Source organism: Notolepis coatsorum, assembly GCF_963971535.1.
Source record: "Notolepis coatsorum genome assembly, chromosome: 19".
NCBI lineage: Eukaryota > Metazoa > Chordata > Actinopteri > Aulopiformes > Paralepididae > Notolepis > Notolepis coatsorum.
Genome location: NC_140183.1, coordinates 35,341,989 through 35,481,745, shown reverse-complemented (window position 1 = coordinate 35,481,745; position 139,757 = coordinate 35,341,989). Strand labels below are relative to the sequence as shown.

At 45.2% G+C, this 139,757-nt stretch overlaps 1 protein-coding gene across 1 annotated transcript; it reads left to right on the top strand.

Moving 5' to 3' along the window:
- Positions 1 to 22,511: 22,511 nt before the first annotated feature.
- On the top strand, positions 22,512 to 83,623 carry kcnv1 (potassium voltage-gated channel modifier subfamily V member 1; the record flags this gene model as incomplete). Its single annotated transcript, XM_084336609.1, has 4 exons — positions 22,512 to 22,902; positions 44,562 to 44,904; positions 49,092 to 49,759; positions 83,091 to 83,623. The coding sequence occupies 4 exons, from the start codon at positions 22,512 to 22,514 to the stop codon at positions 83,621 to 83,623; spliced, it is 1,935 nt and encodes a 644-aa protein (XP_084192735.1).
- Positions 83,624 to 139,757: the final 56,134 nt, after the last annotated feature.

The following is a 139,757-nucleotide window of genomic DNA, read 5'->3' as shown; positions in this document are numbered from 1 at the left end:
TCCATGATTCTAGCATAACAACTTCACTCTGCTACACATAGTCGTAGTACCCTTGAATGAGTGCTCCTGCCAGAGTCTTCAGGGTATTCTTGTTTACCAGAGAGGAGATCCGGTACAAGAATCTAGTTTGTTGGTTGACTTTTTTTTATTGTACCTCTATGTAAGGTAATCTACTAGTAACTAACTAGTAACCCAGGTATCAGGCTCCTCATTCCATTAATTTGGGGGACTGAGTCTAAATATCATAATTCTGAAGTATAAACAAACTATACAGAAATATAATTATCTGTATATATGTTTGAGCTAATGTTGCCATTTTCAAATGATCAGTAAAGGAACTATTTCTCACTTGAGGTGTAGTTTGACCAACTGTCAACTTTTCACAGAATGTTGACAATCTTTCATCCAGCAATGCAACAAGTAACCACCGGGGGGTAACAACTCCCCAATATTATAATGCAGGCTATACATTGACTGGATCTGCTTTTCAAAGGTAATAAATATGTAACACCAAAACAAACACTCTGACTCAGAATTGTCTGTTTTATTGAAATATGTACAGCAGCAGTTTTGTTTATAAGTCAGAAGTATAATATTTAGACTAGATCCCCAAAATGAATGGAAGTGAATCAGGAGCCTGGCACCTGGCATAATATTAATGGTGTTGACGGCAGACAACAGGGACAGCAGTGCTCACTAGCTTAATTGTAGATGACCCTACATAGAGGTAAGGCTGTTGAAACTAAAGTGAAAATATCCCTTTAAAAACCTAATCCGTGTTTTTTTTTTGTTTTTTTTACCACATAATGTAAATGTATCCCTTACAAAAAGTATCATGGTCGTTTGTAGTTTTACCATGGTACTGACCATTGTATAAATCATTTATATAAAATGTCATATATCACCATGGTGCCAATTTTGTACATAAATTACACCATACACCAATCAAATTTATGGTCACTACCAAAAATTATGGAAATACCATAATACTTATTTTGTACATGCCATGATATTTTACTTGTGAATTTTACTGAGGTAACAGTAGCCTACTTCCACTTGAGTAATATGCTAATTCAGTACTCTATCCACCTCTGTTATATATATTTTAGACTTTTGTATTTTGTTAGATTTTTACTGTAGACGGCATTGCTATAATAATGTATACATTATTATTTAACAATGTGACATTTGTATGATATAGCTTTTGTAATACAATATTCTATTTCATATTGTGTTAACTAGCTTAACTAAAGGTAAATTCAGAATTCTGGACCCCTGGCTCTCTTTCCTATATATTTACCAATGATGTTTTTAATTGGTAGAGTCCTTTCTCAGCACAACCCATGCTATTCTTCATACTGGATATCCACAGCTCTGGCTAGTTAGCAACACACAACTAATGTAAAATAATGGGGCCACTCTTCAGTCTACAAGCCCTGAAGTAAACGTTGAAACCTACTCCACAGTGAACACAAAGTAAGCAGTTTAGTGATTTTTAAAACGGCCCCTTTACCTTTCCATTAGTTTTGTGGTTAACCAAGGAGGAGCTGGGTGTCCACTATGAAGCACAGCATGACTTGTGTTGACCCTTTGTCAACATCAACCATGAATATACGGTAGGTGAATTTAGGAAATAGGGTTGAGAGGGTTGGAATCCAAAATGCTAACCCTTTAATTTAACTTAACTCAAGGAGAGGAGTCAAGATGTTAAAGAGGGTAAAGTTAGGTCACAGCCGGTCAGACCCAGACAGGAAGCCTCCTCCACAGCCTCCTCCAGGATCTCTGCAATCAGAGAACAGATTGGCTAACTTGAGTCGTAAATGACACATTTCAAATCAGTAGCAAAGACAGCGTTAAAATAGTACTGGTTTCTCCTCACAGACCGGTAGCCGGCCGTTAGTGTTATTTGTTAATGAGTCTGACTGCCTGGGGGAAAACTGTCCTGGAGTCTGCTGGTCCGGGCCTTGAGGCTGCTGTACCACTTGTTGGACGGCAGCAGCTGAAACAGTTTGTGGTTGGGATGGCTGGGGTCCTTAATAATCCTGCAGGCTTTCCTGAAATTCGTTGTATATACTAGATGTAGGGGAGCTCACAACGTCCGGCTACTACAGTATGTAGCCTCTGTTCCCTAAAGAAGTTGAATGAGACACAGCTCTCTCTATGGTTGTTTTATACACGCCCAAAAGCAGAACCCAGATACTCATCATGAGAGCCCATCTGATCAACTCTATAGCTCCTCCATCCCCTAAACCTAACCCCTAGGTCATGAGGACACTATGACCTATAGCTCCTCCATCCCCTAAACCTAAAGGCCTGAATATACTTCCCGCGTCCGTAGATGCGCGTTGGTACGTGTGACGTAAATTGCGTAATTTTCGTCAACGCTCTTGTCCGCACCGTATACGTGTGCCTGTTAGATTTTCTGCCCGCGCGGATATGTGCACCGACTTCTCGAGTATATTCGGGGCTTAACCCCTAGGGCATGAGGACACTATGGGCTGTACAGATTCACCTCCAGAACTGCATGACCTAAACTAGAGGCAGTTACATAAAGATGATAATACTTAATACAAGTGTGGGGAGACACCCAAGTGGCCTCTGCACAAATTTCACTCACAGGGAAACCTAAATAGAACCCATGAAGTAGTCATACCTCTAATAGAATGAGCCCATACACCCAGAGGGGGGCTCTACCTGTTAGGATAGGGGTTTGGCGGAGCCCAATTGCAGAACACAGGAGGAGAGAGAATGGAGCGGTTTAGGTGGGTTTTAATTATGGTTCCCCAAGCAGACAGTTTCACAACAGGAATGTGCGACAGGTACAAGAATGTTCTTCGGATGAGGAATGGTGCGTTCCATGTGCCGCACGGGGCGTCCAGGTGAGCGGAGTACCGGGGCGGTGGTCCTGGGGCACAGAGAGAACAGGATTAGCGACAAGGCAATTCAACAAGGTTTGAGTAGCAAGGCTAGAGCTAGTCGTCGTACCTAGAAAGTAAGGTTAACACTCTGGTAGAACAGGATCTGCGGGCTGAAGTATCCTCACGCTGATGAGGGAATCCGTAACAGCCGTGTTGATTGATGGGCTGGCAGCATGGGAAACCGGGGAACGGATGCTGCCCATATAAGGGTGTGAGAGGATAAGGGGTGAGGGAGGCTTCCGCCGTGATGGTGATGGTGAGGAAGGAAGAGGGGTGAGGAAGGCTCTCGCCGTGATTACAACACTACCCTTACATGTGTAGGCTATGCCATGGCAGTAGCCTTCACTATGCAGTGAGAAAGCCACCCTTAGGAGTCAACAGGGCTTATTGCTCCCGTGGGCGGAGAACAAAAGAATTAGAATCTCTCACAAATGCTCAGGAAGTCCCGTTTTTCAGAAATCTGTAAAAATAGAACAAAGACAATTTCGAGTGCATATAGTGTAATCTATATGTATCCTTACTTGCTAAACATAATACGACTTGTAAATATGTTTAATTCTTGCTAAATTGTATAGTTCTAAATATCCCTGTATTCCCCGAAACTACAACGCGTCACGTACATGCACGCGCGCACACACAAACAGCGCATAGGTGTTAATCACTGAGTGATCTAATATGCATATTCTTCAGCGCGAGGGGGGGGGGGGGGGGGGGGTTGTGTTTCTCACTGTCTGTCGTTGATAATATAATCTGAATAGGTCCTGCATTATTATTATCATTCTCGAGAATACACGCGGACCCGACCAAACGTTAATTTATGAATTAAAAGTAGTCTAACATGCTTAAGCTTTTCATCCTCGCCCGTGTATATACCCACGTCGCGCTAAAACAACATAACTACTGTATGGCAGAGACAGAGTGCGTGTGTGTATGAGTTATGAGTTATCTCGCAGTTCATTCAAGCGCGCATCACGGTGATGACAGCTCTCTAGTCTAGAGTAGAGAGGTGCGCTCACACTGAGTGATCTAATATGCATATTCTTCAGCGCGAGAGGGGGGGGGGTTGTGTTTCTCACTGTCTGTCGTTGATAATATAATCTGAATAGGTCCTGCATTATTATTATCATTCTCGAGAATACACGCGGACCCGACCGAACGTTAATTTATGAATTAAAAGTAGTCTAACATGCTTAAGCTTTTCATCCTCGCCCGTGTATATACCCACGTCGCGCTAAAACAACATAACTACTGTATGGCAGAGACAGAGTGCGTGTGTGTACGAGTTATGAGTTATCTCGCAGTTCATTCAAGCGCGCATCACGGTGATGACAGCTCTCTAGTCTAGAGTAGAGAGGTGCGCTCACACTGAGTGATCTAATATGCATATTCTTCAGCGCGAGAGGGGGGGGGGGGGTTGTGTTTCTCACTGTCTGTCGTTGATAATATAATCTGAATAGGTCCTGCATTATTATTATCATTCTCGAGAATACACGCGGACCCGACCGAACGTTAATTTATGAATTAAAAGTAGTCTAACATGCTTAAGCTTTTCATCCTCGCCCGTGTATATACCCACGTCGCGCTAAAACAACATAACTACTGTATGGCAGAGACAGAGTGCGTGTGTGTACGAGTTATGAGTTATCTCGCAGTTCATTCAAGCGCGCATCACGGTGATGACAGCTCTCTAGTCTAGAGTAGAGAGGTGCGCTCACAGGGGCGTAGCTGGAGATTCTGGGCCCCATGAAAGAATCAATTTGTGGGCCCCCAATCTATTAAAAAAATGTGGGGCCCCCAATCTATAAAAAAATTTGGGGCATTTGCTGGGCCCTTGGAATCATCCTAACCCCCCCCCCCCCCAGCTACTCCCCTGCACACACACACACACACACACACACACACACACACACACACACACTCTCTCTCTCTCTCTCTCTCTCTCTCTCAAACAGAGAAATCAAAAGAAATCAGTACATTACATCAGGGTCAAACCAGTCTGGATTGATGTTGTAGTCTGAAAAAATGCCAGGAAATGCTCAGAGAATTGTTGCATATATAGAACACAAATGTTCTAGAATGTTCGATTATGACATCATACTGTGACATACTCCTCCTGTAGTGTGAAAAAACATGCATTCTCATAAATATTACGATCAAATCTATTTTGTACTTGATGATACATTTGAAATTGGTTTGGTTATGATCATGATCTTTAGTAGTGGCGCCGAGGAGAGTGGCAGCCTTTTCATAGCAGCTCCCACCCCCTTTACTTCTTATCCCGTTTACTACTTTCTTACTTATTCTTTTTGTGATTATACTTACTTAATAGGTGTATAAGTGACTGTGCGTTGCTTTAGACCAAGTTAAGGCATTTGTAACAACTTCTGTGAAGTTAGCTGAGTTAGGCAAGTTCGGTCGAGCACAGCTCTGAACAATGGACACTCAAATTCGGCTGGTTTACCCGCGGCAGGACAACAACAACAACAACAACAACAGCAACAACGGCGGGCTGGTTTACCCGAGGGAGGCTCTCCTCTGCTTTCGAAACAGAGTTGCAGAACCACCGAGGAATCTACCAGCCGAAATAAGGATTCGCAGACGGGGAAATCGAGCTGGCACGAGCGTGAAGGACAGGATAAAGGACAGCAGGAGATTCAAGCCTTACCTGCCCGCTGTCGTCATGGGGAACGTGCGATCGCTGGCCAACAAGACCGACGAGCTCTCAGCCCTGATGATCAACCAGCGTGAGTACAAGGAGGCAAGCCTACTGTGCTTCACCGAATCCTGGCTGAACGAGAACATCCCGGACAGTGCAATAGAACAGGAGGGCTTCACGGTGGTGCGCGCCGACCGGAGTGAACAGAGCGGCAAGCGGAGAGGCGGAGGGCTTGTTGTCTTTGTTAACTCCAAATGGTGCCACCCGGGGCACATCACCATTAAGGAACGTATCTGTTCCCCCGACATTGAACTATTGGCACTGAGTCTGCGGCCATACTATTTACCGCGAGAAATAACACACGTTCTGGCTCTCACTGTTTACATCCCACCCAGCGCGGCGGCGGCGCAGGCGAGTGACGTCATACACTCCACCGTCGCGGCGCTTCAGACAAAACACCCGGATGCATTTATTTTTATCAATGGGGACTTCAACCATGTCAGACTGAACAAGACCCTGACAAACTTCACCCAGTATGTCACCTGCAAAACCAGGGGAGACAAAACTCTGGACCTCCTGTATGCTAACGTGAAGGAGGCTTTCAGTGCGACTTCCCTGCCCCCCCTCGGCCAGTCAGACCACAACCTTGTGAGGCTTGTATCCACATACACGCCTCTCATTAAGAGACAGCCTCCGACCACCATGTCTGTCCCACAGTGGTCTGACGACGTCGAGGAGGAGCTACAGGAGTGTTTCAGGTCGACAGACTGGGATATGTTTGAGAGGGCCCACGGTGATGACATTGACGGACTATCCCACTGCATCACAGACTACATCAGGTTCTGTGAGGAGAGCATCGTACCCACAAAGAGGGTACGCTGCTTCTCAAACAATAAACCCTGGATTAGCAAGGACATTAAACACCTGCTAAACAGGAAAAAGAGGGCCTTCATGGCAGGGGACACTGAGCAGGCCAGGGCTGTCCAAAGGGAGCTCAAAAAAGAGCTAAGGGCAGCCAAGGTCAGCTACAAGGACAGGCTGGAGGGCAGACTACAGGCCAACAACACCAGGGAGGTGTGGGCGGGGGTCAGGAAGATCACTGGTTTCAAACAGCAGGGCACAGCTGTGGAGGGCCCTCCAGAGCGTGCAAACGAGTTCAACTCGTTTTTCAACCGCTTTGACCAGAGTGGCCTCCCCACACCCCTCCCCCCACCCATCGACACCAACACCAGATCACACCTGCAAAGCAGCCCCCCCACCCCCCACCCACCCACACCCATCAGCAACGGCACCCCACCCCCAACACCAGCAGACTGCCCACCACCCCCAACCCTGACGATCACAACCAGTCAGGTCAGTAGGCAGCTGTCCAGAATTAACGTAAACAAGGCCAGAGGACCGGACAACACCAATCCCAGGGTGCTCAAGGTATGTGCAGAGCAGCTGGCAGCACCGCTCCAGCATCTTTTCAACCTCTCCCTGAGGCTGGAGAGGGTGCCCCAGCTCTGGAAGACCTCCTGCATTGTCCCGGTGCCCAAGAAGGGACGTCCCAGCACCCCCAACGACTACAGGCCAGTCGCTCTGACGTCACACGTCATGAAGACGTTTGAGAGACTGGTCCTGCAACACCTCAAGCCCCTGGTGCGTGACTCCCTCGACCCCCTGCAGTTTGCATACCAGGCAAACATCGGGGTGGAGGATGCCATCATCTACATGCTCCACAGAGCGTACACGCACCTGGAGAAGCCGCGCAGCTCAGTGAGGATTATGTTCTTTGATTTCTCCAGCGCCTTCAACACCATCCAGCCGTCACTGCTAGCGGAGAAGCTCTCTGCGATGCAGCTGGAGCACGGCTTGGTGGCCTGGATCAAGGACTACCTCACTGAGAGGCCACAGTACGTCAGACTAAAGGACAGTCAGTCTGACGTACTGGTGAGCAACACCGGCGCCCCCCAGGGAACTGTGCTGTCACCCTTCCTCTTCACCCTCTACACCTCAGACTTCTGCCGCAACTCCAGCGGGTGCCACCTGCAGAAGTTCTCAGACGACTCCTCCATCGTAAGCTACATCACCGACGATGATGAGGAGGAGTACAGAGCCCTGGTGGAGAGCTTCGTGGGGTGGAGCGACAGCAACCACCTCCAACTCAACACCAGTAAGACCAAGGAGCTGGTGGTGGACTTCCGGAGGGGCAAGAAGAGGCCCCCCCCGATTCCCATCTCCATCCGAGGGGTGGATGTGGAGATGGTGGACTCATACAAGTTCCTTGGGGTACACCTGAACAATAAACTGGACTGGTCGGACAACACAGAGGCCCTCTACAGGAAGGGACAGAGCAGGCTGTTCTTCCTGAGGAGACTCAGGTCCTTCAATGTGTGCAACAAACTGCTGCAGTCTTTTTACCAGTCTGTTGTGGCCAGCATCCTCTTCTATGCTGTGGCATGCTGGGGAGGCTACATCAACTCAAGGGACACCAACAAGCTCAACAAGCTGGTGAGGAAGGCTAGCTCCGTGGTGGGAGTCGAGCTACCTAGACTTGAGGTGATGGTAGAGAGGGGGATGATAAGGAAGCTGGATGCCATCATGGAGAACCCCTACCACCCCCTCTACGACGAGCTAGTCAAGATGAGAAGCTCGTTCAGCCACAGACTCATCCCCCCCCGACACTCAACTAACCGCCTCGGACAGTCCTTCATACCAGCGGCCATCAGGCTCCACAACAGTGGGCAGCGACTAGCAGCCTCCAGGCCCCACAACAGGGGGCAGCGACAGCGACTGCTACCAGACATTGACCTGGGACTTATAGGAACCCAAGGGGGACAAAGTAGACTACCCTGGTACTTTGATTAATGTATACTCAGTAGATAGTAAATTATAACACTACCTCATGCATACTGCACCTTATGTGACACTGTGAATAATGTGAATATTCCTCAGCTAGTCAGATAGTAAATTATATTGACCATATTGATCAAATTGTTTACACTGCCTGTGTTGTCTTTTACTACCTGTATACTGTGTTGTTTTACTACCTGTACCCCTCCCCCCCCTCCCCCCCATGCTGCTATGATGCCTGAATTTCCCCAAGGGGATCAATAAAGGAATATCTTATCTTATCTTATCTTATGTTATTAGTGTGTGTGTGTGTGTGTGTGTGTGTGTGTGTGTGTGTGTGTGTAAAAAACTAATTAATAATATAATTATTATAAATGTCTCTCTCTGTATATATCTCTGTATCTCTTTCTTTCTTTCTTTCTTTCTCTCTCTCTCTCTCTCTCTCTCTCTCTCTCTCTCTCTCTCTCTATTACTATACTATTATATATCTATATATATATATCTAAATGTCTAAACCTCTGTCTATCTAGTGTGTGTATACACCAGTATCACTGACTACCACGGCAAGCCTATATAAAATGATTCTATTTAATAATAATAATAATTATTATTATTATAAATGTCTCTCTCTCTGTATCTTTCTTTCTTTCTTTCTTTCTTTCTTTCTTTCTTTCTTTCTTTCTTTCTTTCTTTCTTTCTTTCTTTCTTTCTTTCTTTCTTTCTTTCTTTCTTTCTTTCTTTCTTTCTTTCTTTCTTTCTTTCTTTCTTTCTTTCTTTCTTTCTTTCTTTCTTTCTTTCTTTCTTTCTTTCTTTCTTTCTTTCTTTCTTTCTTTCTTTCTTTCTCTCTCTTTCTATTATATTACTATTATATATCTATCTAAATATCTAAACCTCTGTCTATCTAGTGTGTGTATATGCATGGCATCAAATCAAAGTGTGTGTTGCCTGTATTGATCAGTCACATTATACCCCCATTCAGCTGTAATTGTTCCCTGCTGGGCCTTTGTTTCATGGTGTGAATTAGTCATTGAAATTAACATTGACATCACATTGCATTCTGGGAAGGAGTGTAGTTCCCTTATCATTAGCTGAATTCACTGAATTCTCTTCAGAGGCTCCTGCTGCAAATTGGTAATGACTGTACCAGAATGTTTGATAGGACATTGATTGAAAACTATCGTCTCAAATTTGACAATTGATGGCTTATTTTGAAGGTATGAATCTGTAATTTTATATTATGTAACAAAAAAAAGGGGGAAATTCTCAGGAGGAGGAGCTCTTTAGGTTAGACTCCTAAGGGTTTTAAGAGAGCACTCCTCCTCTATCTGGATTAGCAAAGCACAAAAGAAACAATACTGATGGAGGCTGATGAAAAACAGAGATATCCATAGGCGGGCAACAATAATCATTGAGCACCTTAGGCATGATGGCTGCCTTGGGCCTGAGGAAAACCCTTGAGCCCTTCTGAGCAAACTGCATACATGACGGGTGAACTGATAACATGAAGCTCACCCACACGCTTAGCTGAGCCAAGCCTGAGCTGCAGGGATGTTAGTAAGACAACACCTTAAGCTCTACCTCTTACAAAGGTCCAAATGGAACATCACATCCAGCCTCTAACACCAGGGCCAGGTCCCATGAGGAACATCACATCCAGCCTCTAACACCAGGGCCAGGTCCCATGAGGAACATCACATCCAGCCTCTAACACCAGGTCCCATGAGGAACATCACATCCAGCCTCTAACACCAGGGCCAGGTCTCATGATGTACAAAGTAGGCTCATCCAACACGCACCTTTAAGAACCAACAGGCCAAAGGTTGCACTCCTGCTGTGATATTCCTAAAACCCACATGGCTGCCAGATAGAATTAAAGGTCGATTAGGCCATACCTTGCTCATCCTTATATTCAGATCTAATTTCATTGCCTATATTCATAGCCTTTCCACTATTACCATGCCCATACCTGTACCCCCTCCCCCATGCTACTATGACGCTCACATTTCCCCAAGGGGATCAATAAAGGAATATCTTATCTTAAGCTCTCTTTGTATGTAGACAAGGGGAGAGAGATGAGTCCGTTTGTATGTAGACAGGGGGAGAGAGACGAGTCTGTTTGTATGTATTGTAGACAGGGGGAGAGAGATGAGTCTGTTTGTATGTAGACATGGGGAGAGATGAGTCTGTTTGTATGTAGACATTGGGGTTGATTGATTGATTGATTGATTGAAAATTGTATTAACAGATTGCAGAATGGGTACAATACAGTACAGCTCAATACACACACTTGTTAAGGGGATACAGACCAGAGAAAGACTTTCGTCTTGTTTACATCAGGGTCCCCCATTTTCAATTCATCATAACATATATGACATACATGACATACAGATAGACAATACTGCTACATCTATACATTCATGACATACCAGATTTACAAATACAGTATTGTTTGTGATACAAAAAGAGTCTAAGAAAGAGAGTATACATTTGATGAAGAAACTGTACATTGGAGGAGGTTGGGTAGGTGGGGTGGATGGGGGGGGGAAACTGTACATTGGAGGTGGTTGGGTAGGTGGGGTGGGGGGTAACTGTATATTGGATTATCGACGAAACCTTACTTGGTCCCAAGAAGAGGGTCTGGTGTATTATTGGGTTAGGACATTTACTGTACATTGGAGGGGGTTGGGTTAGGACATTTACAGGGGCCAGTTTTCGAATTGCAGTCTCCCGTAGGTGCTCTTTGAGAGTGGTTTTGAAAGTGGGTAGTGATTTACATTCCTTTACAGCTGTGGGTAGGGCGTTCCACATTGATGTGGCATAATTGCGAAACGTGTTTAGTCCCTTGTTTGAGCCGAATCTGGGTTTAACATGATTTGTGGAGCTCCCTCTGGTGTTGTGGTCGTGGTATTCACTGACCTTTGGGAAGTATTTTGACATGTACATGGGTACCTTAGTCGTGTAGTGTATCTTGTAGACCAGGCCCATTGCAAGTTGCTGTACTCTGTCGTCTACTCTAAGCCATCCTAGGTTGTCAAAGTGGGCAGGGGTGAGGTGGGTTCAGGGGTAAGGTCAAGTAGAAGTCTGACCAGTTTGTTTTGTGATGTTTGTAATTTTGTTTTTAGCGCCTTTGAGGTGCTTTGGTACCATGAGGTGCAAGCATAGTCGTAGTACCCTTGAATGAGTGCTCCTGCCAGAGTCTTCAGGGTATTCTTGTTTTCCAGAGAGGAGATCCGGTACAAGAATCGAGTTCGTTGGTTGACTTTTTTTATTACATTGGATGCCATTTTGTCACAGGAAAGATTTGCCTCTAGGATGGAACCTAGGTATGTAATTTCATCTTTCCTTGTGACAATATTGTCACCCACTGTAACTGAGAAGCCGTCGGTCTTGCTGAGTTTGTTATTTGAACCGAAAAGAATGGACTCTGTTTTACCCAGGTGTAATGATAGTTTGTTATCAGCGAGCCAGGTGCAGATTTTGCCTAGTTCAGAGCTGAGGGTATTTTCAACCTGTAACTTGTTCTTGTCAGAGACCAGCAGGGCTGAGTCGTCCGCGAACAGGAACAAGTTGCAGTCACAAGCTGACGACATGTCATTTGCATAAATTAGGAACAGTAGCGGTCCTAGTATGCTTCCTTATGGAACACCACAGCTCACTGGGAGGGGGGGGGGGGATAGGGTACCGTTTACCTCCACCATCTGTTCTCTCCCCTCCAGATAGGATTGCATCCAGCTCACTGATAGACTATCAAAACCAGTTGGGAGAGAGATGAGTCTGTTTGTATGTAGACAGGGGGAGAGAGATGAGTCTGTTTAGACTGAGGGGGAGAGAGATGAGTCTGTTTGTATGTACTGTAGACAGGGGGAGAAAGATGAGTCTGTTTGTATGTGGACATGGGGAGAGAGATGAGTCTGTTTGTATGTAGACATGGGGAGAGAGATGAGTCTGTTTGTTTGTTTGTAGACAGGGGAAGAGAGATGAGGGTATTTGTATGTAGACAGGGGGAGAGAGATGAGGGTATTTGTATGTAGACAGGGGGAGAGAGATGAGGGTATTTGTATGTAGACAGGGGGAGAGAGATGAGGGTATGTATATATTGGATTGCCAATTTAGAAGTTACAACACTATGCAGTCCCTCCTTTGCATGCCATGACTTCATGATGTCTGTGAACCATCAACATCACCAGACTCTTGATATCTTATTTTCAGGTACACTTAAAGGCAATTAAAAAACACATTGCTTTTCAATGTGTCTCTATGTGTGCGTGCATGTTGACAGGCGATAAGTCTAAATTATTATTACTATCAGTTTGGAAAAATAATGTAAACCCGAAGATTTTATAAATTCTCAATAATGTAATAAGGTATTACATTATCAGTAAAACTGTTATTACAATCAGTCAGAACATTTTATTACATTATAGGTTAAGTTAAGTGCCAAATGTTCAGGAGTTTTTACATTGTCGGATGCTACAGGGCTCAACACTGCAAGTCAAGTTGCAAAGGAGAGCGAGACTGAGGGTGCTTTCTCACTAGCCAATGCGGGGTCGAATCAGCTCCGCTCCGTCCTTGGGTGCGAACTTCCCCCCTCCCTCTCCCCCCTCTAGTTTGCGTACACACTGCAGTCTTGGTGCACTCCGGGTTTTGTTTACGGTTTGCGTTTTGAGCTGCCGTAGGCGATGATGTCACGCTCTAACGTCAACACAGGAAGAGTTTAACACACGGTGGTGGAAACTGGATGCTGATATAAAGAAACAAATAACCAATAAATATGAAGTTATATTTGAACCTCTGTTATATATAACCCACCCCCTTTTCTCACAAATGGAATTGGTGTCGTGGAGTCCGCTTTGAGCGTTTTCCAGGGTTAACGCTAATGCTAAGCTAACGCTAGTTAGCTTAGCCTATTTATTACTAGTTAGCAGCTAACATTAGCCCATTGCTCGCGTCAATTATATTGCATGTCATTGATATACCGGTCGATCACGGCCGACTGGTTGGGCACCACTGGTCTATAGAAATAAATGCATTCGAACAAGAAACCAATGTATAGTAGACATAGCAATGGCAAAAAAATTGCCAGGCCTAATGCGAGCCAGGGAAGTCTTGTGCTTGTAACGTGGCTTCATCTCGAAGTTTTCATCCACTGAGCCGTGATGCTCAACATGCTTGTTTGGTTGAGGTCTGAACTCGCCAAATTGCCCATAAATATAGTTTTTGTGGGTATTGTCCAGTTGTTGCTGTATGTTTTTATCTGCCCAAAATTCAAGCAAGCATGAACGCATTACAGTAAGCTTGTACACCACGCCCCCCGCTCCCACCCGAATCAGCGTCCCCGGTGACGGGGGGGAGCGTTCTGATTAGGACGATCACACCCTATTTTGGTGCGATCACGCTGTGATTCGACCCCGAATGGCTAGTGAGAAAGCCCCCTGATTAAGAGGTAAAGGGCCAGACAGCACAGCAAAACACACACCAAAAACAATTCTGCATGTGCACCTTTCTTACTGGTTGAGCCCCTGCCCCCCAAAGTGTCTGTGCACATGCCTGGAAGTGAGAATGCACAACAGCAATATTAATTACACAAAATCTTAATATATGTTTTTATTCATGATTTTATTCCCTGAAATGACACACAGGGAATCAAGATGCCTACAAAGAGACCTGGAGAGTGAGGATTTGGTGTCCTTTGATACATTTTAATTATGACAACTGATTTTGACACACCTTGCTTATTACAAGACATAAACAAACACCACAATGACATGGGACCCAAGAAGCTAATGCCTGTTCACTTTCTTAATCAGCAATATAAAAATGCCGTTTTTGACCCATAATGGCCCATAATGCATTTCAGCCCACAGCCCTCCATGTCTAAAGGACACTCCTGGTTCACAGCCTTGAAATGTTTTGGGCTGCAACCCTGCAAGTCATGTGCCCATCTACTCTAACCCCTCCCCATGTTGGATGGACATATGAGTCCATTGTAAAACAAAGACCATTGAAGATTGCTTTCAGAAGAGCCAGTAATCTTTAAGGATGTTCATTCCACGAGTCCCAAACCAAACACCAGGACAACAAATAAAGTTATATATAAGTTTATAGAAGGGGGTCAAGCTGCTGCCCTGAACTTTTTTTTTAAACTACAAATTCGTTTTATTTCTGTCCACCAGAGGGCAACAGTTGCTATGCAAAAGTTCACCAAAGGACTTCACCATTCTAATCTCAACAGGCAGTCTCTGGGCTGTAACTATGGTTATTACAGAGTCTCAAATGAACCCTGGTGTTGATCAGAGTCTCAGACTAACCCTGGTGTTGATCAGAGTCTCAGACGAACCCTAGTGTTGATCAGAGTCTCAGACGAACCCTGGTGTTGATCAGAGTCTCAGACTAACCCTGGTGTTGATCAGAGTCTCAGACGAACCCTGGTGTTGATCAGAGTCTCAGACGAACCATGGTGTTGATCAGAGTCTCAGACGAACCCTGGTGTTGATCAGAGTCTCAGACGAACCCTGGTGTTGATCAGAGTCTCAGACGAACCATGGTGTTGATCAGAGTCTCAGACGAACCCTGGTGTTGATCAGAGTCTCAGACGAACCATGGTGTTGATCAGAGTCTCAGACGAACCCTGGTGTTGATCAGAGTCTCAGACGAACCCTGGTGTTGATTAGAAGTTGTTGTCTTTCTGGTCATAGGCATTGCTTTCACGGCAGCATAAAGAAGACTTTACTATAACAGTTGAGGAACATTAAATGTGGGCCATGTTTCACTACTCACTGGCTGCATCCCAATTCCAACGTATGTTCTACTACAGTACATAGTATGTAGATCATACTATGGCATATTTGCTGTTGGAGGTTTGTTATATTACTTAAGATTGCATGGAGCATGGAGAATTTGGCAAGTAAAATATTCACATTCACACGTATTTGTGCAACACATTTCATGCACAAGGAAACTCAAAGTGCTTCACAAGAAAAAATACTGTAAAGACCACCCTTGACTTACCAACTGTCTGTCAGCAATAAACAAATGGATGAACGATAACTTTCTCAAATTGAATGAGGACAAAACTGAAGTCCTACTTGTTGGCCCTAAATCAAAAAGAGAGATGCTAACAAATAATCTAGGAATCTTAACCAATTGGATTAAACCGGAGGTGACAAGTCTCGTGTCATCCTGGACTCAGATTTGAACTTCAACGCCCATTTAAACAAAGTGACCAAAATAGCTTTCTTTCATCTCAGAAACATAGCGAAGGTATGACCATTCATAAATCAAAATGATGCAGAGAAGCTAATTCATGCTTTTATAACTAGCCGACTAGACTAGTGCAATGCACTATTCACTGGTCTCCCCAAGAAAATTACTGAAAGACTCCAATTCATTCAAAACTCTGCAGCTAGACTATACTAACTAATACCAAAAGGAGGGAAGTCATTAGTCCTGTCTTAGTATACTCTACACTGGCTTCCTGTAACTTTTAGAATTGATTTTAAGGTGCTTCTGTGGATACCAAACAGAAAGTAAAGATGACTTTGAACTGCAGTAATCCAGAACTATTTTACTGCACTGTGTAAAAAACTGTGATTTTATAGTCTGCACTTTATGTGCTCATTTCATCATTCAAGTATTTTCTATTCTACTAAAACTGAATCAAACCATAAACAAAGTGGCCTGTTGCTGTTAGATCCTAATGTGAAAAACTGTGATTTTATATGTCTGCTCATTTTACCCTTGCTATTATTTAACTTATTTTTACTTTTATTTCTATGCCCCGCTATTCGCTGGGTGCATACTATGACCTTTATCATGTTTTGTAACAAATTACCGAAATTCAAGAAGCCTATTGGAACGTGAGGTTCTGATAAGATTTGATTAATATATCTGCATTATTTTATCCCACTTTATGCTTTGCTCTTGCCGCTTGTTTTACACAGATTTTATGTCTTATTTATTACTGATGTAAAGCACTTTGAACTGCGATCCCCTGTATGAAAGGTGCTATACAAATAAAGTTATTATTATTATTGGTTGCACAACACAGACCCTGTCATGCAAAACAAGGATAGAGTCAAAACAAAGACACAACTGAATTAAATGCCAAGGACAAAAGTAGAGCTTTAAATGCATAGTTAAACAATTTTAATAAATAGTAGTACTTTCTGGCGATACAATTTAACACATTCACACCATTTTTCAAAATAGAGTTATATAGTTCAGTGCAACGGTTCAATTATTAGATCTATATGTTGTCCATGTTGGGCACACAGTGCTGGTTTAACACACACACAGCTATAGCAAAACGAATACGTTGGATCACTGACATACCGTATATACAGTATACACAGATATAATCTACACTGAACTTCAGAAAATCAACCAAATTACATACTATAAATACTACCGTAGTACTCCACCTTTTTCTTCAGAAAGCCAACTCAAAACACACATACTGCCTCATCATTGCTACTGGACTCCCAAGTTAAGCTAAACTTTGACATCCACTAAAGTAGAAAGGAGAATATTGGATTGGACATGCATGTTTCATGACTAGCAATACATTAATGATAACTGGGGAGGAAGCTAATGGTAAAGGGACTGTATTTATATAGAGCGTTTATCCAAAGTGCTTAACTACAATCAATATCATACAATCAATCAATAACTACAGACATTATTCCCATTGACAAATAACACTCTGCAATGAGACTACACCTTCATCCATACTGTAATGGAGATCAGGGACGTGCACAGGACTTTAGAGGGGCAGGTGCTCAAAGGCTGAAAAGGGCACTACACTTGTGTATATATAATAAGCGAGCGCGCGTAGCGCGCGAGCGGGATTTTTAAGGGCCCTTTTCGGGCGGGGGGCCCCCTTTTTATGCTTTTTGGGGGGTTTTGGTGATCAAATATTGAATATTGAACTACAATAATCAGTGCAGGAGCTCACTTATCCTTGAAAGACACTTTTATCACTGACTTAAAAGGCCCATACATCTCCATAAATGTTCAGGGGGGAGGGAATAAGTGCTTACCCTACAGACCCCAAGAAGTGCTGTATATTCTGTATTGTTTAATGCATTTTTTATTCCAATCCCGATTTGTATTTGAGATTCCCAAATCCCATCGGACTTGACTTCTTTGTGTCCCTCAATGAGTGTAATACCAGCATTCAACAGCGGTTTCTATCATGATCATCATCACCACCCACGCTATGCATAAAATATATAGGTCCGCGGAGAGGCATGCTGAGGAGGCCGTGCAAACTGCAATGGAATATGGGGCATCTCTCTCTCTTTACCTAATATTTTGATTCTATCCTGACATTTTTCAGTTGGAAGGGCAGTCTATATGCGTAACAGTAAAAAAAAAAAAAAAAAAAAAAAAAAATTATATTTTTTTTCAAAAAGGGCACTTTTTTGATGAGGCTCAAAAAGGCAGGTGCTCAGGCACCCCTTGGCCTCTATGTGTGCACGTGCCTGATGGAGATCACACTCCATTGCATGCGATACAACATTGTATCTGCTAAGGTACATTGTGTTTGTGCTTATGCAACTGATTGTTTGGCGGTCATGAGAAGCTGTCCTGCAAAGAGTAGAAGGTATAAGTAAGCAGTGGAGGGGCGATGCCACAAACAAGACATGCTGGTTGTCAATAATATGCCAAAATGTCTACTCAAAAGCCTTAAATAATACAAATGCAGATAAATAAACATAATAGTCATTTCAGGAGATTTAACATTTGTATTGTATGGTGACTGTCGTGCATTACATATAAGAGATACATGGAACGTAGAATGTGTGTATAATCATAGATATCTAGATATTTATGTGTATAATGACTATTCGTGATTGCAGTTCCTGGTGCAAGGGCAAAAGGAATCCCCAGCCAAAATGAACAGCCTACATAGTTCCGGAAGCTCCCATAGTTCATTGGAAGGGAGTTAGAATTAGCTATTTTGAAAATATACTATGTTCTTTGGATTGACCATGGACTAAAAGTGACTATTTACATTTATTTACATGTTATACTGTGTTAGAGATTAGATGAATAGGTGTAAATATAGATAGTGTAGTTTAATTTGTGTATATTGTGGAGCTCCTCCACTTGATTTGTCCTGTGTCAATTATGGCACATCATCATGTGTGCCTAAGACTTGGGGCCAGGTTCATTGATGTCTGTATTGCACTATTTGTGAATATATGCCCACACCTAGCAAAGCTTGGGTTGCCTCTGCATTCTAAACTCCATACTTGGTCAACATTACATTGATTAAGGTACAAGCCTATTCCCTTTAATTGGTTAAACACCCCTTTGTACTCCACTGCACTTGGTACACTCTGGGTCTCCCCCAATATAAAATGCCTTGGACTCTCTCAGTTCTTGTCTAGCTTCACTTCAACACATGTGTGTTATGTCCTGTTATGCTACGTATAGGTTGTGACATACTAGCAGTTACACTGTAGGCTACTGTGCCTTTAATAGACGGGCGTGGTTAGCGCTCGAGGTAGGGCTGGTGTTGTAACGTAACCGTCAGTCGAATAAAGTAATGAAACCACACGGTCGTGTGTTCATTGTCTCAACATAATAATTGGCGAACGAGGATGGCTGATTTCGTTTTACCACCGCCACCACCGTTTCTACCTGTTCCCGGTGACCCAGCGGTTCCATGGGTTAGATGGCTAACGTCATTGGAGGACTATTTATTGGCGTTGGGACTGGAGGATCTGGAAGAAGCTAGGAAGTGCGCACTTCTGCGACACTGCCTCGGACAGGAGGGGCAACAGATTTATGCTACGCTTACATTAGCCGACGATCAGTACTCTACTGCTACCGAGGCTCTGAAGTCGCATTTTAGCTCGGGAAGAAGCCGTCGGATGTACCGGTTTGAGTTCCGCCAGAGAGCACAGAGGTCTGGTGAGACTGTTTCGCAATATGTGTCTGCCTTGCGGGAGCTAGCCAAGCATTATGATTTTAGGAACTTGGAGGATGGACTCATAGTCGACCAGCTGATTGAAAGAACATTGTGTGCTCAACTGAGGGAGAGACTGTTATTAGAGCCGGACGCCATGACACTAGCTGATGCAGTAGTGATTGAAAAACAGTTGGAGACAGCTATCTCTGAGGCGCGCAAGTTTTCCCGCGCGGTGCATGAGCCTGTGACGTCACCTCCACCCGGAGTTCAGAACGTGGCCCAGGAGGCAGCTGGCGCAGACTGTGACAGCTTCGATGTGCAGAGAGTGGCAGACAGGGCGCCGAGGGAGAGGGAGAATGGACAAAGGCGTTGTGGTAACTGTGGCTCCCCTAAGCATGCAACCAGGGACCTGTCCTGCCCTGCTCTAGGCAAGCGCTGCCGTAACTGCAACAGGGTTAACCATTTTGCGCGCTGGTGTCGCTCTCCTCCTGATCACGCACAGACTGGGGCTGTTCCCATCAATACAGTACAAAGCCCACAGGCCTCATTCAGTCATTGCACATGTCGTGTGGGTGGGGCCTCCATACCACTCCTTGTGGACACAGGGGCTAAAGTGTCGCTCCTGAATAAGTCCACTTATGACCGGCTCTTCAGTCACGTGCCGTTGACTACAGCAGCAAACGCCCTGTCGGGGTATGGCCACGCCCCGATCACCACTTTAGGGGTAGCCTGCCTACCTGTGGAGTACAAAAAGAGACACATCCCTGACACCGAGTTCTACATCACGCGGAGAGGGGCTAACACCATGGGGCTAGACCTGTTTCATGCTCTGGACTTCACATTGACCGACGCTGGGGGTCTACGCGTCCTGCAGGTCACCGTGTCCTGGCCTGACCATCACCCGACACTGTTCGAAGGCCTGGGCTGTATGACTGGATTTGTGCACCAGCCCTCGGTGGACACGTCTGTCCGACCCGTCATTCAGCCGCTGCGGCGCATTCCCTTGGCCCTCCGTGATGCGGTGGAGGAGGAGATTCATCATCTGGTGAAGGAGGACGTCATAGAACCGATCAACGCCTCTCCCTGGGTGTCCAACCTGGTGATAGCCAAGAAACGGGGGGGGGCGTGGACTGCGTCTATGCGTCGATCTGACAGACGTAAACAAAGCCATCATCCCTGACAAGTATCCCCTCCCCACAGCGGAGGAGCTGACTAGCCATTTCCATGGCTCCACGATTTTCAGTAAAATTGATTTACGTCACGGCTACCTGCAGGTTCCCCTGGCACCGGGCAGTATGGACCTCACAGCGTTTGTCACACATGTGGGGGTTTTCAGGTACAAGCGCATGGCTTTTGGCCTGTCATCAGCCCCAAGCTGTTTTCAGAAAATAATGTCGCTCATTTTGGCTGGCATCCAGGGGGTCAGCATCTACTTGGATGATGTGGTGGTGCATGCGCCCACCGCTGCACTCCACGACGCTCGCCTGGAGCAGGTCTTCCAGCGCTTCAAGCAACACGGGGTCACACTCAACGCGGAGAAGTGTACATTTGGAGCTACTGAGGTCGAGTTCCTGGGGTTCAGGCTCTCCAGGGAGGGTATCACCCCGATCATGTCCCACACCGAAGCAATCCTGTCCCTGCCGGACCCGCAGTCGCCGTCCAAGCTGTCTTCTTTTCTGGGCATGGCTGCCTACTACCTCCGGTTCATGCCACACTATTCTGACTCGACGGCCCCTCTGCGCCAGCTGTTACGCAAGGATGCGGTATGGGACTGGACCCTGGCCTGCCGGGAGGCTGTGCGCGTCATCAAACGGCAGCTCACGTCCCCGCCAACACTGGCGCATTTCAGCCTGACCGCGCCCACCTTGGTCACCTGTGACGCCTCTGGGGTGGCGCTCGGCGCCGTGCTATCCCAGGTTCATGGAGGGGTAGAGCGTCCAGTGGCTTTTGCCTCTCGGGCCCTCACACCAGCCGAGCAGAAATACTCGGTGGGGGAAAGGGAGGCCCTCGCCTGTCTGTGGGCCTGCGAACGCTGGCATGTCTACCTGTATGGCAGGGCGTTCACCATTCGCACAGATCATCAGTCTCTGACAGCGCTGCATGGCGACCCGAGGGGCGGGGCACAAGCCTATGAGGCTACTGAGGTGGGCTCATAGGCTGAATCAGTACAACTTCGGACTCGAGTTTATGCCGGAGCGCTCTAACACGGTAGCTGACCTTCTTTCGAGAGCCGTCTCTACGACAAAAGAGGCGGGTGAGGCGAGTCCTGAACAGGAGGACGACGTGGACTGGGTCCACATGCTGCATGGACCGCTCAGCGCAGTAGTCACGCTGGCTGAGCTGCAGCAGGCTGCGGCTGAAGATGAGACATTTACAAATCTCCGTGCCTATATCCAGGACGGCTGGCCAGCCACGGTGGAGGACAGACTGCTCCCCTACCGCCTAGTCCGCGACGAGCTCTCCTGCTGGGGGGAGGTGTGCCTCGCCCGCGGTCACCGCGCTATTATACCAGAGGCGCTGAGGGCCAGGGTATTGCACATGGCGCACGACGGCCACCTGGGGGTGGTTAAGTTGAAACAACGCTGCAGAGACACAGTGTGGTGGCCTCACATAGACTGCGACTTAGAGGAGCTGGTGCGCAACTGTACCTGCTGCCTGCTGAGTGGGAAAACGGGCCAGCCGGCTACAGCACCCCTCACCCCGACCCCGTGGCCGTCCGCGCCGTGGGAGCACATTCAGGTTGACCTATGCGGAGAGCTTCATGGGGCCTCCGGCACATGCCCGCTACCTGATGGTCGTGCACGACCTACACTCAAAGTGGCCAGAAGCCATCGAACTCAGCTCCATCACCACACAGAGCATCACCGACAACCTCGTCAAGCTGTTTGGGCGCTGGGGCCTGCCCAGTGTCGTCACCACAGACAATGGGCCTCAATTCATTTCGGCAGAGTTCTCGGAGTTCCTGTCACTGAGGTCCATCAGGCACATCAGGACATCGGTCTACCATCCTGAAAGTAACGGCGGCGTTGAACGCCTAAACAAATCGCTGAAGAATGGAATCCGAGCCTGCCTGGAGGAGGGGAAAACCTTCAGCGCTGCACTCACCCAAACTCTCCTGACCATCCGGGCATCCAAGCACTCCACCACAGGGGTCTCTCCGGCTCTGCTCATGATTGGGCGAGAAATGAAACAACCACTAGACTGCTTGAGAGCTGAACCGGCCCCTGCATGCGAGAGCCCTGGGCTTGAGAAGGCCAGAGGTCAGGTCCAAAGCTCACAGGCTCAGATGAAACGGAGGTATGATGCCTCTCACAGAGTACAGACCCCCGCTATGTCAGCAGGGGATTGGGTCAGGATTAAACACGCCAACCGCAAGAACAAGCTGAGCTCATACTGGTCAGCACCCCTCCGAGTGACCCGTCAACTGGGTCCGGCCACCTACAGACTAGATGATGGTTCTCGCTGGCACTCAAACCGCCTGCATAAGGTCGGTGCCCCGACACTGCCCGCATCATCCCCGAGCCAAGCTGCAACCCGCAGTTGGCAGCCCCGCTTGGAAGCAACCAGGGTGGGAGGTAACCCACCACAACCACCAGACCCTGCTCCCCAGCCTGCTCGCCCTCAGAGGGTGAGGGTTCCACCCGCTTGGCATGGGGACTATGTTACTGGGTAAATGCCACGGGTTGGTGGACTGAAGTGTTCAGTTTCTGTTCATGGACTGGAATGTTCTATTGCTGTTGCAAAAGGGAAGGGGGGGGAAATGTTATGTCCTGTTATGCTACGTATAGGTTGTGACATACTAGCAGTTACACTGTAGGCTACTGTGCCTTTAATAGACGGGCGTGGTTAGCGCTCGAGGTAGGGCTGGTGTTGTAACGTAACCGTCAGTCGAATAAAGTAATGAAACCACACGGTTGTGTGTTCATTGTCTCAACATAATAATGTGAAGACCAGCTACAATAATTAATAACACTAATTCTGCATACCGACAAGATGTATTATACATATAATTACTGCAGGTGAGTGGGTCTACCTCTAGTCTACATGGTGTAGCACCGTGACATGGTCTTTTAAGTTAAGCACACAGTTTGGATCCAACCTCACTTCTCTGACAAAATGTGAAGGAGTGTGCAATGCTGTAAATTAGGTAACTTGGGTGTCCCTTGAAACCAGGGCCAATGCGAATACTTGTAGGCCAAGTGGTTCTTTCAATGCCCCTGCATGCACAACGTTTTCACCTACTGCTATTCAATTTTACATTTGTTTTTGATGATCAAATATATATATATTAGATATCAAACAAATACCTTATTTAGATTGTTTTATATACTGGCTAAAACGCGACCATGTTCTAATAAAACGATGCTATCACAGGTGGTAGACTTGTGGAATTTGTTTCCAATATTCAGTGTTCTGAGAAAAATCCACTTTGGGCCAGAGGCCTATGCAGTATCAACCCCATACTATATCAATTATAGTTGATTGTAATTGTATAGAGAGAGTATAGCCTATAGCAGGGGTCAGCAACCTTTTTGACATGGAGTGCCTGTTTGAAATATAGTTGTAACTAGTGTGCCTCAACAATATTCCATGCATCGTAATTTTTTTTTCTCATAATCAGGTATTTTTAATGATAATTTTTACATTATTACATCATTATTGTTATTGTTATTATTAACAATATTATTATGATGGTTGTATCAACCCTAAATCTGAGTTGGGGGGGGGGGGGGGGGGGGGGAATGCAATGCAAACAAACAGCTGCATACAGTGCGACCATTTCACTCACATTTGCCCATTCATTTTTGGACACATCACACACGGTGTGTGTACTGTACATGTGCTGTCATAGCTCCACCTACAGGCCTAATGGAGAACACCAGGAGAACACCAGGATGTGAATGGAGGGTGAATGTGAGGTATATCGTGTAAATAAGTTTTGATTGATCGCAAGACTACACTGTAAAAAAATAAATAATAATAAGTTACCAGAACTTAAAAATATTGAGTTCAGTTACTGTGCATTAAGGTTTTCGGTTTTCAATCCATAATAAGTTAACAGAAAAATAAGTACACAACCACATTATTTCAACCTAATAAAACTATGTTTATTGTCATTGTTTTAAGACCACAAGTTGACTTGGTAATACTCACATTTTGAGTAAAAAAAATTGCTTTTAACACTTTCAGTGCCACGAGGTGGCGCCAGAGTTACCGCTTGAATGCCACCATCCACTTTAATGTTATCGTTAATATCGCCTAATCTGTTTTAAATTATGACTATGTGTCTAATCTGCCCGTCGCTTATCAAAGAATCCTTTTCCAGTCAGTGCTGTCAAGGCAGATTGGTTTTTTATCGCTTCATTTCCGTTTGAGAGCATTTTGAAAAGCACCCGTTTTGAGGTAAAAAAACAGTCCATTCTGGGCCATTCTATGATAATCGTCTTTTACTGAAATATTCCAGAACGTTGATATTTGTCGGCCTATTTATGAATTGTTTTCAAATAAACGCTAGATGACCAATATTATACGTACTCGCACGCCCATTCGAGCCGCGCACGGATAATCGCCGTGTTCATTTCCTCTTGGATTTTTTCAGTGAAACCGATAGAGGACATTTCACAAAACAGCTTATATCTTCATCAAAATGAGTCTGATTATCCTAACACTGATAACATAGATTCCTTACCTGACATCAGATGGTATCCAACTGGTATATTCCAATTCCTGATCACCATTCAAAAAAATCGATAAGTCTATGGATCCAACGTGTGTACAGTAGGACACATGATTCCGCGGGGCTCAGATGCTCCAGAATGAACTCTGATAACCCCGGCTGCATCAGTGGACTGGAAAATGTGGAGTACAGGATTTTCTTCCCCATCCATTTTCATTGAGTCCATTCCAAAATCCCTTATGTCATCTGGGAGACGATAGGGGGCGCTTTTTTCCACATCTGATCACCGGCGGCTCTCGGGTAGACTAGGGTAGGCTCGCGTGATGCAATATGATTTCAGATAGCTAAAAAAAAAAAAAAATCAGAGAAATCTCGTGAGATATTTATAATTCCGAGAAAAATCGTGAGTGGCAGTGAAAGTGTTAACATGTGCAATGTTCAATGAAATAGAAAAATAAATAATAAAATGTGTTGATTAATCCCACTGGTCACAATGGTGACCGTAATAATGTTTTTGTTATAAGGCTCTGCAAATGTTACTGAATGATGTAGCAATGTATTTCCAGCTAAATTGAAATAATAAACAAATAAAGGGTCTCAATTAAATATGTGGTAGTAAAAATAACCTGTTGGAGGATTTCAACAAGATAAATGCGACAACAGTGCAAAATATTTCACTATAATATTTCAAAGCAAAAAAAAAATTAAAAAGATTTTATAAATTTTTTGCTGCCCCCTGTGCCTATGAAAATGCCCGTGCGTGCCTATGCAGGCACACGTGCCTAGGGTTGCCTACCCCTGGCCTATAGTCTGCATGTTCTTGTAAAAGTGTAAAAATATTCACTGGTTGTCCTCTGGGGCCAATATAGAAGGGAAATAATGTGCCAGTTAGACACTGAAAATTCATAAACCTGTTTTCAAAACCTACCTGCGCACACATATATTGGGGTATTTTTAGCTTATCTGGTCAACCCTAGGATTTTCTTTCTGGCATCTCAAGGCACAAGGCATTATAATTGGATATGTCTTTCATAGTTCTTTCTATGCATGCTTTCAGATGCCAATGAATGAGACTACAAAAGGTGTCCTCTATAGATGTATTAGTTCAGGCTATGACTGATTTGAAGATCTGCTTAGTGCAGCACCTTGTAAAGCAGACTATCTTATCGAAAAGTGCTGCAGAAATAAACATATTAGGCTATAATAATAATAATTAGTAGTAGTATGTTTAATGAATATTATTATAAACTGTTAATAATGTCCTAATAATACTATACTAATACCAACAACAACATCAACTGTAGTGTATGCTAATTAAATTTAGACACGTATTCACCAAATTTGCAAATTGCTATTTGCCCAAAGGACACGTGGCGGCGCCTCATGCCGTTTTGCGACCAGCTAAAGCGCTCTGTCTGATCGGTGTTTAATATGTGAATAATACAATTATACAAAAGTGGAACAGCTGTTAATTTCCACAAGGCTTGAAGTTGGGTGACGTTGGGTCAAAAACCGGAGTTTGTTGCCTAGCAGCGCCCCATCCTATGCATCTACAGATGATTCGCTCTTTCGTGTTGCCGCGTACAACCAGTCTCGTTTCGCTCCACAGTATTTTGTTCGTCTCGCTCCAGTGCTCCACAGTATTTTTAAACAGCAGCGCTAGCAGTGCACGGTGCACCTGAGTTGACACACTCTACTCTCTACTGTCGGACGACTCGGATCATGGCTACGGAGGCGCGCGCTCTCCTCATTCTTCTTTTGCATTCTTTTGTCGCTCTCGAAACTTTGCGACAAGATGATACGTTTCGATACGTTTTCGACGGAGTCACTGAATAATTGGTTTTATGCACTACAAGGAATGGACCAAATGTACTCACCTAAATAAAATGACAAGGATACACCCACCATATAGGCAAATTCAGGTAAGGCTATTTTACGTGCCATTAAATGCACATAAACCAGACGTGTACAGTACAGTATGTAGTCTGAACCACTGGCTTACAGTACATTATGTAATAAGAACCACTGGGTTACAGAGTACAGTATGTAGTCTGAACCACTGGCTTACAGTAATAAGAACCGCTGGCTTACAGTACAGTATGTAGTCAGAACCACTGAACCACTGGCTTACAGTACAGTATAGTCTGAACCACTGGCTTACAGTACAGTATCGTCTGAACCACTGGCTTACAGTACAGTATGCAGTCAGAACCACTGGCTTACAGTACAGTATGTATCTGAACCACTGGTTTACAGTACAGTATGTAGTCTGAACCACTGGGTTACAGTACAGTATGTAGTCACTGTCAGAACCACTGGCTTACAGTACAGTATGTAGTCAGAACCACTGAACCACTGGCTTACAGTACAGTATAGTCTGAACCACTGGGTTACAGTATGTAGTCAGAACCACTGAACCACTGGGTTACAGAATGTAGTCAGAACCACTGGCTTACAGTACAGTATGGTCAGAACCACTGGGTATATACATGTAGTCAGAACCACTGGGTTACAGAATGTAGTCAGAACCACTGAACCACTGGCTTACAGTACAGTATGGTCAGAACCACTGGGTATACAGTGTAGTCAGAACCACTGGCTTACAGTACAGTGTAGTCAGAACCACTGGCTTACAGTGTAATCGGAACCACTAAACCCCTGGGTTACAGAATGTATTCAGTACCACTGAACCACTGGCTTACAGTACAGTATGTAGTCAGATATCACTGGGCTACTGATTATGTAGTCAGTATGTCACACATTTAAGAGGTCTTTTGGTTTATAGCTTTAGGGGAGAATGGTGCATGTTCACAAATACTGACTGAACTGTTAAATGGGAAACATTCCATACCTGTTAAGCTTGTTAAGTTTAGTTGTGTTTGGGTCAGAAAATAAGCATCATGAATGCAATACACAGGGGCGGACCTTCCTACAGGCGATATAGGCGGTCGCCTAGAGCGCCACCCAGAGGGGGGCGCCAAAAAAAATATTTTTTTTTTTTATTTTTTTTTTTTTATTTTTATTTTTTTTTTTTTTTTAATTTTTTAATTTTTTTTGTGCAGTTTTGGCGCCCCCTCTATATCTGCAACCATTATTTTTACATTAAAAAAATTCTAACATAAGGGAAAATGAGCCAAACATCTAAAACGGTCGGTCGGTCTGAGCCTCAGCTTTAGGTGTTCACAGTCAGAACATGCTAGAGCGCTGTGCATTGATGGGTATCGGTCAAGTGGTTATAGAATTGAACGTTGAGGAAAGAAAGACTAACGTTAGAGAACTATGAAGAAAAAAATTGGGGGGGGGGGGGGGGGGCGCAGTGGTGAAGCTCGCCTAGGGCGCCAAATGGGCTAGGTCCGCCCCTGACAATACACACATCATGAAATATATATATATATTTGCCTTTATACCTTTTCTTCCATACCCCAATTCTGTAGTTAATATACCAATTCCCTCCTGCTCAACCATCATAAAGTTAAGACTACTTCTGTATTTATTATTTTTATTGTCTTGTCATTATTATTATTATTGTTGATGTCAATGTTGTGTTTGTTGTTGGGAATATATATATATATATTTTTTTAAAGTTAAGACTACTGAACCTACTTACTGAAAAGACCCTACTTCGGGGGGTTTCAGACACGGAAACCCGTGTGAGAGCGAGAGAGAGAAGCTTGATTGTGAGACGACATTAACAAGGCTGGTGGAGAGAGAGGGAGTGAAAGAGAAGCTTGATTGTGAGACGAGATTCACAAAGCTGGAGGAGAGAGGGAGTGAGAGACAAAAGCTTGATTGTGAGACGAGATTCACGAAAGCAGGTGGAGAGAGAGAGAGAGGGATAGAAACTAAACTGAAAGAGGGTTGAGTGTAGAGCTGCCACGATAACCGCATTACCGCGGTATCGCTGTTGCATCACGCTCACCGCAGAGTTAGGCTGAATACCGCGTCACCGCTGTTTTTTATCATAATAATAAAGTTGGCTTGCGGCTTGCGGCTCTGCAGATATACCCTACTCGGTTCCAAGCGACCCTATTGGGTAGAAGTGGTACCAGAAAAGTCATGTGAAACATTGCAGACCACTGACTGGTCAGAAGAGAGACGCGTCACACTTTGTAGCCTCAGTCTGAACAAAAACAGAACGCCGGCGCCGCCATCTTTACTGCCTCGCTAAGGATGCATTTCGTTCAGGATTTGTTTGCGACAGAACCAAGCAATAAACAAAAAAGAATGGATTCACTGTGTATTCTGCCTTATTTATTGATGAAACAAAACCGACATCAACCCAATTTACCACCGAGCGGAGAGTTTAGTGTCACAACAAGATCGCTGATGTGTTAAGTTTGTTGTTGTTAATACTACCGTCAGCCGATATACACGAGAGGTAACGTTAAACCCGGGTTTGCTTGGTAGAATACACAATGAGAGGTAATGTTAGCTTTGGCAGAATAGACGCAACGAGAGTCTGGTTAATGTTGTTATTGATTGATTGATTGATTGATTGAAACTGTGTTAAACTCTGGCTTGCTGCAAGCCCTCGGACATCTATGCCCACGGAGCTTTCAGTGTACACAAGCGAGCGGCCCCGCCTGCATCCCCATCCCCACACGGAGACAAACGGAGTAGTACCTGGCTGCAGTGGAAAAGGAACGAAGTACCAGGTGCCTAAAGCGGGTCGAGTCGAGTAGGTACTATGCAGTGGAAAAGCGCCATTAGACTAGAGGCAGGCTATAAGAGTAGACTACTAAAAAAAAAAAAAATGCATTCAAACTTTTTTTTTTGTGCGCACTGTAATAACCGCGGCGGTAGGAAATATTTCGCAAATTCGTGCGGTAAGGAAAATATCAATACTGCGGCAGCTCTAGTTGAGTGTGAGGTAGAGAGGTGGAAGAGCCTGAGGAGGGGTTTCAGATAAATAGGGCCAGAATCAGGCCATGGTTACACTGGGCTAAAACAGCAAAGTTTTGTTGCTGAATGATTACGTTTGCATGTCCAAGTTAAAAAGAAACGCAGTTTTGGCAGGAAAACGCGTTTCCCTAGCGGGAATGCTGAAAAGGTGTTTTCGTTTTGGAAACTCGCCGAAAATGGTGCCATGTAATTTGCACGAGCCGGATACGGAGCCGTTCTGCCCAATGCCCATGCGCAGTAGAGACCGACGCCAAATTCTCCCCCTCCCAGACCCATGTCATGTCAACAAACCCTTACCGGCGGTCAGGTGGCGTAGCGGAGATTGTGCTCGTCACCAATGCAAGAGGCTGCGGTCTTGACTCCCGGAGAGTCAGCATTGCCTTGGCTTGGGCTGATCGCTATACTAACTCGTTTGGCTGAGTTAGGGGGAGGGAAGCCGTGGGTGGGTCCTGGGCGTTGTGGACAGTGACCCCTACAGTTCGGTCGGGGCGCCTGCACAGCGAGGGTAGGATCTGGTGAGAGGTAGTGCGACCTTCCACACGTTACACTCTCCCAGTGAGAATCTGCGCTGCCAGGCTGGCTGCCGGCTGGCTGCACATGCGTCGGAGGAAAGCATGTGACAGTCTCCGGCCTCTCGGACCAACAGTAGGGGGGGGGGGTGCGCAACAACCAGGAAGGGGATTGGGAATTGGCATAACGACTAACAGTGGGATGGGAGAAAAATCGGAAAAAGGAGGGGGGAAAAGATAATAAAAAAAATAAAAATAAAACCTTACCACGCAAGAGTCGACTGCATGAGCACCTCAGAGCTCCTCTTTCAACATAACAAGCATTAAACAAAATGGCCCAGTCATCTATTCACTTTTGTTTAATACATGAGGCGTTGTGTAATGTTATCTAGCTACTGATAGCTCCTGATATCAACGTCTGATATCATCAGTTTGGCATTCGTTTTCGCAGGTGCTGGCTGGCTAGCGTCGCTCGTGAGCTAACGTTAGTTACCTAGCTAACGTTACTTTCAGACCCTGTTAGTCAAGTTGAACTATCGCTCTGGGAACGCTGATTAATATAACAAGCTACATCTGCATTCCCTTAACAATTGTTTGTATTGAGCCGTATTGTATTGTACCCAGTGTTGCGATGCTCATATCAACACTGGTTGCACGCACGCTAATGACGCCACATGCACGCGCGCTCCCAGGCGCGTGCGCATAAATGTTCCCTGGCATAATGACAGATTAAAAACAGTGCCTAATTGCCTCTACGAATGGAATGTAACACCTGACGACCGGCGCTATTGATATGCAAAGTAGCCAGATGGGTACTGCGCAGCAGTCGAGTGCAGCGCATTCCTGTGTGCACACGCATGCACATCCGTGCGTGTGCGTGCACACGCTTCTGCTCACAAAACTTTGGTTGCACGGAGTGCAACCTCGTCCCATGAGCAACGCATCACTGATTGTACCCATTCTGCAATCTGTTAAATAACGTTTACATCCATTCATTCTGCTAGCATTAACGTTACTTCGCTGCTAGCCACAATGCTATACTGTTATACTGGCATATCCCAATCACGTTAGCACGTAAGCTAACAAACTTCGTTGCTAGCCACAATGCTATACTGTTATACTGGCATATCCCAATCACGTTAGCACGTAAGCTAACAAAATCGGCGATATTTTTGTGAGACTAAACTCCGCTCTTGGTGGTCAATTGTGTTGATGTTAGTTTTGTTTCATCAACAGATCATCAACAAATGAGGCAGAACACACAGTGAATGTATCTGTTTTTGTTTATTGCACTTTATTTCTTGCTGAAAAATAAATGCTATGTGGCTAAATGGCTCATAGACCACCGCAACACTTCCGGGATTCTGAAATCGGGGAGGAGATTGCGGGGGGGGGGGGGGCAAATTAATGAATGTGGATGAGAGCCTTGACATTAAGTGATTGCAGATACGGCTGTAGGGGTGCTAGAGACATGATCGAATAGACTTGTATGCGCCTGAATCTCCTGAACACGGCGCGAGACATTCCTAATAGAGTTGTTCCGATACCAGTATCGGAAATGCCGCCGATACTGCCTAAAATGCTGGTATCGGTATCGGCGAGTACTCTCTAATGTTGCGCTCCGATACCATATGACGTAATTTGTGACAAGACTCATCATTGGCACCAAAACCACCCTCACCAGATCCGGACCCATCACACTCACCATCAACGACTCCACCATCACCCCCTCCCCCCTAGTCTGCAACCTTGGTGTCCTCCTTGACCCCACCCTCTCATTTGACCCCCACGTCCGCTCCATCGTAAAAATATCCTACTTTCACCTCCGCAACATCGCAAAAATCCGTCACTGCCTCCCCCCCCCCGCTGCTGAATCCCTCATTCACGCCTTCATCTCCTCCCGCCTGGACTACTGCAACTCCCTCCTCACTGGTATCACCTCCCGCTCCCTCCATAAACTACAAATGGTCCAAAATTCAGCCGCCCGCCTCCTCACTAACACCCGGTCCCGCGAACACATCACTCCTGTCCTCCACTCCCTCCACTGGCTCCCGATCAAACACTGCATTAACTTTAAAACACTCCTCCTCACTTTCAAAGCCCTCCACAGCCTGGCCCCCCCCTACCTGACTGATCTCCTTCTCCCCTACCGCCCCACCCGTTCCCTCCGGTCCTCCTCCACTGCCTCCCTCACTGTCCCGACATCCAAGCTTAAAAACTTCGGAGATCGGGCCTTCTCTCGTACTGCACCCCGACTCTGGAACTCCCTCCCCCAGTCCATCAGAGACTCCCCTACACTCTCCACCTTCAAAGCTCGCCTCAAAACCCACCTGTTCTCCCTTGCCTTCAACCCCCCCCACCCCTAAACCCCCCCCTCCCCTCCAACCTGATTGATGTCTGTCTCCAGTCTTTTTTGTGCTATCAGGCTGTCTCCCCTGTTCCCCCCTATGGTCTCATGTTCCCTTTGTTTTTGTTTCTTTGTTGTTTTTGTTTTTGTTTCTTTGCTTTCGTTTCTTTGTTTGTACTCCTGCTCCCGACTACTGTCAGCGACTTCGGGTTATTGAGAAGCGCTATATAAATTAAATGAATTATTATTATTATTATAATTTATCAACAACACTGCGGACGTTGGGCTCTGTAGATATACCCTACTCGCTGAGTGAGCATTATAAAACAAACGTGTGCTTAATCGACCGTGAATTAAAGTGTCAATTGCCATTTGTCATTTTAACAGCAGAGCAGATACTTTCTTAAAATGCCATCGTCCCGGCAGAGCGCTGTTGACGGGGAGCTCTGATGTTATTAGCATTAGCTGAACAGCTAACCGAAAGCTAGCATTAACTAACGTTAAAGGTTTAGCCATAACGTTACCTTGGCTAAAGTTGGGGCTATTCATAATCCAGCAATAATGTCTGCAGACCTGCAAGCAAAGTACAGCAAGTTGGCAAAGGAGTATTCCAAGTTAAATCACAATGTCACCACACCAGTAACGTTACAGTCTTTCCATATACCGGTAGCTCATGCTAGCTAGCCTAGCTCACGGTAACGTCGTCATTGCACAATTGCACGTCGCGTACACAATTAATGACATGTTGCGGACAGCCATATCGGCGACAATGTTTAGCTTTTAGTGCCAAATGATAAGAGTCTGAGGCGGAGTCTCAAAAGAGAATGTTGAATATTTATTGTGCAAAAATCACAACAACAGAGCCTCTGCTACTAAACGGAGCCTTCTTGTGGAAGCAAGTGCAGCAACGAATAATGTCTGTGTGGAACTAATGTGCCAACAACCTTTCTGTGGGTGAACTCATTGAGATATTTTTCAATTACTAATACTAATCTATACAATCACCTGTTGTTGAATAAATACCATTACTTTATAGTTATTACTAAAAAAACAGTATATATAATACAGTAGCTGTATTAAAAAAATTTTTTTTTTATAATTTATATAATATTTTTTTTAATTTTTTTAATGTATGCACTGGTATCGGATAAGTATCGGTATCGGCCGATACCCAAAGCTTAGGTATCGGAATCGGATCGGAAAGGAAAAAATGGTATCGGAACATCTCTAATTCCTAATCGATCAGAACTAAATCGGCGGCGAAAAAGACAGTTTTTAAGCATCGATTCCCCATGCACATGCGCAGATTGGCCACGGAGTGTGACGCAACGCACATCCACCCTGGAATGTTCCATTAGAGGGGGTGTTGTGTTGTGAGAATGTGAGCGGCAATCGGAGCATCAACTACTAACAACAGAACAACAAGCAGCCATGCCTAAAAGCAGCTGGCAAGGTACTCATATAGCTAGCCATTTTTTTAAATATCGTAACCTGCCGCTCACATTCTCACAACACAACACAACACCCCCTCTAATGGAACATTCCAGGGTGGATGTGCGTTGCGTCACACTCCGTGGCCAATCTGCGCATGTGCATGGGGAATCGATGCTTAAAAACGGTCTTTTTCGCCGCCGATTTAGTTCTGATCGATTAGGAATGTCTTGCGCCGTGTTCAGGAGATTCAGACGCATACAAGTCTATTCGATCATGTCTCTAGCACCCCCACAGCCGTATCTGCAATCACTTAATGTCAAGGCTCTCATCCACATTCATTAATTTGCCCCCCCCCGCAATCTCCTCCCCGATTTCAATGTAACGCGGAAGTGTAGTGGTCTATACGAGGTGTAAAGATGGTGGCTTTTGAGATTTTGAGCAGGATGTGGAGTGTCTCGTTCAACCTTTCTGATTGGTTGAAAATGGCCTTCATGTATGAACTACATCGCCACCTACTGCTTTGGCATTGTACTACATGTATATAGTAGACGAGACAAAACGACGTCTAACTTAACTCTTACTTGCCTGCCAATACGCAGCGAAATGAAAAGCGAAATGAAACTAAATGAAATGGCCCTAGTGTAATCGCAGCCTCAGAGAGAGAAAGGGGGCGGGGGGGGGGGGGCTCTAACCATGTCCTACTTCCTGGAAGCGCTCAGTGTGGATATTTAAAATTTTCAACTGGCTTACCTAATTAGATCTAATGCTCCTCTCCCTGTCATCATTAATTCTCTTTTGATGAGTGCCACTGTCTGACATAGTCATGGTGGTCATGTCTATATCCTGAATATGCATGAGAGACCATTTGAACTGATACTGAGGGAGTTCTCTACACTGTAAGAAAAAAAGCTGCAAGAAAACTGTAAATGTCTGGCATCAATGGTTGCCAAATACTGTTAAATTACAGTAAAATCAAATACATTTACAGATTACAACCTTTATTTAATGGTTAATATTTTGATAAAAGGTAATGTACTGTATATTTATGGCATTCACACTTAAAGTAGAAAAACAAAAGTAATCTGTTAAATAATACAGTGAAATGTCCCGTGAAAAAACATTCCTTTTTTACAGTTTATTTTAGTGATGGATGCACACCATTTAAAGTTGTTGCATAGGGTCTGACATTGGTACAGATGATTGGATATGAAGTAGGGATGCACAATATAGATTTTTTGACACCGATACCGATAACTTTATGCTCCTCAAGCCGATAACCGATATCGATAACCGATATTTATTGTATTATATATATTTTTTTAAATGTATATATATTAGAGCTGGGCTGTTAACGGCGTTAACGTGCTGCGTTAACGCTATACTAGTATCGCGCGATAATATAATTAACGCATTAATCTAATTTTTTCTTTTTTTTTATACGTTTTTTTTTTTTTTTACCTTTATTTACCCAGGGTAGGTTCGCTGAGCACAGATGCTCTTTTTCAGGAACGCCCTGCTTCACATTCACACAGTTCCATTCACACCTGGGAGCTGCCCAGTACAACCACAGTTGACACCATTGGCCACTGAGCAACTCCACTGGAGCAGTTGATTCAAGCCATGTCACATAGTTCAAGTTTGAAATGATTCTTTCTGTTTTGCTCCTGAGAGTGCTAGATACTGTACTGTACTGGTAATATTATTTATTTGTGTTAACTTCTGAATAAAACAACTTATTAAACACAAGTACATCTTATTGAACATTATTTTGATATTTCATTACCAATTATCATAGCAAAACAGCTTTTTCAAACAGTCTGTAATGCATTTTGGAAACGGGAGATGGGCTCATGGTGTAATGGGCCACCTGGCCTGAGAAACATAAGGAGGAAAGAAAAAGTAAGGACTTACTTCTGTTCATTATTTGGGTAGAACACACATATTTTGAATGCCTTCGGCAGGTTTTTATTTTTTTTGAGCCATTTTAATCTAGATTAATCTAGATTAAATCCAGGATTGCAGATAGATTAATCTAGATTAAACAAATTAATCTATGCCCACCTCTAATATATATATATTTTTTAATCAATTTTTTTTAGTATTTATAAGCTCCGACGTCATCGGTACTGCTGTGGCTAATGGGGATCCAAATAAACTTAAACTTAAACTGCTATCGAAAAAATTATGAAATTATGAAATCGAGAAATTATGGAGTTTTTTTTTGAGGAATTTAAACGTCGCAAATTAATCTTGTTGGCCGTTTTCTATATCTCTCTTGCCTCGGTGTCTCTGCCTGCGCGAGGAGCGGGCTGTGCTCACACACACACACACACACACACACACACACACACACACACACACACACACACACACACACACACACACACACACACACACACACAGGTGCTGCCGAGTACAGACAGCTCTGCTCTCATCATGGCGGACAGAACGAAATGTTCAAAAGTCTGGGTCTATTTTTACTAAAGTCGATGCTGACAACGCTCGTTGCCACAAGTGCAACAAGACATTTGCCAGTAATGTATAAGCGCTGGTACTTGTCAATGTGGCTGGCGGGGAGCTAATGTTATTAGCCTGAGCTCCGAGTAGAGTAATGGCTGACAATCCGGAGGTAAATAAACGAACAAGAGCTTCTGATTGGTGGTAAGAAGAAGAGGTGGGTGCAAGCGGTGGGACGTAATTGGCAGATCTACTGTCTGCCTCCGAATGTAACGTGACTACGTCACAGCCAAGAAAGGGAGCGCTGGATTTGAGAAAAACTCCCTGTTCCTAAACCACACGCTATCAGTGGTACCACAGTACTGGCAAAACGGGAGGAGGCTATAATAAAAACAAGCGCCCTTCATCCAAATGCACCCACACCGGATTTCTTTTAACCAAAACATTTATTATATATTATCGGAGCTATCAATAACGTTATCGGGTTTATCGGGATGACGTCATAATTGCTGTTATCGGCCCGATAATTATCGTGCATCCCTAATATGAAGTCGGGAAACTGAAATATAAAGTGATATTTCACCCATAAAACATCAAACAGAAAACACATTCTATTGTGTCCAATTCTGTTGTGACCTGCAATACTAGAATATAAAACCTAATTTGTCAGCTCACTTTTGTTGATATTCACATTTGCATCCAAATAGAAAGTGTTTTCTATTGTTATAGTCTACAGGGCTTTCCCCAGATGGTGAACAAGATGGTGCTGAATTGGAGGCAAAATAATTTGCAATAAAGAGTGAATACCCACCAGTTATATATCGTATAGCTTACGCTCTGCTCTTAGTGGAACTGTCCCTTTAAGTCTAATACTGAATAATTTTCTCCACATGCACACACCCGTCTGCCTGGCCACACCCACATCCGCTCCTCTACATAAGCGGGGTCGTGGCCACACCATCAGTTCCTTCCCTATTTTCACCACCAAAATGTGTCTGTACAACACCACTTTAAGTTTAGTGCCGAAATAGTTATTGGAGAAGAGGAGCTGCGTTGACATTGTATCTTTGTTTTCTCTCTCACTATTTTCGAGGAAATAAAGCGATAATGTCTTTGCCACCGGAGAGTCTAGAAGATGATGATCGTTCTGACCTCCACCGGCGCTTCGCATTAGGGGCGCGCGTCGCTGAGCAATCCCCGCCGGCATTGTCTCCGGCTCTGCAGCTGGATACTATGCTTCGGGAGGTGGTCGGCTGTGTGAGGGCTGACGGCCTCTCTGTGCGGGTGATGTTTTTTGCGACGCGAGCACCAGGTGTGTCGGTTGTGGGGGGACAACTGCACAGCTTGCAAAGGTCGGCTCCAGGCTAGAATCCTTTTTGCTGCCCCTTTGCGGCGTGGAGGGGGTTCTAGTCTGATGCCCCACGATAACATAGGCTCCTCCTCAGTGAAGTTGTAGCTTTGTTTTCCTGGGACAGTGATTCCGAATCTGCGGTTCAATTCCCTGGGTCCAGTGCACTAGGTTAGACTCGATGACTCACGTGCATCTCCGGGGGGAGATGACGGAGTAGATCATTACATTGGCGGAGGGGTCTCACGCCCATGAGGTGGGCCACCAGGAGCAGCGCATTCACGTACTGTCCATCTTGGTGGCGCCCTCTGTGATGATTTAGATCGACACGCGTACCTACCCCCCTCTTAGGACTGGGGATGGTGGCGTGACTAGGATGCGGGACTGGTTCTGGTCACGCCGGACCAGGTCAGTTAACCCGTTGTCCGCCGGGGCGCAGATCTGCTGTTCTGGTACCCCGAAGGACTTTGTGCCTTTCCGGGGGGGAAATGCCGGGTCGGTCCGGACTTCGCAGGGATTGATGTCGTGGATGTATGTGTCATATGTATGCCACTACGAGTTGCCCATAACAGTGACGTGTTTGGTCCATACTGTGTTGTACCTTGCGCTATGTTAGGGGGCCTGGTCCTAGAGCTGCCGCGGTATTGATTATTTCCTTACCGCACAAATTTGCAAAATATTTCCTACCGCCGCGGTTATTACCGCATGCACACAAAAAATTAAAAAAAAAAGTTTGAATGCATTTTTTTTTTTAGTAGTAGTCTACTCTTTATAGCATATAGCCTGCCTCTAGTCTAAATGTCTATTTTTAGAGGATGACTTTGCAGCATGAATATTGTTTGGGATTCGGCAAGCACGCATTAGTTATTGAAAGTGAAACACGGATTCGAAGTTTACCCTCTGGTCGTGCGCCGTTCACTCGGTGTCGCGGGCAGGGGTGGTTATCCCTAACCCCCCCGACCCTTTCTTCTTATTATTACTATAAAGTTACTACTTTATAATAAAGGCATTCGTTTTGTGGCATTAACATTATATAGTTATACGTTCAATAACATCAGCGTATTTACCGGACAATAGCAAGGCAAGCAATACTCTATTCATATCTCAGTTCCTTTCTTTGCTCAGAGCGTGCCGAGTTGTCCCATTCTGCGGTCTGTTAATAAAGTTTTCAATCAGACAAGTGTATAGAACGAAGGGCTTTTATTATAACATTCGTTGCAGACAGTAAAATCATTATGTCTCGTTTAGTACTCCTTAGGAGCGATCGTAGTCCACTCCGGCGGAGAGTTAAAGCTAACGTTATTAGCCGTGTTGTGATGATCTGACATTCAGGAAGTAAAAACCTAATACTCGCTTGCCGATTGGTGGTAACACACTGCATGACGCTACAACGTGTGACGCGACTCTCTTCTGACCAATCAGTGGTCTGCAATGTTTCACGTGACTTTTCTGGTACCCAATAGGGTCGCTTGGAACCTCGAGAGAGGAGTAGGGTATATCTGCAGAGCCGCAAGCCCAACGAGAGGAGGATAATTTATTATTATTATTATAAAAAACAGCGGTGACGCGGTATTCAGCCTACTCTGCGGTGGCCGTGATGTAACAGCGATACCGCGGTAATGCGGTAATCGCGGCAGCTCTACCTGGTCCTTCTCCATTGTTTCACCCCTCCCTCCCCCTGCTGGGCGGGGATGGGAGGGGGCTGTCGGGGTGGTTGCTGTCAGCCCCTCTAGGCATCCCTGTGTAGTCCCGGTCTGCCAGGCCCAGGTCCGGACTCGTTCTCGTCGACCTGTTGGCCTGGGTTAACCCTTTGAAAACTGAAACACTTGTACTGCTTGTATAGCCTGTGTATACGTGCAGTTATGTTTCTACGTTTTCTTGGTGGGTTAAGGGAACAACCGCCTCCTGTTAAACTAAATATAGGGAGGTGGTTGGTTTGACCCCGTCTGCCCGAGAGTATGCCCCTGCATCTTTCATGACGTCTGCCAATTTTGTCAGCCTCTCCTTTGTACCTCGACCCCGCTGGAGGGGTCGGGTTTGTGGAGGTCATGACATGGTGCACAGCATACCGAACACCCCTTCCGCCGGGTACTGTTCTCACAGTAGACCCTTTAGGTGCCTGTCTAGTCCGCATTGCTCCAGGCACAGGTCGAGTTCTGGCCTGTTGCCTGGATTGAGGGATCAACCCCCTTGGGGGTTGTCTCCCCGGCGCGCCGTCTGGCCCCACAGTATTGTGGGGGGGGGTAGCCTCTTGGGGCTTATGGCCATGCCAACCTGGACACGCCCGATATCGTCAGATCTCGGAAACTAAGCAGGTCTGGCCCTGGTTAGTTCTTGGATGGGATACCCCCTGGAAATACCAGGTGCAGTAAGCTAGAGTGCTTCAGAGCGGCGTGCCAGGGGGGAAGGGTCTCCTCTTGTTTGGGTCCTGTCCGATACGCTGGCGATGTGGGGGGTGATGTCACCAGTGACCGTCTGGTGGGGCCCAGATGCTGTGGCCTCGTTGGCCTCGCCAGGCCCTTTTTTTTTCGGGGGGTCCTGGCCCTCAGGTTGTCCTAGGGCTGGGACCTCCTCTGCGCTCCGCTGCTATGGCCTTGCCACGGGGTTGGGTTCTTGACCTTCGACCCCGTGATGTTGGGGGCTGTGATGGAGGTGTTTTTGCTTCCCGTCCGTTCCCTGGTGGCATGTGGGATGCGCGCCTGAGTGGTCGCGGGTCCTTCTGAGTGAAGGTAAGTCCCACGGTCTGCTCACCCTGTGCGTTTTTAGGTGCTAAACCCTCCTCGCACAGTCGGATCCGATTCCTCCGCTAGGGGGGTCCAGGGGGCTCGGGTCCTCCCCGGTTCTGATGGTTGTGGGGGGCCTCAGCGGGTGCATCTGTCGAGCTTCCGCTCTGCTCAGCTCCTGTATTCCACTCAGAGCAGAGAGTAAGCTATACGATATATAACGTACGGTTATTCTATAACCATATTTATATGAGTATAGCGAGCGCTCTGCTCTGACTCACTGAGGACCCCGTGGTCTTCGCCTTCGGTGGTGAAAGACTTGGGAAGGAGCTGATGGTGTGGCCACGACCCCGCTTATGTAGAGGAGCGGATGTGGGTGTGGCCAGGCAGATGGGTGTGTGCATGTGGAGAAAATTATTCAGTATTAGACTGGATAAAGGGACAGTTCCACTAAGAGCAGAGCGCTCGCTATACTCATAATAACTATGGTTGAATGAATGAATGAATGAAAACTTTATTTAACAGATTGCAGAATGGGTACAATTAGGGCTGGGCGATATGCCGATATTATATAAATATCGGGTACAGTTCATTAACGATACACTTTTTCAACGTATCGTGTCTCGTTCATATCTCAGCCCGTGCTGAGATATGCCCATTCCGCGGTCTGTTAATAAAGTTTTCAATCAGACAGATGTATGGAAAGGCTTTTATTATAACATTCGTTGTAGTAAAATCATTATGCCTCATTTAGTCATCCTGTGGAGCACTGGTCTCCTACTCGACGGCCGCGGGGAGCTAATGTTAGTAGCTTTGTTGTTGTTCAGCACACAGGACATTCAGGAAGTCAAAAACTAATAGCGCTTGCCGATTGGTGCTAAGAACAGCAGGGCGGGGGCAAGCGGTGTGACGTAATTGGCAGACTCGACTGTCAATCAAAATGATTATGTTTCCGTCAGAAGGATGAATGAAAACTTTATTAAAAGGTTGCAGAATGGGTACAATACAGTACAGGAGGATGAAGACCAGAAAAAGACTTTCGGCTTTTTTACATAAGGGTCCTCCATTTTCAATTCATCAAAACATTTAGAGACATACATATATACAGTAGTTTCATAAAAATGCTAAAATGCTATTGATTGATTGATTGATTTAAAACTTTATTAACATATTGCAGAATGGGTACAGTACAGCTCAATACATACAATTGTTAAGGGGATGCAGACCAGAGAAATACTTTAGTCTTGTTTACATCAGGGTCCCCCATTTTCAATTCATCATATTTCATATCTAAATCATATAATATCTCATTGCTAAATATATGCAATATATAATCTAATAATCTAAATCTAATATATAATATAAAAATGCTAAATGCATGGGTATTTTATTTTGTCTTTAATGTTAGCTTGCAAACTCAAATACTGTCTTGGTAAGCCTCATAATGAATTGTTTGGGGTAAAAAAGAAAAACATTGTGATGTGTATCGTGTATCGCCAAAAGGTCAGAAAATATCGTGATATCATATTTAGGCCATATCGCCCAGCCCTAAGTACAGCTCAATACACACAATTGTTAAGGGGATGCAGAACAGAGAAAGACTTTCGTCTTGTTTACATCAGGGTCCCCCATTTTCAATTCATCATAACATAATTATATGACATACAGATAGACAGTACTGTTACATCTAGACATTTATGACATACCAAATCTACAAATATACAGTACTGTTTATGAGTACAAAAACTGTACATTGGAGGTGGTTGGGGGGGGGGGGACTGTACATTTGAGGGGGTTGGGTTTGGACATTTACAGGGGCCAGTTTCGAATTGCAGTCTCCCGTAGGTGCTCTTTGAGAGTGGTTTTGAAAGTGGGTAGTGATTCACATTCCTTTACAGCTGTGGGTAGGGCGTTCCACATTGATGTGGCATAATTGCGAAACGTGTTTAGTCCCTTGTTTGAGCCGAATCTGGGTTTAACATGATTTGTGGAGCTCCCTCTGGTGTTGTGGTCGTGGTATTCACTGACCTTTGGAAAGTATTTTGACATGTACATGGGTACCTTAGTGGTGTAGTGTATCTTGTAGCCCAGGCCCATTGCAAGTTGCTGTACTCTGTCATCTACTCTAACAGACAATTGTACATCTCCGCTGAACCAAATGATCACACAGCTATTAACTCCATTTCTGCCTTAGTAATAAACAAATGGATGACGAACAACTTCCTAAAATCCTACTAGTCGGGCCTATAACAAAAAGAGAAATGTTACAGAGCAATATGGGGCAACTTACTCCTTGGATCAAACCCGAAGTTACAAGTCTTGGTGTTATAATAGACTCAGACATAAGCCTTAAATCACACATCAACAAGGTGACAAAAACATAATTTCTCCACCTTAGAAACATAGCTAAGGTATGGCCGTTTATAAATAAAAAATACGCTATCATGCCTTTATCTCAAGCCGACTTGACTACTGTAATGCACTCCTCACGGCATCCCAAAAAAAAACAGAACGACTCCAACTCATTCAAAACTCGGCAGCTAGGCTACTAACTATAAGAGGAGAGACCACATCAGTCCAGTATTAGCTAACCTACACTGGCTTCCGGTAACATTTAGAATTTATTTAAAGATCCTCCTTATATACAAAGCACTAAATGGAACAGGACCAATCGACATGGCAAATTCTCTAGTCAACTATGTGCCTCCTAGAACATTGCAATCATCTACTACTGGTCTATTGAAGGTTCCAAGCCACAGTAAGGGAAATCGGGGATGCAGCCTTTGCAAACTTTGCACCAAAGTTATGGAACACACTACCTATGGACATTAGGGAAGCTAGATCTCTTAATATAAAAAAAAATAGCTAAAAACGTGCCTCTTCACCATAGCATCCGCTGTTGATTGTACTGTATCATTATTTTACTCTGCCCATTTATTGTATTGCACTGCACTGTGCACATCATTTTACTATCTATTCTATTCTACTATTTTATTGCACAATATTATTTTACTCTGTCTATTACTTTTTATTACAGGTTCAAAACTGTCCCTGAGAGGGAGGTTTGCCCTGAGTGGGAGGTTCGAAGGGTCAAAGTGGGTATCAAACAGGAGGGAAGACTGTCAAGTTTTAAACTGTGGATACCAAACAAAGAAGGTAAAGACGACTTTCAACAGTAATCCAGAACAATTTTATTGCACTGTAAAAAAAATGATTTGATCTATTTTATTGCACTGCACTATTGCACTATTTTACCCTGTCTATTGTATCTTATTCTTTTTATTATTGTCTATTTAAAACAGAATCAAACCATAAACAATGTGGCCTGTTGGGATGTTAGATCCTAATGTGAAAAACTGATTTTATATGTCTGCACTTTATGTGCAACTTTTATGCCTGTATTTTTTCTGTTGTGAAGCTCTTTGAACTGCAGTTTCTGTATGAAAGGTGCTATACAAATAAAGTTTATTATTATTATTATTATTACAAATAAAATGTTATGTATTGATATGATATTGGCATGCAAAATATTGCTGTATTTTCCCCCACCCCTAGTTCCTCCTTAGTCTCTTGTGCTACCGGTACCTTTATTATGATAAATCTGAGGAAATCTTTTTTGTTAAGCACTGCTCATTGGATTCCATTTTTGTTGAAGTGTATTGTCCTCAGCCCTCCAGTAAAACGAATAAACATTTAAGTCAGAAGACGAAGAGTAAAACTAAATCTGTAACTGCTGTCAAAATGAACAGTGTACTCATGCTGGTATCTACCTATGCTGGTTTATACTGTACGTCTACCTGTTCATGGTAAACACAGTGTGACTCCACTGATGCCTAGGTTCTCCCTGCCTCCTCCATACGGCATATGCCATAATGAGCCAACCGTCCAGCCCGGTGGCAGCGGCCGACTTCTATGGCGACAGCGGTTCTCTTTTGTCCCTGGACTCCAGCGTCTTCTACGGCGAGACACCGGTGGATTGTGGCAGAGACCCCCTGGACTTCTTCATCATCAACGTCGGTGGAAGCCGCTATGTTCTGTCGCAGGAGCTGCTGACCTCCTACCCGGAGACGCGGCTGGGCAAGCTGGCCTGCTGCAGCCCCGCCTCGGCCCTGGAGCTGTGCGACGATGCCGACTTCCTGGAGAACGAGTTCTTCTTTGACCGCAGCTCACAGACCTTCCAGTATGTGATATTGTCAGAGTGTTTTTCTCATGGTAGCTAAATGGTACTGATATGCCGTATGGTGAAGGCTGAGAAGTGGCTAGAAAACTATTCTCGTTCCCACCTCGGCGGACTACACAATTTTCACTCTGGGTGAAAGATATATTGTGGTGTAGATTTAGGAACAAAAAGTTCTCCATTGACAAATTAGCCCGTTTTGCGCAATCATAATTTTAAAGTCGGGACTAGATCTTTCCTCGCGAACGGATACTTGGTCATCACAGAGTTTTATTTTACGCAATTGGTGCGAGTTCGGTCATGTATCTGGTGCTCGACCAATAGCAGCTCTCTTTGCTGCCAAGTTACAGACAACAAGAGATTTGTGTAAACAGTAGGAATGGAAGCAACGGAAAGGCAGTACACATCGACGAGTACAGAAGAGGACGAAAATGGAGAAAAACCACCTTCTAAAGTTCGCAAAAAGGTTTCTAAACAATGTTATATGCATCTTACGTCCGTTCAGAAAGAAAGTGTACAAGATTTTACACAGACACAGTGGGATAGATATAGAAACTCTGTCGAGCGGTGGCTTAAATTGCCAGGCGAGAATTGTATCATTGCAGATACATACAAACATTGTTTAGAGATCGAGTTTGCCAATGTTCCTGGAGATGCTGGTTTTCATGCTACTTGTGGGCAGGGACATCAGCTTGTACATAGCACATGGAAAGCTGTGTCACTGTGTGACTGTAACAAACGGTTCACAAACTCTGTGCTGTTGATGATCTAACATGTGACCACAAGGAATGTGACACCAGGGTGTTTATACACGCACAACATGCTGCACAGATCTATCAAACTAGTCATCAAGAGCCCTGATACAGATGTGGCAGTGATTGCTGCAAGTCTGCAGGCAGAACTGCCATGTAGATTGTATTTTTTCACAGGAGTTGGCAACAGACCAAGGATCATTGACATAGCTAAGGTGTCATCAGCCCTTGGCACCAATGTGTGTTCAGCACTTATTGGGATCCATACCTTCCCAGGTTGTGACTACTAGTGCCTTTCATGGCTGTGAAAAAAAGGACTACCTGACTGCATTTACAGAACTGGGTAGCAGTTTTACCCTAGACCAGTCTACCTTTGATGGTCTAGGGTAAAAATGCAAATATGTGTGCCACCTGTATGGCCAGCCATCAGCTAAGAATGTGAATGATGCAAGATATAAAGCATTCTACATGGCATCATCGGCTTTGCCAGAACTCTCTATGCCCCCGACAAGGGGGCATGTTATACAGTAGTAGTGTGATTTTTTGTTTGTATTTGTTGAGATCAGTTTGACACTGATCTCTCCACACACCTCACTGTTTACTCACTTTACTCTGTAGTGTATATTGTATATATGTATATTGAATATTCCTCTTTACTTTACTTTTTACTTACTTTTTTTTTACTGTATGAAGCACACTCTCAGGGGCTCTTACAGAAACAAGCATTTCATCGTAAACTACCTGTATTTTATTGTGATAAATAATAAACAAACTTGAAACTTGTGTATGTATGTGACGAATAAACCTCTTGAATCTATTTTTGTACCTGCATTCTATTTTGTAAAATAAAAAGGTTAATGAGTAACTTATTGATTTGTAAATTGTTTGACATTATTCCAAATTAAGGGGATGGTGGGTGGGTCTTATTTTTGTCATTATTTGATTTGATTTGATGTTTTTTATTTTCGTGTCTTACATACAGGTGTATGCCCAGCCCATATGGGCTTACAAGACACATAAACAATAAGTATATATAATAGTATACTTGACAAATTATGACATATAGACCAAGATGGCCACAAAAAAAAGAAAATACAATAAAACGTAATATAACACAAGCTGTAAGCAATGTATGTAAACAAAGAAACAAGAGGAATTCATATACAATTATATACGATATAGTGTGTTTTGTCTCAAGTGCCATGCTTTCTCCAAAAATCCTGCAAAACTGAAGATGTCCTCCACAAAAAAACAACATATTATTAATTATACTATCCACTGAACTGTTTTGTGTACGACCTCAATCTTTAGATAATTGTACCAGCATGTTTAATATTGCAGGTTGGGAAAAGGTAAAGTGTTTTTGATACAAATGTGCTGCATGCATCACGGATTGTGTGTTTATGGAGGTTTATCGAATAATTTCCCTGAGGACGTCATGCATCGGTGTGTGCAATGCTGTGTTGTTTGTGTAGATAGAAGGAGATATGATTTAAATGTACAGTATGGTTAATAACACATACGTTATGGCCCGTTTCACAGCTGTATTCAATCGCTTGCCTATAGCAAGTAGCGTATATGCATATAACATTGTTTAGAAGCCTATTTCGCGAATGTTAGAATGTGTTTTTTGTCCATTTTCGTCGAGATGTACTCCATGGATGACATGATAACATCACGTTACTGTTTACACAATGTCTTGTGGTCTGTAACTTGGCAACAAGGAGAGCTGCTATTGGTCGAGTGCAAGATATGTGACCGAACTCGCACCAATTATGTCAAATAAAACTCTGTGGTGACCAAGTATCCGTTCGCGATGAAAGATCTAGTCCTGACTTTAAAATTATGATTGCGCAAAACGGGCTAATTTGTCAGGAGAACTATTTGTTCCTAAATCTACACCAATATAACTTTCACCCAGAGTGAAAATTGTGTAGTCCGCCGAGGTGGGAACGGGATGAAACGATACAGCCTTCACCTTACGGCCTATAAGGAGGAATAGAGGAAGTAGTCTCACATTAGAGGATGACTTGTCTTTTTCTTTTCACTTTCCACTAGGCCATTTAAAATAGTCTCCCTGCAATCCCTCCTAAATACATGTACACATAGCTCCCCACACATATTCTGCGGAGAGGTCAGATGTCAGAGCATAGGGTTTCCAGTGGTGCCATGTCCTGGAAGCAGTTGATTTTTTGTGCCTTGCACACTTTGGCACTTTGGCAGAGATAACGGAGACCACTAGAGGTAATAGTGGCCACCCTCCTGTCGCCAGCTCATTGCTGGAATATAATCCTCTGTCATTGTCGGGGATCAAACTAGCAACCTTTCAGTTACTGATTGGCCTTTCCTTCTTTTGTCTATGTCTAGAAGTACTAAATATACTAGACTAATATTAACTCAAATGATGATGATTGCAAAAGAGATGATAGCTACTAGGGATGGGCAAGAGTAATGTTTTCCCAGATCGCATGAATTATTAGAGTAGTGCTTGAGTATTTGTTTAGGGAAATCTGTTTTTACAACGCATCTTAAAGAGCATGGCAGCAGCAATAACAATGCATAGCAATATACCAATATACTGTATATAGCTTAATGCATATTGTCAGTCAAAAAGTCAGTTACCATTTGTAATAATTACATTACCTCCACTCCGCTCATGGAACAGTATATTTCTTGAGAAAAGCATGTCCGTATCAATAGTCTATGAACGCTACGCAAAATGGGCAGCATGTTGTTTGGAAATGCACAAACACAAACCGCTGTTTTTATCTTTTTGATAATGCTAAGCTACATGTAGCTGTATTCCAACGCAACAAACCTTTCGCAGTAATGTTAGCGTACTATCCATAGAACCCTCCTTACACTCTCATGCTCCACAGCCTCCAGTGTTGTCTTCTTGCAACAACTCACGCCTTGCAGGATTTCATAGCGAGATTTCTGTTTTAGTGGCAAAAACAAGCACTTTTTGTGGACGTACTTGGTGTTAACGATTTTTTTTTAAATCAAGTTCAGTTGAAACGAAGAGTACTTGAGTAATCGATTACTCACGCCCTTTCCCTAATAGCTAATAACTCCTAAAGTTATAAGGTCAACAAGTACCTGCACTCCAATAACTAACCATATTTTCTAGGGATGTCCGATATTATCGGCCGACCGATATTATCGGCCGATATCGGCAGTAAAATGTGATATCGGCAAATATCGGTATCGGTTTAAAAAAAGAAAAAAACAATAACAATATTTGTTATATATATATCCAGTGAAATGATTAGTTACCTGAAATTATTCCGTTTTTTGGGGTGGGAAACCCTGCATATATCGGTATCGGTTGATATCGGTTGATATCGGTATCGGAAATTAAGAGTTGGACAATATCGGAATATCGGTATCGGTAAAAAAGCCAATATCGAGCATCCCTAATATTTTCTTCTCCAACAGGTATGTGATGAACTTCTACCGGACGGGTCATCTTCACGTGAGGGAGGAGCTGTGTGTTTTCTCCTTCCTGCAGGAGATTGAATATTGGGGAATCGACGAGCTTCGCATCACCCCCTGCTGCCGCGAGCGCTACTACCGCCGCAAGGAGCTCAACGAGAACCTGGACATGCAGTGCAAGACTGAGGACAATGACGGCCGCGACGAGGACTTCTCAGGCGCCGCCTGCCCGGCTCTCCGCCAACACCTGTGGGACCTGCTGGAGAAACCTGAGTCGTCACGCGCCGCTCGCACCTTTGGCACGCTCTCCATCTTCTTTGTGATGGTATCGGTCATCAACATGGCGCTCATCTCGCTGGACTTGGGTGATGATGTTGGCACGAGCAGCAGCGCTGGCGCATCACATTTGTTTGACACGTTGGAGTACGTATGCGTGGTGTGGTTCACAGGCGAGCTGGCGCTTCGCTTTCTGTGCGTGAGGGACAAGTGTCGATTCAGCCGCAGCGTGCCCAACCTGATCGACCTGCTGGCCATCCTGCCCTTCTACGTGACTCTGGTAGTGGAGAACCTGCATGGGGGAAGCACTGAACTGGAGAACATGGGGCGTGTGGTGCAGGTGCTCCGGCTGATGAGGTCTCTCCGCATGCTCAAGCTGGGACGACACTCCACAGGTAACCATGTACAAAAGGAATAAGTAAAACACTTCTGATATGCTGATGGAAAGAATCATTTGCTGGCCTCGTTTTAACTTTGGTTTTGGATAGGGCTGTGCAATTCACCAAATGTTATTTTCAATTACGACATTGGCTTCCGACGATTATGAAAACAAGATAATTGACTTTTAGTCAGTTCATGTTTTTGAGCGAGGTCATGTTTTGGAGCCAGGTAGTGGTGTTTTTGAGCCAGGTCATGTTTTTGAGCCAGGTTGTGGTGTTTTTGAGCCAGGTCATGTTTTTTAGCCAGGTCATGGTGTTTTTGAGCCAGGTCGTGGTGTTTTTGAGCCAGGTCATGTTTTTAACCATTTCATCGTGTTTTTGAGCCAGGTCGTGGTGTTTTTGAGCCAGGTCATGTTTTTTAGCCAGGTCATGGTGTTTTTGAGCCAAGTCGAGGTGTTTTTTAGCCAGGTCATGTTTTTGAGCCAGGTCGTCTCTTTTTAAGATTTCCAAATTTTTGTTAAAAATCTTCAATTCATCAAATTCATTACACTCTCGTAGTCGGAACAAAAGATAAACACTTAGTGAGAGGCATGTTAGATTAGGCTACTGGACAGGTTTAGGACATTCAGAACCTCCTGCTCACATTGCGGATCCAGTAGGGGTCTCTCGTGGACCTTTTGCCCCGCCGACATTTCCTTTTGGTAGATGGTAAATGGACTGCATTCGGGAAATCAAAGCTCTTCACAATGTATGCCTCACATTCACACACTCACTAACACATTCACACACCGACAGCGGAGGCAACCATACAAGGTGCCAACCTGCTCATCGGGAGCAGTTAGGTGCACTCTGGTACACTCGTTTTTGAGTGGAGGGGACCTTTAACACATTCAGCGCCAGACCCAACATTTCTCGGGTTTCGCGGCCATGCGTTGAGCGCCAGAACCACAGAAAACCCGAGAAATCTTGTTTTTTTTTATTCAATTTTAATATTCTATACAGTCTCACGGACCTCTGTGTATCATTGGGACTCGAGGTGAAGACATACTGTAGTGTACAGTATACAATAGTTACATGATTTCTATCAGTGGCGTTGTAACCAAGTGGAGTTTTTATTTCATGTTTTGAAATATGATTTCAACTCAAAAGATGCTCACGAGTTTTGGTGACATTGACAAAAAAAAGGGATTTATTGCCCCACTTATATGACTCCGCTATGAGGATGTCATGTTTGTTTGTAAACTAGCAAGCAGCTGAGGTAAATGACTGGAAGTAACATCTTTTTGCTGCCTAAAAGACTGCCGCTTTATTGCTTTAAACTGACAAGCATCAGACAAGCATCAGATCATTGGGTCTTATTCACCAACGGACTTAAAAGATCAGATTTCTTTTTGTCCTAGCTCCACTTAAGAAATTTTCTGGCAGATTTTGGGATTCACCAACGGTCCCTTCTCCTGGATTCGGTCTTAACTAAGAGCAGGATTTAGGAGCGCTGAAGAGCAGTTGTAAGTCGCACAGACTGGTGTGCACCGTGTTCTTAAGGGCTTTATTTGGGAGGAATCATTGTGATTTCATTCGCATCCTTGGAATTAATTAATCATAATAATAATAAATATGACAATATTTGTATGATAAAAAATTTTGTTTTCCATTTACAGTCATGCCTCAAGTAAAATAAATAAAAACACTACACCAACACTGCAAATGACAGTGGATAAATAAATAAGAACTAACGTTAAGCTAATCGCGTGGATATATCTATAGTGGAATAGACTGTATTAATATTCCATATTTATACCGTCTTGCGCGTTCCTGGCCACCTGTTCAGTGCACACACACAGAACCTCCTACGGATAAACTCCTGGTGGCCCCAGGGTGGCCGGTGAGAGAGGAGGTATGTGCCCACTGCAGCAGGCGCTAGCGTGCAGCCTTGGGCACATACATCTGCCCTGGAGGACCCCCACAGGGATCGGGCTCCCGTGTCAGAGCCGATCTTACCACCCTATCTATGCCCCATGACACGGGTGCCAAAATCAAGGCCTGTGGAATAATAGGGTGGGGCTTCTCCTCCTGGCCCGGAAGGTCAAACTGGCGTGACAGAGCGTCAGGTTTGACGTTCTTGGAACCGGGCCGATAGGAGATGGAAAATCGAAATCGATTAAAGAATAACGCCCACCTGGCCTGGTGAGCGTTAAAGCGTTTAGCCCCTTGGATGTAAGCCAAGTTCTTATGATCAGTCCAAACAATGAAAGGATGTGCCGCCCCCTCTAACCAATGTCTCCATTCCTCCAGTGCCAACTTGATTGCCAACAACTCCCGATTACCCACGTCGTAGTTACGCTCGGCCGAAGACAGCCGGTGTGAAAAAAAAAGCGCAAGGATGCACTTTACCGTCCTTTAAACATCCAATCCAATCCAACTTTATTTATCAAGCGCTTTAAATATCCTCAATTCCCCTAACTCTATGTCACCAGAAGTAATTGTCTCCCTGGATGCAGAGAAGGCCTTCGACAGAGTGGAGTGGGGCTACCTCTTCTTTATACTGCTGAAATTCGGTTTTAGCCCTGACTTTATTGCCTGGATTAAGTTACTTTACACTCACCCAGTCGCCTCAGTCCATACAAACGGACTTCAGTCAGCCTCATTTCCCCCCTTCTGTTCGCCCTAGCCATCGAACCACTGGCCATCTGGTTAAGACAGGAAGAGAGGTTTGAAGGCATCACACGGGTCAGAAAAGTTCATAAACTGTCCCTATATGCAGACGACCTCCTTCTGTATATATCTAACCCGACCGCCTCTCTCCCTATAATTCTTAATATACTGGACAAGTTTGGGTCCTACTCAGGCTATAAGTTAAACCTTCATAAAAGCGAACTCTTTCCAATCAACTCCTCAGCCAAAAAAATACCCCGGACTTTCTTCCCCTTTAAGTATACAACAGATGGATTCAGATATCTAGGGGTTAACATCACCAACTCAATCCAAACAATGTTCTCGAAAAACTTCTCACCTCTTCTTGAAAAGTGCAAACTAGACTTCAACAGGTGGACATGTCTTCCACTGTCTCTAGTGGGCAGAGTCAATTTAATTAAAATGGTAGTGCTACCAAAGTTTTTATATCTCTTCACCCATATCCCAGTCCTCATTAAGAAGTCATTCTTTAAGACACTCGACCGATTAATAAGCTCCTTCCTCTGGGGCAATAAGATCCCACGGATGAGGAGATCAATACTACAACTCCCCAAAGAGTTAGGGGGACTGGCAGTGCCTAATTTCCAGCACTACTACTGGTCGTGTAACATACACAAACTTTTATATTGGATGAGGGGCACGACACACAACTTAGGCCCGGTGTGGGTCGACATGGAACTCTCTTCCTCTAGATACTCTCTTCGCTCTCTGCTGTGCTCCCAACTCCCTATGTCGGTTACTGGACTCTCTGCAAACCCAATGGTGGTCGACTCCACAAAAATTTGGATTCAAATCAGGAAAAGCCTCGGCCTCCATAGGGCCTCTGACCTCTCCCCCACTTTTAACAATAATTTATTCCTGCCCTCTTGCACTGATTCTTCCTTTCAAGTCTGGTTTGACAAAGGGATAACCACTTTTAATGATCTCTATGACCAAGGGACTTTCATGTCTTTTCCAGACCTCGTAAAGAAATTCGACCTTCCCAAATCCCACCTGTTTCGTTTCTTCCAAATTAGGCACTTCACACAGAACCAGAACCCCAAATTCCCTAGTCGGCCCCCTATAAAAAGTCATTTTTATTTCAATGAAGTTACAGAAAAAGACTTGAGCGGAAATATCCATTACAGTTTAAAAGAAGTATAAAACAAAAACATCTCATCTGGCACGGCTTGTGCCTGGTGTCTGCAAGCAACCTCTTCAAATCTCTCAAAAAAAGTCTGTTCCTTGAATGGGTAACAGTCCTTTTTATATTGATATTGTATCATATTTCCGATTGGTCTAAACACAGTGATGTCACAGGGATGTCATTTTCGTTTAGCAAACCAAAATACAATACATAATCCGTATGGACTCCTCCTCCTTTTTACTAGCGTTACTTTTAGTTACCTAGTGTTTTTTTAAGTAAGAGAAAGTCCCTTATTTCTTCAGAACAAACAACTGCTTTGTCTGTGGTAACCACGTGGTATGGTACCAGGCAGTACCGAGCGAGGCCATCCATAAGATTTCTTATCAAGACTCCTTAGAGATGCCCTCCAGAAAACAGTTTTACACATCATTTTAGTATTATTCTCTACTGACAGTTAATTATAAGCATGCCATTATGAAAACTTTTACTGTACACATTAAACATTTAATTGTTATATAGTTTTTAAGATTCTCTCTATCGTTTCAGGACTCCCTGTTTCTCTAAAACTTCACAACCTCAACCTTTAATTCCCTTCCCTTCTGTAAGGGTTAACATTACAGCTTTCTCTCCTCTGCTCAGGGCCACATTCCCCAGGTTAACTCCCCATCGGGGGGCCTGCTCTCACAGACAACAGACACCTTCTATGCAGACATTAAAGGCTCAGTTTCATTTTTATAAGTAGAACCATCATTTCACTATCCTCCAGAGTTCAGTTTTTAAAGTCTATAAAAGAATATACTGGTCATATAGGAACGAATCAGGATGTCAATTTCCAAAAGTGTCACTTGTTGTTCTGTGGCACTTCACAATTCACTAATGGTTCTCAACCCGGAAAAGAAACGGCTAATCTCCAACATCTACAACCTGATTAGCTCCGCTACGGATACCCCAGGAACCGGCCCTAAGAACTCGTGGGAGCGGGAGCTGGGAATTGAACTGTCTGATGAGTATTGGAGTTGGGCATTGGACTCTGTCCACTCATCTTCCATCTGTGCGAGACACGGCCTCACACAGTGCAAGGTTATACACAAAGTCCACTACACTAACTCGAGACTCTCTCGAATGTACCCCAACATCTCTGACGCATGTAATAGATGCAAACAATCCCCTGCCGATCACACCCACATGTTCTTGTCCTGCCTCAGCCTTGCCACATTCTGGTCTGACATTTTTGAAACTATCGGCACAGCCTACAACCTTACTATCACCCCTGATCCTCTCGTGGCCTTGTTCGGTGTTCCTCTGCAGCCTCTACCCTCCAAAATGTCACATCCTGTTCTTGCCTTCTCCACTTTATTGGCCAGGCGACTGCCAGGAAAGGGAAATGGGGGTGGGGGGGGGGGGAAAATGGAAGATGTATATTATGTATAACTGTCTGCATAATTTTGAAAACTCTTCCAATAAAGAAAGTTATTAATAAAAAAAATAAAAGCGCTTTAACAGCCACAGGGGCACAAAGTGCTGTACAGAGGGAGCATATTAAAAACGTTAGGTTATGACTATAACCAAGTTCTGTCAATAGTGATGACGCTCGGCATCACTCTAGCACTGTCCTCGCACGTGCACGCGCACTGAATAAAATTCCACAAATGTACCTTTAATCCCAGTATTCGTCTGACCACACCCCTCGTTAGCTTACCTTCATAAGCAGGTGTGTGGTCACCTGCTCTCCTCCTTCCCAAGCTTTCACCACAAGGTGAGGTCAAGGGCTGCAGCGGCGTCGGATGCCGAGCGTCACCACTATTGACAGAACTTGGTTATAGTCATAACCTAACGTTCTGTTTCATAGTGGATCCGCTCGGCATCACTCTAGCACAAAGGGAGGCCGAGCGGAGCCACCGGCCGACAAATACACCCCGCTGAAAGCCCCCCACGACCATCAGAACAGGGAGGGCCGAGCCCCCCCGACCCCCCCTAATGGAGGGCACCCCCCCTATTAGAGGTTTCCCGGGAGGGCGACGGACCCGACCGTGCGAAGAGGCACTCAAGCAACTCAACGCACAGGGTGAGCAGACCGTGGCCTGACCCCACGACTACACACACGCACAACCCGCATGCCACCCGGGAACGAACGGAGGGAACAACCTCGTTACTGCCCCCAGAAACACGGGGTCAAGGGCAAACCCAACCCCGTGGCAAGGCCGTAGCAGCGGAGCGCGAAGGAAGGCCCAGACCCACCAAAGGGACTGGACCCCCTGGAACGGGGCCCGGAGAAGTCCATGATGCCAGCATCAAGACCCCACCAGGTGGGCACTTAGTGGCCCTGCCCCCCACATCGCCAGCGTATTCGGACAAAGGCCCCTCAGCCGAGCGGGCCCTGTCCCCCCAATAGTACACCGCCTGGCACACAGACCCTGCAGAACAGGCAGTCAGCATGGCTGTAAGCACACAAAAAAGGTTAACCAATGGAAGCAGGCAGCACACCGGGGAAAAACCAGGCAACAGGCTGTGAACCCGAGCCTGGAGACTGCGGACGAGACAGGCGCCAGAGGGGACAGCTGAACACAGCCGCCCCGGCGGAAGGGGCGCATGCTGGCGTTGTTGCATGACCAAGCCTCCACTACACGGCTCCTGTTTGTAATAGGAGTCGCGTCAGGACAACCCTCCCCCCCCCCCCACTCCCTGCCAAGACGTTCGAACGGCTCGGCCCTGACTGGCTCAGCAGAATGAGACAAAATCTCCTCAACCAACCAAGTGGGAAGGAGGGGTTTATTCGACACCCCCTCACAAAACCCTTTTTCCCTACACACAATAACAACTGTAGCATTTTGAAACCTTCGGTAGAATGCTAATGTATAGCGTAAGCTAATACAATGCCCGCTACCCACAAAATTTGAACAGGATTTATAACAAAACAAGTCGTATGTGTGTGAATCCTACACCCGCTTTCTATGTCGTACATAGCAAACGCTGACCGAGAGTAACGGCCAGGCCGTGGAACGTGTGTGTACGAGTATTACTGCAACTAACACAACAGCGTTGTGGAACACATTTACTTTGTTTAAGCAATGGAATACCACCAGTTTCTACCTGCATGTGGAGCGTCAGGCTAATAGAACCTCCTATGACTGAGTGTATGCTTGCAGACCTTGCTTAATCTCGTAACACAACATGACTCATCTCTCAATGTAATAGTGCAGATTCACATTTACGCAACCCCATCATATGATTTGTTGAAGAAACACACAGTTTGTTTGGCCAATAATATAGTTCCCCTTATATCGGGGAACTTTTTATTTCCATGGCACAAAAACACAATCATGAGGGGCCGGGGAGGGTGTAGAGGAGAGGGGACACAGAGGGAAAAGTCACTTCAGCGGCGTCTGCTACCTCGCACCGCTCGAGTTTTGCCACCCCGAGGAGCCCCGGAGGGACGGTAGGTAACTGTCTGCTGGTCTCGACGTTCCCTACCGTCTCCTCCGGTCGTGGATGGGCCGGCGGCAGCAGAAGCGCCGTCTCTCCTCCTGGCCTGCTTGGAGGGGCCAGCAGCGGCGGCGGAGGCAGTGGTAGGCACGGCGGAGGGAGCTCGACGTCGTGGAAGCCTTCTGACTCCACCGGCAAGGACGGGAGGCGGAAAATGGGGTTGGAGAACGGATCTCTCCTCTGCCATCTCTCTGCACGTTGAGGTCATCAGCTGCAGGGCCTTCCCGAATAGTCCAGCATCGGAGAGGCTGGCCGTCAGAAGAGGGGTTCTCTTCTTCTCCGGCACTCGAGCCTGCTCCAGCCAAAGGTGGCGCTGGATCAGGGTGGCCAGGGCGCGCGTCTTCCCCGAGGCTATGGCCAGCACCTGGGTAAGATGCAGGACAGCTCCTGCCGCCTGGGTGATCTGATCGCATTTTACCTCGGTCAGATCCGTGCCGCCCGTCATTATCCCCGATACAAATCTAGCCAGGTGGGCGATGTTAGAAGCCGCAGCCAGCGATTGTGTACCAGCGATAAATGACACCCCAATATGCCAATCGCCTAGTCGATCTTCCATGGAGAACCGGCTTGCATAATGGTTCCCACACCATATCCGGACAGAGGAGAGCGGCCATCGGCCTATCAAGCCGTGGCACGCCCTCTCTCATACCTTTGACCAACCCCGACACCCGCGTAACTGGTACGTAGGCGGGGGTAAGTCCCATGATGTGAGACACCGCCTGACCCTGACGAACATAGGCCCCCATTGAGGGGAAAAATGGGTAGACAACGTCCACCCCTCTCACCGGGCGACGCTGCCAGAGATGACCTATGAGATCATCGGGGGCAGGAGCAGGCAATGGCTGCGGCAGCGGCAGCTACCGCCATGAGCTCGGGAAACAAAGCCTGCAGTTCCCCCTGCTTTCCTCCACCGAACCCGCATCCCTCACATGCAGCAGGCTTCGACCCATTGAGGAGCCACAGTCTGATGTGGCTGATAGCAGGGCATCCTGCTGAAGAGGCAGAGGTGGTTCCTCGACATCCTCGAACAAGGCGTCCCAAGGAGCCATTTCTCCCCCCTCCGGTGTTTCCTGGATAGGAGGGATACTCGCCTCCACAGGACCTTCAAACAAGAATCCGTCCAACTCTTCCATGATATCCTCAGTTTCCATTGGATAAACAGAGCCCGACGCATCCTCGCTGGTCTCCAGCAATTCCCCAAACCCAGGCCGTTCGCGCCTGCATGCCACCATCTTGCGACGTGAACAGGCAGACGCGAAAAGTTTGCGTCGCAAATCCTCCGGACCCAAAAGAACCGACCGTTCAACAACGGACGATTCCCTGGAACCAGAGGAACCAGAGTCGAGATCATGCCATCGCCGGAGCGACGGCACCGACGTCTCGGCTCCTCGGAGAGGCAAACTACCCATCGGCTGCCTCCTGGGCTGGGTCGGCAACCACGAAAGTGGCAGCAGCCCCGCACCAGAACGCACGACGGAGGCGGGAATGGAGAACCGCTGGTGAAGAGTGGGTCTACTCTCCGAAGTAGACATTATGACTTAGCTTTTTCCTTTGAACAGTTATGAGAGAAGAAAAAACTAAGCACAATGTAAACACGTCACAACTCTTTTCAACTAACAACACGTCAAGTGGGGATCTACCGAGGCACTTCCTTGTGGTGAAAGCGAGAAGGAGGAGAGCAGGTGACCACACACCTGCTTATGAAGGTAAGCTAACGAGGGGTGTGGTCAGACGAATACTGGGATTAAAGGTACATTTGTGGAATTTTATTCAGTGCACGTGCACGTGCGAGGACAGTGCTAGAGTGATGCCGAGCGGATCCACTATGAAACAGAACTATAAGCAGCACTAAAAAAAAAAAAAAAAAAAAAAAAAAAGATTACCAAAAAAGAGAAGAAAAAAAGAAGGTAAACATAGGCAGCAATACAAATTTAAATAGATCAGAGTACTTAAAAAATATTTAAAAGCAAAGGACACAGTAACAAAACGATACAACAACAACAACACAGTAAGACAATAAGATCATAAAATCAACAAGCTACATGGTGTCGAAAGCCAGAGAGAAAAGGTGGGTCTTAAGGAGGCCTTTGAAACGGGGCAGTAATGAGGCCTGCCTAATCTGCAGTGGCAGCTCGTTCCACATTTTGGGGGCGACAACGGAGAAGGCACGGTCCCCCCTGAGCTTACATCTCTGAGAGATCACCCCCCTCCCACCGCGATGGCAGAGGCATCCACCTCCACTATGAACGGAGTCTCTGCATCGTGGCGGATCAGTACAGGGGCGGAGGTAAATCGACGTTTGAGGTCGCAGAAGGCTGACTCTGCCCTACGCGACCATTCAAAGCCAGGAAGAGAGGACTTAGTGAGAGCTGTTAAAGGATTGGCTAAGGCGCAAAAATTGCGAATAAAACGCCTGTAAAAATTTGCAAAGCCCAAAAACCATTGTAACTCCTTGAGCGACGAAGGCCGTGGCCAGTCCAAGACTGCACTCACCTTGGCTGGATCCATGCGAAGATCACCCTTCATCAACACAAAGCCCAGGAAGGAAACGGTGTCAGTGTGAAACACACACTTCTCTGCCTACAAATAGCTGATGCTTGAGGAGATGTTGTAGCACCTCACGAACATGCAGTTGGTGTTGCACCATATTGCGAGAAAATTTTTGGATGTCATCTAAGTACACAAAAACTGACACCCCAATTAAATCCTGCAGCACGTCATTAACCAGGGCTTGGAAAACTGCCAGAGCATTAGCTAAACCAAAGGGCATGACTAAATACTCATAATGCCCATTGAGCGTGTTAAATGCAGTCTTCCACTCGTCTCCCTCTCTAATCCTGACCAAGTTGTATGCATTACGTAAGTCAAGTTTAGAGCAGACCTGTGCCCCCTGTAAGCACTCAAAGGCGGTGTCCATGAGAGGCAGAGGGTAACGGTTCTTGATGTAAATGTCGTTCAATCCCCTATAATCAATCACTGAGTACCGTCCTTTTTTGCTACAAAAAAGAACCCAGCGCCGGCAGGGGATGTGGATGGACGAATATGCCCTGCGAGTAATGCCTCCTGAATGTAAGTGTTCATGGACACTGTCTCGGGGCGAGAGAGGGAGAACATACGCCCACGGGGTGGAGAGGTACCAGGTAGGAGATTAATGGGGCAGTCGTATTACCTATGAGGCAGTAGTGCTTTAGGACACGTTTTACTAAAAACATCCGCCAGGTCCAAATAGATCTCAGGCACGCCTATTAAATCGGGATTAGGAGATATGACCGAGTCTGCAACGCTCCCACCATCCTGGAGAGAGAAGAAGGAGACAAAAAAGAATCCTCTCGTGGCCTTGTTCGGTGTTCCTCTGCAGCCTCTACCCTCCAAAATGTCACATCCTGTTCTTGCCTTCTCCACTTTATTGGCCAGGCGACTTATTCTTTTTAAGTGGAAACATACTCAACCTCCATCTCACAATAGGTGGGTTAAGGAACTACTATTATCTATTAATCTTGAAAAGCTCAGATTCTCCCTCAAAGGCCCTACTGGCTCCCTGAATACCTTTGAGAAGACTTGGAGATCCCTTTTAAAGCACATAGAATCCTTGACATCCCTGCCTGGTTGTGACGACTGAGTCCCCCCCCCCCCTTGTCTCTGACAAGAACAAGTTACAGGTTGAAAAAACCCTCAGCTCGGAACTAGGCAAAATCTGTATATGGCTCGCCGACAACAAACTATCATTACACATGGGCAAAACAGAGTCCATTCTCTTCGGTTCAAATAACAAACTCAGCAAGACCGACGGCTTCTCAGTTACAGTGGGTGACAATATTGTCACAAGGAAAGATGAAATTACCTACCTGGGTTCCATCCTAGAGGCTAATCTTTCCTGTGACAAAATGGCATCCAATGTAATAAAAAAAGTCAACCAACAAACTCGATTCTTGTACCGGATCTCCTCTCTGGTAAACAAGAATACCCTGAAGACTCTGGCAGGAGCACTCATTCAAGGGTACTACGACTATGCTTGCACCTCATGGTACCAAAGCACCTCAAAGGCACTAAAAACCAAATGACAAACATCTCAAAACAAACTGGTCAGACTACTGCTTGACCTGACTCTTAGAACCCACCTCACCCCTGCCCACTTTGACAACCTAGGATGGCTTAGAATAGACGACAGAGTACAGCAACTTGCAATGGGCCTGGTCTACAAGATACACTACACGACCAAGGTACCCATGTACATGTCAAAATACTCAGTGAATACCACGATCACAACACCAGAGGGAGCTCCACAAATCATGCTAAACCCAGATTCGGCTCAAACAAGGGACTAAACACGTTTCGCAATTATGCCACATCAATGTGGAACGCCCTACCCAAAGCTGTAAAGGAATGTGAATCACTACCCACTTTCAAAAACACTCTTAAAGAACACCTACGGGAGACTGCATTTAGAAACTGGCCCCTACAAATGTCCTAACCCAGTTGTACAGTAAATGACCGTATGGATTTGTCAGTATTCCAATGTACAGTGTACAGTGCCCCCCCCTACCCACCCCCCCCCCCCACCTCCAATGTACAGCCCCCCACCCAACCCCACCCCACCTACCCAACCTCCTCCAATGTACAGTTTCTGTCAAATGTATATACACTCTTTTTCTGGACACTTCTTGTATCACAAACAGTACTGTATTTGCAAATCTGATATGTCATAAATGTATAGATGTAGCAGTACTGTCTATCTGTATGTCATGTGTGTCATATATGTTATGATGAATTTAAAATGGTGGACCCTGATGTAAACAAGACGAAAGTCTTTCTCTGGTCTGCATCCCCTTAACAATTGTATGTATTGAGCTGTACTGTACTGTACCCATTCTGCAATCTGTTAATAAACTTTTCAATCAATCAATCAAAGGGAGAAGGGGCAGGTAAACTCTCGCCGGAGACCGACTTGACGCCGTTCCCCATTGAGAGTTCACCCGTGGCCCAATTAATCACAGGGTTGTGTGCGGCTAGCCAAGGATGGCCTAAAACAATGACACAGTAGGGAGACATAATAACAAACCCCACTCTATGACCAACCCAACGTGAATTAGATTCCCCGCTGCCCCCGAATCAACTAACGCCCTGGTCTTCTTGATGTACCTCCCACACCCCACAGTGACATCGAAAAACGTACGTGAATCATGAGCCAAGGGAGAAATGAGCCCACCTGCTAGCGCCTCTCCAGGACCTAGTGAGCCCCTCCTTTCCCCGACGGCACCCGACAGCTGCCGAAGCGATGGCCGGTACGTCCACACCGGAAGCAGCGCCTCTCTTCGATGAAGCACCGCCTCTCGTCGTCCGAGAGCGACAGCGCTCCAAGCTGCATGGGTTCGTCACCCAGTGGCTCACTCGTGTAATGCGGGAAGATATCGGCACCGGAAGTAGAAGCGACCCGTGCTTGCTCCGGCAACTCACGCATGGAGAGCTCGTCCCTCATCCGCTTGGTGAGCCCCTGGACAAACAAGACACAACAGGAGACCTCAGGCCAAGCTGCCTCCCGGGCCACGATCCTGAAATCAATGGCGTAATTTGCCACAGTGCGGAGGCCCTGCCGGCAGGCGAGCAGACACAAGCCCTAAACTAAAGCATTCTTTTGCTCTTGGAGAGCCTCCCAAATTGCCTCCATGGTACTTGCGGTGGTCGGTTCTTCTGTTACGGCGAAGGTAAGTGCTTCCAAGGTACCAGTTGTGGAGGACAAAGAACGAGGCAGAGAGTTTGTTGCTCTTTAACAAGTGGATCCTTTTAATGCTAGGAACAGCACTAGAGCAGTAGGAGAACAATAGGACGGCGGGCGTCAACAGAGAATGAGCACAAAAATAAGAAAACTAAATTAAGTCAGGACGATCAGGTGCCAGGGAACGTCCGACAGTCCAGGGTACCTCAGCGTACCGGTACTGGAGGGATTGTGAAGAACCGACGAAAAACATAGGGAAACAGGGGTTCTGTTTCGTATTAGCTCTCGCTCGGCGTCACTCTCTGCACTGTCCTCGCACACGTGCACACGCACTGAATAAAGACCACAATGTACCTTTAATCCCAATATTTGTCTGACCACACCCCTATCAGCTTACCCATATAAGCAGGGGTGGGGCCACCCACTCGCCTCCTTCTCGCTTTCACCACAAGGAAGAAGTGCCTCGGTAGATCCCCACACTTGACGTGATGTGATGGAAGAAGAAGTAGGAGAAGAGTTGGAAAACAAGGATACGTTGACATCATATCTTTATTTTGTCTCTCACTATTTTCGAGAAAATACGGCGATATTGTCTTCGTACTGGAGTGTCTGGAAGATGATGATCATTCTAAAAATCCTCCACCGGTTTTCGTATTGGGAGTTCACGCCGCTACATGCTTTTCCAACTGCAGTCCTTGCTGTGTGCTGGTTGCGGTAAAGGCACAGCTGGGCTGTAGGACGTGCCGCTGTTGTGAGAAGCGGTGGGTTCCTGGTTTTGGTGAGTTATGTTTGCTGGCAGGCTCCACTTGTCTGTTAGTGCTATGGGGGCTAATTGACAATGTTTATGAAAACCGGCCCCAGGCTAGGGTCCTTTGTTCAGCCTCTTAGGCGACAGAAGACCTTGGTCTGAAGCCCATTTTAGTTTTAACTAGTGGGCCGCGACCATTAACACTGGTGATCCCTGTGTTTTCTGGACGAGTGGATATCTCTCTGTCACCGTGTAGCCCCTTCTTTCATATCCAAATGAGAGTATTCCTTCACGAGGAGATATGGGCATAAATGTTCGATAGCGGAAGATCTGTGTTCAAAGTCAGCTACACAGGCCAGTTGGTATTGTGCTGGCTCCGTCGGGTGTGGGTAAAATCACCGTTGTAAAACTGTGTTAACATCTTGTTTCTCTTTTCTCTTAAAAAGTGAGGAGGGTTTCAGAACGGCGGCCTGTCTGGGTGAGTGTTATATCATTGTGTACACGTTCAGGTGATAGCTGCTTAGCTTACGTGCTAGTGGTGGCCTACTGTTAGCCAGTCAGCTGTTAGCTGCGGCGCTAGCCTGCTGTAATCACTAGGTGGCCTACTAGGTTAGGCTGGGGAACGTTAGCTTGCTGCTATCGGCCTAGGTCCAGCGCGGGGTGGCTCCGGCACCTCGCGCGCCGCCGCGGTTCCCGACTCTCCTCTCCCTCACGGGGAGAGGCGGGGGGGATTCGAAGCTACTCTCTGGTCGCGCGCGCCATTTGCTCGGCGTCTCGCGGGCGGGGGTGGTAGCGTCCGACGGTTAGGGCGGCCGTTAGCTTAATGCTACTCTGTTGAACGTGCTTTGATTATAACATGTTTTACACTCTTGACTACGACGTCATCTTTGACAGGGTATGTTCGTCGACCCTGCCCTGAGCCAGGACGGCAAGGATTGCGTCAACAAAGGGGACCGTAGCGACGGGTTGGAGCGGCGACGCTGCCCAGTTCGAACAACACAGGACGGCTGTGTTTTCTACGGGGCCTTGAGACTGCACTCCGTTGATCTACGCTCCGGGTAGGACAAGGTTTGGCCAGACCTTATACGCGTCTTCTGGCTTTACCTTCTACATGTTTTGTAAATAACGCTGTTTTCCAAAAACGTGTGTTGCTGCAATACATTTAGGATACGACGCGAGTTTTGTGTGAATTGTCTTGTCACTGGTAATTAGCTTCTCCGTGCAAATCGGGTTGTTGTTACAGATGTGAAAATGATCTGGTTGTTGTGTGAGAAACATCATGTGTGTTTATATGTACCGTGTACTCACAACTAAGGGGTAACTAACCTATGAAGCTATGCTTAGTGACAAATGAGTAAAGAATATTCTTTTCTCAGCCTGTGATGACAATGAACAGTGTGTTCACATATTAACAGGTTTTCCTGTTTTAACTGGCCGTATTAAGGGTAAAGTAGGAGGATTGTGTTTCCCCCCGGTTCCCTGGGGACTTTTTCATCCTCCTATCAGACATGTTGTTGCACTACATTGTGTCTTTGTGTGGTAGGGATGCAATGTAACCCTTAGCTTGATTGCTGAGGTTGTGCTAAGACTGCTGGAGAAACTTTATTTTCCTAAAAGAAAAGATTGTTTGGTCGCTTTCGTGTGTGCTTAGCAAGGCCTGTGGCCGATACTAATCGAGAATTATGTATTCTCTCATTATGAAAAACGGCGTTCCTCTGTAGAGTGTTTTTGCCATTTTTTGTAGGTGATGATGGGTTGTGTGTGTCATGTGACCTACAACTGGGTTGGACTGGCCACAGAAGCACATGTGTAAGTTGGACCGGGGCTCTTAGAGAGCCCTCTCTATTCTGTGTTTTTTCCTTAGTAAAAATCAGATAGCAGGTTAGCTCATGCGCTGTGTGAAGCTGTCAAACGCTTCATAGAGCTGACTATGACTGTGTCATACTCTCTTTTTGTCATTACATCGTATCATGGGTGTGGGGTCGTAAAGGGGTGAACTGGTAACCTTTCCTCTCCCCCTTTTTTCTGTTGGTCAGGGGTACACCCCCTGTCCTTCAAGGTTCCTGTCACGTTGCGGTTCGGCACGTTACGGGGTGAGGGGGGGGGGGGGGAGTTTCCTGGTCCCACGGCCTGTAATATTGGGCGTGTGCACCGCAGAAATTCCCCCGCCATAGAGTACGTCACCGTGCGCGTCTCTGTTGGTAGGACTTCCGTGTGCTGTTCAGGTCCATGTGATGGATCTGTTTTCGGAGGGTGGTCAGGGCTCCTCCTCACCAAGCGCCTATTCGGGCCTTCTGTGAGTTCGGACTCCTCCTTCCATGGGAGGGAGCCTCCTTCAGAGTACAGAGCCTCCTCCTCAGATTGTCAAGGTGAGTGGACCCTCTAGAAGGTGTCCTATTCTATTGTGTATGTATTCGATTCAATTCGATTATTGAGTGTGTATGGGTTCAGTGCCTCTTCCCCGGAGAGCCCTAAAACCAATTTTTTACATGGCTCAAGGTGCAATATATTCTTTTCAATCTGTACAGCTCGCGTGGGAAGTCTCTCTGGGGATTCCCGTCTCCTTCCTATGGGAGGGTGATGGGATGAAAAAATGTGAATTTTTTTTACCCCCGGCTGTGTAGACTGGGATACATAACTGTTGGTGCTTCCTTCTTTTCTATTAAAAAAGAGTTGGAGTTAGGAAGTGTCACACCCCTCTTGTCGTTCCCCTGGGCGCCTTGGGGATTCAATGACGGGTCTAAATAGCCTGTTAATTGATGTGGGTGTGTCCCGACGCACGCATCGTGCTAGCTCGCTGTAAACAGGCGACTGACTGGCACGCCTTGGTTGCTTGAGGTTAAAACAGCGTTTTTATAAAGCAACTGGGATGGAGGTTTTTCCTCTTCCGACGACCACATCCCACGACCTGGGTTGGTTATCGACGGATTCTCGTTCATGTCTGGGGGATGATGACGGAATGGATCTGAACATATGTAGAGGGGTCTCACGCCCTGGGGGTGGGCCACCGGGCGCGGTTCGCCCGAACGTCTGGGTGGCGCCTTCTTTTCATGTTAAGATCAACACGCATATCTGCCCTTTCTCCTGGAGTAGGCATGTCGGCGTGGTTAGGGCACGGGACTGGTTCTGGTCACGCTGGTCCGGATCAGTTGAACCTGTTGTCCGCCGGGGATGCAGATCTGCTGTTCTGGTACCCTGAGGGACTTGGGCTTTTTTCAGGGGGAAAAATGCCAGGTCGGTCTGGGTGTCACAGGGTTAAGCGCTATGGAGACCCTGGTTGGGTAAATTTTTTACTCAGCACTGTCGTAATGGCTTACGGCCATGCCAACCTGTACACGCTCGATCTCGTCAGATCTCGGCCGCTACACAGGTTGGTCCTGGTTAGTACTTGGTTGGGAGACCGCCTGGGAATATAGTCTATTTGCCATCCCATAGAGCTCCATTGTGAACCCGGAAATTTCGGAACCACCAAAGTTTTATGATGGATATGGATAGTACGGATCCCCAGCACTCAGAAACTGCCGGATGCTAAGTTGTAAATGTTGGGCAACTTTTTTTATTTGCATAATTAGCATACATTTGCATAATCGCCTAAATGGCCAAATCTCAGAAACTACTTGATCAATTTCAACAATGTTGGAGTTGTTTTGGGGGTTATTCGGGATACTGAATCCAGTTATGATACTTAAGAGAAGAAACAAGTTTCAAAATTGCAATATTTACTGGAATTTACCAAATTTTGGTGCCATTTTTTATGAATTTTCTGTTTATAAATGTTTCAGAAGATGCAGAATGTATAGATAATTTTCATGGAATGTTCAATTGTAAACAGAATTATAATAATAATAATAATAACTTTAATTTGTAGAGCGCCTAATAGACCACTACACTTCCGCGTTACATTGAAATCGGGGAGGAGATTGCGGGGGGAGCAAATGAATGAATGTGGATGAGAGCCGTGATGTAAGTGGTTGCATTCCTAATCGATCCGAACTAAATCGGCAGAGAAAAAGCCCATTTTTAAGCACCTATTCCCCATGCACATGCGCAGATTGCCCACGGATTGTGACGCCACGCACACCCGCCCTGGACTGTTCCATCAGAGGGGCAAGCTTCGGTGGCCAGTGTCCTTTCAGCCGAACAGGATAATGAAACAATGATCCCTCTAAATGGCCAGACGCGTATTATGGCGACATCTACAATTACCTCATTGAGTCTCCAGGTAGACTAATGTTTATATTTAAGTGCAGTGGTCTGTAGCCACTCACACTACCACCAAAGCTCCCCCCTCTGATGGAACAGTCCAGGGCGGGTGTGCGTGGCGTCACAATCCGTGGGCAATCTGCGCATGTGCATGGGGAATAGGTGCTTAAAAATGGGCTTTTTCTCTGCCGATTTAGTTCTGATTGATTAGGAATGGGTCGCGCCGTGTTCAGGAGATTCAGGGCCATACAAGTCTATTCGATCATGTCTCCAGCACCCCCACAGCCGTAGCTGCAATCACTTACATCACGGCTCTCATCCACATTCATTCATTTGCTCCCCCCGCTATCTCCTCCCCAATTTCAGAATCCCGGAAGACTATTGTTGATGAGTTGTTATGAAGAGCTGGCTACAATCCAGGAACAAAGAGATACAATGGTAAACCACTATCCATATCTTCCTCATTCCTGGTTGTGTCTGTGTGAAATCTCTCCCCAAACAGTTTCAAATGTTCTCGAGGTCATGTCCTACAAAGTATCCTCTATACAGTCTGCCCCATTGTTCTGACCAGGATTATTACGTTCCTTTTGGCCTCCTTGCTGAGTCTGACGTGGATGAGAAACCCATCTATAGGCCTAGTTATCAAATTCTTGGTTTGCAATGGTTTTGCACCTTGTGGGTAAATAGAAATCCAGTTTTCATCTACAACTCCTGTTTCCTCATTGTCTCACTGCGTGGTCCCTAACAAGGAGAAATGGGCATTCTAAACACTATGTGCAAGGCCTCTATTAGCCGGTAAATTGTTCTTTGTTTTCACAATGTGTGCCCTCTATCGTATCGAGATACATATTCCATGTGTATGGAATAACACTCACCTTTAACATTCACTTTAAACACTTTTTAACACTACACCATATTGTATCTATTTATTAGTAAAAGATTTGCACTACCTCTCTAACTCATCTTTGCATTTGTTTGCATTGTGTACTTGTACTAGTTTGTATATTTTGTATAGTGTTTGGTCTTTATTTTATTTTTACTTTTTTACTGTCTGAAGCACAATCTCAGGGGGCTCATACAGAACCAAGCATTTCACTGTAATGTACATGTACCTTATATGTGACAAATAAGCTGGTCAGGAAGGCCAGTAACATGGTGGGAGTGGAGCTAGACTCTTCCTCTGTCAGAGAGGAAGAGCCTTGCTAAGCTCCACGCCATCATGGACAACCCCTCCCACACGCTATACACAGACTTGGCTGATAGAAGGAGCATGTTCAGTGTTAGACTCATAAGACTCCCTAGATGCAACACTGAACGGCACAGGAAGTCCTTAATTCCAACAACCATGAGAGTATACAACGCATCACTGTGCCTCACCACAGAGTGACAGTACAAACTCTGGTAATCTTCCTGGACTTTTGACTTCTTATTTTTACATATACACTTAAACATTTTTATTAAAAAATTCTACATTTATTACTGTAAATTTTACTGTATATTTTTGGCTGTATATTTTAGAATGTATATATTTTAGAATGTATATCCCGGATTGTATTTTTATTGTTATTTGTGATTTTTGACTACCTAAACTTTACGCAACATAGGGGAGGAGCAAACATAGCTTGCATAGCAGCCTTCTAAATTCTAATTTGAAAATTACCTTGAAGAAAAAGTTTTCTGCCAGTGAAGTTTTGTCACTGATATTTGACGGTGAAAGTGACATAGGAGAGAATGTGTCTGAGACCCTGATTATGAGGCGTCCTCCTCTGATGAGAATGAGACCCTTAGTGCAGATGCTCCTGTTGTCTCTCAACCACAAGTAGACACGTTATTTTCCAAAAACGGAAAGTTATCATGGGCCCACTCCCCACTTGAACATAATATATATTATGTATGTATAATTGGGTGGGTGGGGGGGAGTAGGGGTAATGTTTTATTTAAATGGTTATTTAGGTAATCAACAAAGTATATGAAGCACCTGAAACATACACTTGGGTAACACTTTTGATTATGATCATTTTCTGGAGGTTTAAACTGCTGGGGTCAAAATGTCCCCAAGGATAAAGAGTGTAAAGTAAATTTGAGGATAACAGGAGGGTTAACAAAACAATTTAAAATTTGTTTAGCCGTGCTAGATAGAGGTAGCAAATAACTCTAAGGATGGCAATAATAATAATAAACGTTATTTGTACAAATTCCATACAAGAATTGCAGCCCAAAGTGCTTCACAGCAGAAGCTACACTAGAATACATCAAATGAGCATAAAATAGACAGAATAAATGCAATGCAGAAAATAAAAATACAAGATGATAGAAGTAGATGATCGTAGTGTTCTTGGGGGCATGTAGTTGACAAGAAAATTGCCAATAATAGCTTGGTCTGGTTCCATTTAGGAGGAGGACCTTCAAATCAATTCTAAATGTTACCGGAAGCCAGTGTAATAGCCTAGCTGAGAGTTGAATAAGCTGAAGTATTTTCTTCAGTCGGCTTGGAATAAAGGCATGGATCCGTTTTTCAGCATCCTTTTGATTTATAAATGGTTGTACTTTAGCTTTGTTTCTAAGGTGGAAGAATTATGTTTTTGTCAGCTTGTTAATGTGGGACTTAAAGCTTACAGTAGACCTGAGTCTATGATAACCAAGACTTGTAAGCAAGGAGTAAGTTTCCCCATAATATTATTCAGCAGAATTTCTCTTGAAATTGAAATAGTCACAGTGGCGGCCGGTGTGACCTACTTTTGGGTGGGCGCAGGGGGTAGGGGGAGGGGGGGTGAAGGGGGGGGGGGCATGTCACTGGCAGCGGACAGCTGACCAAGCGAACACTGACTCCCCACAAGCCACAACACTACCAAACCACCAACAACACACAACCAGTCAAATAAAGTACAGTCTAATTCACAACTTGAAAGACAATATATAAATAGAAAAGTTAGAAACAAACTCGCTCCGTCTCCAAACACATGCATTGATTGCCATCAATCAATATGATCACAGTCGCCAGCAACACGCACATCCCGAGATCTCCCGATGTAGTATATTAACTTCAGTATGGGTACAGGGCTGTACAGCATATTTTGCATATTGTTAAACGAGCCAAGGCTAGCTATTAAACAAAGACTTACCACCACCATCACAAGAGTTGAATGGGGCAAGTTGTTGTTGTTGACAGAACAAGCCATAATCCACTTCTTTTAAATCCACTCAAAAAGAAACCGTCATTAGCTGCATCCAGCTACCAAAAGCAGATCGCAGTCACGTAAGGGCTACAAAATATCCGGACAGGAAGGACCCGGCTGTTACAGGATCTCACTGCCACCTAGTGGTAGATCACTAGAAAACGCGCCCGCCTTCCATCATATTACATCATATTTCAACGCACAGTGCGTTACGCACTGATAGGCGAAATATATTTGCTTGACCTATTTAATTGGCTGCGATGTACAGCGATGAAACCAGTGCACGCCCACTGTGTGCGCCCTGCGTCTCACCCGGCCTGAGAGGTAGTTACTCTCTTTCAGACAGTGACTTCCTGTGAATGAAAACAATTATTTATATTTGATATATTAACGTTATATTGTGCATTGGAAACACAAACATACTTAAAATGAGTAAATATTATTCATTTTAAACATGTTTATTTTATTTCTAGAGCTCTAAAAAAAATATTTAAATAAAACATTTTCTTCTTCTCCTGCTCTTTACCAGGGCGGGCGGCGCCCCAGCGCCCCTAGTGGAGAAACCGCCACTGAATAGTCAATTCCAGTAAATATTGCAATTCCGAAACTCTTGAGTATCATAAATGGATTCAGAATCCCGAATAACCCCCAAAACCACTCCAACATTGTTGAAATTGATCAAGTAGTTTCCGAGATTTGTCCATTTAGGTGATTATGCAAATGTGCTAATTATGCAAATAAAAAAAGTTGCCCAACATGTACAACTTAGCATCCGGCAGTTTCTAAGTGCTGGTGACCCATACTATCCATATCTATCATAAAAGTTTGGTGGTTCCAAAATTTCCGGGTTCATTGTGTTGGCAAATAGACTAATACCAAGTACGGTGTGCTTAGGGGCGGGTTCTCCATTCTTTTTCGCTCCTCTCTCACGCATGGCGAAGAGGGGCCTGTTGGGGTGGTCTTTGACCTCCTCTGGTGACCCTGTGCTTCCCGTATCGCCAGGCCCGGTCCGAAGTAATGTTTCATCGACCCGTAGGCCTGGGTTAACCCTTTTTTGAAAACTGAAACACTTGTACTGCGGTATAGCCGGTGTATACCCGCAGGTGTGTTTTGGAGTTTTTTCTTGAGGGGTTATAGGAACAACCACCGCATTGGGTAACACCAAGGTGGTTGATTCCCTGGTGTGTTGGAGCAGTGTCAACTCCCGGGTTCACCGTTTGAGGGTGCCCCTGCACGTTCATGACGTCTGCCAATCGTGTCAGCCTTCTCTGCCTCAACCCCTCTGGGTGGGGTTTTTTAAATGGAGGCTTGGTCATGCAACACCGCCAGCTTACGCTCCTTCCGCCGGGGCGGCTGTGTTCAGCTGTCCCCTCTGGCGCCTGTCTCGTCCGCAGTCTCCAGGCTAGGGTTGATAGCCTGTTGCCTGGTTTTTCCCCGGTGCGCTGCCTGCTTCCGTTGGTTAACCTTTTTTGTGTGCTTACGGCCATGCTGACTGCCTGTTCTGCAGGGTCAGTGTGCCAGGCGGTGTACTATTGGGGGGACAGGGCCCGCTCGGCTGAGGGGCCTTTGTCCGAATACGCTGGCGATGTGGGGGGCGGGGTCACTAAGTGCCCACCTGGTGGGGTCTTGATGCTGGCATCATGGACTTCTCCGGGCCCCCGTTCCAGGGGGTCCAGTCCCTTTGGTGGGTCTGGGTCTTCCTTCGCGCTCCGCTGCTACGGCCTTGCCATGGGGTTGGGTTTGCCCTTGACCCCGTGATTCTGGGGGCAGTAACGAGGTTGTTTCCTCCGTTCGTTCCCGGGTGGCATGCGGGTTGTGCGTGTGTGTAGTCGTGGGGTCAAGCCACGGTCTGCTCACCCTGTGTGTTGAGTTGCTTGAGTGCCTCTTCGCACGGTCGGGTCCGTCGCCCTCCCGTGAAGCCCCCAATAGGGGGGGTGCCCTCCATTAGGGTGGGTCGGGGGGGCTCGGCCCTCCCTGTTCTGATGGTTGTGGGGGGCTTTCAGCGGGGTGTATTTGTCGGCCGATGGCTCTCGCTCGGCCTCCCTTGTGCAGAGAGTGACGCCGAGCGAGAGCTAATACGAAACAGAACGTTAGGTTATGACTATAACCAAGTTCTGTTAGTATAGCGACGCTCGGCGTCCGACGCCGCTGCAGCCCTTGATCTCGCCTTGTGGTGAAAGCTTGGGAAGGAGGCGAGTGGGTGGCCCCACCCCTGCTTATATGGGTAAGCTGATAGGGGTGTGGTCAGACAAATATTGGGATTAAAGGTACATTGTGGTCTTTATTCAGTGCGTGTGCACGTGTGCGAGGACAGTGCAGAGAGTGACGCCGAGCGTCGCTATACTAACAGAACTTGGTTATAGTCATAACCTAACGTTACTTGAGGTCGCATTTCACACATTCCACACAAACCACAGAGTGACAGCAAATCAGGGAACACAGACAATCAGTGACAATTAGGAAGCAAGTGACAGACGTCAGAATGGTGGTAGGATTCTCAGGCAACATGCCAGAGAACCCAGAACGTTACAAATATTGCTGTAAATCCTATGAGAAATCATTTAAAAGGTTTCACCCAATGAAAGTGAACTGTTGCTAGACTTGCTGAAATAGTTTGATTAGACTGAAGGTGGTGCTGATGGAGGTAATGTGATGTGTGACACACACACACACACACACACACACACACACACACACACACACACACACACACACACACACACACACACACACACACACACACACAGACTACCCTGCAGATTGATTGATTGAATGAAAATTGTATTAACCGATTGCAGAATGGGTACAATACAGTACGGCTCAATACACACAATTGTTAAGGGGATCCAGACCAGAGAAAGACTTTCCTCTTGTTTACATTAGGGTCCCCCATTTTCAATTCATAATGAATTTTAAGTAAGGGTGCAACTTTATCGGCCATAACAGAAATGTTAATAACGGTTCATATCGGTGCATCCTTATTCAGAATATTGGACCCCTAGCCCTACTTCCTACTTAGCAATGATGTTGTCAATGATTAGTAGAGTCCTTTCTCAGCACCACTGTTCTTAATGCTGGATACTCACAGCTCTGGCTAGTTAGCCACAAAACAAATGAAAAGTAATGGCATGGATTGTGCTTAGATTAGAAAATATACTACCGACCAAGATCACTGGCTAATAGGAAGTAGCTGCCATCCTACATGCAGCTGATCTCTTTCTGCGTGGGATCAGTGATGTCATCCTTCATGGAGCTGATCTCTTTCTGCATGGGTTCAGTGATGTCATCCTTCATGGAGCTGATCTCTTTCTGTGTGGGTTCAGTGATGTCATCCTTCATGGAGCTGATCTCTTTCTGCGTGGGTTCAGTGATGTCATCCTTCATGGAGCTGATCTCTTTCTGCATGGGTTCAGTGATGTCATCCTTCATGGAGCTGATCTCTTTCTGTGTGGGTTCAGTGATGTCATCCTTCATGGACCAGATATCTTTCTGCATGGGTTCAGTGATGCCATCCTTCATGCAGCTGATCTCTTTCTGCATGCGTGTTAATTACAGCTTGATTAAATGATAAGATAGAAGCCCCTATAAGTCCCATATTATCATCTACATCATTTTATGGTGCTGTAATTAACACAACACAAGGATGCAATGTCCCTGATGACAACACTGGTAGCCATATTCAAACTAATTTACTCTCAATAACTGTCAAACTAAATGAATGTGTGAGTTTAGAGTTGTTGGATTTGTTTGAGATTATGTACAAAATAATATAAATGTTTTGGTTTAATACTAAACTTGAACTCATGATATTACAATATTGTGACTAGTATTGTGAAAATATTGAATCTAGTGATTCCCACCCTTAGTAGCTAGTGTCACTGTTCTTATTGTAGGGTAAGAGTTTATTGGAGAACATGTAACATGACTACTGTAATCTGATTACAAGAAAAGTAGCAAAAGTAAAACTCAGAATTCAATGAAAACAGTGATTATTTGTTGGATTACTCTGCGGTCTGGTCCGTGGTTCTTCCTCTGTCCGTTGGAAACTAGCCTCTTCCATTCAGCTTTCTCGTCTTTTCCTCACTACTACACTTCAATGTTACGACTAGAGCTTGGACCTGAACAGTTTGTCATAACACCATCCTTGTCATGTCCTTGAGTAAGACGGTGATCCCCCTACCTGCTCCAGGCATGCCAGAAATAGCTGACCCTGGACTCTGACACCTCTATTGAAATGCATATAGAGTATGTAGGCCATATGTGTCTTAGAAAGTCTATAAGGAGACCAATACTACCACAAATTCAAAATACTGGATCACACCTCTTACCTGCACCATCTTCTCCCTGTTGACTTTGAGGGGCGCCCACTAATGCCTATTGTAAGATTCTGATCAAACTGGCCAGTATCACGTCTTTGTCTGTTTGGCCCTCCATCCAATTCCTCTGCGTTGTGTACTTTTAATGGTCCTGACGTCTCCGATACTGGTAGATAAGATCCTTATCTCCCCCCCGTTAGTGCAATCCATAAACCATAATAATTCTCCACTTGCGTAAGAATTCGACACTCCGTCACCGTGAAATACCTTATGAGGAGAAGCGTTGTTTTATTGCTATAAACAGAACCTCATAATCAGATGTTATCAGATGTTATCAAATTGTATCGTCCTTGAAGAGTCTATTCTAATGATCTTTCGGTGTGTTCAGATTATCGTCCTTTTGCTGTTCAGTCCAATAGTGTTCAGGCCTGTTCGTTAGCCGAACCCTCCTCGTGTTAGCCGAAGCTACTGTAATGATGATGTGGCATTCTCCCTTTCCCCCCCCCCTCCGTGGTGGAGGAGGAAGAGTCTCTCCTCTGTGTGATCTCAGTCCTACTCGCTCTTGGTCAGATTCTGGTCTGAGTCAGATTCTAGTCTGCCTTACACCCGGAAACACCGTTCGACTTATAGAGGTTCGTCGTCGCAACGACGGCCCCGCCTTCTGGTTGTCATGCGACGTGTTGTCATGACAACTGCATAACCTTTAACACTAATAAACTCACGTTTCATTAAGATGAACCTCTCTCCCTCCTGCCCTGGGAGACAGTACACTCTAATCAGTTTGTTCCTGCGAGGAATGCAAAACAAAACACCCTCGCTGGCAGTGTATTCCCTCGCTCTGAACCAACCTCTGCTAAGCCAAACACATTTCTGCCCTCTCTGACCTGGCACCGTTAGATGCTACCATCTTTCCCCAATCTATACATCACATACATTGAAAAACCACCATTTTCTCTCAATCCCCCCTTGATTCTTATCACCCCTTCAGAATCATAAATCATTATTTGTTTTTTTTATTAATTATGCCAAAAATAGCCTGTGGTTGAAGCAAACCAACCTCGTCTCTCGTGCACAAGAAACGAAGACGGCCCACGGTCAACCCAGTGATCCTGCTGCCTGATGTTTGTTTGCGCCCCCCTTCGTGCACAAAGGGAACCGAAACCGACCACCAAAACCAACAACATCCAACGACTCATAACCATTGGAGCCCCCCTGTCTGCTCCCAATAATTATATCCTGTTGTTCTACTGTTCTCCCTCTTATCTACCTTCTATATATATATATATCCTTCTATACATATATCTTATATATGAATCCTCCATTTATATCTCATACTCCTAATCAATGAACACAGGACTTCTCGCTGTTGTCTCGTCTCTCGATCTCCTGATTGACTCTGAAAGGAAGTCCCTGCTTGTCCATGATTCACCGCCCGTGCTCTGTTGTTTCAAAACGCTCTCTAAACAGCGTCTCCGCCGGGAAGGCCCCTCCGATGTCCGCCTCGTTCTCCCCTGGGCAACACCGCCTGCGACCGCTGGACTCCGCCTCGTCGGCCGTCTCCGCCCCGTCGGTCATCTCCGCCCTGTCGGTCATCTTGGTTGAGGCTCATCTCCACCGCCGTCGGCCCTCTCCAGACTCTGAAAGCAGAAACACCACGCCGGCAGTTTTTCTGTACACTCGACCCTGTGTTTTCTATTAGTCTACCGTGGCTTTGGGCCTGCAGCTCGTTCTCTATATATTTTTTCCTCTGCAAGCCCCTGCCATGGCCACACCCTTTCAGACTGTTGGACGGTGTGAGTGTCCTACAGCCCATGGCGCTATTTGTTCTCTCTTAGTCCCCCACCTTCTCAACACCCATATCTAATCCTACAGGGCTGTTCCCTGTTTTGTTGTCTTCCGGCGTGACACCAGCAGCTAAACGATACCCACTCGGCGCTCTACGTTTGTCGCACGGGTGACCCCCAGCGCGCGCCAGTTCTTTCTGGTGACGTGTCCCCTCAAGACTCTGCCTATTTATTAGGTGTGAGAAGGCCCCACTGGAGATCGAACTCCCTCTTATTTCATAATTAAACTTATTTAATTAACCTGTATATCGATCTTATTATTATGATAATAACATACAACCGAGCATCGCTCTAACATACAACAGAGCAGGTTGGTTCCCTGCTCCTAACTCACATAGGTACTCGTACTATCATCTAACATACAACAGAGCTGTCCGTCGCTCTATACCCTACGGGGCTGTCTACCGTCGCCCTGGAGCTGTCACCGTCGCTCTATACCCTACGGGGCTGTCTACCGTCGCCCTGGAGCTGTCACCGTCGCTCTATACCCTACGGGGCTGTCTACCGTCGCCCTGGAGCTGTCACCGTCGCTCTATACCCTACGGGGCTGTCTACCGTCGCCCTGGAGCTGTCACCGTCGCTCTATACCCTACGGGGCTGTCTACCGTCGCCCTGGAGGTGTCACCGTCGCTCTATACCCTACAGGGCTGTCTACCGTCGCCCTGGAGCTGTCACCGTCGCTCTATACCCTACGGGGCTGTCTACCGTCGCCCTGGAGCTGTCACCGTCGCTCTATACCCTACGGGGCTGTCTACCGTCGCCCTGGAGCTGTCACCGTCGCTCTATACCCTACGGGGCTGTCTACCGTCGCCCTGGAGCTGTCACCGTCGCTCTATACCCTACGGGGCTGTCTACCGTCGCCCTGGAGCTGTCACCGTCGCTCTATACCACACTTTGAGTTCCTTTACAAAGTTCTACATACACCACTGTGTATACACACAAGCAGTTGGTAATCTTGAAAAAATTTAACTCCTTAATTAACTTAAACTCTAAATATTCCCCTATGGGTAATGGAAACTCCCCAGCACTACCCCCCCCCTCCGCAATTAAACTCCTTAATTGAATTAAACTCTAAATATTCCCCTATGGGTAATGGAAACTCCCCAGCACTACCCCCCCCCCCCTCCGCCACTAGGTGGCGACCTACTCCTCCATTTGCCTGTATTATCCCACTGCCCCCCTAGATGGCGGCCAAAACTCAGTCTAGAGGATTGTAGGTGACGTGTCACTTCCTGATTCTAAACCCCTCGTGGCTCTGCGGCCATTTTGACTCGGTGCAAATGGCTACTCTCTCAACAAACGGCCACTGCCCTTCCTTCCAAGGCCTGAAAACACAGCTGTTTTTGCTCTCTTTCCTATCCATTATCAGGGGACGCTTTCTCAGACTAATACTCTTGCCTGATCGGACATAATACACACTGGTACAATCTCCTTTCGACTTTCCTTCTGTTATGAAAACAGTCCCGCCATCAACCATTTTTCGATCTGATTCAAGCGCCCCCCCCCCCCCTTCCTCATCTCGCATTTACCCTCCTTAAACCAAAACTGTGCAGCCTGCCTCGTTTGCTTTTCATTCTCTGTAGATAACACCCTCGATTTTCACCATGGCTCTCTGCTCATATTATTACAGCTGGCATTCTCTCTGTCGAACTAGAAATGTTTACGTTTACGGATTCACTATCTGTTCGTTTTTATTTGGCTTAAAAGATCAAAACAACCGTGTGCACAGTGAACTCACATTTTTGATCGGAGCGCTGTTTCCCCTACAGCGCTGGTTCGCCTCCTGACCGCTCGACTCGCCGCTCTCTCCCAGGGCTGGCCGGCCTTGCTTCGATCATGATTCTCCCACACATTGATGACTGTTGTCCACTGTCGCCCCATTATTGAAAAAGTCTTTATCCGTTGTTCTTATCTCTTGCAAATCCGGCTGTCATCAACAACCAACTGTTCCCGTTGTTTTAATCTCTTGCAAATCCGGGTCCCAACGGCACCAACTGTAAGATTCTGATCAAACTGGCCAGTATCACGTCTTCGTCTGTTTGGCCCTCCATCCAATTCCTCTGCGTTGTGTACTTTTAATGGTCCTGATGTCTCCGATACTGGTAGATAAGATCCTTATCTCCCCCCCGTTAGTGCAATCCATAAACCATAATAATTCTCCACTTGCGTAAGAATTCGACACTCCGACACTGTGAAATACCTTATGAGGAGAAGCGTTGTTTTATTGCTATAAACAGAACCTCATAATCAGATGTTATCAGATGTTATCAAATTGTATCGTCCTTGAAGAGTCTATTCTAATGATCTTTCGGTGTGTTCAGATTATCGTCCTTTTTGCTGTTCAGTCCAATAGTGTTCAGGCCTGTTCGTTAGCCGAACCCTCCTCGTGTTAGCCGAAGCTACTGTAATGATGATGTGGCATTCTCCCTTTCCCCCCCCCCCCTCCGTGGTGGAGGAGGAAGAGTCTCTCCTCTGTGTGATCTCAGTCCTACTCGCTCTTGGTCAGATTCTGGTCTGAGTCAGATTCTAGTCTGCCTTACACCCGGAAACACCGTTTGACTTATAGAGGTTCGTCGTCGCAACGACGGCCCCGCCTTCTGGTTGTCATGCGACGTGTTGTCATGACAACTGCATAACCTTTAACACTAATAAACTCACGTTTCATTAAGATGAACCTCTCTCCCTCCTGCCCTGGGAGACAGTACACTCTAATCAGTTTGTTCCTGCGAGGAATGCAAAACAAAACACCCTCGCTGGCAGTGTATTCCCTCGCTCTGAACCAACCTCTGCTAAGCCAAACACATTTCTGCCCTCTCTGACCTGGCACCGTTAGATGCTACCATCTTTCCCCAATCTATACATCACATACATTGAAAAACCACCATTTTCTCTCACTATGGTAGGGATTTAATAATGTGACACCTACCCTGTTGGCAATAAAGCACAACTCACAAAGGATTGTTTATGAAATCATTAACTAGGCTAACGGAAGACTTTTCAGTACAAAACTAACAGGGTAAAGGTAGAATCTGTAATGACATCAAATAGTGACCTCTAGGCAACCCCCTCCTGGTATTATAGTTTATTTAGTTATTTTTTGGTCTGTTGTGTGGTTTGGAGTTGAGTAGGTATAAGGGAGGGGTTGCTATTGCTGTGCCACACGTCAGGCACTGCCTGTTAGCACATACAGTATATATATATATATATATATATAGTAACTAGTAACATAATTGTACTGTGAATTACTCTGTGAAGTACACTACAACGAAAATAAGTTGGCATCTAATCAGAGTGTAAATATAACAGTAAAGTGCAATCGCAATATACAATGTACAAGTAGGCCTGCCGCGATAAGCAATAAATCGATTAATTGCCGCGATAATTAAAATGAATGCAATGATTTTGACGGGCGCGATTAATTGCTATTTGCGCGTTTGTTTTAATGAGGCGGACCCAGTGCCCCTTGTCAGTCACTGTCCGTGTTGGGAGGCGGGCCGCTGGCTTTACTACAGAGCACAGCACAGGAGCTCCGTGGGGCTAACGTTACCCCTCATTGTGTCTATTCTACTAGCATTAACGTTACTCATACAAACAGAGTAAACACAGTTTTCAATCAATCAATCAATAACAACATTAACGAGACCCTCGTTGTGTCTATTCTGCTAACGCTAACGTTACCTCTCATTGTGTCTATTCTACAAGCGTTAACGTTAGCTAGGCTGTCTATGCTAACGTTAACGTTAGCATTAGGCTAACAAGCTGTAACGTTACCAGTCGCGTCTATTTGCTAACGTTAGCATTAGGTAATAACCGGTTTAAAATGGATGGTGATTACCTCACGTTGTGTCTATTCTACTAGCATTAACGTTACTCATACAAACAATCAATAGCGAGTTATATTGATCACGCTATGTACGATAGCCATGCTAAAACGCTAGCACAACATTAGCACCTAACCTAACAACAAGCCTTAACAAGTCAGCGATCTTTTTGCGAGACTAAACTCTCCGCTCGGTGGCAAATTGTGTTGATGTCGGTTTTGTTTAATCAATAAATGAGGCAGAATACACAGTGACTGTATCCTTTGTTTATTGCACTTGTGCCTGCTGCAAACATAATGATTATGAAATCCTAGAGACGCGTCTCTATTCTGACCAATCAGTGGTCTGCAGTGTTTCACGTGACTTTTCTGGTACCCAAAGTACCTGATAATCACAACAATACTTCCGGTCCGGTCGGTGGGCTTCAAAATAAAAGTCTAAAACACAGGAAAAGACGGAGCGGTGGGCTTCAAAATAAAAGTTTTGGGAAATAAATTTCTCAAAAAAAAATTCTCTAACCGGTCGCAATAATATCGCTTATCGCGATATTTTCGGGGGCAATTAATCGCCCAGCTAAATGTGTTATCGTGGCAGGCCTATGTACAAGTGATTAAACTGGAATATATATAAATGAGTACTACTGAGTAATAATGATAATCAGATGTATGTACAGTGTTATAGTACTATGTACAGTGATACAGGCAGGGATGCATTGCTCATGGGATGGGGTTGCACAACGTGCAACCAGCTTTTGTGAGCAGAAGCGCGTGCACACAGGAATGCGCTGCACTCGACTGATGCGCCAACTCGCTAAGTACCCACCTGGCTACTTTGCATATCAATAGCGCCGGTCGTCAGGTGTGTTCAAATACGTTCTCAGATACATTCACACAAAACTTGTGAATGAAATGTGTTACATTCCATTCGTAGAGGCAATTAGGCACTGTATTTAGTCTGTGCTTATGCAAGGGAACATTTATGCGCGGGAGCGTGCGCACGCGCCCGGGAGTGCACGTGCACGTGGCATCATTAGTGTGCGTGCAACCAGCTTTGATATCAGCAACGCAACACTGGATACAGGTATGAAAACACTAGAGTAGTAAGTCATACTGGCCAGCGGTATAACTAGTAAGTAGGGGGCGCCAGAGTGGCGCACCACGTAACGCACTGCAGTGCAACGCGGCCGTCCCGGGTTCGACTCTGGCTAAATAAAGGTCAAATTAAATAAAAAGTAAGCGATAGGAGTAGGTAAGGGATATATACAGATATAAATATAGTATACAGGTATATAAAAAGGATTATATGCAGGTATATTCAGACAGATACTGGATACATATATATATATATATATATATATATATATATATGGTAAATATGAATATATAAATATTCATATTATTATATTATATATTATATTATATATATGGTATACAGCATTATAAAGGACCACTGAATAACTAATCACTGCTACTGTAGTAGTTTGAATAAGGTCATGAAGACGAGTGTTTCTGGTCACTGCTTACTGTACATTTTAATAAAATATAAATCTATCTTCATTAGAAAAATTAAATGTATGTCAATAGTTCAAAAGTGTTCTTAATTTTTTTTTACATCCATATTAAAATGTTTGTCATTGAGTCATTCCAGTAACCATTTTGTAAGAGTTGTTTCTTTTTTAGATGGTAGATATTTTTAAAGGCAATCTTTCTAATTTTGGAAGGCAATGTTCTCTCAAAATGTGTTATTTGATATACATTCGGTTTCACTCTAAAACACGCCTGGACATATTTTCTCAAAATATACTGGTGTTTTTCCTGTGAAGCTCAGTCATGCAATAAAGAACACGTTGTTCTCTTCTCTGTCCTCTCCTCTGCTCCTCGGGGTCAGAGTGCTCTTTTGAAATATCATTAAAAATAAAAAATGCAAACGTTTCACCAGTATGAAATGATTCCCCTGTGGTCAATGCAAAATTGTGTCCTTTTAGCTAGATCTCACAAGAAGCAGCGACAACCTTAAAACGGTACACCATTACATCCCTACTAGCAGCTATATGTATGTTAATATGCGCTAGCCCAGAGGTTCTTATGTTTTCTTGTGACAACAGCATTAGAAAACGTTCTAATTTCAACCCCCTTTGCCTATGTCTAAACCAATGGTTTATAGTGTTTATTCTGTTTAACATTCAGAAAACATACCTAACCGTCAATCGCTATTCTCCCCCATAGGCCTCAAGTCCCTGGGCATGACCATTGCCCTGTGCTACGAGGAGGTGGGCCTGCTCATGCTCTTTCTCGGGGTTGGCATCTCCATCTTCGCCACCATGATCTTTGCCCTGGAGCGTGACCTGCCCGGCACTACCTTTGCCAGCGTGCCGGTGGCCTGGTGGTGGGCGACGACGTCCATGACCACGGTGGGCTATGGTGACATCCGGCCGGACACGGCGCCGGGCAAGGTGCTGGCCTTCCTCTGCATCCTGTCGGGCATCCTCATCCTGGCGCTGCCCATCGCCATCATCAACGACCGCTTCTCCGCATGCTACTTCACCCTGAAGGTGAAAGAGGCGGCGCTGCGCCATGGCGAGGCGCTCAAGCGGCTGGCGTGCGGCTCTATAGGGGAGGACGGGGAGAGCGGCGTGGCAGGGGGAGGCGGGGTGAATCTGAGGGATGCATACGCTCGCAGTGTGCTGGAGATGCTGAGGCTGCAGGGGAGGGGGAGGGCCAGCACCAGGAGCAGCGGAGGGGACGAACTCTGGTGGTAGAGTGTGGAGAGGGAACCTATATCCGGATCCATTCTGTACTGTGACGGACCAAGTCACTTCCCTGATGTACGGCCAACTCTGCTCATCTCAAAAGAACTGTTGAGCGTTTTGTTGATTAAAATTATCTTACTGTATATTGTCGTATGGTTACAATACACACAACCAATGGTACCAGGACTCGGCAGCTCGGGAGCTGCAGACAAAAGGTGTGAAACCAGAGGGCAGACATTTTCTTAGCTTGTGAATACTTTTAAAAACTATATGTAATTTTTTTTAAAGGCCCACCAAAGTGGCTGATGGTCATTTTGACATTACAAAGGTAAATCAAATGTGTGTTAGTCACCATCTAAATATGATGTTTTGTGTCTTTGCAACTTGATAGCATTAACAGACACTCTTATCGCGTACCTCTGTTGTGCACTCAAAGCAGCTGAATGTCTGCTCTTCTGCTTACTGTACATTTTAATAAAATATAAATCTATCTTCATTAGACAAATAAAATGTATGTCAATAGTTCAAAAGTTTACTTAAAAAAAACGATTTACATCCATATTAAAATGTTTGTCATTGAGTCATTCCAGTAACCATTTTGTAAGAGTTGTTTCTTTTTTAGATGGTAGATATTTTTAAAGGCAATCTTTCTAATTTTGGAAGGCAATGTTCTCTCAAAATGTGTTATTTGATATACATTCGGTTTCACTCTAAAACACGCCTGGACATATATTCTCAAAATATACTGGTGTTTTTCCTGTGAAGCTCAGTCATGCAATAAAGAACACATTGTTCTCTTCTCTGTCCTCTCCTCTGCTCCTCGGGGTCAGAGTGCTCTTTTGAAATATCATAGTGCCGTCCGGAGGGCTTTTAACAACCCAAGTCTGTTAGTTAGTTAGACAAGGCTGTTTCTCTTTTAGTCAGGTAAAGCCCTTAGGACCGTATTTCCTCTGGCCAGACACGGAGGTCAAGTTGAAACACTGACTCAGAATGCTCTACAATACATGCTAAGGCTGCATGACCAGCGACCAGCTTGTTGCAAAGAGCTGTATGAGCTCTGAATGCCTACCATTAGACATAACCCCATTGGAATACACTGCAGTAAATTGCATTAATTGTCTACTGAGTGTCAGAGGAGGGGGTTTTCATGTCTGGCAAAAAAATCTAGTTGGTTCCAATTGGGCACAAGGACGCTATTGGATTCTACTGTTATATCTTTATATTTGGGCTAGAATGGAATGTGAGTCCCAGTGCGGCACACACTTAGGATAAACCATGTGCATTACTGGGCATTGAATGTCTCGTGGCTATCCAACTCCTGGTAACTTTAGATAGGCCCCTATCATCCTGTTTTTATGGCAATTTATGAAGCATATATATTCACCTGTGAGAGATTCACCTGCAATTGGGCATTGTATTTTATATATATGGCCAGCTTGTAAAGCACATGTTTGTAAGGACATTGGGTTTCATTCCCGAACGGATTTACGACAAAAAATTTGCTCTCAGGCAAGTTTCTGCCAATTTCTGACATATTAGTGCTAGTAGCGCGATTCCCCAAATTTCCCCAAAGAGTGCTGAGGATTGAAAGACTGTGTTTGATTGAAAGACTGTGTTCTCCATGTTCTTAATGGCTTTATTTGGGAGGAATCATAGTGATTCCTTCATGTCAACCCTATACAGGCCTCCTTGGAATTAATTACTTAATCATAATTAAAATAAATATGACAATATTTGTACGATAAAAAATTATGCAGATGTTGAAAAAATAAATAATATGGATTAATCTGATCACAGGGCAGCTGGATTAACCATATCTGAACCAGCTATTTTGGACAAATGTATAATTACTTTAATTACTCAGATATTCAAACACAATTATGCAATTATTGTGAAATTATTGAAAATAATAATTATTTAATGCCTTCTGTGGAATTTGTATTTCTTATTTGTTACATATCTGTTTTAATGATTATACATTTGAAAAAATGCAGGTCAACATGCAATATATCCCATTGATTGATATACAACAATGGGACAGACCTTTGTTTGATCTAGCTATAAACCTAGATACTATATATATGCTCTACCCTATACAGTAAGTACAGTAGTACACATATTAAGGCCGCCAGAGTCGGGCAGCGGACTGGTGGACTGTATCTGCGATCTCCTAATAAAACAAGTCATTAATATAAGCCTATACTGCGTTCATTCATTACGCGCGTAGGCTATACAGTACAGTACTCATTTTGATGCGTCTATACTTTCCGTAGCCGCATTTCTGGCAAGACGCTCTCTGATTGGCCGACGCCTGTTTCTACACTGGTTAAGCTTAGGCACTCTTTCAAAGTTGGTTAAGGTTAGAGTTTGTCTTAGAGCATGGCGATAGAACGCCAGGTAGTTTGCAGGCTGTTCGACGCGGAAATGGGCAAAGACACAGCTCGTCACGCGATTGGGCAACAGTGGCCAATCAGAGAGCGTCTGTCAGAAATGCGGCTACGGAAAGTATAGACGCCATTTTGATTGTCGCAAAGCGCTTCCGCATTGGGCTATTGCACGGCTGCATCATTAGTTGCCTTATAAGGAGCTCTGGAGGCGTTCTTTTGTATGCAAATGACCTGAACGGGGATGAATGAAAACTTTATTTAACAGATTGCAGAATGGGTACAATACAGTACGGCTCAATACACACAATTGTTAAGGGGATGCAGACCAGAGAAAGACGTTTGTCTTGTTTACATCAGGGTCCCCCATTTTCAATTCATATCGATGCACGTTCATGTTTCAGAATGCATCTCAGCTGTGATCGTTTGAGCCACTTAAGACATCTTCCCCACACGTTGGGGACTTGTCGTCGATTCTGTCTCAGTCGGTTCCAAGAGAACTCTTTGGAAAATATTCGGGAATGAGACCCATTGTATTTTATATATATACGGACAGCTTGTAAAGCACATTGTATATTATATATGGCCAGCTTGTAAAGCACATGTTTGTAAGAACTACAAGGATTGGTCAAAATCAGGCCCCAACACACTACCTTCCAGAACTGTGTAGTGCTCTGCTGTTGCCATGGCAGCGGATGACCATTCATATTCATATCATTCATGTTTGGAAAGTTCATGGTTGGTTATTTGTTACATAATCTCCATTTTCCTCTTGCAAGCTAGGCCGCATTAGACATCATGGGACACAAATATGGGAAGTGAGAAGGCTGAACCAATGAATTACAATTGCAATCTTGGTCGCAAACAACAGGTGATTGTAATCAAATAGCAGGTGATTGGTGCGGCTGTGTAGTGTAGAGGTCTAAGCACTTAGCACTTAGCACTTAGTCAGTCGTCTCTACGAACACAATTGGCAGTGTTCGCAGGTGGGAAGCCGGTGGTATGAGTCCTGGTTGTTGCATGTTGGGGCAGCTGTTCAGCAGGGAGGGGATCTGAGGGAGATAGTGTGATACAGTAGTGCGCATTATGCTCTCCCAGTGAAACTCCTAGCTGTCAGGTGAAAAGAAGCAGGTGGTGACTCCACATGCATTGGAGGTAGTCTTGACTCTAGACCCTCCCCAGACCAACAGTATAGGACAGCACACCAACAGTATAGGACAGCACAATGACCAGGAGGGAATTGGCATAACAACAAAATTGGGAGATGGGAGAAAAGGTGAAAACACACCAAAAGATAGGTGATTTTCATTAGATGACAACCATCACCAATGAATAGAATAGAATAGAAATACTTTAATCATCCAGAGGGAAATTTGGCACTACAATTCGCTCACAGTAAACATTTAGGTAGAAAAAACAATTAGTCACGAATAAGAATAAAAATAAGCCTAAGAATAAAGAATAAAATAAGGCTAGGAATAAAATAATAATAATAAAATACGGTCCGGGATTTACATTTTCTATGTTATGTATATATACATTATATAATATATAATATAATAATATAAAATATACAGTAAAAATATACATAAATCTACAGTAAGTGTACAGTAAGGGAAATATTGAACAATGTTGTTTTAAAAGTAAAAGTCCAGGAAGATGGTAACTGTCACCCTGTGCTCAGTGATGCAGTGAGGCACAGTGATGCATTGTAAAGTCTGATGTCTGTCAGAATGAAGGACTTCCTGTGCCGTTCAGTGCTACATCTTGGGAGTCTTAGGCTGCGTCCCATTCCTCCCCTTGGCCCTACCCCTTGGCCCTACCTCTCGAGTCACCCTTCAGAGCGGAGCCACAAGGGGTGAATTGCACTACGAAATGGGACAGCACTAAGCACTCAGTTGCCGACAGCGTATCACGCAACTCACCCACTCGCTGACTGTTTACATTACTTACAGGCAGCTTACATCAGAAGGACCATGAACCTTGCTCTGCATACCATGTAAATTATAACGAATGTCTTCAGTGTTTATGCTTATGGTATCAAACTCTTGACATTTTGTGTTGTTATTTTGTAGCACAAGTTTAATCAAATGTTAGTCAGGTTCTTTATATTCATACAGTATGTCAGTCAAATAGAAAATGAATGGGTGAGACTATAATAAAGCATATACAGTAGTACTACATGGTATTGCATGGTACTACATGGCAGTATAGCGTACTACATGATACAACAGAATATGACCATGGTAGTAACAGGGTACAACATGGTATTGCAGATTAATACAGAGTACTGCAGTGTATTACATGGTACTGGTAGTGGTAGTACATATTAACTTTTTACTTCTAGGTTCTCTTGATATAAATTCTAGTAATTCGCATGTATATGTAAAGAGAATACAAATCCACTGCAAATATTAACAATTGTAGAAAATACATTTTAATAAATTAATTTACCCCCCCCCCCCCCCTCCCAATACAGTGCCCACACTATTGTTCTGGCATTTTGTCAACCATGCGTTGAAACAGGGCCAAGAAGCGATCTGTTTTCCTCCCCCTCAAATGTATATACTCTCTTTTAGAAACTCTGTCTCATAAACAGTAGGCCTACTGTAAATTTGTATATCTTGTATGTCATAAATATCTGGATGTAACAGTACTGTTTATCTGTATGTCATAAATGTTATGATGAATTGAAAATGGGGGACCCGGGGAGCTCCAGTAGCTCACCGCGTACCTCGAGCGCTATTTCGGCGCCGGGGACAACCGTGCTCGTCACGGATCTGGGGTTAGCGAGTTTGATTCCCGGACTGCAGCCGTATCTTTCTCAGAGTGTCTTCCCCCCATCTGTACCCATTCAAACCTGTTTCTGTCGGTCATTCTTGACCAGAGAAAATGCGATAAACGCAAAAAAGAGCCAGCGGAATGGCCAAAGTTTAAAAAAAACCCAATTGTGTGTATTGAGCAGTACTGTATTGTACCCATTCTGCAATCTGTTAATAAAATTTCCAATCAATCAATCCCATAGGCGAAGCGAGACGATTCGCCAGTAATCATATAATTAGGGTTATAGGATAACCACCGGTTAATTCGCAATTTTCTATTGGTTTGTCATGACAAACCAATTACATAATCCAACATATGTGTAAAAAACTAACATATTCCAGTTGACTGTATATTTTTTTAATGATTCGTTAAAGAACGAGAGAAAGAGTACAAGAACACACACTTGACATGAAGACACAATGCACACAGACGTACAGAGACAAGACATACAGTCTTGTCTTCCTCCATATAAAATACCCCCCCCCCCCCCCCCACACACACACAGTGTGTCTGATCTCCAAAGTAGTGTAGCGGCTGGTCTTGCCCGCGACGATGTGCAATACAGTGGTACAACATATAATAGAATCCAATAAAAATACAGTGGTACAACATATTAATAGAATCCAATAAAACAGTGCAATAAACAGGTACATGGTGTGCCATCTCGGTATCTGTACATTAGTATTTACAGAGCATATAGGACATGCTAGTTAGCTTTAGTAGTGCAATACACTGTTCCTGATGTTATACTACTTTAAGTGGCCTTTCCTCTGGCCATAAGTGTGCGTGTGTGCGTCATGAGTGTTAAAGTGGCTGCTAGTGTGTGAGCGTGCTCAGCGTGCGTGTCGTGTATGTACTTGTGTGTGGATAGTTCAGTTTCTGTGTCTCTCAATGTTCATTGTTCAAGGCTCTGATGGCCTGGGGGAAGAAGCTTAGCCTAAGCCTCTCCGTCTTAGTCTCTAGAATTCGCAGGCGTCTGCCTGACCTCAGCAGCTGGAACAGGCTGTTATTGGGGTGGTGGGGGTCTTTCATTATCCTGCAGGCTCTGGATTTGCACCTCTTGTTGTATAGAGCCTGCAGGGGAGGTAGCGCAATACCCGTGGTACGCTCGGCTGAGCGCACCACTCTCTGTAGGGCCTTCTTGTCCTGTGCCGTGCTGTTCCCATACCAGGCAGTGATGTTTCCGGTCAAGATGCTCTCTACAGCTCCTGAGTAGAAGGACTGGAGTATCTTCCCCGATACTCTGAACTTCCTTAACTGTCTCAGGTGGTAGAGGCGCTGCTTCGCTTTCTTTACTACTGTGTTTATGTGTGTTGACCATGTCAGGTCCTCTGAGATGTGGACCCCCAGGTACTTGAAGCTGCTCACCCTGTCCACGGTAGCCCCGTTAATCCTCAGTGGTGTGTGTGTCTCCCGCTGTCCTCTCCTATAATCCACGATCAGCTCCTTGGTTTTACCAATGTTCAGGAGCAGGCTGTTGTCCTGGCACCAACGTTCCAGTACCTCAACCTCCTCCCGGTAGGCCTTCTCGTCGTTGTCCGAGATCAGCCCCACTACCACCGTGTCGTCGGCGAACTTCACAATGGAGTTGGAGCTGAACTTGGCCACACAGTCGTGTGTGTAGAGTGAGTACAGCAGGGGGCTTAGAACACAGCCCTGGGGGGACCCGATGCTCAGGGTGATGGTGTTGGAGGTCTGACCCCCCACCCTGACCGCCTGGGGTCTTTCACTCAGAAAGTCCAGTACCCAGGCGCTCAGGGCGGAGCTCAGGCCTAGCTCGATCAGCTTGTCCACCAGTCTGGTGGGGACTATGGTGTTGAACGCTGAGCTGTAGTCAATGAACAACAGTCTCACATAGCCCCCCTTCTGACGGTCAAGGTGGGAGAGAGTGCTGTGCAGTACCTGGGAGACCGCGTCATCAGTGGACCTGTTTGTCCTGTATGCAAATTGCATAGGGTCCATATCACTGGGGAGAGAGGCACAAATGTGGTCCTTGACCAGCCTCTCGAAACATTTCATGACCACAGAGGTGAGTGCCACCGGTCTGTAATCATTTGGACATGTTGGGGAGGGTTTCTTCGGTACAGGGATGATGGTAGACATCTTGAAGCAGGCAGGGACTACTGACTCCGCCAGGGATTGATTAAATATGGCGGTGAACACCGGGGCAAGCTGGTTTGCACAGGACTTAAGTATGCGTCCTGTTATACCATCTGGGCCTGCAGCCTTCCTGGTGTTCACCTGCATAAATGCTCTTCTCACACTGTGTTTCGACAACGAGAGAGCGCCCCCGCCCCCCCGCGGTTGCCCCCCCCCCCTCCACAACAGCCGGTGCGCCAGTGACGTCACTAGCCAGAGGGCTAGCGGCGACACTGTCTACACCGAACCGAGCGTAGAAGGAGTTGAGTTTGTCCGCTAGAGAGGCGTCGTCGCTCCCCATTGAGGGGGCGCTGACTTTGTAGTCAGTTATTGTCTTCAGTCCCCTCCACAAGCCTCTTGTGTCGTTTTGTGCCATTTGTGTCTCCAGTTTCTCAGCATATGTCCTCTTAGCAAGTTTAACAGCCTTGCGTAGAGTGTAGACTGAAGCCTTGTATTCTTCCATATTTCCTGACTCTCTGCCCAGGTTATAAGCCGTGGTGCGTGAGTTTAGGGCTGTTCTTATAGTGCTGTCCACCCAAGGTTTCTGGTTTGGGAAAACCTGCGCCGTCTTTGTGAGGACAATGCCGTCTGCCACTGTAGTTATGTAGCTTACAACGGTATCAGCATACTCGCTGACGTCACTGGCGCTTCCTTCAAACATGTCCCAGTCTGTATCCTTGAACGCGTCACGGAGCTCGGCCTCTGATTCGTCAGACCACTTTTTTGTCTCACGTGACACGACGACTTCGCGTGATCTCTGTTTGTATGCTGGGATTAAAAAGATGGAGTCGTGATCGCTCGCGCTTACAGAGCCCATCAGTGGCGGAGCCGCTACAGCCTTGTAGGCAGCTCTGAACGGGGTGTAGCAGTGGTCGAGTGTGTTCCCCCCTCTTGTGGAGCAGGCGATGTGCTGAAAAAAGGTCGGCATCACTTTTTTCAGGTTTGCCTGGTTGAAATCACCAGTCACTATCGTCGCGGCTTCCGGGTGCTTGATCTGCTGTTTGTTGATGTGGTCGTGTAATTCCCCCAGCGCTTTGCCGGTATTTGCCTGTGGATGAATATACACAACGGATATAATGACCGCGGTAAATTCACGGGGTAGGTGGTACGGCCTGCACAGGATTTGGAGATGTTCCATATCTGGGGAGCATGAACTTGAGAGGACATGTACTTCCTTGGGATTAACCCAGAGATTGTTCGTGAGGATGCAGACCCCACCTCCGACGCTATTAGGATCCCCATTAGCTGTTGCATGACAACAACTAGTCTTCCTGGGGTCCACACAAAACATAAAACATTACATTCAACAAGACTTTTACAGAACAGTAAATAAATAGAATGAAAACTGATTTCCAAAGTCCATTTTCCTTCAAGCATTGACTTTCATATTTTCCATCATATACCACTTATTTTCTGATTTTCATTTCATTGGAAAGAAAATAATGATAATAATATTAATGATAATAAAATAAGAATACTATCTGGATTTACAGATGCCAGCCTACAATTCTCTTAACAATTCGCACTGATGAGGGCTCACTCACGTGTGTGTGTGTGTGTGTGTGTTAAAGCTAAAGTGTGAAGAATTAGACCTAATATTGTGTGTGGGGTGGCCTAGTTGAGTCAAAACCATGCAGTGTGCATCTTACATCCTACAAAGAGGCAAACCTCTCATTTAGATCAGTCTCTTTCTATAAGAAGCAGAGTGGAACAGAGTAATGCAGGGCATTGGTGTCCCAATGGAGAAGGAAGGGGACAGGACAAGCCACGAGGCAGAGGCAGGCCTAGAACACCCAAGGAGGACAAGGCCAAGAGAAAAGTACAATATACTGCAACTAAATGAGTAAACATACTGAATCTGTGCGAGTCGTGCGACATACAGCCATCATAGCAGATAATATTGTGGGCTGATGCTGTTTGATATTTTGAGAATATTCAATATTCAACATTCAATTCAATGGTATGTATGTACGTATTCCGCCATCAGCAGTGGTGGGAGAAGTAAAGGTACCACACACTTCTACTTAAGTAAAAGTATTGAGACAGTTGATTCAGTAGGTAACTTCAAAGAAACTAGCAAGTGAGTTTACCTGCCCAGCAGAAATAGAGCCAGCTGTGCATCACTTTTCAAGCCCATGCATGTAAAACAAGGGTTGTCCACAGACTCCCAGAGAACTTTAAGCTAATTTTAATAATAAATACATTGATTTGATTTGATAGTTATTTGATAGGGACAGCACATGTTAACACATTAACTGCCACAGAGTTTGCCCGTCTCATACCACTCTCTGCCACCACTCTAAGCCTATGGAGATGTTCACCTTCTTTGCAGGGCTATAACTTTTTAAATTGTATTGCTAAATTGACATTACTATGGCCCATTCAACATCGATTATCTATCGTTCAGGATGTAGGAACGTTATACTTTTTCATTCATAGATTCATACGAAAATACCGTCTAGAATATAAATATGTTTTTATCGTTTTCTGCAGTAATTCCTAGAACGCGAGTTATAGGCATAAACGCATATATAGATGATCAACTGCCGTTTGTTGCCGATACACGCTATATTAAAAATTTCAACTGTACATGATGTACCTAAACGTTATGACTCATCATGCGCGGATGAACGGGGGGGGGTCGTTTATAATTCCGTGATCGTCAGTAAATGCTTTATGTAGTATGGGTGATATATTGATCAGAGCAGTTTGCATTAATAATAATAAACATTCACGCTGAAAGTAACGTTACTGTCCTCTTACCGTTCGCCGATGAGACTGGAGGAAAAATATCCCACTTATTTGACGGCGATCTACTAGATCCATTTCCGGTTTGTATAATAATAATAAACGCCCAAATCATATCGATTATTGAGTTATGGCAGCGATCCATATACACGGATGTGTGTCTAGAGTCCTGCAACAATATGTGAGTGCCGGACGCATTTCCCAGATGCACAGAGATCACCAGAGATCCATTTCCGGTTGTAACTCGCCGATCATCCACCAGGCGACAGTATTGAAGCGCTGCAGAGTTGTGCAGGCTCCCACTGTATCAGCCGAGGCTGGGTGAGGGAATTATGAATACCATGGCGAAAAAATGAAATATGATATCAATAACGTTGTACGCCGTGGTTTGGCAGAATTAGCATGACCTTGAAACACGTTGTACGACGTTATTGGCGCCCAATGTGTTAATGAACATTAAGTACAAAATACTAAATGTAAACATGCCGGGTTGTAGCAAGAGCTAATTTACACCCGTAGTCCCTAAACAGGAGACAGCAAAAACGATTTCAAATAAATAGCCTGCTTAACACATTGGCGACCACGGTTTGCAGTGTAATATGGTTCTGGACGACCAGGGTTTGTCAACAAACCGATGTACTTTCTAACAGCTATATATATACTTTATAGTATTGCTATCTGTCCATTCTCATTGTCACTTGAGTGCATAAACCGTGCCTTCATAATGGCTTAAAGAAAATAATCCATCGGTTGGTTGTCATTTTATAGCGTTGTGAATATAAGCTTTATCGCAGTTTTCGTCTCGTCTTTTTTCTGGGAAGCTAGATATGAGGCTAAAGGCTAGTCACGTTATATCAAACGCCATTTCTGTTGTATATATACGAATGAAATAAAACAAACTGCTTAGCATCCGGACTATTACAGAGCATCTATGGATGAAATGGGGGCGGCGGGGGACGCCGATTAATATTATTGATTAGCAATATAGTGTGCGTTCAAGTAGCCACATTCAACTGATCGATCGCTTGCGTGTTACAACAATATCCAATCCGGCTGTAATTTGGGTGAATAGTATCCTACCGTCAGCCCATGTGATCGCCGGCAGCATTTCGTCATTATTCATCGGAATCTGGTAGATCGATATGTCCATTGGCTGATCATAAATCCCATTATTCCAGGCTGAAATCTGCGTTCGGTAACGTGATCAAAGATGGAGGATGTTCGGCTGGGATCCAGGCTCATATGAAACGCCCCTAGACAATAAAAAAAAAAAATCCCATTCGGCCTCAATGATACTGCAGTGGAGCGATGGCGCCCCTAAGAGGATCTGGCCGGTATTGCATGTTTTGGAAATCAAATATGCGGGTAGATCCTGCAAGTCGATCGGGGACGTTAATACTAGTGCTGTCAGGCGATTAAAAAAATTAATCTAATTAATTACAGGATTTGTAATTAATTTATCTAATTAATCGCATTTTAATCGCATAACCATTTTATGCCTGATATTCTATATTCTATAATCATATTTCAAATTGCATGTGTCCGAATGGCAGAATTCAGTACTGTATCTACAAAACCTTCTGTTTAATCATCTTCCATCTATTAATTTGCTTAGATTTTTCAGGTCTGGTCAATTTGAGCATAGTGTTATTCACAGTCAAAGATAAAATTTTTTTTTTATTGATATTCTCATTTGGTTCATTACAATTTACTCAAGCCTAGTAACAGACACAGTATTTCTGACACTGGGAATACAAGAGATGGCGCCGCAACGAACGGCTGCCTGTCTGTGCGCTCCGTCGAGACTGTGCTTACTTTTGTTAATATTTATAGTTTTTAGAGTTTTGTTTGTACCAACTGTTGGTGCATTTAATGTGTATGACCGTCAGTCACTCATAGACATTGGATTACGGGAAACTTACCAACTGGATTACTCACTGGACCAGCTTTCCGAACCGCAACAATGGCCTGAAGAAATTCTCCGGAGATTAGGACCAGATCCTTTGTTCCTTGATCCCAGGAACAAAGGACCCAGACGGCGAGGAAAGAGAGCTGGAGTCCGTAACAGGCTGAGAACCAGGCGGCACAGGACACCACTACCCAGTATATTGCTAGCCAATGTACAATCAATTGACAATAAACTGGATGACATCCGAGCAAGGATTCAATATCAAAGAGACGTTAGGGACTGCAACGTTCTCTGCTTCACTGAAACGTGGCTCACGCCGGAGGTTCCAGACCACGCAATTCAACCAGCCGATCACTTCTTTATCCATCGCAAGGATCGGACATCAGAGTCCGGTAAACAACGTGGAGGAGGTATTGCCTTCATGTTTAACAAAAATTGGAGCGATCCAACTAACGTGAAGGAATTATCCAACCACTGCTCCCCAGACCTGGAATATATAACCATCAAGTGTCGTCCTTTCTTCCTCCCGAGGGAGTTAACGGCGATCATCCTGATCGGAGTGTATATTCCACCGCAAGCCAGCAACAACGCCGCGCTCTCCAGACTCCACGACGAGGTAAATAGAATACAAGCGACGAACGTTAACGCCGCCATTTTGGTGCTGGGCGATTTCAACAGCGCCAATCTGAGAAAGGTATTACCTGACTTCTATCAGCATGTGACTTGCAACACCAGAGGCGGTAACATCCTAGATCACTGTTACACGCAATTTAAAGGTGGCTACAAGGCTCATTCTGATAGTGGCTTTGGTAAATCAGATCACGCGTCAATCTTTCTTTCACCAAAGTACAAACAGAGAATTAAAAGTACTCCTGTAGTCTCGCGAGAGGTGCAGAAATGGGATTTGACGTCAGAGGAGACGCTCCGGTCTGTGTTTCACTGCACAGACTGGAATGTGTTCCGCGACACAGATAACATTAATGTCTACACGGAGACAGTGCTGGACTATGTTTGTACTAGGGTGGAAGAAACAATCCCCACTACCAAAATGAGAGTTTACCCAAATCAAAAACCCTGGGTAGACAAATCCGTCCGTGAAGCTCTGAGAGAGCGCACCAAAGCATACAACGACGGCCTAGTGGCAGGCAACATGAATGACCACAAGGTGGCGCGATACAACGTAAGGAGGACAGTGTCAGAGGCCAAACGGCGCTACAGGGATAAAATTGAACTCCAGTTTGAACAAGCTGACTCTAGAGCTATGTGGCAGGGGCTCAAAACGATGACAGACTACAAATGCGCCTCCCTCAAACTGAACAGTGACATCTCCTTAGCAAATGACCTCAATACCTTCTATGCGAGGTTTGATGCTGGTAATAACAACACCAGCTCACAAGCCACGGCAATGGGGGGGGGGGGGGTCGGCTGCTGATGGAGGCGCAGTGTTCAGGGTAACAGAGCATGAGGTGAGGCGGACCTTTAAAAAAGTGAATATCAGGAAGGCAGCAGGTCCGGACGGCATCCCCGGCCGCGTCCTAAAAGTCTGTGCCGACCAACTGGCCCCAGTATTCACTGACATATTTAACCTGTCCTTAGAACAGGCTGTCATCCCCACTTGCCTGAAGAAGTCCACTATTATCCCTGTACCCAAAAAATCCAAGCCTGCTTGCCTCAACGACTACCGCCCTGTAGCTCTCACCTCCATAGCCATGAAGTGCTTTGAGAAGCTAGTAAAGGGCTACATCTGCTCCTCCCTCCCCATCAACATGGACCCCCTGCAATTTGCATACCGCCCCAACAGGTCCACGGAGGACGCCATAGCCCATGTGCTGCACACAGCAGCATCACACCTGGACAAGAGGCAGGGGAACTATGTGAGAATGCTATTCATCGACTACAGCTCGGCATTCAATACCATAGTCCCCTCCATACTCATAGCCAAGCTCAGGGACCTGGGCTTGGGCTATGACCTCTGCCAGTGGGTCTTGGACTTCCTGACTGGCAGACCCCAGGTGGTGAGAGCAGGCAACTGCACCTCCTCATCCATCACCCTCAACATAGGGGCCCCCCAGGGCTGTGTTCTGAGTCCCCTCCTCTACTCCCTGTACACACACGACTGTGTGGCTCAGCGGAGTAGCAATACAATCATCAAATTTGCTGACGACACAGTGATGGTGGGCCTGATCTCTGCCAACGACGAGAGGGCCTACCTGGAAGAGGTCAAGGTCCTGGCGGGATGGTGCCAGGAAAACAGCCTCTCCCTGAACGTCAGCAAAACAAAGGAGATGATTGTGGACTTCAGGAGGTCGGGGGTCAAGGACTACAGCCCCCTCAGCATCGACGGGGCACCGGTTGAGAGTCAACAGCTTTAAGTACCTCGGAGCCTACATATCCGAGGACTTGACATGGACCACACACATTGACAGTGTTGTGAAGAAGGCACGACAACGCCTCTACTTCCTCAGGCGCCTAAGGAAGTTCCAAGTCAGTCAGAAGATCCTTAAGAACTTCTACTCATGTACAATAGAGAGCATCTTGACCGGCAACATCACCTCCTGGTTTGGGAATAGCACTGCACAAGACCGAAGCAGACTACAAAGAGTGACACGTTCAGCCGAACGCACAATTGGAGGGGGGCTCCCCACCCTCCAGAACATTTACAACAAGCGTTGCAAGGGCAAGGCTAAGAGAATCATTAAAGACTCCAGTCACCCGAACAACTGCCTCTTTGAACTGCTGCGGTCAGGCAAGCGATACCGGAGTCTCAAGGCGAGCACAGAAAGACTCAGAAGAAGCTTCTATCCCCAGGCCATCAGGCTGCTAAACGAACAATGAATGAACACTACACAACAACAACCACCAAACGCACATAGCACACACATCCACACGCACACACTCACTTTAAACAAACACACTGTAGCACCCACTCCACACACTTTATAGCACACACCCACTTTAAACAAACACACTGTAGCACCCACTCCCCACACTTTATATCTATTGATGAAGGATTGCACTACAACTCGTACACCTTACTGTAAATTGTACCTAAAATTGTACCTCATCCCATTTCTGCTTTGCACTAGATAGTACTGTACATTAGTACACTGCATAGTATTGTATATTATATGGTAACTCAGAACATTGTACATATGTCTATACCGAACACTGTGACCTCATTTTTCTTCTTCTAAATTACATGCTATATTATGTTATTTGATACTATCTTGTCTAGCACAGTATCTGGAGCGTAACAGTAAGAAGCATTTTGTATGAAAGTATTCTGTACTTCTGTATGACAACTATTAAAGAACTTGAACTTGAACTTGAACTTGAACATTCCCTGAGATCCATAGATGTCCCTAGAATCAGATACCAAGAACATGCAAATGGACCATATAAAAAAAAGTCTGTAATGTGTATTCTACGTTCTTATGGAATGAATGAGATAAAAAGAAAATATATAAAAAAAAAGAAAAGAAAAAAACTTTTTTTTTGTAATTAATTTTGAGTTAATTTTCATAACGCGATAATTTGCTGTGTAATTAATTAATCTAATTAACGCGATAAACTGACAGCCCTAGTTAATACCGTTATTAATATAGAATAAAACAATAACAACTTGCCACGAGTTAACTCGTGGCTCTGGTCCTCAACAGGTGGAATCGAAACACGAGTTAACTCGTGGTTGGGCGGCAAAGCATTGTGACAATCAATGATAAAAACAACAATAAAAACAAGAAACAAGTTACATAAACTAAATCAGATAAAAAATGATCACAGTTATATATCAACTGGCTATCGCTTCTCACTCTGCCTACTGAGATATAACCCATCATCTCTAGCACCTAGTGTGCTTCGGGAAACAAAACAAATGCACCCACTTGCACGTGACCACGCCACTCCCATGCGTCCCCTATATTATGCCGGCCTGACCCTTCCTCATTTGTTTCCAACGTGGAAGCAGCTAGATGCACTTCAGAACTGGAGATTGTTATGAAGCAGAAGGAGAACTTACACAATGTTGGGAATTCGCCAGAGGTTCGCCAGCCCCCGGAACCTTCTCGCCACGTCCTGATAACACGACGGCCCTATCCTGTTTGTTCCTTGTCGCATGACAGCAGACAGAGGGACTTCGCGCGACGGTTAGCAGTCGAGCTATTTCGCGGCCAGGTAGGACCTGCACTAGCAGGCATTGGTATATGTAATACTGCTCGTTGTCTCGTGAGACAGCCGGGTGATGTATTGGCGCGGGGGGCGGGATATTTGGATAAACGTGGTCATCAGGACTCACTTTTGGATGTTTTTCCAAGTATCCTAGCGCGCAGCTAATGCTAATGCTACAGTGTTGTGGCGCCGTTTCCCATGTACCCCGCCAAGGGCTGTCTTTACTGTCTTCCCTCCTCTTAACCATTCATGCTGACGGTCAATCGGTGTCTAATGTTGGGGGTTTAGCGGAGGCTTATTTACCCTTTACATGGGTGGATGGGCTGACGACAGGGGTCAGGGGAGGTGTGCTTTTTGTGAATCTATGAATTGAAAATGGGGGACCCTGATGTAGACAGGACTAACGTTTTCTCTGGTCTGCATCCCCTTAACAATTGTGTGTATTGGGCTAGCCTATTCTGCAATATGTTAATAGAGTTTTCATTCATTCATTCATTTATCCCTTCACGGGTGCACACCGCAGTGGGGGTTGTTACATGACTACTAGTGGAGCAGTGCTTCACTAGTAATAGTAACATTCTCACGGCTAAATAAACAGTGTGGGACAGACCTTACCCTAGAATGTCTGGTATTCCATACATTGTACCACAAAGTAATATCTGCATACTATATTATGCTCCCATAGTGATTTTAATCACACAACATTTCCACCTGGATGCACCTTTTCCTTTACCGTTTACCAGTTATTTTGTCCTTGATACTGCATGTGGGGTTAATAGGAAAATAACGTTTCACCAAACAATTGTTAACAGCCCAAACATTTGTTAACATTCCGATATTTTAAAAGCCAATTTGCTAACCCTAAATGACCGGACGTTGCAGAGAATCCACTGACACTGGTGACCTTTGTTCACAGGACCACAGCTGCATGAACCACAGACGAAGCTAGGAGCAACATATTAATAGTCCATTCATTTTCCTATAGCTGCAGCAAAGTCTGGAGAGGTCTATGACCCCGTCAAATAGCCTATAGACTAGAAACGGTTTCAATGCAATTGTGTTGCTATGGGGAACAGCGCCGGAACCAAGTTAGTTTCCGGTTGCAGTGTTTGCTAATAACAGCAGCTGACAGTAAATAAAATGTAGTCCATTTAGAATGTGTATGTTGTCAAGCCGAAACCGTCTATAGCTAGACGTTTAACACTATCCACAACAATCTACTGTAGTTTACAAGATTCTACGCCAACAAGGGCATTGGCATGTGCTGGTAATGTAAATTTGACCAGAGCCTTTTGATCATAATACTCTACTCCCCTGCGTTGTGTTCTATGGCTCTAAGTCGTTTACCAAAAACTGTGTAGCACGGCGGAGGAAAGAAATCAATGAGATGTTGGTTATTTCTCATGTGGTGGGTTTATTCAAATCCACAAGTATACAAACATTTTCTGGTTCAATCAATGAAAGCGCAATGATACCAGTGGGAAGAGCACTATGCCGCAAGTCCCCTAATATCAGTCTAATAAAAGTAGTTAATAGTAACAATCTTCAATGTATCTTCGGTTGTTGATTCTTGTTGTTATGGTAACAACGGACTTCTCTGTTTTCGTGGCAAAACGTCTCAAGCGGGTCCTTCTCCGTTCTGCTGTGCATAAAAGATTTCAGGAGGTTCTTTTTTGTCTGCTCCTGTGCAGACACTTTTAATGGCTAAATCCCGCCCCTGAGCGAACGTCGAACTGGTTCGTCAGGGGGCGGATATCTAAGTCCTGATTGGCTAAAGCTCACATCGGCCATTTTGGATAAGGGTTGTCTGCCATTTTGAATCTTAAAGGGGCAGGTCATCTCTATTTTTGGGGACTAGTTACCGTTATAGAGTTTAGCGTTTAAATGTATACAGTATCTGATTTTACTATCTTAAGAATTAGAGATTAGTTATTACTTGGTTCAGACAGTTAATTCAAGTCTTTTCCTGAATTCTGTGGCCTTCTAAATACCTAATTAAACCTATTGTTGGTTTTAAGACAAACTGTTTTACTCTATGTATTCTAAGTTAATATCTTTGAAGTTAGTTTGATGCTTCTAAATAAATTCTAAACCTATTTTAAACCATATACCTTGCTTAACTCAACTTTAACTATAGATAATAATGTCCTGTTTAGTCTTGATTTGATCAGTTCAATATTGTAACCAGATTGATTCTATGTTTAATATTAGTTTTTCTGGTTGTTGTTTTTCAACTTTGACCAAATGGTTGTTCCTCTGTTACAGACAAACAGGAGGAACTCTAAGAATGGATTCTGTCCCCACTATCACACCAGATGGCTCTTTGAAGTAGATAGCAACTGGGTGTTTCTCCACCTCCTAGTCTGGAGGCTGTTTTCTAGAGCATTTTTCTGTTTACAGTTGGCCTTATCAGTCACCATAAATGGGCGTCTGTTGACAGGCCCATTGTGTGGGATGATTTGATCAACACCGCCATCTGTTCTAATGTTTAACTCTGGCCGGCCACAGCAACCAGTCTCCTGTTGTATTTAAATTAGGGCTGTCAGTTTATCGCGTTAATTAGATTAATTAATTACACAGCAAATTATCGCGTTATGAAAATTAACTCAAAATTAATTACAAAAAAATATATATATATATATATATTTTTTTATACTATTTTTTTTGTATCTCATTCATTCCATAATAATGTAGAATACACATTTACAGACTTTTTTAATATGGTCCATTTGCATGTTCTTGGTATCTGATTCTAGGGACATCTATGAATCTCAGGGAATGTATTCCCAGTGTCAGAAATACTGTGGGCTAGATCCACAAAGAATGGATTGCACGGTGCAAGTTGCACCCTTACTTACAATTCATTATGAATTGAAAATGGGGGACCCTGATGTGAACAAGACGAAAGTCTTTCTCTGGCCTGCATCCCCTTAACAATTGTGTGTATTGAGCCGTACTGTATTGTACCCATTCTGCAATCTGTTAATAACATTTTCATTCAATCAATCTGCGTGGTGATTGATTGAACATTTTATTTTGAGTACATTGTAATGAACCAAATGAGAATATCAATACATTTGTTTGTATCTTTGACTGTGAATAACACCATGCTCAAATTGACCAGACCTGGAAAATCTAAGCAAATTAATAGATGGAAGATGATTAAACAGAACGTTTTTGTAGATACAGTACTGAATTCTGCCATCCGGACACATGCAATTTGAAATATGATTATAGAATATAAAATATCAGGCATAAAATGGTTATGCGTTTAAAATGCGATTAATTAGATTAATTAATTACAAATCCTGTAATTAATTAGATAAATTTTTTTAATCGCCTGACAGCACTAATTTAAATACAATGTGGTCTCCCGGGGGTCTGCTCTAACCTAATGGCCCCTTCTAACCAGGGAGATTTCCAATATAGATCCAGTTGGCCCAGACCAACTGACTATTCTTCCAGTGCATAATGTAATCAATATTATCTTTATTTGTTGTTAGTTTAGACATCAAATTGGTATTCTCCTAAAAGAATCTATTGAATAACATCAGAATTGGGCCAGAAATGTATTGAAATATATCAGAGTATTACTGAATTTAACTGTTATCTCCTATTACAAAACTTACACACAGCTTTTGGGACCAATCGCTGGAGATTTCTGGGAGTTAAAACATGGTTCTGATTCAGAATATACCACACTGGTAGCCTACTATACTATATTAGCAGAAACATTAGACTGATTATATGTTGAATAGTCTACACAGGAGCATGGTGTCAGCAATGTCCCTCTAGAAATTCTATCTTTGTCTCTTGGTCTGAAACAGGCGCCCATGACCAAAAAAGGCAAGGGCCATGTAATCTACTGTATGTAATCCCAGTAGCTAAAAACATGGAAAATGCAATGGGCTGTTGTCAGGTTTTGTGTGTTTTATTTTAGAGTTTTTTCTAAGGTGCCTTCATCGATATTTATTTACTTTATCTAAACTCGGGAGACATTGAGGGAGACCCTCATTTGCAATAGCGCAGTGTGAGGTTTGAGGTATGAGGTTACAAAACACACACAATCAATTTAAAACATACAATAAATCAATCACCAAACACACAGTCAAAAATCAATACAGCTCGATATGCAATATCACATCAGAGAAAGCAATTACAAGTCGACATAGGACGGTTATTAATTAAGAATATAAACTGTCCAAAAGAGACAAGAGTACTCGGTTTTAGGTCACATTGTAAGAGATTCCATGATTCCACTGCGTCAATACCTAGTTCTAACACGGGGTACCTGAAGAACTAGACAATCTACAGTATGTCTATCTGTCAATATATGTGTAGTCTGAATCACAGGTATAAGGTGGGTATAAACTGCCATTGTGCCAACTATTTGAAATTCTCCTCCTATTTTGCAAGGGCGTTTGTCACTGTGTCCTAGGCTTACCCCCGACCAGGAAGATTGTGATTGGTTTAAAGAAATACAAACAAGCCAGAGCTTTTTTCCCCTATAGAGGATTGATAATAGGTTCAGCCAGACGTCTCTCCAGCACTGGCACAGTGCTAACATAGTGTGGAGAGAAGTCTGGCTATGCGAAACTAAGATATGTGTGATCAAAAGAAGCATGTGAAGAAAATGAACCGGGGCTCCATGTGGCCTCTTTCTTCTCTCTCCTTCTGTTCTGCCTGCATCTCTAACCTATGAAGACCACCTGGGAATAACCTGGGCTTCGTCCTTGGAATGGTCCGCCTCCTCCACTCTCAGCTAGAATAGAAGTGGGCTAATGACCCCTCCCAGGATGGGAATAGTGGAATTATACAGACTAGTACCCCATGCACTCATTGTATCGTTCCCTGCACTAAACCATTCCAAAATTACACTCAGTCGCTGTGATCTCTCTCTCTCTAGAGTGATCATTATTTCGAGATATGCTGACATCTTAAGAAAATCCTGTTTCCTCTCTTGAGTTGCCACGTTAGGGTGGGCCAAAAATGAATCTGAAGGAAATCCTAAAAACGAGGGGTGTCTATATTATGTGTCTTTTTTATGGGGAATTCAAATATGAGTTTATTTTTTGGATAGGATAACTCTAACCTACATGGTTTTGTATTTCTAAATTGCCAATTTTACCTTTTTCGAACCCATTCATAAGATATTAAAAGATATAAGGGAAATAATTGATATTGCCAAAACAAAATCTGATGAGTGTCTAGGTCTGAGTGTCTCTCTAACCTGTTACGAGGTAAGATATTGGAGTTCCAGTGGTGGTGGCAAATAAGGAGACGGAGAGGTGGTATTGCTCTTCACAAGGTGTATCCTCTTTAATAGGAAAACTCCAGAGCAGCCAGGTAAACAGAAAGACGCAGGGCGTCAACTGAGAGAACAGCAAAAGCAATAGAAACTAAATAATAATATACAGAACAGGGTACAAGTTACAGCAGCACTTGTCCTGGTACCGTTGCGTACTGGTTCTGAGAAGTGTGAAGAGCCGACGAGGAACAGAAGAGAACAGGAGTTATTTCCAGGTCCAGGATATTTTCAATGTTTTGGCTAATTTTGATTAACAACAGAGACAGAAGTGGTGTAAAACCAGAAGGAACTCCAAAGTCAACGACACCGTCCTTCTCCAAGATGAATTGACACCACGCAACAAATGGCGACTAGCAAGAGTCACTGAAGTCTACCCAGGACAAGATGGTAGAGTCCGAAAGTTGAAGCTGCTAGTAAGCCACACCACATACGATAGCAAAGGGAAAGCCACAACCAGTACAGTGTATTTAGAGAGACCAATACACAAGATCGTTACATTGATAGAAGCAGATTAGAGCACTAGTGAGTTTTTTAACATTAAGTTGTTTTGGCACTTACCCATTTTCTGCTTGCCTTTACTCTAAAATAGGAGTTTTTGTTTTGTTTTGCACTGGAAAGAGATACTTACCTGGTTGAATCCAATTGATCTTAGAGACATATTCTTTGAAGTATCCACAATAAGAAATTCCACATTCTATAAGTATGTGCAATAAGACATTCCACATTTATTGGTATGTGTAATTGGTGGGAGTGTAACTGCAGCTATGGTTAACAGTTGGTTAATATAGTTATTTATGTTTTCAATTTATATGCTTTTTTTTGTATAATAGTAATAATACACTCAATCGCTTTTCACTGTATTTCTTATTTGTTTATATAAGATATATACTAGTGGCGCACTTTTTTCTATTTTGTTTGCGCAATTACCACATCTCACGAGAGTTGACACACCTGGTATCCGGTGACGTGTTTCCGCCCTCTCGCTCTCTTGAGTTGGAACCGTGAACTTGAATGGTAATGGACTTACCTGGCGTTCTAATAAGCAAAAAACAATCCATCAAGTTAACGTAACAAGACAATCTTCCAAGAAACGGACAGAAGACATACTTCCATAACGCATCGATGTTCTCATATACTGGCACGCAGCCAATAAGGTATTGATTGTTGTAGATAATAATTGTGGTATATGTTACAGTGCCGTTCCGACCATGGGTTTTAATGAACTTGTAATATTAATGGTATCTTTTGTATGCATTTGTATTTCATGCAGATTTTACGGTTTGGATGAGGTTGGATGGAGCATCTTCATTAAAATCAGTTCAAGAAATCTGCTTGTGTTTTGCGTCGTGCCGGAGGATGTCACAAGTGGTATGTTTGATATTTGCAGGATCTTGAGTCATATTTCATTTGGAATGCATAGACAGATTGATCTGAACTGAGTTTGGTGGTACAGCACTTGTAAACACCACATTGCTTTGGTGGTGCTATAGTGACAAGCTAATTAGTGAAAATCTGCATAAAATATATACCTAGGTAAATGGAATATTGCTCCACTTCTACAAGGGCTATTTGCATATTCTTGGTATCTAGGTACATCTATGGACCTCGGGGAATGTATTCACAGTGTCAGAAATATTGTGTCTATTACTAGGCTTGCTTAAATTGTGATGAAACAAAGGAGAATATGAATTATGATTTTTCTTTGCATCTTTGACAGTGAATAACACCATGATAATAATGCCCAAACTTAAAAAACTGCCACTGACCTCGTTCAGTACCCTCTTGAGATCATGTGTACAAAAGATCTAAGGAAATTAATAAAGGGAAGATGATAAAACCGAAGGTTCTGTAGATACAGTACTGAATTCTCCCATCCGGACCAATGCAATTTGAAATATTATTATAGAATATAGAATAGATGCTTATACATTACCTTATTATAGCCAATTCGCACATTTATATATATATACATATATTATCTTTCAAATGCCCGAGTTCAATTTGGATTTAGTATCACCAGGCTTGTACATCATCTGTAATCTAGTGTACTTTTTTATTTTCCCCACAGTGCAACCGTTTTGAAACTAATTTCGGATCTAATTGTTCCTACATGCTAACAATAGGGAGGAGAAACTAACTGCGTTTCAATATTTGTCAAAAACGTTACCTTTTGTGGCTTATTATCGCGAATAATAACAGTTATTGACATATTCATAATTCAACTCTGAACTTTTAACCCCCATAGAACTTGAAGGGAAATGTAGTTCGGAAAAATTCCAACGCTGGTCGACAGCCGTGCATGTCCTCTACGAAATGGCCGCAAAAAGACTACAATTCCCATGGTTCATAATTTTTTTTTTCAAGCTTGGAATGGCGATCAAAAAATGAAAACTTAAAACTATCTTTTAACACATTTAACCTATTGCTAAACTAACGTATTTATGATAATATACATTCTACATGCTTTTGTGACATGTTAGTGATGTTAATACTTGAAAACGTTTGATTTTAAAATCGCAATTTTTTTGCATCACTCTGAAAAATATGGATTGATTGATTGATTGATTGAAAACTTTATTAACAGATTGCAGAATGGGTACAATACAGTACAGCTCAATACACACAATTGTTAAGGGGATGCAGACCAGAGAAAGACTTTCGTCTTGTTTACATCAGGGTCCCCCATTTTCAATTCATCAGGATCTATAATCATAATGTCATTTAGGGGTCGGTACCGACCCTGGGGGGTGGAACCGGTTTGATTTTGGTTGGAAGTGCAGTGACTGAGAGAAGGTAGACTATATCAAGCCTTCATCTCATCATAACATATTTATAGATATTAAGAAAGACTGCAGATATTATACAGAAACTAAATTTAATGAAATGATTGATGCGAAACACAAAATATCATTCATTCATTTTAATAATAGGAGCCTGTATGCTAATTATGAGCACATTCAGGATTACTTAATGCAATTTAATTCACTGTTTAGCATAATAGCCATTTCAGAGACTTGGTTAAACCTTGACAGAGGTACAGATCTTAATATGTCTGGTTATGACATGTTTTACACAAACAGACAAAACAAAAGTGGAGGGGGTGTGGCATTATATGTTAATAGTCAAATGGATTGTAAAGTGTTGGATAAAATGTCATTGGCAGTAGATAATGTGTTTGAATGTGTAACAGTTGAAATAAGCTTGGCAAAAAAGAAGAATATACTTGTTAGCTGTATATAGGACACCAGGATCAGATATTAATGTGGGGATTATGTATCGATCCAAGAATTTTGTCAACCAAAGGTCACTTCTCATCCTCTACCATGCACTTGTAGTCCCATATTTAAACTATTGCCTGGAAGTATGGGGTAATTCTTATCGTTCCAATATATCACTTCTTTATATAGGCCTACTGGAAAAAAAAGGCCATTAGGATTGTGTACAATGCTAAGTACAACAAACACTCAACCCCATTGTTTTTACAAGCACCAGCTTTTAAATTATGGGACTTGATCAAACTTAGAACTGCCGAAATCATGTTCAAAGCTTCACATAACTCTCTTCCAAATCCAACCCCCATCCAATATCGGTTCACTGAGGGTAGGAACCAGGAATTATAATCTTAGAGGGAAACTGAAACTTCAGCAACCGGGTGTAAGAACCACTCTATAATCTATGTGCATATCTGTTTGTGGAGTGAGATTATGGAATGGATTGGACGAGGAGGTTAAACTGAGTAAAAACATAAACCAGTTTAAAAGAAAGGTAAAAAAAAAAAGGGAATATTGGAAAGGTATAAGGAGGAGGGTGAACATGATGTTTGGCATTAAAAGGAATATGATATAGAATATGTATTGACTGGTCAGACTCATGTGTGTCTTGTTGAGATGTCGGGGGAATGTGGGAAGCAGAGCTGTGTTGCATGTTGTGTGTGTAGCGGTTGATGGTCGGGGTGTGGGAAATGGAAGTTCACAGGCTTGGCTTCTTCCATCCCCCTTTTCGGACCATTGGGTGGTGTCTGTTGTTGCTGTTGTCTATTGTTTTGTGGTGGTTGTTGTGCTGTTTTGTGGTTGTCTTGTATTGTATAGGTTGTATGGTTTGAAATGAATAAATGAAACTGAAACTGATACTTGTTTAGTTTAGGAATAGGGGGCAGGCAAAAAGCTAAAACAAAAGGCTGGCTGTCACAAAACAGTCACATCTAGAGACCTCAAAACGTACTCTAGCGAGGCCTTTAACCTTGAACTGAAGAGCCTGGACTGGTCAGATGAACTCAATGGTACACTGGTTGAAGAAACATGGCTTGGCTTCAAAACCAAATTTTCAACGATACTAAACAACATGGCCCCCCTAAGAACCACTAGGGTAAAAAATCGCGCGGAGCCGTGGATGCACGCTGAAATACTGACCGCTATGAAAACCAGAGACAAAAAATGCTCTGAGTTTCGTAAAAGTCAGTCAAAGCTTAACATAAGCACGAGCAGTGAACTCCAAGCCCACGTGACTGAACTCAAACTAGAAAGAAACAGACTAAGAAATGATGTAAACTCCATGATCAAAACAGCAAAGAAAAAATTCATCAATGACAAAACCGAGGAAAACAAAAACAAACCGCGTGAACTTTGGAAATTACTCAATAACCAACTAGGCTGCAGTAAAAAACTTAAAACCAGATTCTCAAACATAAACATAAAGACGGACAACACGCTCATCACAGAAAAGCTGGATGTAGCCAATTACTTAAATAGTTTCTTCACAAACATAGCCACAACACTGGTAAACAAACTACCCTCCCACTCAGGGCATTATGGGGTAGAACACATAGTAGCATACTACAAGAACCTAGGGGTCCACAAAGACGACTTCAAACTGGAAATGGTAACAACAGATGAGGTACTCAAAAAACGGAGCGCCCTCCAACCCAACAAGGCCACTGGCCATGACAACATCCCCTCCAAATTCCTCAGCAGCCGCCATCACCCCAGTCATCACACACATAATAAACCTCTCCATAAAACAGGGACACGTCCCCAAGGACTTCAAAATTGCGAGAGTGACCCCTCTGCACAAAAAAGGCAGTAAATTAGACCCAGGCAACTACCGCCCTGTTTCTATCCTTACCTCCATCTCGAAAGTCATGGAAAAAATTGTATACGAACAGGTCGAAAAATACCTTGCGGAAAAAAATCTAATCTACGAATTCCAATCTGGCTTCAGAACATCCCACTCCACTGACACATGCCTTCTCTATTTAAACGACCACATCAAACAAGAGGTGGACGCGGGCAAATACTGCGGCATGGTCATGCTGGACCTACAAAAGGCCTTCGACACTGTCAATCACACCATTCTGATTGACAAGCTAAAAGCAATTGGTTTTGATAGTCTATCAGTGAGCTGGATGCAATCCTACCTGGAGGGGAGAGAGCAGATGGTGGAGGTAAACGGTACCCTATCCCCCCCCCTCACAGTAAACTGTGGTGTTCCACAAGGAAGCATACTAGGTCCGCTACTGTTCCTAATTTATGCAAATGACATGTCGTCAGCTTGTGACTGCAACTTGTTCCTGTTTGCGGACGACTCAGCCCTGCTGGTCTCTGACAAGAACAAGTTACAGGTTGAAAAAACCCTCAGCTCAGAACTAGGCAAAATCTGCATATGGCTCGCTGATAACAAACTATCATTACACATGGGCAAAACAGAGTCCATTCTCTTCGGTTCAAATAACAAACTCAGCAAGACCGACGGCTTCTCAGTTACAGTGGGTGACAATATTGTCACAAGGAAAGAAGATATTACCTACCTGGGTTCCATCCTAGAGGCAAATCTTTCCTGTGACAAAATGGCATCCAATGTAATAAAAAAAGTCAACCAACGAACTCGATTCTTGTACCGGATCTCCTCACTGGTAAACAAGAATACCCTGAAGACTCTAGCAGGAGCACTCATTCAAGGGTACTACGACTATGCTTGCACCTCATGGTACCAAAGCACCTCAAAGGCGCTAAAAACAAAATTACAAACATCTCAAAACAAACTGGTCAGACTACTGCTTGACCTTACTCCTAGAACCCACCTCACCCCTGCCCACTTTGACAACCTAGGATGGCTTAGGGTAGACGACAGAGTACAGCAACTTGCAATGGGCCTGGTCTACAAGATACACTACACGACCAAGGTACCCATGTACATGACAAAATACTTCCCAAAGGTCAGTGAATACCACGATCACAACACCAGAGGGAGCTCCACAAATCATGTTAAACCCAGATTCGGCTCAAACAAGGGACTAAACACGTTTCGCAATTATGCCACATCAATGTGGAACGCCCTACCCAAAGCTGTAAAGGAATGTGAATCACTACCCACTTTCAAAAACACTCTCAAAAAACACCTAAGGGAGACTGCAACCCGAAACTGGCCCCTGTAAATGTCCGAACACAACCCCCTCCAATGTACAGTAAATTACCAAGTATGGTCTTGTCAATAATCCAATGTACAGTGTTGTTTGTACAGTTGTACAGTGTCCCCCACCCACCCCTCCTACCCAACCCCCCCCCACCCACCCAACCACCTCCAATGTACAGTCCCCCCCCACCCCCACCTACCCAATCCAATGTACAGTTTCCACGCCTAATGTATATACTCTTTTCTTTCTGGACTCTTTTTGTATCACAAACAGTACTGTAATTGCAAATCTGGTATGTCATAAATGTATAGATGGAGCAGTACTGTCTATCTGTATGTCATGTATGTCATATATGTTACGATGAATTGAAAATGGGGGACCCTGATGTAAACAAGACGAAAGTCTTTCTCTGGTCTGCATCCCCTTAACAATTGTATGTATTGAGCTGTACTGTACTGTACCCATTCTGCAATCTGTTAATAAAGTTTTCATTCATTCATTCATTCATTCATTCATTCATTCATTCATTCATTCATTCATTCATTCATTCATTCATTCATTCAGGTAATCATAATATTTCTTCTTCCTGCTCCTTTTGCCCATGGTAGAACTGTATTTATGATTTTGTATGAAAACTGTATGATGTAGGCCTATTGCTTCCATGTGACAAATAAAAAATCTGAATCTGAAAAGAAATCTCATCAACATTTTTATTTGGACTGGATAGCTACCTAAGCTTTGTGTTAAACATCTGTGTTTACATCTGTGTAAACCTTATAGTGACCATAATGCCATTAGCTTTCTAGCTGATGACAACAAGCTAGTTCCAGGTATTATTCAGATTCCCAAGGGTCACAAGTGTTAATGTTGAATGCATAACACATGGAAACATGAATTTAAAAAAAATCTTTTTATCTTTGATCATAGGTCATGGTATAATAATAATAATAATAATAATAATAATAATAATAATAATAATGGCTTGGATTTATATAGCGCACTTCATGACACCTAGAGCGCTTCACAGAGTCCATTATTCGTTCATACACAGTCATACCGGTGGTGGTAAGCTACAATTGCAGCCAGAGCTGCCCTGAGGCAGACTCACGGAAGCGTGGCGAATAATCATCGCCTACGGCCCCTCCGACCACCACCAACATTCATTCACATGCATACACATTCATACGAGGCAAGTAGGTTAAGTGTCTTGCCCAAGGACACAACGGTAATGGGATGGACATGGGCTTGAGTGGGATTCGAACCACCAACCCTTTGATCATTGGACGACCCAGAGCTGCCCTGAGCCAAAGCTGCCCCATGTGGCTATAAACAGACATGCCCTTCAAGCAGACATGCCCTTCAAGCAGAAACAACCATTCACGCCTCCACCTGGTCTATTAAAATATGTTAATGTGAAGCTTGTCGGGCATCATCCCTTACTTTTTGACTGTGCCATGTGCATTACATTTCCATGAATTACATTTCCATCAGCCACAGAATAAGAATTCAACAGATTTCAGAACTGTGTGTTAGCCCTACAGCCATAACCTTGCGCTTATGGATTGGATTCAGATCATTTTCTGAGTCAGAGTCAGACAAGAAGATAGACCAATTTCCTCTCTGTGCGTTCAAGTAGAAAGTTATTCGGCTGCAAGCTAGCCTAGCTTAGCACAAAGGAATGGAAGCGGATATGGACCATATAGCCTAGCTGTTAGCCAAAAACACCTCCCCCTGAGTTTTAAACTAGGCCAGTGGTCTGTATCCGCTTGCATTCAAGGCAGATCAGAGTCATGCCCAAGTTACACACTGCCCTCCAGATGAAGTCCTTGTGTACAGTCCATATGTACTGAATTTAACTGATGATGGATTCCCTCTCTTTAAGACAAGTCCCTCAATAACCTGAGAGATGCTCCCGTTGCCACATCTAATGAAGCTGATACTGTAAACAACTATGCAGCAGTATCTCAGTCAGGTGTACTAATTTAACTGTGATTTCAAATGTGAAACACGAGTGAATTACATTGGAGACTTGGAGAAATGGAACAGCGTCCATCAGACAGCCCCATCATAACAGGGATATTTCTGTTTCCCCTTTACTGAGGTTACTGTTCTTTATTAAAGTCCCTACTTCTAATCAAACCTGTATTTCCAAGCAGATGTTAAAGGAGAAGTTCAGAGTTTTGGACCCCTAGTCATGTGTCCTACTTACCTATGATGTTGTCGATCAGTAGAGTCCTTTCTCAGCGCAATCCATGTTATTCATACTGTATACCCGCAGCTCTGGCTAGTTAGACACAAAACGAATCCAAAGTCAATGGGGCCATTGTCTCCAGTCTGTACAAACCATGACATGACAAAATACTTCCCAAAGGTCAGTGAATACCACGATCACAACACCAGAGGGAGCTCCACAAATCATGTTAAACCCAGATTCGGCTCAAACAAGGGACTAAACACGTTTCGCAATTATGCCACATCAATGTGGAACGCCCTACCCAAAGCTGTAAAGGAATGTGAATCACTACCCACTTTCAAAAACACTCTCAAAAAACACCTAAGGGAGACTGCAACCCGAAACTGGCCCCTGTAAATGTCCGAACACAACCCCCTCCAATGTACAGTAAATTACCAAGTATGGTCTTGTCAATAATCCAATGTACAGTGTTGTTTGTACAGTTGTACAGTGTCCCCCACCCACCCCTCCTACCCAACCCCCCCCCACCCACCCAACCACCTCCAATGTACAGTCCCCCCCCACCCCCACCTACCCAATCCAATGTACAGTTTCCACGCCTAATGTATATACTCTTTTCTTTCTGGACTCTTTTTGTATCACAAACAGTACTGTAATTGCAAATCTGGTATGTCATAAATGTATAGATGGAGCAGTACTGTCTATCTGTATGTCATGTATGTCATATATGTTACGATGAATTGAAAATGGGGGACCCTGATGTAAACAAGACGAAAGTCTTTCTCTGGTCTGCATCCCCTTAACAATTGTATGTATTGAGCTGTACTGTACTGTACCCATTCTGCAATCTGTTAATAAAGTTTTCATTCATTCATTCATTCATTCATTCATTCATTCATTCATTCATTCATTCATTCATTCATTCATTCAGGTAATCATAATATTTCTTCTTCCTGCTCCTTTTGCCCATGGTAGAACTGTATTTATGATTTTGTATGAAAACTGTATGATGTAGGCCTATTGCTTCCATGTGACAAATAAAAAATCTGAATCTGAAAAGAAATCTCATCAACATTTTTATTTGGACTGGATAGCTACCTAAGCTTTGTGTTAAACATCTGTGTTTACATCTGTGTAAACCTTATAGTGACCATAATGCCATTAGCTTTCTAGCTGATGACAACAAGCTAGTTCCAGGTATTATTCAGATTCCCAAGGGTCACAAGTGTTAATGTTGAATGCATAACACATGGAAACATGAATTTAAAAAAAATCTTTTTATCTTTGATCATAGGTCATGGTATAATAATAATAATAATAATAATAATAATAATAATAATAATGGCTTGGATTTATATAGCGCACTTCATGACACCTAGAGCGCTTCACAGAGTCCATTATTCGTTCATACACAGTCATACCGGTGGTGGTAAGCTACAATTGCAGCCAGAGCTGCCCTGAGGCAGACTCACGGAAGCGTGGCGAATAATCATCGCCTACGGCCCCTCCGACCACCACCAACATTCATTCACATGCATACACATTCATACGAGGCAAGTAGGTTAAGTGTCTTGCCCAAGGACACAACGGTAATGGGATGGACATGGGCTTGAGTGGGATTCGAACCACCAACCCTTTGATCATTGGACGACCCAGAGCTGCCCTGAGCCAAAGCTGCCCCATGTGGCTATAAACAGACATGCCCTTCAAGCAGACATGCCCTTCAAGCAGAAACAACCATTCACGCCTCCACCTGGTCTATTAAAATATGTTAATGTGAAGCTTGTCGGGCATCATCCCTTACTTTTTGACTGTGCCATGTGCATTACATTTCCATGAATTACATTTCCATCAGCCACAGAATAAGAATTCAACAGATTTCAGAACTGTGTGTTAGCCCTACAGCCATAACCTTGCGCTTATGGATTGGATTCAGATCATTTTCTGAGTCAGAGTCAGACAAGAAGATAGACCAATTTCCTCTCTGTGCGTTCAAGTAGAAAGTTATTCGGCTGCAAGCTAGCCTAGCTTAGCACAAAGGAATGGAAGCGGATATGGACCATATAGCCTAGCCGTTAGCCAAAAACACCTCCCCCTGAGTTTTAAACTAGGCCAGTGGTCTGTATCCGCTTGCATTCAAGGCAGATCAGAGTCATGCCCAAGTTACACACTGCCCTCCAGATGAAGTCCTTGTGTACAGTCCATATGTACTGAATTTAACTGATGATGGATTCCCTCTCTTTAAGACAAGTCCCTCAATAACCTGAGAGATGCTCCCGTTGCCACATCTAATGAAGCTGATACTGTAAACAACTATGCAGCAGTATCTCAGTCAGGTGTACTAATTTAACTGTGATTTCAAATGTGAAACACGAGTGAATTACATTGGAGACTTGGAGAAATGGAACAGCGTCCATCAGACAGCCCCATCATAACAGGGATATTTCTGTTTCCCCTTTACTGAGGTTACTGTTCTTTATTAAAGTCCCTACTTCTAATCAAACCTGTATTTCCAAGCAGATGTTAAAGGAGAAGTTCAGAGTTTTGGACCCCTAGTCATGTGTCCTACTTACCTATGATGTTGTCGATCAGTAGAGTCCTTTCTCAGCGCAATCCATGTTATTCATACTGTATACCCGCAGCTCTGGCTAGTTAGACACAAAACGAATCCAAAGTCAATGGGGCCATTGTCTCCAGTCTGTACAAACCAAGAAATAAATGCTGAAACCTACTTTGGGTGTAATGCAAAGTAGGTTTCAGTATTTATTTCAGGGCTTGTCCAGACTGTAACATGGCTCCATTGACTTTGCATTATTTTTGCAGCTGGTATCCAGTATGAAGAACAGCATGGACTGTGCTCAGAAAGGACCCTACCGAATGACAACATCAATGGTAAATAGTAAATAGGGCCAGGGCTCCAAAATTGTGAACTTATCATTTATTGTTCTCATAACAAAATGTCTCCATTTTAGGGTTACCAAAATGATTTCAGATAAAATTATTAGATAATACATGTATTAGTGCCGCTCAGAGGATGCATCCTCTATTCCTAACCAAATGCTTCCTCCTAGTGGATAGGACCCGGTATTACACCGTGCGCTTTGAAAATGGGGGACCCTGATGGAAACAAGACGAAAGTCTTTCTCAGGTCTGCATCCTCTTAACAATTGTATGTATTGAGCTGTACTGTACTGTACCCATTCTGCAATCTGTTAATAAACTTTTCAATCAATCAATCAATCAATCAATCAATCAATCAAAGCTTTCACAGTAGTGACTCAATCCCATTGCCTACAGACTGAGTAGGCCCTTTCCCTTTGGTTTGCAACTCCCAGTTTTTTCCACAAGAGGTCAGCAGATCCAAGTAATAAAAGCGTACATTTTTCCACCCACACTGAGCCGGTTTGTAGGGACACCATTTTTAACGACTACACATGTTAACAGCTGTGTGATATTTTGTGAGGCCTAGCCCTAGGCTACAGGTGTTCATTACAACATGGAGAGGTTTGAGATTACATAGTGCTTCAGTTAGTCATATTTCATATTCAATAAAAAGAAAAGTGTATTAAAAGTATAAATGTATAGTTCACTCAATATAGATCAAAGACCCCCATTTATTATATGATTATGTTTTGTGAATTAAATCATCAAATTATTCCTCAGTGGTCCCACTTAACCCTTGTGTGGTGTTTGAGTGTGTTATATTTCACGTTATATTTCATACTGGCTTCGCGTCTTGCTTCGCCTATTGGACTATAGACCACTGCACTTCCGCGTTACATTGAAATCAGGGAGGAGATAGCGGGGGGGGGGGAGCAAATGAATGAATGTGGATGAGAGCCGTGATGTAAGTGGTTGCAGCTACGGCTGTGGGGGTGCTAGAGACATGATCGAATAGACTTTTATGCGCCTGAGTTTCCTGAACACGGCGCAACCCATTCCTAATCGATCAGAACTAAATCGGCCGAGATCAAGTCCCTTTTCCAGCACCTACTCCCCATACACATGAGCAGATTGTCAACAGAGTCTGGATGACGCGAGATGACGCACGAATGAATGTGGACTGTTCCATCAGAGGGGGGAGCTTCAGTGAGCTTCGGTGGCCAGTGTCCTTTCAGCCGAACAGGATAATGAAACAATGATCCCACTAAATGGCCAAACGCGTCTTATGGCGACATCTACAATTACCTCATTGAGTCTCCAGGTAGACTAATGTTTATATTTAAGTGCAGTGGTCTGTAGCCACTCACACTACCACCGAAGCTCCCCCTCTGATGGAACAGTCCACATTCATTCGTGCGTCATCTCGTGTCGTCCAGACTCCGTTGACAATCTGCGCATGTGTATGGGGAGTAGGTGCTGGAAAAGGGACTTGATCTCCGCCGATTTAGTTCTGATCGATTAGGAATGGGTCGCGCCGTGTTCAGGAGATTCAGGCGCATACAAGTCTATTCGATCATGTCTCTAGCACCCCCACAGCCGTAGCTGCAACCACTTACATCACGGCTCTCATCCACATGAATTCATATGCTCCCCCCGCTATCTCCTCCCCGATTTTAGAATCCCGGAAGTGTTGCAGTGGTCTATGCTTGCGCCTACACCTACCTAGCCCCGCCCACTTCCGGTATTATAACCCAGTGTAGTGGCCATGCTCACCCTTCCTCGTTTTTTCACGCGAAAAGGCTGTTCACAAGCACCTGCAGCGAGAGTACAGGTTATTGTTACTGTTAGTTAGAGATGGATAAACCACCACCCAAAAAGTCCCCCAGCGCGTTCAGCGCTGGTTGTCGCCGCTCGTCGTAGAGTATCCCTGGACCGGCGATCCTACTTCGGAAGATCGCTGGAGCCCGGGGAGAGCTTGCGGCGGTTGGTGGAGAGCTCAAGCCGCCCTGCGGTCGCGGTGAGCCCATCTCGCGGGAGAGGGAGCCCCGGCCCTGGGTTGAGTGGCGTTGAAGCCTACGCTCAGCGCACAGAGCAATCGGGAAGCGTGAGCGGCGGGCAATCTGTGGAGGTGGAATTTTACCCCCCGTTTGGTGCGCCATGGCTAATCACCCCAGCCCTGCGGGGAGAGCCACTCCCAGGCCAGGTGTGTCACCATCAATTCGAGACGGAGGTCCCCGAGTTATACCCCCCATTTGGTGCGCCAGGGCTAATCACCCAGGCCTGCGGGAAGCGCAACTTTCAGATGGAGGATCCCGAATTTTACCCTATGGTCTGTGTGGCGTGCCAGGGCTAACCACCCGATCGCACAGCATGTATCCCTGGCAGAGGGGGTGCGCTAAATTATTTATGCAGCTCTCCCCCATGGGTTGTCATGGCTGCGGCTATTGAGCTCCCTAGGGAGAATAAGCGCCCTGATCAGGCGCTACTGTGCATTTCACCCTTATGTCACCATGAGATTGTGTCAAGTGTGAGGAGTTTTTTTTAACTAATAATAAAAACTGAAGAGAGCCCTACCTGTCCCTACCTGTCCTTAAAACGGCACAGGGGTGAGGCTGGGTCTGGGGGCTTTTGACCGGTGGGCGCGCTTTGATAAGCCACTCGCCCCGGTCTTTTGCCCAAGATGATGTGCGCTCTGAAGCTTTTACCTATAGGTAAACGGGCGTGTAAAGTGGCGGGTTGGCGGATAAAGCCAACGCCACCGCTGCGAGTGTGTGTCATTGGACGTATTTATCAGAGAGAAGAGGTGCGTCCAGTGATACATCGTATTTTTCAAAGGTGGTGGTGGGCAATGCGGTCTTGGATTTCCGAGATGCCGGGACCCTTGCCCGGGCCTCCGGGGCTATACTGCACTTTAACACAGTGTAGGCTGTAGCCGCGGGGAAGACGATGACCTACCCACGATGTTTCACACGCATCTGTGGCTAGAGCAGTCATCCCTGGAGGTTTTCCTCTCCTCAAAGCCCCCCCTCTTAGGATGGCATTTTTTGCAGGTAACGGCGACTTGTAATCCAACGAAGCGTCGGATATGCGTCCGGGCTGCGTCTATGCTTTCTACAACGCAGTTGGGTTTCCATGTTGCCGTTTTGCGCTCTGATTGGCCGAGCGCGCGCATGCGCATGAGCCGCGACGCGGCCCTCAGCCAGGCAGCAATACTACGCTCCAGTTAACCTAATTTATACAAATGGAGTATTGATTTCGCCGTAACGAATCATTAAAAAAATATACCGTTAACTGGAATATGTTGTTTCTTTACACATATGTTGGATTATGTAATTGGTTTGTCATTCGTGTCCACGACCTAAATATTAAAGGCAACCGACTTGTGTCTAGCCACGCCCAACTTGCGTCTAGCCACGCCCCCGCGGTGACGCGGCAGCAGCAGAGCGGAGCGTAGCGGCAGAGCTGGAGCTCCGTCGCGGCAGCATTATGTAGCAGTAATCGCCCCTTTTTTACTTTCCAGAATTAGCTCAATTGGCAGCGCTGCATTGCTGTGGATCCTGTGGTCCATTGCTGGCAAGTTCGATTCCCTTCAATTTTTTTTAATTTTTTTTTAACGTGCATTCTTTCGCCGGTTAAGTATTAACTTTAAGCATTGTTTCGGAGTTGGTTAAGTTAGGCATTGTTTCGGAGTTGGTTATGGTTAGAAGGGTTAAGTTTAGGCGCTGTTAAGGAGCTGGTTAAGGTTAGAGTTTGTCTTAGAGAATGGCAATATTCTTTCGGAGTTGGTTATGGTTAAGGGTTAAGGTTAGGCATTCTTTCGGAGTTGGTTATGGTTATGGTTAAGGTTAGGCATTGTTTCGGAGTTGGTTATGGTTAGAAGGGTTAAGTTTAGAGGGCGGTTAGGTGGTCGAGCGGAGATTGCGTTCGTCACCAGCCCCGGAGCTGTGAGCTTGGTTCGCCTGTTCGAATCCAGCTCACAGCTCCGGGGTTGTCACCAGCTTGGCTGGCCGTCTGCACTGATACAATTGGCTGTATCAGAGGGTGGGAGAAGCTGGCGGGGTGGGTCCGGGTCGTTGTAAACAGCGACTCCTACAGTTCGGTCGGGGCGCCTGCTAAGCGCGGATTGGACGTGAGGGGGATAGTGTGGTCCTCCCACACGCTACGCCCTCTCAATGAGAATCCGCGCTGCCAGGTGAAAAGAAGCGGTGATTGGCTGGACGTGTGTCGGAGGAAGCACGTGGTAGCCTCCACTCTCCCAAATGATCTGACTGTGGGGGGTAAAGCGCAGCGACCAGGAAGGGACTGGGAATTGGCATACGACTAACATTGGGATGGGAGAAAATCGGAGGAAAATGGAGGGGGAAAAAGACCAATAAAAAAAAAAAAAAAAAAAAAAGGGTTAAGTTTAGGCGCTGTTAAGGAGCTGGTTAAGGTTAGAGTTTGTCTTAGAGAATGGCAATAGACAGCCTATTTCCGCGTTGCAGCGCGAGGCAATAGACAGCCTATTTCCGCGCTGCAGCTCTCTCGCAATGCCGCGGTCACATGGGCGTAGTGGCCAATCAGAGAAACGCTAAACACAAGTTGGTTGCCGAAAATATTCACGCGTCCGGGCTTCCAGAGAGCTTTACCACCCCATCCAAGGGAATGAGCGACTATCTCTCGACCAGCACGAAGAGCACCGCTGTGCTCGGCACACCTGGGCAATCATGGCGATACGAATGTGGGAGTAGCCTAATGTTTTTTGACTAAATATTAGGGATGCTCGATATTGGCTTTTTTACCGATACCGATATACCGATATTGTCCAACTCTTAATTTCCGATACCGATATATCAACTGATACCGATATATGCAGGGTTTCCCCCCGCAAAAAACGGAATAATTTCAGGTCATTAACATTACATATCTCTTGTTGTGGAATTAACACAACATTATGCATACTTTTGACAATAAATAAAATCAGAATTTGTTCTTACTTGCTTGCCTGGGTAAATAAAGGTTATAGAAATGTAAAACTAAATATGAAATCATATTTGGCAATATAGTTGAGTAAGTCCGTTTGACCGAACGGCATTACCCATTCATTAAAATAAGAATACTTTTATTCTTACACTTAATTAATTAAGAGTGTGCCCAGTGTTGCGTTGCTCATATCAACACTGGTTGCACGCACGCTAATGACGCCACGTGCACACACGCTCCCAGGCACGTGTGCACGCTCCCGCGCATGCGCATAAATGACAGACTAAAGACAGTGCCTAATTGCCTCTACGAATGGAATGTAACACCTGACGACCGGCGCTATTGATACGCAAAGTAGCCAGGTGGGTACTGCGAGTTGGCGCATCAGTCGAGTGCAGCGCATTCCTGTGTGCACGCGCGCAGTGCCGTCTGGGAGAAATGTGAGGCCCTGAGCGAGATTTAAACGCGAGCCCCCCCCCCCCCTAAAGAAAAAAAATCAAAATAAAAAATGTAATTTTTGTCATTTTCTTTTTGTAATTTTTTTTTCTTCATACAGTCAACATATTCTTAAATAATAGCGCTGCCCGAGGCTGGGCATACAGTCAACATATTCTTAAATAGTAGCGCTGCCCGAGGCTGGGCATATGATACAGTCAACGTATTCTTAAATAATAGCGCTGCCCGAGGCTGGGCATATGATACAGTCAACGTATTCTTAAATAATAGCGCTGCCCGAGGCTTAGTGGCAATGCACCTGTACAGTCGTACACCTGGCAGTAACAGGGAAAATGCATAAAACACCCCTGGAACCTGATAAACAAGCTTAAAGCCGCAGGTAAATTTTTCAAGCACGACATTCAGATTTGCAGTTTTGCCTTATTTGAATCGAACTCTATAAGCTTAGTACACACATCACAAACTGCACAATGCAACACACCGAGTGAGAGAGAGAGAGACAGAGAGAAACCGAGAGAGCGCGCAAGAGAGAGAGAGCGCGAGAGAGTGCGCGAGAGAGCGAGAGCAAGAGAGAGAGCAAGAGAGAGAGAGCGAGAGAGAGCAAGAGAGAGAGTGAGAGAGAGAGCAAGAGAGAGAGCGCGAGAGAGAGAGAGCGTGCACGCGAGAGAGAGAGAGAGAGAGAGAGAGAGAGAGAGAGAGAGAGAGAGAGAGAGAGAGAGAGAGAGAGAGAGAGAGAGAGATCCACGGTGGGAACAGAGTAGATTGCATTAAAAACTCACCCTAACGCAGAGTCAGGTCCAAGAGGAAGGAGACGACCGTGGAGAAAGTTCACCAGTCCCATCATGATCACCCCGTTGGGATGAACTTGGGAGTCTGTTTCTAGTTTATCTGCCACATGTTAGCACTCGATAACGTAGCTAACGCTAGTTAGCTGTCCCTGCCTTTAGCTAGCCAACATAGCTATAGCCTGACTAGTCCATCTGCCGATCCATAGCTGTCAACCCTCCCGTTTTTCCCGGGATTCTCCTGTTTTTTCAACCTTCTTCACGCCCTGTTCACGGTTCACGGAATTGGCACGTATTTTGTACTTTTACAAAATGGCTGCAATTCCCCTCCGTGACGACAGGTGGCAGCAGTGTAGATTAGAACGTTATCACAGGAAGTCAGACCGGGAGACGGTTGCGACCCGAAGAAGAATAAGAACAGCGACCGGATAAAGCTCAGAGCTCAGGGGAGAGACTGATGCACAGAGGGTGTCAAATCAACTTAGCCAGTGTCTCTTGATTGCCCACTCTGTGGCTTTTGTCTCTGGAACAAAAGGTTTGCAAATCTTCTGTGGATAAAACAATACAAAGTTACTGTATGTGATGCAGGAATGTGTAAATGTATGGGTGAACAGCCGTTTGCTCTGCGCCTCCCCTGTCCCCTCCTCCCATTCCTCCACGGAGAGCATGCCTTCACTGAATTTCCTGAATGCGATTTATAAATATAAATTGATCCGTTTTAAATGTTGTCGTGAATTGTCATGGTATGACAAATACAGTTACTGGTAACTCGCAGGCATTGCAGAGATATTGAGGGAAAACACAAAATCGCATTGGCTTTTTTTCTATCTCACTTTTCTCTGTAGACACACACACTGTTCCAAAAATGATATTCCCACTGCTAAATTAATAGGTATTTTTTTTATAGCTTTAACGAGTTGTAGTATTAATATGTAGCCTACAGTGATGAAGGTATAAAGACACTATGGTAATACATTGATTGATTGCTAACTTTAACAGATTGCAGAATGGGCACAATACAGTATTGTGAGGTTTGGTTGGTTCCCCGCCAGGCACGTGCACACATAGAGGCCAAGGGGTGCCTGAGCACCTGCCTTTTTGAGCCTCATCAAAAAAGTACCCTTTTTGAAAAAAAAATTAAAATTTTTTTTTTATTTTTTTTTTTTTACTGTTACGCATATAGACTGCCTTTCCAACTGAAAAATGTCAGGATAGAATCAAAATATTAGGTAAAGAGAGAGATGCCCCATATTCCATTGCAGTTTGCACGGCCTCCTCAGCATGCCTGTCCGCGGACCTATATATTTTATGCATAGCGTGGGTGGTGATGATGATCATGATAGAAACCGCTGTTGAATGCTGGTATTACACTCATTGAGGGACACAAATAAGTCAAGTCTGATGGGATTTGGGAATCTCAAATACAAATCGGGATTGGAATAAAAAATGCATTTATATTAAACAATACAGAATATACAGCACTTCTTGGGGTCTGTAGGGTAAGCACTTATTCCCTCCCCCCTGAACATTTATGGAGATGTATGGGCCTTTTAAGTCATTGATAAAAGTGTCTTTCAAGGATAAGTGAGCTGCTGCACTGATTATTATATTTCAATATTGAATATTTGATCACCAAAACCCCCCAAAAAGCATAAAAAGGGGGCCCCCGCCCGAAAAGGGCCCTTAAAAATCGTGCTCGCGCACTACGCGCGCTCGCTTAATATATACACACAAGTGTAGTGCCCTTTTCAGCCTTTGAGCACCTGCCCCTCTAAAGTCCTGTGCACGTCCCTGTTCCCCGCCACACGCTCTCCTGAGGTATGGTGCTGATTAGGGATGTCCCGATCCGATCACGTGATCGGAATCGGCGTCGATCACGTGCTTTTCAGAGTATCGGGGATCGGGAAAAAATAATAATAAAAATCGGCAGTCAAAAAAAGAAAATTTTTATTCAACAAACATGACCATGTCCACGTCTTAAACTCATACGGAGGCCTTAGTTTTGGTTTTAAATTACATATAATATATCATCATTAATGTATTTATTGTCACACAGAGCAGAATAATTTTCCACAACAAACACATTCCCCTTTAATTTTCACCGTTGCAACAAACACCCCTTTAATTTAGACGCTACACGCTACACGCGGCTCGACCACAACAACAACAACACGTCGCTCCCGAAACACGGTTAATATCCACTGACTTGAGCAGCTAGACTTAATGTCAGAGGTTTGGAACTAAGCATTTAAAAATAGAAAGTCAAGCCAGTTGCAATGTTTGCAAGGAGGACAGCCGGCTGGAGGCGAAGTTTTCAGACTAACTTTTGGAGGATAACGTTACGTGACTGAGGATGATCGTCGGCGTTTCAGACCAGAATGGACCATTACGTAAGTCGAACACTGAATGTATACTAATGTGCAAACATATATTGAAACTTTTAATATTTCTCATATGAAGCAGAAGCACATTTCTCAGGGTGAATGTAATAACAAACGCCTCCGCGCTCGCGCCCCGGATATAGGCAACAGATGGGCTTGTCTCGCTCCACCAGTTTCTGACAAATGCGTCAAAATTGATTACTAATGTGAAAGATCGGATCGGAAACGATCGGATCGATAGATATTTAAAATCACATGCTCGGGATCGGATCGGAAGCAAAAAAAGGCGATCGGGACATCCCTAGTGCTGATTGGTGCATTCCCCGCCACACGCTTTTTGAACGATTGCCACTTTCATCACGCAGCTGTCATAGTTTGTGATTAGCGCCCCAGAGGGCTTTATATACCGGGACCTTCCTTCTATCGTTGTCGGGTCGTTCTGGAATACAACTGCATTTGCCTGCTTTTTCCCCGTTGCTGTTCCTGGTCTACTTTCTCTCCAGGACCTTTCTGTGGAGAACCGCTGTTGAGAACCTTGTTCCCCGTTTGGAGCTGCGCCTCCTTTTGCCCGCTTTACGCGTTGCGCTTGGGTGAGTGGAACCAAACTCCTCTGGATTATTCTGATTGTGTGTTTTAGAAGAGACACTGAAGACTTCGTTTTGTTTGCACTGACTCAGCTAAGTTGTGTGTTGTGGGGAACACTGAAGACTGTCACTGTCAATTGGTTCTGGATTATTCTGATTGTGTGTTTTAGAAGAGACACTGAAGACTTCGTTTTGTTGCACTAACTCAGCTAAATTGTGTGTTGTGGGGAACACTGAAGACTGTCACTGTCAATTGGTTCTGGACCCAGCTAGGGAGGAGGGAACCACACTGCCTCTGTGTTTCGTTGGACTGTTTCTGATATCTCTCTCTCTCTCTCCGTTATCCACCTTGAGTGAAGGCTGGGAGTATCTGCAGAGCCGCTACAACGTCACATGCCAATTCCCCACCACTATCACCAGGAGGATTCTGCAGAGCGGCAGATGACTCTGCCGAAGGCAGTCTCCCTGTTTGTTTGATTATTGTACTTTATCCTTCTTTTGACTCTGTAAATAAATACGCCCTAGCATTTGGCTAACTCTGAACTACCTGTCTGTGCCGTTGCGTTTGAGGTCGGTTACAAACCATAACATTACGACCCGACCATGACGACCTCAGCCGACACAGACAGTGTCAGAACAGCGTTGGCGGTCCAGATTGAGTTAACCAACGACCACAGCCTACAGCTAGGTGCGGCTGCGGCTGCTGTACAGGAGCTCCGGACCAGGTCCTGCCTATTCAGGAGTCCCTTGGCTCTCTGGCTAGCCTGCAGACAGCCCAGGGTAATCAGCAGACTAATATTCTCCACCAATTACAAGCGCTGAGTGAAGCCGTTAACACCTTGCTTGTAACCCCACCTACTTCAGGAGCCTCGGCCGGAGCATCACCCGCAGCCGTGGCAGGCCCCGCGCCTCCCGATCCCGCACCTCGGGAGCCCCGTCTCTCCGAACCACGGTTGTTCAATGGTAACTTCGAGGATTGTGCCACATTCATCATGCAATGTGAGTTGGTTTTTCGTCATCAACCCAGCCGATTCACTTCAAGGGGAGCCCGAGTGGCTTACATGACTAACCTGCTCTCAGGCCGGGCAGCCCAGTGGGTTACTGCCTCCTGGGCAATGGGGGCTGATTTCTGTTTTTCCTACCCAGACTTCGTGGCTGAGCTCCGCAGGGTTTTCCACCACCCAGCCCGTGGCCAGGACCCTGGAGCTCGGTTGGGCACCTTCCGGCAGGGCAGTGGCGGGGTCACCGACTACGTGCTGGAGTTCAGACTGGCAGCAACGGAGAGCGGTTGGAACGATCAAGCGCTTCGTCTCACCTTCATGAGGGGGCTCAACGACGCTGTCAGGGACCAGCTCGCGACCCGTGAGGAACCTGAGTCCCTCGAAGACCTATTCAGCCTCGCCATTCGCATCGACGGACGCCTCCAGGAGAGAAGATGTGAGAGAACCCGACTGGGACCTCCAGAGGTTCCCCAGACCCCCCGTACTCGTGACGGTACTGCGGTCCGCCCTGCTCCCAACACAACTGGTGGTTCCTTCCCCTCCCGTTCGGTGCCCGGGGAGGAACCCATGCAGCTGGGACGTTCACATCTTAGCCAAGCTGAACGGGAGGCGAGGTGCAGGTCCGGCCTTTGCCTCTACTGCGGTCGGGATGGACACCGTATCGCCAACTGCCCCACCCGGCCAAAAGACCAGGCTCGCCGGGACCCCGGGAGATCCTGGTGAGCCGTTTTTCTCGTTCCCAGAGCCGTGCACCACCTAGCCGTCTGATGAGCGTCACCCTGGCCTGGGCGGACCAACGGACCACGGTGGAGGCACTCATTGACTCCGGTGCTGACGAGAGTTTCCTAGACTTCGAGTTTGCTACCCGGGCCAACATTCCACTAGAGGACCTCGTGAGGCCATTGGAGGTGTTCGCATTGGACCAACACCGCCTGGCTGACATCACTCAACGCACCTGTCCTGTCCTGCTCACCATTGCTGGTAACCACGTTGAGAGACTCCAGTTTTTTATCACCAGATCCCCTCTTGTCCCAGTAGTCCTGGGCCGGCCCTGGCTCGCGCTGCACGAGCCCCACATCGCCTGGTCCTCCGGTACCATCAGGGGGTGGAGCTCCTCCTGTCATGCCCAGTGTCTTCAGGCGGCGTCCTGTCCCTCGCCACGGAGATCCGTTTGTGAGCCGCCTCCGGGTCTCTCGACCATACCCCCCGAGTACCACGACCTCGAGGAGGTTTTCAGTAAGTCCAGGGCTCAGGCCCTTCCGCCTCACCGGCCTTACGACTGTGCCATCGACCTCCGCTCAGGGGCTCCCCTTCCCGGCAGCTGCCTCTACAGTCTGACCGTCCCTGAGAAGGCAGCGATGGATCAATATATCTCTGAGTCCTTGGAAGCAGGACTCATTCGGCCTTCCTCCTCCCCTGTGGCGGCCGGTTTCTTCTTTGTTGGGAAGAAGGACGGAGACCTTCGACCCTGCATCGACTATCGCCAGCTCAACGAGATCACCATTAAGAACAAGTACCCTCTTCCTCTCATGAACTCCACCTTCGAGCCTCTCACCCAGGCTACCGTCTTTACCAAGCTGGACCTCCGGAGTGCCTACCATCTGGTCCGTATCCGAGAGGGCGATGAGTGGAAGACCGCCTTCAAGACTCCCAGGGGCCACTACGAGTACCTGGTAATGCCGTTCGGCCTCACCAACGCTCCGGCGGTATTCCAGGCGCTCATGAACGACGTCCTTCGTGACATGCTGGAGGAGTTTGTGGTAGTATACCTAGACGACATCCTCATTTTCTCCAAGGCCCTCGAGGAACACATCCAGCATGTCCGCCGTGTGCTGGAGCGCCTCCTCCACAATCGGCTTTTCGTCAAGGCAGAGAAGTGCCGATTCCACTCCGACTCCGTCGATTACCTGGGCTTCATCGTGGAGAGAGGCTTGACCCGAGCTGACCCTCGCAAGATCCGGGCCGTGGAGGAGTGGCCGGAACCCACCTCTCGGAAGGAGTTACAGAGCTTCCTCGGGTTCGCCAACTTCTACCGAAGATTCATCCGGAACTACAGTCAGGGGGCGGAACCGCTTACCAGGCTGACCTCTCCCGCCCTGCCGTTCGACTGGTCCTCAGCGGCGTGTGCTGCGTTCCGCTCCCTCAAGAAGAGGTTCACTTCCGCCCCGATCTTGCTCCATCCAGACCCCAAGAGACAGTTCATCGTAGAGGTGGACGCCTCGGATACTGGACTAGGAGCTATCTTATCCCAGCGGTCGGCAACGGACCAGAAGGTACATCCGTGCGCCTTCTACTCGCGCCGTTTCCTCCCTGCCGAGAGGAACTACGACATCGGCAATCGGGAGCTGCTGGCGGTTGTGGCTGCCTTGGAGGAGTGGCGTCATTGGCTAGAGGGGGCCGAGGAGCCATTTATCATTTGGACGGACCACAAGAACCTGACGTACATCCGTGCTTCCAAGCGCCTCAATGGCCGGCAGGCAAGATGGGCCAGCTTCCTCAGTCGGTTCGACTTCTCGCTGACGTTTCGCCCTGGTTCCCGCAACACGAAGGCCGACTCCCTGTCCCGGTTACACTCCAAGGGGGCTCCAACCACTGAGGACCCGACTCCCATCCTCCCAGAGGCCAGGGTGGTAGGAGTAGTCACCTTGGGCATCGAGGGGGTGGTAAGGCGTGCCCTACGCTTCCATCGCGCTCCAGGCAATGTACCGGTTCATCGTCTCTTCGTCCCCGACTCAGTCCGGTCCCGGGTCCTCCAGTGGGGCCATACCAGCCGGTTCGCCTGCCAACCAGGCGTTCATCGCACGTTCTCCTTCCTGGCTCGTCGATTCTGGTGGCCCACCATGAGGAACGACGTCAAGGAGTTCGTACTGGCCTGCGCAGTCTGCGCCCGCAGCAAGGCCTCCCACCAGGCACCCTCCGGGCTATTGCAGCCGCTTCCCATTCCGAGCCGCCCTTGGTCCCATGTGGCGTTGGACTTCGTCACGGGTCTTCCTTCTTCCCAGGGGAACACGTGCCTACTGACCGTGGTGGATCGGTTCAGCAAGGGGGTTCACCTCGTGGCCCTTCCCAAGCTTCCCTCGGCGGCCGAGACGGCGGACCTCCTGACACGCCACGTGTTACGCCTCCATGGGTTTCCCCAGGACGTCGTCTCGGACCGGGGGCCCCAGTTCACTTCCCAGGTATGGCGGGCTTTTTGCAAGGGATTGGGGGCAACGGTCAGTCTTTCCTCTGGTTATCATCCCCAGACTAACGGACAAACGGAGAGGATGAACCAGAGTGTGGAGTCTGCTCTTCGGTGTGTGGCTGCCGTGAAACCCGCTTCTTGGAGCCGTTTCCTTCCCTGGGTCGAGTACTCCATCAACTCCATGGTCAGTTCCGCCACCGGCCTCTCACCCTTTGAGGTATCCCTGGGCTACCAACCCCCTCTTTTCACTGCACAGGAGTCGGAGGTGGCAGTTCCCTCCGTACAGGACCACCTCAACCGGTGCCGTCGGGTCTGGGAGATCACCAGGACTGCGCTGCTCCGGTCATCGGAGCGCGCCAGTCGTGGGGCTGACCGGCGCCGGGTCCCTGCGCCGACGTACCACCCTGGGCAGAGGGTGTGGCTTTCCGCAAGGGACCTTCCGCTTCGGTCCTCGGCCAAGAAGCTTAACCCCCGGTTCGTCGGTCCTTTTGAGGTTCTGAAGGTACTCAGTCCGGCGGCGGTGAGTCTTAAGCTTCCTGCGTCCATGCACATTCACCCCGTTTTCCATGTGTCCCGGGTTAAGCCTGTCTCTCTCAGTCCCCTGATGCCTCCTGCTCCGGAACCACCTCCTCCCGTGATGGTGGACGGTCACCCCCAGTGGCAGGTCCGCCGGTTGATGGGCGTTCGACGGCGGGGTCGGGGGTTCCAGTACCTGGTGGACTGGGAGGGGTACGGCCCGGAGGAACGGAGCTGGGTCTCTCGCCAGCTCATCGTGGATCCCGGCCTAATCACCGACTTCCATCGTGCCCATCCGGGCGAGCCGGGTTGGGCTGGTCGCCGGGTGGCTCCCGTGGAGGGGGGGGGTACTGTGAGGTTTGGTTGGTTCCCCGCCACACGCTCTCCTGAGGTATGGTGCTGATTGGTGCATTCCCCGCCACACGCTTTTTGAACGATTGCCACTTTCATCACGCAGCTGTCATAGTTTGTGATTAGCGCCCCAGAGGGCTTTATATACCGGGACCTTCCTTCTATCGTTGTCGGGTCGTTCTGGAATACAACTGCATTTGCCTGCTTTTTCCCCGTTGCTGTTCCTGGTCTACTTTCTCTCCAGGACCTTTCTGTGGAGAACCGCTGTTGAGAACCTTGTTCCCCGTTTGGAGCTGCGCCTCGTTTTGCCCGCTTTACGTGTTGCGCTTGGGTGAGTGGAACCAAACCCCTCTGGATTATTCTGATTGTGTGTTTTAGAAGAGACACTGAAGACTTCGTTTTGTTTGCACTGACTCAGCTAAGTTGTGTGTTGTGGGGAACACTGAAGACTGTCACTGTCAATTGGTTCTGGATTATTCTGATTGTGTGTTTTAGAAGAGACACTGAAGACTTCGTTTTGTTGCACTAACTCAGCTAAATTGTGTGTTGTGGGGAACACTGAAGACTGTCACTGTCAATTGGTTCTGGACCCAGCTAGGGAGGAGGGAACCACACTGCCTCTGTGTTTCGTTGGACTGTTTCTGATATCTCTCTCTCTCTCCGTTATCCACCTTGAGTGAAGGCTGGGAGTATCTGCAGAGCCGCTACAACGTCACATGCCAATTCCCCACCACTATCACCAGGAGGATTCTGCAGAGCGGCAGATGACTCTGCCGAAGGCAGTCTCCCTGTTTGTTTGATTATTGTACTTTATCCTTCTTTTGACTCTGTAAATAAATACGCCCTAGCATTTGGCTAACTCTGAACTACCCGTCTGTGCCGTTGCGTTTGAGGTCGGTTACAAACCATAACAAGTATGGCGCAATACACAATTGTTAAGGGGATGCAGACCAGAGAAGGACTTCTTCCCCCATTTTCAATTCATAACATTTACAGTAAAATCAAATACATTTACAGAATACAACCTTTATTTAATGGTTAATATTTTGATAAAATGTATTTTACTGTATTTTTATAGCATTTACACTTAAAGTAGGAACACAAAAGTAATCTGTAAAATAATACAGTGCATTTCCTATGAAAAAACATTTACAGTTTACCCTTAAACGAATGGCTGGGTACATACAGGTTTTGACCAGCAGATGGCAAGCGACGAGGCAGCTCCATTGGGAGGGGGCGGGGCCGAGTGGGAGGGGGCGGTGCCGAGGGGGCGGGGCCGGGGAAGGGGCGGGGCTAAAATGTACACGTTTTGTCTCCTGCCTATGTTGACAGCTATGTGCCGAACGTCCTCTTTGTCTTGGCATAACCTAATCACTATACTCAGGGCCGCCTCAGGGGATGTGCGAGCAGTGCGGTCGCACAGGGCCTCGCGGGAAGGGGGGCCTCGCAAAAAAAAAAAAAAAAAAAAAAAAATTATTTATTTTTTTTATTTATTTTTTTTTTATTTTTTTGCGAGGCCCCCCTTCCCGCGAGGCCCTTTTTCATCACATACGTAAAATCTAGTTTTGCTTATATGCTTATATATTTCACATTAGACACGTTTGTAGAATGTGTCTGACTTGTTCCTGGGTCTGCACCTGGGTCACTATTGGAGCTCTGGTGCTCTGCAGCAGACATACTATTGGTTTCAACGAAGGGAGTGGTTACTTACATCATAGTACGCCGCCGGAAACTTAAACGAAGAAGAAGAAGAAGAGTCAGCTGCGTTTGAATATTTCGCGCGTGCAGCTTTTGACTATTATGCTTAGTTATGCCAGCCAAGGTCGGTCATTATCAGTCGGTCAGTCACCAAGGAACGTTGACGAAAGGCGGGACAAATGGCCGGAGCCTTGTCATGATGCAGTCGGGATATAGCCATGGCCCATGATGATGTCGGCTAGTAGCTAGCTTAGCTAAAGGCTATCTAGCGTTAGCTAACCTGCAGCCAAGATGAAGAGGATGGTCGTTTGGCAGATGAACTTCGTCAACTCCACGCGGTTGTCTCCATCCTCTTGGACGTTTGGTGAGTTTTTAACCTATTCTATTAACTCTATTCTATTCCCGCCGTGGACATCGCTCTCTCTCTCTCTCTCTCACTCTCTGGAGCTAAACTGGCCGACTAGCTATTGTAGTACTACTAGTAGCTAACGGTGTGTGCCTGGTGTCAGCACCTGGCTGTATGTAGCCGCATAGCTTGCTTCTGCGTTAGCTAATGGTTAGCGATAGCCTGGTTGAGCTAACTGTTAGCCAGTTAGCTGTTTAGCTTCGACGTTAACTGCCGGCTGCGCTCGGCTGGGAACGTTCGTTTGATGCTATCAGTTAGCCTTGAGTTAGCTGTTAGCTTGTGCTACGACCATTGACATTAGCCGTGAGAATAGCAGGGGGTTCTGGCACTCTGACTACGACATCATCTTTGACAGAAGATGTAGTCGGGCCTGCACCATGACAAGGCTCTGGCAGCAGCTTATTTTTGTCCCGACAGCGAGAGGCCTTTCGTCAACGTGGAGACCTGTGTTGCGGCCTTTCGCCCTGCGTTCCTTGGTGCAGGTAAGATTAATGAAAATGTCATGACATTACCCCACTCTTCCTTCCTTCCCCTCCCGAATGTTTTGTTAATAACGATGTTTTTTTCCAGGCAAAACATATGCTACTTCACAACATTTGGAGATACGACATGTGCTGTGTGTGAATGTCTTGGTCGTTTGTGTAGCTTGGGTAGCGTTGGGCCGTTGGCCAAAGCTGTGTGTGGCCTGGTGTCACAGTACCTGGCTAGCCTATTTAGCTGATGTCGGCCATTGGCTCCTTGCTGCTTTGGTTTCTCTGGTATAGACCCTCTTCTCTTTGGATTTAAGTGTTGATCTTTGTCCTTTTGGATCTCTCATACATGCTCTCTCTCTAACACACACACACATGCTCTCTCTCTCTCTCTCATACATGCTCTCTCTCTAACACACATGCTCTCTCTCTCTCTCTCTCTCTCTTTCTAACACACACAGTCTGCCTATGGCGGCCTTTCTCGATGGCTAGGCTGTGCTCGCTGAGTCTGTATAGTCAAGGATCTTCAGTCACAGTGCTCAGGTATTCTGCCACTGTGTACTCTCTGTTTAGGGCCAAATAGCATTTCAATTTCTTTCCAATGTGTCTCTCTCTCTCTCTCTCTTGGATTTAAGTGTTGATCTTTGTCCTTTTGGATCTCTCATACATGCTCTCTCTCTAACACACACACACATGACAAACACACATGTTCTCTCTCTCTCTCTCTCTCTTTCTAACACACACAGTCTGCCTATGGCGGCCTTTCTCGATGGCTAGGCTGTGCTCGCTGAGTCTGTACATAGTCAAGGATCTTCAGTCACAGTGCTCAGGTATTCTGCCACTGTGTACTCTCTGTTTAGGGCCAAATAGCATTTCAATTTCTTTCCAATGTGTCTCTCTCTCTCTCTCTCTCTCTCTCTCTCTCTCTCTGTACACTGTATATTGACTGTAGAACGGGAGCTCTCTCTCGCTCTCTCTTTTGCTATATGTTGACTGTATCATGCCCCGCCTCGGGCAGCGCTATTATTTAAGAATATGTTGACTGTAAAGAAAAAAAAAATATATATATATATATATAATTTTTTATTTTTATTTTTTTTAACCTTTGGGGGGGGGGGGGGGGGGGGGGGGGCTCGCGTTAAATCTCGCACAGGGCCTCGCATTTCTCCCAGGCGGCCCTGACTATACTTGGTATTGATAAGCTTACGGCATGCAGCGTTATTTCTTCTGCTCCGATGCTGCACATTTGGTTTTCAAAAGTAGGATGCTCTGCCTCTTGGCCAAGACATCCACTCGCTCCCGTGGATAGCACCGAATAGACCCCGTACCTGTACCCCCTCCCCTCGTGGATAATACCGGTCTTCTTCACATCTCTCTACCGACTACCAGACCGACGCCAACCAGCTCCCCCTAGTGTTAGTCCTCCCACGATGCTTTGCACAAAAGTAATTGAATGAAACCAATAGTATATCTGCAGAGCCCGGAACACTATTCTACAAAAAAGTATTTTTTTTATTATTTAAAAAAAAATTGCGAGGCCCCCCTTCCCGCGAGGCCCTGTGCGACCGCACTGCTCGCACGCCCCTTGCTGAGGCCCTGCACGCGCATGCACATCAGTGCATCTGCATGCACGCGCTTCTGCTCACAAAACGTTGGAGTGCAACCCCGTCCCATGAGCAACGCATCACTGCGAAACTCCGACAGACCCGCGTGTGTGATTGTGTAAACATGATGTCCGTGTCCTCTCTCAGCGGATCGTGCCGTCATTCTGCTGTGTCTACTCGCCATTTCATCGCCTAGCGCTGCTAGGGGCTCTGTTTTTCCCTTGAGACCGTCTGGCCGCGCTACCAATGTCAAAAGATAGCGAACGGCCCGGTCTTCTCTCCGGTGTCAGCTGGCCTCCCAGGTCCGACTCCTCACACGGACCGGGCTGATGGTGCGTTTGTCACACCATCGCCACACATTACAATATCCAACTACTGCCAGAGGAGATCACAGTTGCAAAGTGTTTCCTGGCCAGGACGGGCAGAGATGCAGTCCCTACTATCCAAAGTGTCTTTTCCCTCCTGGATGATAAAGCATTACATCACGCGCAGGAGTGGGTTGTGAGAATTAGACCATACTGCACGTGGTGTAATTAAGCATTACATCACGCGCAGGAGTGGATTGTGAAAATTAGACCATGCCTAGGGGTGGTCGTTAGACCCCCCTAGGCATGGTCTAATTTTCACAATCCACGACTACAAGTGGTGTAATGCTTTTATACAACTGGCACATTCATCCAACCTTATTGCTATACAATAAACACACATTAATTGAAGATTTATTTAAAAAACCATCCGCCAGAAAAAGTTGTTCCCAAAAAAGAAAAAAAGAGAAGTTGCCTCCATGTGGAAGCAGCTCGGAAGTGCATCCAACTGTTCTCAGTAGGACATCCAACAAACTAACACATCCAACTGTCTCTCAACTAAGACATCCAACAAACTAACACATCCAACTGTCTTTCAACTAAGACATCCAACAAACTAACACATCCAACTGTCTTTCAACTAAGACATCCAACAAACTAACACATCCAACTGTCTTTCACCTAGAATTCCAACAAACTAACACATCCAACTTTTCTTTCGTTTTTAACCTACTTTCTATAGAACTTCATTCTTAGATGCTTCTAGAAAGTAGGTAAAACAAATTAAAAAAAGTTGTCTTTGCCCTATAGGAAATGTTTTTTTCTTTGCCCTATTTTTTATTTTATTTTTTTAAACTTACTTTCTATAGAAGCAGATTGAAAAGTAGGTAAAAAAATAAATAAAAAATGTGCAATTAATCAATCAATCAATCAATTCGCCCGATTTTTATTTTGTTCCTCAATTACATCATCCAACATTGTTTAAGCAACTAAGACATTCGCCGTGACAGAATCGTTTTCCATTTAGTCGTTATGACGCTATCAACATATCCATTCAGTCCACCCTCACTTAAAACAGCGCACCTCCCAGTTGCTTCTATAGAAAGAAAAGAAAATTAAAAGAAAATTGCAATTAATCAATCAATCAATCAATTCGCGCGATTTTTATTTTGTTCCACAATGACTCATGACCCATCAATTACATCATCCAGCATTGTTTAAAGAACTAAGACATTCGCTGTGACAGAATCGGTTTTTATTTAGTCGTTATGACGCTATCAACATATCCATTTGTAAAGATTATTGTCCGCCATCTTGTTTTTTCCTACAAAGTCGCACGGCGGAGTGATAGTAATTCGGTTGTGGGCGGGTCCTGGGACCAAGAGCGTGGGATTATGAAAAATAAATACGTGTAAATTGACTGTTTCAGCCAATCAGAATCGAGAAATGTGCATGCCGTTGTATAATGGCTTTTATACAACTGGCGCATTCATCCAACCTTATTGCTATACAATAAACACACATTAATTGAAGATTTATTGAAAAAAACATCTGCAGAAAAAGTAGTTCCCAAAAAAAAAAGAGAAGTTGCCTCCATGTGGAAGCAGCTCGGAAGTGCATCTAACTGTTCTCACTGTCTCTCAACTAAGACATCCAACAAACTAACACATCCAACTGTCTTTCAACTAAGACATCCAACAAACTAAGACATCCAACTTTTCTTTTGTTTTGAACCTACTTTCTATAGAACTTCATTCTTAAGATGCTTCTATAGAAAGTAGGTAAAACAAATAAAAAAAGGTTTCGTTGCCCTATAAGAGGGTATTTTTTTTTAAACCTACTTTCTATAGAAGCAGCTGGGAGGTGCGCTGTTTTAAGTGAGTGTAGATTATTTAATTGATTGCTAATTTTATTATTGTTCCAACTGGTTAAGTTTAGGCACTCTTTCGAAGTCGCTCTCTTTCGAAGTTGGTTAAGGTTAGAGTTTGAAATCAGGGCTGGTGGTCTATCGCCCTGCTCTAAAGACAAACTCTAACCTTAACCAACTTCGAAAGAGAACGACTTCGAAAGAGTGCCTAAACTTAACCAGTTGGAAACAAGGCGGACAGTAAAAAAATTAGCAATCAATCAATCAATTCAATAATCCACGCTCACTTAAAACAGCGCACCTCCCAGCTGCTTCTATAGAAAGTAGGTAAAAAAAAAAAAAAAAAAAAATTGCAATTAATCAATCAATCAATCAATCAATTCGTGCGATTTTTATTTAATTCCACAATGACTCATGACCCATCAATTACATCATACAACATTGTTTAAGAAACTAACACATTCGCCGTGACAGAATCGTTTTTCATTTAGTCTTTATGACCCTATAACCATATCCTTTCGTAACGTTTACTGTCCGGCGTGTCCGCCATCTTGCTTTCACTTCTAAAAACTCGCATGGCGGAGTGATAGTAATGTGGTTGTGGGCGGGTCCTGGGACCAAGAGCGTGGGGTTATTACAAATACCCATGTGTAACTTTACTGTTTCAGCCAATCAGAATCGAGAAATTTGCATGCCGTTCTATAATAATAATAATAATAATGCATTTTATTTATAATGCGCCTTTCAGGACACCAAAAAAAAGTCCACAAATCGGTGAATGAAAAAATTATAGGATCAAATGAAAACTACTACTTACTAAAAATGGATGTTTAAAAGTACTAAAAACAAAAACAAAAATACCAAACACTAACAAACATTCAGCACAGACAATGGGGATGCTGCCACCAAAAATAATAATAATACAAAATTTTTTTTAAAATTTAAACTATTTTTTTTTACGATCCGGGGCTAGGAGAAAAACATCCGGGGCTAAAGCCCCGGAAGCCCAGGGCTAACAACACCACTGGTCCCAAGGAGCCTCATAGGGTATGTTTTACACAAGGCTGTCAGTCTGAGCAAGGTTAATCCTTCTCTGTCTGCATTTTCGATGCAGGGTTTCCTTCATGGCATAATCCTGACTTAACACATGGCGATGGAGCATATTCTTAAATAATAGCGCTGCCCGAGGCTGGGCATGATACAGTCAACATATAGCAAGAGAGAGAGCGAGAGAGAGCTCCCGTTCTACAGTCAATATACAGTGTACAGAGAGAGAGACACATTGGAAAGAAATTGAAATGCTATTTGGCCCTAAACAGAGAGTACACAGTGGCAGAATACCTGAGCACTGTGACTGAAGATCCTTGACTAGGTACAGACTCAGCGAGCACAGCCTAGCCATCGAGAAAGGCCGCCATAGGCAGACTGTGTGTGTTAGAAAGAGAGAGAGAGAGAGAGAGAGAGAGCATGTGTGTTTGTCGTGTGTGTGTGTGTTAGAGAGAGAGCATGTATGAGAGAGATAAGCAAAGATGACCCCCTAAAGGATATTCAACTTTTAATGAAAGAACAAAACAGAAGGAAAAGATAACTTCACAAAGGCAACATGAATATACATAGATCCAAAAGGACAAAGATCAACACTTAAATCCAAAGAGAAGAGGGTCTATACCAGAGAAAACAAAGCAGCAAGGAGCCATTTGGCCGACATCAGCTAAAGGCTAGCCAGGTAGGCTACTGACACCAGGCCACACACAGCTTTGGCCAACGGCCCAACGCTACCCAAGCTACACAAACGACCAAGACAATGAATTCACACACAGCACATGTCGTATCTCCAAATGTTGTGAAGTAACATATGTTTTGCCTGGAAAAAAACATCGTTATTAACAAAACATTCGGGAGGGGAAGGAAGGAAGAGTGGGGTAATGTCATGACATTTTCATTAATCTTACCTGCACCAAGGAACGCAGGGCGAAAGGCCGCAACACAGGTCTCCACGTTGACGAAAGGCCTCTCGCTGCCGGGACAAAAAGCTATGCTATGGCCGGAGCCTTGTCATGGTGCAGGCCCGACTACATCTTCTGTCAAAGATGATGTCGTAGTCAGAGTGCCAGAACCCCCTGCTATTCTCACGGCTAATGTCAATGGTCGTAGCACAAGCTAACAGCTAACTAGTCTCTAGGCTAACTGATAGCATCAAACAAACGTTCCCAGCCGAGCGCAGCCGGCAGCTAACGTCGTAGCTAAACAGCTAACTGGCTAACAGTTAGCTCAACCAGGCTATCGCTAACCATTAGCTAACGCAGAAGCAAGCTATGCGGCTACATACAGGTGCTGACACCAGGCCACACACCGTTAGCTACTAGTAGTACTACAACAGCTAGTCGGCCAGTTTAGCTCCAGAGAGAGAGAGAGAGAGAGAGAGAGAGATGTCCACGGCGGGAATAGAATAGAGTTAATAGAATAGGTTAAAAACTCACCAAACGTCCAAGAGGATGGAGACAACCGTGTGGAGTTGACGAAGTTCATCTGCCAAACGACCATCCTCTTCATCTTGGCTGCATGCGCATGATGCGCTGTCTCTAGGTTAGCTAACGCTAGTTAGCCTT